The sequence below is a fragment of the Lampetra planeri genome, chromosome 36 (genome assembly GCF_965212315.1).
Source record: "Lampetra planeri chromosome 36, kcLamPlan1.2.h2, whole genome shotgun sequence".
NCBI classification, from domain to species: Eukaryota; Metazoa; Chordata; class Hyperoartia; order Petromyzontiformes; family Petromyzontidae; genus Lampetra; species Lampetra planeri.
In genome coordinates, this window is record NC_136142.1 from 9,793,855 (window position 1) to 9,938,033 (window position 144,179).

The 144,179-nt window shown below is 52.9% G+C and overlaps 4 protein-coding genes across 4 annotated transcripts in view; 2 read left to right on the plus strand and 2 right to left on the minus strand.

The window, feature by feature from the left end:
* Positions 1-2,115, plus strand: part of PDE6D (phosphodiesterase 6D) — a 15,893-nt gene extending 13,778 nt beyond the window's left edge. Inside the window, exons 4-5 of the mRNA XM_078611532.1 lie at positions 1-64; positions 1,781-2,115. The exon at positions 1-64 is cut by the window's left edge and continues 42 nt beyond it. Coding sequence (XP_078467658.1) covers positions 1-64; positions 1,781-1,862 — 146 coding nt within the window. The 3' untranslated portion in view covers positions 1,863-2,115. The remainder of the gene's footprint in view (positions 65-1,780) is intronic.
* A 6,914-nt stretch (positions 2,116-9,029) lies between these two features.
* On the plus strand, positions 9,030-75,963 carry LOC144730785 (segment polarity protein dishevelled homolog DVL-3-like). Its single transcript, XM_078611533.1, is given in 17 exon segments — positions 9,030-9,448; positions 27,738-27,807; positions 48,668-48,783; positions 49,874-49,992; positions 50,903-51,140; positions 52,516-52,609; positions 62,031-62,100; positions 63,798-63,937; positions 64,620-64,696; positions 65,713-65,780; positions 68,599-68,763; positions 69,426-69,557; positions 70,187-70,354; positions 71,431-71,685; positions 72,348-72,655; positions 72,657-72,902; positions 72,904-75,963. Coding segments are annotated over 17 exon segments (2,535 nt in total). The 5' UTR covers positions 9,030-9,287; the 3' UTR covers positions 73,012-75,963.
* Positions 75,964-80,927: 4,964 nt separating this feature from the next.
* SEC62 (SEC62 preprotein translocation factor) lies at positions 80,928-104,767 on the minus strand. Its single transcript, XM_078611535.1, has 8 exons — positions 104,619-104,767; positions 90,273-90,381; positions 89,686-89,791; positions 88,112-88,298; positions 87,064-87,159; positions 85,492-85,552; positions 84,372-84,491; positions 80,928-83,928 (listed from the first exon to the last, which is right to left on the minus strand). The coding sequence occupies exons 1-8, from the start codon at positions 104,742-104,744 to the stop codon at positions 83,315-83,317; spliced, it is 1,419 nt and encodes a 472-aa protein (XP_078467661.1). The 5' UTR covers positions 104,745-104,767; the 3' UTR covers positions 80,928-83,314.
* Positions 104,768-118,449: 13,682 nt separating this feature from the next.
* Positions 118,450-144,179, minus strand: part of LOC144730786 (protein kinase C iota type-like) — a 65,230-nt gene continuing 39,500 nt past the window's right edge. The window contains exons 7-18 of the mRNA XM_078611534.1: positions 144,046-144,142; positions 142,359-142,399; positions 141,772-141,942; positions 140,535-140,632; positions 139,993-140,079; positions 139,705-139,840; positions 138,389-138,476; positions 137,522-137,647; positions 132,463-132,542; positions 129,094-129,183; positions 127,905-128,020; positions 118,450-127,150 (exon numbers count right to left, since the gene is read on the minus strand). Of these exons, the coding sequence (XP_078467660.1) occupies positions 127,063-127,150; positions 127,905-128,020; positions 129,094-129,183; positions 132,463-132,542; positions 137,522-137,647; positions 138,389-138,476; positions 139,705-139,840; positions 139,993-140,079; positions 140,535-140,632; positions 141,772-141,942; positions 142,359-142,399; positions 144,046-144,142 (1,218 nt within the window). The 3' untranslated portion in view covers positions 118,450-127,062. The remainder of the gene's footprint in view (positions 127,151-127,904; positions 128,021-129,093; positions 129,184-132,462; positions 132,543-137,521; positions 137,648-138,388; positions 138,477-139,704; positions 139,841-139,992; positions 140,080-140,534; positions 140,633-141,771; positions 141,943-142,358; positions 142,400-144,045; positions 144,143-144,179) is intronic.

The window sequence follows — 144,179 nt, forward strand, 5'->3', positions numbered from 1 at the left end:
ACACCTGGCAGTCGCTCATCGAAGCCGCGCCCGAGTCGCAGATGATGCCAGCCAACGTGCTCAAGTACGCATGACACGCACGACATGACGCGACATGACGCGATATCACAGTGACATGCGCTAACATAGCAACACCACGATAACACGACAATACACAACACTATAACACAGTAACATGCACGAACATAGTAACACCACGATAACACGACAATACACAACACTATAACACAGTGACATGCACTAACATAGCAACACCACGATAACACGACAACACACAACACTATAACACAGTAACATGCACGAACATAGCAACACCACGATAACACGACAACACACAACACTATAACACAGTAACATACACTAACATAGCAACACCACGATAACACACGACAACACACAACACTATAACACAGTGACATGCACTAACATAGCAACACCACGATAACACGACAACACACAACACTATAACACAGTAACATGCACTAACAAAGCAACACCACGATAACACGACAACACACAACACTGTAGCATGTGCCAACGTAGCGACATGCAATGATACACGGCAACACATGATCCGTGACTATAACACAGTGACATTCAACAGCATAATAAAACTTGACGCGATAACACGTCACCCGATAACACGCAGTAGACGTGTAACAACACGTGATGACACAGTTACGAGTGACATAATATGACATAATAATACAATATCACACATGAGACCTCCTTTGCCAGTAGCAAGATATAGTAATAGGTTTTTACCCTTTTATTTGGCAACAAAACTGACACCTTTATACAAGGGATCATGCTTGCATTAACCACAATACTTGCGGTCAAAATGCAAACAAAAAGACAAATCTGATAATGTATGCACTGTCCTTGAAATTGATTGGTCCACACCCGAGACAGCTTTTTCTAGAGCCCAGTCTCACATGGTGTTGGACCAGATGACGCCAAAAGGTCCAACACCAGAGTTGTCTTTTTGTTTGCATTTTGACCGCAAGTGTTGTGGTTAATGCAAACATGATCCCTTGCATAAAGGTGTCAGCTTTGTTGCCAGATAAAAGGGTAAAAACCTATTACAATGTCACACATTGCTAACACACTGATATGCAACAACACAGAATAACATGTGACATGACAACACAATATCTTGGCATGATAACATGCAGTTACACACAATAACACATGACACGATACTCTGCAGTGACATAAATCGCACAATGATAATGATGATATAATGACTAGAAAGTGAATTAACACTGATGCGATGACGTGATAGTGACAGACGATGACACGATAGTGTGCTGATGACACAAGCCGACTCACTCACCAACAAACCCACCCACTCGCCCGCATGCTCACACACCCACACCCATTAACCCGCACCTCATTGTCACAAGCCCATCCACTTGGCCGCACACTTACTCGCCCACCCACTCACCCGCGTATACACAAACCCACCCACTCATCCACAAACCCACCCACTCATCCACACAACCGTTCACCCATGTAACTATCCACTCACTTTCACACTCACACACTCACCTACACACCCACTCACCCGCACACTTACTCGCCCACCCGCGCGCCCAGAAACCCACCCACTCAACCACAAAACCACTCGCCTACGAAACCATCCACTCACTTGCACACTCGCCCACACACATGCACACCCACTCATCCACACACCCACCTACCTGAACACTCATTGACCCACCCACTTTCCCGCACACTCGCTCCGCTGTAGGCTGAGTCTCTGTGTCTCTCCCCACAGTGGAAACGTCGTAATAGAGACAAATTTTTTCGACGACGAAGTCCTCGTCAGCACCTCCAAGGTGCGGCTCTTCTACGTGTGAGCTCATGTCGGGCGTCGCTCACCACTCGCTTGCTCACTTATTTACACACTTCTACACTCAGCCATTCATTCACTCACTCGCACGCTCGCTCACTTAATCACTTATACATCTGTTCACCCGCTCGCATGTTAACCCTCTCAGCCACTAACTCATTGACTCACCCAGCCACTAACGCCCTCACTCTCTCACCCATCCACCCATCCTCTTGCTCACTCACACCAGCACACCCATCCACTCACACCTTCACATATGTGCTTGCCGACACATTCACACTAACCCACACACTTGCACATCAACGAATTAACTTCCTCGCCACACACCTACACTTGCTCACATCACAAATCCACCCACTCACCCGCACACCTACCCATCCAACCAGAAACCCACCCATCCACTCAACCACCAAACACAACCCCTGTCCCACGTAGCAGCAACAACAATCGCAGCAGCAGCAGCATCGGCAGCAGTCGCATTTTAACACTTTTAAGTTGCGACTGTGGCTGTGACATTCGCGCCAGGTGAGGTGCACTACCTTCCTGCCTACTGCTTTGGGACACACACACACCTCCTCGTCCACACACACCTCCTACACCACACACACCTCCTACACACACACATACACCTCCTCGTCCACACACACCTCCTACACCACACACACACCTCCACCACCTCCTGCGCTGTCGTGAGGAGCGGTGGATTAATTATTTTCTTTCGGAGTGACGCGACATCGCCGCTTGTCTCCATTTCCGGCTCCGTCAATCGCTCTCCAAGTGAGACCGCGTCCAGTAGGTTTGTTACGGGGTGTGGGGTTGCTGTGTGGGGTGATCGGTTCAGGTGGTGCAGTGGCTACGGTGCTTAACTCACAATCTGAAGGTTTGCAAGTTCAATTCCTGTTCAGAGTCCGACTCCGCTCGTCGTCACTATCACCAACATCAGGATCGCCAATAATATTACTAATTCAAGTTATCATAAAGATGATAATTATCCCGATCATAGTCATGTATAGAATCCTAGCATCACCATGATAACCTCTAATTTTCATTAACATTACCATTCGTGGGTTTACTCCAGGTCTTGCGGTTTCCTCCCATGTGTATAAAGACTTATTAATTGGCAAAAAACATCTTACTATATAGAGGACTGCAGAGCGTGGGAAATTGTTGGCACCAGCTCCCTGCCTGGCTGCTGCCATCCAGCTCTTCTGGAGTGCCTCAGTGATTGTGAGAGATGTAATTTTCATGGACGACGCTACATATAAAACTAAACATGATTGTATTAATCACATTCAGTAACATCGTACATTGAAAGAAAACTCAGTATCACTAACGTCACCCCTCATTGTCATGAACAACATCATTCCCCAAGTTATCATCATTATGTTGATGATGCTGATCATTCGTCATACGCAGCATCTCAGCATCTCAGCATCGCGGTCATAAACTATCATTCCTATCAACATCTTTGCCAATCATCATCATTACAGCACCATTATTAGCATTAGCATTACCATCATTACCAATTTAACACGTAGGCTTTCACCACCAATATCATACAAAAATGAATTACCAATCACAACCATCATCAGCATCATCATACCCACGACCATTGTCATCACAGCATGAAATTTCCATCACTGGCTCGGTGCCAGCGACCGTGTTGTCGGTCTGCCTGTTGAGGTATTGCACCCGAAAGCTTTTGAGGTTCGTGACGCACCATAACAGATAAGTTGTAGTCGGTGTACATGGTTCCTGCGTGTGTACATTTTGCACGTCTGTGCGCGTGCGCTGTAAAAACAAAATATATACGGTAATTTAAAAACAAAAGGAAAAAAATAGTTTTGTACGTGATGATTGTTTAGATATTGTGATTTCGGTTTGAGGCTGCGACAGCGTCTGCCGTCGTATACTTGGCAAAGTCTGAATTCAGCGCTCCACGTCTTGTGTTTTTGGGTTGTGCCGCGTGTCCTGATGTCCGACGTTTCGCTCCACGTGCTGGAAGCTTCTTGAGGAACCGTATTCCCAGTTGTTTTTTTGAATAAGTTTCCGGCACATGGAGAAAAACATCGGACGCCATGCCGTACTACACGGGGTACAAACGCAAAGCAGTCGGCACAACCGTGAAAAATCTACGCAGTGGTGAATGCAACGTTTCCTTGGCCAAGTGCATCCAATGGAACTGGTCAACCACCGGCGATCGCTCCGAGCCCCTCGTTTGAACAATATTTGTTGAACTTTTCAGGTGGCTGATAAGGGGCTTTTTGCTCCGGCCGTGAAATATGTCAGCCCGTTTTGTCTACCGTCCGTCCATCTGAGAACCAGTTCTATTTATAACTTATATGGCACCATTTTCAGTCATATTTTAACAAACACTAAATCCAGTCGCTACTGACCTTACCGAGAGAGTTGCCGAAACGTGGCGGTACTACGGTACACGACGCATGATCGCACCGTCCGTTTTGGAAAATATTGCCGCATCGCGATTATCGCTGGTGCCGTTTAATCCCTCGCAAATGTTTTGTTTCCCGAGAAAATATATTTTAGGGACTATCAACAATTTAAAGCTGTAAATTAATAGCTATTGTCCATTAAATTAGCGCTTCGCGAAAAGTTTTTTCCATATTATTTGATGGCATAGCGGTCATGACATCATAGTAGTTAATACAGTTATTTAATTATTGGAGTGTAACTGGCAGTGTGTGCGTTATAAGCGTTATAGATTGTAATGCCAAGAAGACTCGTGGCAGGCTTGTGTTGAGAGAAACTGCAGTTGAGGAATGTTTGAAGTAGTTTTTTGTTATTGCTCCTAAAAAGTATGGCAACGCGCAACAAACTAGGCGATTGAAAAATGTGAAATACATTTGCAAAGTTATGGTAAACAGATCTTGTGACGATCGGCATATTTTGAAAATTAAAATGGTATCGCAACCACGCAGCTCACCAGCAAACCAGCATGTCCCTGGCACTTCAGGGAAGAATTTTTGGCCGAGATTGGCAACGAAAATGTAAAAAAAAATTCACGTAATTAAAAAAAATGCAACATTATGCTGCTACGCGAAGGAATGCACATTTTTGACACCGTGAGAGCTCGATCCGAAATTCCTCCGCCTCCCGACAACGCGGCGATGACAGTGGCACAAATGGGCAAAAATAATTGGAATGTTTTAAACGACAACAAAAAAAAATCCTCCCCATCGGTGCGGTGGCAGGGTGGCTCAGAGGTCACAGCGCCGAGACCTCGGGTTCAAAAGCAGGTTACGGCACCCGCCTGCGATTCAAACCGGGGTTCTCCCATCGCAGTGGGTTGACGGTCTCTGCCCGGTCACCGATGACAACAGTTGCCTGTATGATTGCCGTTGCCGACGGAATGGATCGCTCAATTGGGTAAAAGGCCACGGAGCAACATCGGCCACCGCCGTGAAACTACTGAGGACTTATGCCCGTCTATGAAACTTAGCACCTTCGTGTGATCGCCTTGTGCTGTAAGAATGACGCGAATACCAAATGTGCGATTTGATTTTGATGACATGATTTGAACACCGCATTAACTGGGTGAGGGCACACGTATGGCAACTGGAAATATGAATCCTCATGAGATTTTACCACGTGACACAATAATCATCGGTCTCGGTGGAGAATACAGTACCTCTCCACATCTCTCTCCCTCCACGTATAAAATGTCAACTATTCTGGACACATCTCATCAGCCACATGACCTTATGCGAGCGCCTAATTTCAGCAGCATTGGTTCAACACGTGCAGGCCCTGGACCGGTTCGGCGTTCAGTCTCATCAGCAGGTCAGACTTGCTCGAATCAATGCTAGATATGGGTCCCCGTTTTACGGCAGAACGACACAATGCTGTACATCACACAAAAATAAGTGACTCGCTTTCATCAAGCGAGTCGCTTCGACTGCAGCAGGCAGCTAATCGTAGCCATCATTGGCGTGACATTCCCCCGCTGTCACGACGGCATACGCAGGCACAGAAACCATTGAGGGGAGAATGGATGGGTAAACTTAACTATTTATTTTTTATTTTACCAGTTAAGGTCCACAGCGATATCGAGCTCTTTTTCAGGAGCGGCCTGGCCACAAATGACAGCTCAATGAAGTGGCTTATCGTGATGTGGAAATGTATAGCAGTCAAATACTCCTAAACGCGTGTTTCTAAATGTGGAGGGAAAAACCGGAGGACCCTGAGAAAAATCCACACGACCACGGGGAGAGACACGCAAACTCCAAATGTACGGCAGGCGCCAGGGTCCCACGATCGCCTGCATACGAGGCGAGGTAGTTAACATCTCTTAGCCACCGTGGATCGCTGTATCTCTTCGTTGTGCACAACCTGCCCGCGTTTCCTGCAACTGGGTGGCGCGGTATCGCAGCGGCTTCCCCCGGGCTTAACAGCAAGAAGGGGGCCCCGAATTCGGCCCTCTCCGTGTGGAGTTTGTATCTTCTCCCCCCCCCCCCCCCCCGGGTACTCCGGTTTCCACCTAAACGACATTAAAAACAAATCATAATAACCGTTGTTGGGTTAGATTGCGTTATTTATAAATGTGTCGTAACCCTCCACCACCCGACACGGCCAATCAGTAAAAAAGTGTCACGTTGGCAAAAGACAAATAGTTCACTACTTTAGCCCACCGGTGTGTTGAGTGAATCCACAATATTTACAATTTTTGAGTAGCACGACGTTTCGCTGGTAATTACATCCAGCATCATCGGGCAATTTGCCAGAATAGTGAAGCCCTCACTTGCTCCCGGTCTTAAATAGAGCAGCAGGGTGACGTCATCATTTAACTCATTCAGGTGCAGTCTTTTGTCAACGTGACACTTTTTTACTGACTGGCCGTGTCAGGTGGTGGAGGGTTACGACACATTTATAAATAACGCCATCTAACCCAAAAATATTTCTTTTGGTATTAGCCCAAAAGAACCCCAATGCTGACATTACCTCCTCGCTTGGGATGACAACGCAGCAAGCAACATTGCTCCCTGCTACGCAACACTGTGGCAGGACCCCTCCTGAATGAGAGCGACTGAGGCTTCCTCGCAGCCTCGCTTGTTGAAGCTATCTCCCTTACACGTGGCTCCCCAGGGCTGCCCAGGGCTGCCCGCCCCCCTCCAAACGCCACCACAGGGCCACGCAGTCTCTTCTTAACTTTTGGAGTCGCGACGCGGAGTAGAATTCTCATTACTCATTGTTAATTATTCCGATTGAATGATGTAGTTTTAATGTAATAAATTGTTGCGTTTCAAGACGTGCTGGTTGTTTGTTTTGTTTGCAGGTTTAAGGGACAGGGACCGCTCAGAAAACAGTGATCTGAGCTTGTAGTTTAAAATACTTTTATTAAATATTCTTGGTTCTTTCGGTAAAGTCACGTAGAAGGGAAATAATAACATGATAAAAATATAACAATAAACTTTTATTAAAGTTGCTGGCTCACTCCGCTGCTGGCGGAAGGATCTTCTCTAGAGGGCGCACAGTCACTACCCGCTAGTCTAGAGTACAGTATTTGATCTCCTTTCCACGCTGCCCAGATGGAAGAGATGCGGGTACCCCCACACGTTACTCCACCACCACACACGTTACTCCACCACCACACACTCCGCGGCCGGCAGCAGCCTGCGGCTATTGAAGGGGCTGCAGTGCGGCTCTTGACGTTTGAAAAAAAATGGCTGCTCTTGTTATTTGTGTTGGTTGCCGACCCATGACCATGGGAATCCAGTTTACCATGGAAGTCCAGTTTACCATGGAAGTCCAGTTTACCACGGGAATCCAGTTTACCATCTGAGTCCAGTTTACCACGGAAGTCCAGTTTACCGTGGGAGTTCAGTTTACCGTGGAAGTTCAGTTTACCATGGGAGTCCAGTTTACCGTGGAAGTTCAGTTTACCATGGGAGTCCATATATTTGGCAAAGTCTGCGCGTCTCTCTCCCCGTGGTCGCGTGGGTTTTTCTCCACATTTAGAATCCACAACAACACCACGCGTTCAGAGGATGTGGCCGCTGTAAGTGTCCATGTGATGAGCCTCTTCGTTGAGTCATTTGTGGGCAGGTCACCTCTGAAACAAGAGCCGCACAGCTCAGTTGGGCCTTGACCTGTGTAGAATACAAATGAGGCGACGTTTCGGGGCAATGACTCTTTTTGTAGCCGTTCGGCCACGCAACCGTGAATGTAAGCAACATAGACCCCCGCCCCCCGTGTTGCCTGTAACAGACTGTAGGGGCAAGTGCTGTTAGCGAGCATCTATGAAGGCTGGAAAGGCACACGAGGGGGTGGGTGGCCAGCACCACGCCCGGCCGCCTTTGTCTCCCCAGTGGCGATGTTTACACACCGCACCGGGTACTTATTTGAGGCTGAGTCGACCTAGGGGAGGCCCAGGACCGGTTCAAATAATTGTCACCGGCGTTGGCCGTGAGCGGGAATCAAACTCGGGTCGCCAGGTTCGTAGCGCGCTAACCGCTGCACCACCGCTCCCCAACGCACGTGACGTCACATCCACCACATAATCTTATGACGTCCCATCCGGCACGAGACAGCTGTGTTGCGTGACGTCATGTTCGCATACTCCCATTCCCCCAAAGGCGAGTTGCTCAACAGGGGCCAACACGACTTTAATGACGTCACGGCCTGCGAGGGGTGGGGTCCACCGCAACTACCGGATGCGACGTCACGGCCACTCAGAGGTGGTTTTTGATGGATGGCAGAGGTGGGCGGTGCCCAATGGAAACCCAAACAGATTTATGACGTCACATCCGCGCAGTGTGTAGGAAGGGGGGATCTGGGGGGGCGGGGTGTGTTGGATACATTGGACGTGATGTCACCGTGGGGGTGGGGCTGTGTGGTAGGGGGCGGGGCGTGTTGGATACATCGGACGTGATGTCACCGTGGGGGTGGGGCTGTGGTGGTAGGGGAAGGGGCGTGTTGGATACATCCGAAGTGATGTCACCGTGGGGGTGGGGCTGTATGGTAGGGGGCGGGGCGTGTTGGATACATCGGACGGGATGTCACCGTGGGGGTGGGGCTGTGTGGTAGGAGGCGGGGCTTGTTGGATACACCGGACGTGATGTCAATGTGGGGGTGGGGCTGTTTGGTAGGGGGCGGGGCGTGTTGGATACACCGGACGTGATGTCACCGTGGGGGCGGGGCTGTGTGGTAGGGGGCGGGGTACCGCGCAGCTCTGCTGGGGTCGCAGTGAGCGGGGCGCGGAGCTCCGCGCTGAGAGCGACAACGATTCACCGTCCCTCGCTCTCAAACTCCTCAACAGCTCGGCTCACTCACTAATTCACTCCCTCACTCACTAACTCACTCACTAACCAACTCACTAACCCACTCGTCCAGCGCACGAGAGAGGAGGCGGCGGTGGTAAGGGGGGGGAGAGCGGGCGGGCCGGCGGAGTTTGTTGCCTTTCTCGTGGTCCACCATGGGGGAGACGAAGATAATCTACCACATCGACGAGGAGGAGACGCCGTACCTGGTGAAGGTGGCGGTGCCCGCCGAGCTCGTGACGCTCGCCGACTTCAAGGCGGTGCTCAACAAGCCGCACTGCAAGTTCTACTTCAAGTCGATGGACGCCGACTTCGGGCGAGTACTCGCCGCCTTCACGATCACCATCATCACCATCATCACCATCACCACCATCTCCACCATCACCACCATCATCATCACCATCATCACCACCATCATCATCACCACCATCATCACCACCATCACCACCATCTCCACCATCTCCACCATCACCACCATCATCATCACCACCATCACCACCACCATCTCCGCCTTCACCACCATCACCACCTTCACCATCACCATGACCACCATCACCACCACCATCACCACCATCACCATCACCACCATGACCACCATCACCACCACACAACCTCCTCGATTCTCCGCTTTAAGCCACGAGACGCGACCCCACCACGAGGGCCGCCAGGCTCCTCATCATCGTCGTCGCCTGCCGCTATTGTTGTTGTTGGCTGTGAGCGCGGCGCAGACTTCCCCCTCCTCCTCCTCGACATTCTCGCAGTCCCCACGAGTCAAACACCACGAGCTGGGAGTCACGCGGCGTTCACATCCCTCTCTGTCTGTGTGTGTCTCTGTCTGTGTCTCTCTCAGGAGAACCGCGATAGCCGAAACTTTTACTCGCCTCGATCCCCCCCGCCCGCCCCTGTGTGCACACTCGTTGTGTGTGTGTGTGTTCACTTTCGTGTGTGTGTGTTCACTCTCTCTGTGTGTGTGTTCACTCACTCTCTCGTGTGTGTGTGTTCACTCACTCTCTCGTGTGTGTGTTCACTCTCGTCGTGTGTGTGTTCACTCTCTCGTGTGTGTGTTCACTCACTCTCTCGTGTGTGTGTGTTCACTCTCGTTGTGTGTGTGTGTTCACTCACTCTCTCGTGTGTGTGTGTTCACTCTCGTTGTGTGTGTGTGTGTGTGTTCACTCGTTGTGTGTCCCCTGCAAGTGAACCCACGAGCAGTGTGGATGTCTACTCCGTCAATTACTGCAGCACGACGCCTGTTCCCAATTCTCTGTCGCCTCGGGTAGCGCAAACGCCTCCATCATCATGGTGGTGATGATGGTGAGGGTGATGATCATAGTGGTGAGGATGGTGATGATGATGGTGAGGGTGATGATCATAGTGGTGAGGATGGTGGTGATGGTGAGGGTGATGATCATAGTGGTGAGGATGGTGGTGATGATGGTGAGGGTGATGATCATAGTGGTGAGGATGGTGGTGATGGTGAGGGTGATGATCATAGTGGTGAGAATGGTGGTGATGGCGATGATGGTGAGGTTGATGGTCATAGTGGTGAGGATGGTGATGATGGTGGTGATGGTGAGGGTGATGATCATAGTGGTGAGGATGGTGATGATGGTGAGGGTGATGATCATAGTGGTGAGGATGGTGGTGATGGTGAGGGTGATGATCATAGTGGTGAGGATGGTGGTGATGGTGATGATGGTGAGGTTGATGGTCATAGTGGTGAGGATGGTGATGATGGTGAGGGTGATGATCATAGTGGTGAGGATGGTGGTGATGGTGAGGGTGATGATCATAGTGGTGAGGATGGTGGTGATGGTGATGATGGTGAGGTTGATGGTTATAGTGGTGAGGATGGTGATGATGGTGAGGGTGATGATCATAGTGGTGAGGATGGTGGTGATGGTGAGGGTGATGATCATAGTGGTGAGGATGGTGGTGATGATGGTGAGGTTGATGGTCATAGTGGTGAGGATGGTGATGATGGTGAGGGTGATGATCATAGTGGTGAGGATGGTGGTGATAGTGATGATGGTAAGGGTGATGGTCATAGTGGCGAGGATGGTGGTGATGGTGAGGGTGGTGAGGGTGATGATCATAGTGGTGAGGATGGAGATGATGATCATAGTGGTGAGGATGGTGATGATGGTGAGGTTGATGGTCATAGTGGTGAGGATGGGTGGGGGTGATGGTGATGATGGGGGGGTAATGATAGTGAGATGGCATGGGTGGTGATGGTGGTGGTGGTAGGGATGATGATGATGATGAGAATGGTGGGGGGTGATGGTGATGCTGTGTGTAATGATGGTGAGGATGGCAGGGGTGATAATGATTGTGGTGGTTGGTGGTAGTGATGATGGGTGGGGGGGGGGTGTTAATGTTGGAGGATGGGCACTGTGGTTCAGTTTCTTTGTGCTCCTGAAATCCAGCCTCGAGTTGATTTTTTTAATTTGATGATCATGGTGATGGTGTTGCCGATAATCGTGGTAGTTAGTGATGGTGGTGATATTGATCATGGTGACGATGATGATGATGGTTGAGCAGTTAGCGCGCTGTGCTACAAAACCGGCGACCAAAGTTGGATTCTCGCTCACGGCCACCGCCAGTGACGATTATCTGGATTGGTCCTGAGCCGTCCACTAGGTCGACTCGGCCTCAAATGAGTACCTGGTGTGGTGTGCGAACATCGCTACTGGGGAGACAAAGGCGGTCGGGCGTGGTGTTGGCCACCCACCCCCTCGTGTGCCGTGCCAGCCTCCGTAGGCGCTACTCGCTAACAGCACTTGCCCCAAACAGATTGTTACAGGCTTCACGGGGGCTCTTTGTTGTGTTGTTTGTGCTCCCAAAAGCTGAGTTGGCGATGGTGGCTATGTTCGTGGTGGCTATGTTGTGTTTATTGAAAGCGCATGGGAGGATGGGCGCTGTTAGTCGGATGCGTGTCTGTGTCTGATTCATACGTGCCATGGTCGGTGGTGATGTGAGTAGTGTGATTGTGGGAGTAGTGGTGGTGGTGTGAGTAGTGGTGGTAATGTGAGTCGTCGGAGTAGTGGTGATGGTGATGTAAGTAGTGGTGATTGTGTGAGTAGTGGTGATTATGTGAGTAGTGATGATGGTGATCTGAGTAGTGTGATTGTGGGAGTAGTGATGGTGGTGATGTGAGTAGTGATGGTGGTAATGTGAGTAGTGTGATTGTGGGAGTAGTGATGGTGGTGATGTGAGTTGTGATGGTGGTAATGTGAGTAGTGTGATTGTGGGAGTAGTGATGGTGGTGATGTGAGTAGTGTGATTGTGGGAGTAGTAGTAGTGATTGTGTGAGTAGTGATGATGGTGATGTGAGTAGTGTGATTACACTGTAACAATTGGTTTTTGTTCCCTTTGAACCTATCTACGTGACTTTACTGAAAGACCCAAAGAATCTGAATTCCTGCAGTCACGAAAGCTTTAAGTCAAGATTGGGTAGTAAGTGTTATTTCCTAATTGCTTATGCCTAAAAAGTTTATAAAATGGCTATTATTCCCCACAAACTTTGCTTTTGTGACCAGGACAGTGATATTTTGAAATCTACATATTTTCAATAAGAAAACGGGCGAATTTGTGTCTTTTCATTCACATCAAGTCAGAAAAAAACAATATGAATCAAAATTAACATGTATTTATACTAAAGTAATACAACAATGACTACAAAAGATTTAGACACCAAGGCGCACTACCACAGGCAGGACTGGTTCTCTGTGGAGAGGAACAACGTCAAGTGGGAGCCACTGGTGGACCCCCCGGAAGGTGCTGATGCCACCACTGCACATCAAATTGGGCCTTATGAAACAATTTGTCAGAGCTGTAGATAAGGAGTCGGCAGCCTTCAAATACCTTCAAGACTTCTTCCCTAAGCTGTCTGAGGCAAAGGTCAAAGCCGGTGTCTTCGTCGGACCACAGATAACGAAGATCCTGGAGTGCAATGAATTCCCCAAGAAGCTCACTAGTAAGGAGAAAGCGGCTTGGAACAGCTTTGTTGCAGTAGTTCGTGGCTTCTTGGGCAATCACGAGGTCGAAAACTACGTGGAGCTGGTTGAGACTCTGGTGAAGAACTACGGCACAATGGGCTGTAGGATGTCCCTCAAAGTCCATATCCTTTATGCTCATCTTGATAAATTTAAGGAGAACATGGGAGCGTACTCAGAGGAGCAAGACGAACGCTTCCACCAGGATGTACTGGACTTTGAACGCCGCTACCAAGGACAGTATAACGAGAACATGATGGGAGACTACATTTGGGGGCTGATTCGTGAAAGTGATTTACAGTATAATCGTTAATCTTGAAAAACTACGTACTTCTAAATCTTTTATAGCCATTTTTGTATTACTTTAGTATAAATACATTAAGATTTTGATTCATATGTTGTTTTTTTCTGACTTTATGGGAACGAACAGACACACATTTGCCCGTTTTCTCCTTGAAAATAGGTAGATTTCAAAATATCACTGTCCTGGTCACAAAAGCAAAGTTTGTGGGGAATAATAGCCACTTTCTAAACTTTTTAGGCATAAGCAATTACGAAATAACACTTGCTACCCAGGAACAAAATTTTTGTTACATAGTGTTATTGGAGTAGTGTGATTATGGGAGTAGTGGTGTTCAACACTTAAAGTAATATAACTCAGTATTAATGTTGCATGTAACTTGGGTCACCGAGTACGAGTTGATACAAGTTGTACGCTTATTATTAATAAAGTCATTATTCTGACTTTAACCAGACTTTAAGGGAAGGAGTGTGTATTAAAGTTTGTTTATTCACAACATTGTGTTAAACTCGTCTCTGCGTTTGCGTGTATACACACGTGTGCGTCCACAGTACTGTATTGCCTGTTCTGCGTATCTAGCTGAGATATCTGAACGGGTCCTGGGCCTCCCCTATGTCGACTCAGCCTCAAATGAGTACTGCATGCCACGTGTAAGCATCAGCACAAGGGGAGGCACGGTGTTGGCCACCCGTCCCCACCTCATGTGCCGTGCCGGCGTTCATCAAAATATGTGTGGGCCACTGAGCCTGTGGGTCGCTGTGTGTGTATATTGGTAGCTGTGTGTTTCTGTGGCTCTCTCAGTCTGTGTGGGTCAGCTGGGGGAGGGGCGGCAGTGGTAGATCTGTTGTGTGGGGGGGGGGGGCACCATGGCAGTGTGATCCCCCTAAGCAGAGCGAAGAACTTTGGTGATGCCAAATGAGACATTTGGTCGCACCAGGGTCCATCCTGGCACCTCCTGAGCCCTGCCTCCAAATCATCATCTCCACATATACAAATCATTATCATCTCCACAAATAATAATCACCATCTCTATGCTACATAATAATTACTTTTGGCTAGGTGACTTATGGATCAGAAGCGTGTAAATTCGAGCAAAAGATTCAAATATCTTTGTGCGTAAAGATTCACGGAGGGGTGTATCCTTGGAATCGCACCGAGAGATGGCAAGAGGAACAAGTGGGTTAGAGAACATGCGCAGGCGAGAGAGACATTATCACGGTGACTGTTCACCCTTTCCCGTTCCTAGACGTCTGCAAGTTGCAGGGTGTGGGTGTCGTGTTCACCGCCGATTTTCACAACATGCGAGTGGCTCGGCGTTCATTTGATTTAGAGTGGCGTAGTCGCGCCGTTGTTATTAAAGGTACTGTATTGACCGCAGTTAACCGTAGCGACACGACCACACTGATAGCTGGCACCGAACTGTGCCACACACCCTCCCACAAAATAAAACAACTTTATCGGAACATCTTCTGATGTAAAGACGTACTAATAAAGTTACTATATTTTAGGTTTTTTTCCGATTCCATACACGTACGTCTTTGGAATGGAATCGGAAAAAAATCTGATGGCATACACGTGCATACACGTGCATCACGTACACGTACGGCACGTACACGTACGGCACGTACACGTACGTCATCGGAATGCGAAATGGTTAAGAAAATAAATTGGGGCCTGGGCAGGATGCGTCACACTCATTGCACACAAAGTAGTTGCCACAAATGGAGCACAATAGCTTGCTGATCTCTCATCAAGGAGCATAAACCATCACGCAAATTCCGGTCATTCTCGCAGCAACATCTTTTTAGCTGGCCATCGTACAAGGACGGTCACTGCATCGTGCGCTTTCAGATGCGCTTCTGCGACCGTCTGGAACGCTCTTCCTTCTGAAATTAGGAAGCCACTGGAAGCTATGCACTTTTCAATGTAAATAGAAAACTCATTTGTTTAGAACTGATTTTTGTTCATCGTTCTTCCCCCGCACCTCCGATTAGCGCGGTTGGCCACGTACAGTGCGAAAGAAGTTGAACGTGCGTACGTCACGGTCTTAAAGGGACGATGACCGATGGTCAAGAATGACAACGGAGTGGCAGTCAAAATCAGAAAAGCGCAACCCTGACGGGACGTACACCAGAGGAATTAAGCTGCTGTGCTCCATCCCAGCGGTGACTCAGAGATGTTAACTCCCTCACCTTGTATGCAGGATGTCGTGGGTTCGATCCCGACCCTGACGCCTGCTGCTGTATATTTGGAGTTTGCGGTGTCTCTCTCTCCGTGGTAGAATGGATTTTTCTTGGGATCCTCCGAAGTTTTCCCCACCACATTTAGAATCAATGTCGCGGTTTAATGATAATATAAAATGTTTTGCGTCTATACATTTCCATGTGTTGATGAGCCACTTCGTTCAGCTATCATTTGTATCCAGGTCGCTTCTGAAAAAGAGCGACATAGCAGCTCGGTGGGCTTTACCCGGTAAAATAAAAGTAGTTTAAGTGCAGTTGCCGGGTGAATTGTTGCGTTGCGAGATCACAAAAGATGTTGAGGGCTTGAGTGGCGGGGGTGGGCCTTCCATCCAGAAGGGGATTGGTGATGGCTGGTGATGGTGATCCAATCGCTTCTCATCATCTCGATCACAATTCTTGATAAAAGTCTGTATTTATCCTGGAGAAATACGATGAGCTTCCCGAAGCTATCTTTCACAGATGTCCAGTCGGATGCGTTGCTCTGTGGGTTGTGGAGGAAGTGTGCATTGTATGTTTGTGTTTATGTGAAGGAATTACAGTGTGTCGTCGCATATCCCTTTTGGCTGCGGACTTGGGGATAGGCGGATATGTGAACGTCTATAAAGCAACGTGAATAGTTCCACCATCGTAGGTGACCGGACATGAAGAGCACGCTGCCTTAAACACGAGGGGGGGGGGGGCGTCAGTGCCCTTTAGCTGTGAGTGAACGTGAGTTGAGGTTAACAGCACTTTACTACCGCCTGTGCCAAGGTCGCATTTGTGAACATCGCTCGCAAATGACAGCCGCACCACCCGTGTGCACACATTCTGCGCTGGGTGTTGGGGGCGGGTAATTGACCGGGGGCATGTATATGCAACGGTCAGAGATACGTGACGAGTGCGCTCTTTAATTCCTACGAGTCGGTGAAAGTGATGGCGCAAATCGATCCCTGCTAACTGAACGCAGAGATGCCAATTCCTGGGCTGTGTGCATCAAACCCGGGAAGGTGGCAACCCCGACCCCCCCACACCCCCCTATGTTCCTGAGCAGCGGAGGTGGAGCTACCATCTCCACCTCGGCTGCGCAGGCCTTCACATCACATTTTTTCGAGCCACCTCTCTAGGGAAGTGGCTCCTTAACCTCTAATGCAGCCTTGCACCCTTTTTGTTCTCAATGTAATTTTTTTTTATCACGTTAATACGTAGGGTTTGATGAAATAAAGTTGTTGCACTTACGTGCCTGTGCTCCATTTGTGTTTTTGATGATTTAACTTTTAACAAAATCTGGCCATGTCTCGTGCCCCAAGAAAGGGCATCTCGCACCCCCTGGGTTAAGCACCACTGCTCTAGGGCCTCCGTCTCCACCGCCGTACTTCGAACTCTTATTTACCTTGACGTATGTTGAAGAAAAAAGCCTATCAGCATCAACACCAGCAACGGCACGATGCAAATCCCGTTCAGCAGACGAGCAGCAACTCTTGCCCACGGTGCGTCTGATCCGACTCGAGGGCCGGCCTCTCATTCCACAAGCGCGCAGGAAAATGCTCCTGGCTGTCATCCGCGCTCGTCATCATTCGCCATGGACAGCTGAACAAATAGAAAGACGAAGACGTACGTTGAACTTTTATTCGCACCGTTACGTGGCGAGCCGCGCTAATCGGAGGTGCGGGGGAAGGACAACAAACTAAACACAGATAGCAATTCGAAAGAAATTAGTTTTCAATCTAGATGAGTCTGACTTCCTTATATCGGAAGGAAGAGCGCTTCAAATGGCCACAGAATCGCATCTGATTGGTTACACAAAAACTGCACTTGAAACGCGCTGATGATGAGACTAACCACGATGATTGAACCAATTTTAAGTGCGAAGGTCTATTCGTCGTGCCCGTGCCGCTACATAATCCCCCCCCCCAAGCGCCATTAACGCGATATCGTATACGTGTTCGTGCGTGTTTCTGTAGGTACTCGCGCGGGTGCTAATTGTGTTATCTAAGGGAGTTGTGCGATAAGGATTTTCGCAACGGTTTTGTTGGCTTGTGTATGATATGCTGCCACCACGTCTGAACCGCCGCGGAGCCGGGGGTTGCCGAGTAACCCGCGTTCAGACGACGATGATGACGTCCCTTGCTAATTGGGGTTGCCGCGTGATAGGTTCTTTTATGGCGCGATATCAGCTTTCACGACGTGACGGTTATTGCGGTGTCGGCCAACGTTGAACCGATGTCTGGCAAGTTTACGATTCGGACGTTCACGATGTGATGAAAACGTTTATTTTGTCTTTTGAGACATTGGCAATAATAATCCATTTTCACGGTGCGACGATTACCAACTTCTTACAAGTTTGTGGTTGTATTTTGCCATTCTTTTTGCATTTTTAATGACCGATAAGGAAAAAAATAATCGGCGAAGCCGGGTAACCGTTTTCGTCAGGATCTGGACACCGATTCCAGTGGATTTTTAGTCACGAGTGCCCCAAGAAATGTGGCAACCCCCCCCCCCCCCTATTGTGTCAACTGCCATGGTGGCAGCTCCCTTCGTTCTCTCCGCTTGCTCTTCTTGACTTTCGATGCGTCACGTCTCTTCACGTTCTCCAAACCACGTGTTCCTCCTTCTGTCTCTCGATGTACTTCCAGGTGCGCGTCTACGCCGCTCCCCTTTCTTTGCGCACCCTTCAGAGTTTGTTCCGATTTCTCTGCCACCCTCCGTGTTTATGATCCATGCGTTCATAGCCGGTAGGTTCGAAAGGTGTCTTATTTTGGCACATTGCCACGTTGAATTTTTATATTGGCATATAGGCCATAGGCCAGAGCAGAAATCAGTATCACCTAATGTAACAAAACTTTTAATCCACAATAGAGGTTTTTTTTGGGGTTAGATCACGCCACCACCCAACACAGCCAATTAGTAAGGTTTGTCACGTGAACAGAACATGGCAACTCGTTCAGCACACCGGAGTGTTGGAGAGTAAACCCAATTATGGATAATATTTGTCGCGAATGCCTACAGTTAACTTTTTTACGGTACAGATTTATTTACACGGCCAACGAGAGTGAGTTCCTTGAGAAACCCCACTCATTTGAAGCGGTTCTCACAGTTTTTTTGGCCACGTAGAGAAACTTGCACCCCGCTAAAAGTGACGCCACCCATGGGTGGCACCGACAAGTGAAGATAGCACGTGTGGACCCATGGACCGTTATAAAAGTTTTGACGTTGCTCAGGTTGGGGTCTCCAAACGTTGGGCAACGCTTTGTATCGATGTGGTCGGTTTCTGGTCTGGAGAGTCCCTAGTGGCAGCATGACGTCATACTGCACTGTCGAAATTGAGAGAACTAAAAATTATTTTAACCGTTCCGCTAGCTCCAGGCTTAGTGCTGCTTGGAAGCGAATTACCAAGTAATACACTGTTCTAACTGCATGCCTATACAGGTCACCATGCGTCGATTAACTATGAACAGACAATAACAGTGTCTGCGATTTCTTAAACCCAAAAATGGCAGGATGTACATGCATGGTGTGCGTGCGTAATCTGCATGCATAATGTATGTTAATTGTCATGTGCATAACCCAACCGGTAATGGGTATCCATTGTAATTTATATGCACACATTAACCCCTACGCCTCTGGCCTTCGCACCAGATTGGCTCACAAGTGACAACGTCACATCTATCCCTCTATATAAGATCGAAACAGGAGCAAAGATCTCTCCACAACCCTGGCCGTAGCCTGCTGATGCTGGTTGTTGTTGTGGTTGTTGTTGTAATTACCGGCGAAATGTCACATTACTGGGAATTATAAATGTTGTGGGTTTACTCTCCAACATGCAACCGGTGTGCTGCACTCGTAATGAATTGGCTCGTTTTGCTTACGTGACAAACCTTACTTATTGGCCGTGTTGGGTGGTGTTGGGTTTAACAACACATTTATGCACGCGATTTAACCCGAAAAAACATCTATTACGGATGCACTGCTACGTTCACGCCAGATCATAGTCACCAGCGTCACAGCGCCCCCCCCGCACCCCCCCACCTTCACGTTACACACCGACCGACAGAGCTGACGCACGGACGCTGACGACCTCAGTCGACGAACGCAACGTTGCGTTATCGCCGCATGCCCGACACGATTAGTTGCGCGTGAGATCGGTGAGCGAGCGTGTGGTTAGAGTGCTTTTAAAAACAAAAAACCCCAGAAACCCCATTTTCCTTTCTCGTGTTTTTAGCCGACCAAACGGACGCATTCCTGACTGCCTGTTTGGTCTCTCATCCGCACTGCGCGCAGCCGCCACCACACCGCAGGTCACAACACTTCTCTCTCGTCCGCCTTCTTCCATCACAATTGCTCCACTCTGGAATTCCCTTCCATCATCATCGTCGGCCTCTCTCTTCCCCAAGCTCTCACAATAATAACCTCGCTCAGTTTTGAGAAACGCCTAAAGTGCTTGCCTTCCTTTTGCTCCGATTACAGTTTCGGTAATGATGCAGTTTGTGGCTGGCCGCTTGGCTTTTTGGCCGTGGTGCCCGGCAATCGTGTAAAAAGTGAAACTCGCATACCACCTATTGCAGTACAGGTTCTTTTTTTTGGGTTCGATCGCGTGAATATTAAAATGTCGTTAAACCCGCCACCACCCTGGTTATCGCAAATCTGGCTGTGTCACCTGATGAAGCTGTTTGTAATTGCTGGTGAAACGTCATACTCAGATAATAAATGTTGTGGATTTGCTCTCCAACACACCGGTGTGCTGCACTAGTAACGAATTGGCACATTCCGTTTACTTGACAAACCTTTCTAATCGGCTGTGTCGGGCGGTGGCGGGTTCAACGACACATTTATATATTTATACACGATCTAAGCCAAAAAACCTGTGTTATGGATGATATTGGTCGCGAAAGCCTACGTGTTAAAACCCCCTACTTTAGCTTCGCTTGTTGTCATCTCTCGAGCCCGTGACCTTATCTCTAATGGTCGTGGCGGCACTGCAGTTGGGGGGGGGGGGCGCTGCGCTAAACTAAAACACTGCTCCGGCGGGGGAGATGCCGGGTGCCCTATATTTGTTTTTATTTTCCTTTGGGAGTCCGAGGCCTCTTGAGAAGGAAGGGCCCTCACTCAGGCCTTTACCCACCTGTTGTCTCGGCACTGAATGATGGCTTTCGGGGTGGTGGGGGGGAACTCTGCGTAGTGGTCCGACCGCTCTCCCCCTCGCCACCCGCGCGTCGCTTTAAGTCTCCAATCTTCTACGGTTTCCGAACCGAGCGCATCGGCTCCCTGCCCGCGGAGCGTGCCGCCAAAGCCGGCGGGAAGCGGGGAAATCCCACCACTGCTCTCGCTCACTGGTACGGTGACGCGGTTGGTTCGGCGGTGGCGCGTCCGCCGCTTTGTTTTGTGGAGGTTCGCGGTTCGACTACTGGAGGCCGCCCTGGTTATTACCGCGGTGGATGATGTTAAAGATCCCATGACGTCATTCTAAATGAGCAGGCCATTGCGTGATCCAAATTTGCCAAATTCGAAAAATGATCTCGCACAACAGCAACATCGCCCCACCTTCCCCCCACTATTAAGTTACTGAAGAGCGTGTCTGAAACATGAGCAGCGGCTTCCTTCGTGACGATCGCCCTGCTCTGTAAGAATAGCACGAATAACAAATGTCCTCGGCTATTATGGTTGTTGTTATAACGCTAAGCCAGCTCGTTATTTTTGAGCAATGCCATGGAAAAAACATCCCCCTGCCACTTCGGGAGATCAAATGGAACCGGAGACATGTGGCTCGCGACTCCAGCACGTGCCGACCGTTAGACCCCACGGGGAGCCTCGTCTAGCTCTCGACTGGATATCGGAACCCAACCCGTCGTTCCGCCACGTGTTGCCATTCCTCCGTGCGACGTCGTCGTCACCCGCAGGCGATCCACTGAAAGGTGAACGGGGTCAGGATCGATCCCCAGGGGTCGCTGGTTCGATCCTCGATCTCCCGGCGGCAGTTGCAACAACGTCGCGAGGTTCTCAAGTCTATCCCCATCCTCTCGGTTTTTCCCAGCGGTTTGTAAACGGGCGCATCGCAGTTTGGTTCCTACGTACGCTCGCGCAAGGGTGAATTGTTGTGGGTGGGGGTGGACTTCGACCCTCTTCAAGGATCTCGAGTCAGTGTAGAAGAGTAGGCCAAATACAACTTCAAGCGGCTGTCTGTAACTCCCTGTAGCGGGACGAGCCCTTCCGTGAGAAAGCGATCGCAGCGCTGCACCTTTGCCGCTGCCGCCGGTGGTCAGGATGAACGAGGCAGGAAATGAGGGAGGCGGCGCGGGGGGCGGGGGGGGGCTGAGCGTCAGGATTGGTTTCCCCAACTCTCCGGCCCTTTCGGCCCAGGACCACCAGTGCTGACACCGCAACAACAACCGCCATTCGCCACGAAGCGGCGGTGATGTCACCACGGTGCCTGTGCCAGGCTAGGTGCACTTTTAAGGCCACGTGAAGTGTCGACACCAGTACCCGCAACCAGCACTTGCCGGCGCGAGCAGCAGCAGCACCACAACGTCGTGCTTCCCACGGTTGTTTATTGGGCGGCGAGGTGGCGTCGTGGAACCGCTTGTGCCTCGCAGTGAGAAGTGCCTGGACGCAACTCCCAACTCGGGTGCCTTTCTGTGCAGAGTTTTGTCAAGGGGCATGAACTGGCATGAACGCGCGAACTCCCGGTCATCATCATCATCATCGCAGCAGTAGCAGCGGCGGCGGCTTTTGGCTACCCACGCTTTCGAATGCGCCTCTGTGCCCGTCAGGAACGCTCTTCCTTCCGATATTAGGAAGTCACTGGAGCTATGCACTTTTAAATCTAGGTTCCTAACTAATTTCTTTAGAACTGCTTTTTGTGTTTGGTTTGTTGTCCTTCCCCCGCACCTCCGATTAGCACGGTTGGCTACGTACGGTGAGAAAGAAGTTCAACACACATGTGTATGTTCTCCCCCTGTTCTGCGTGGGTTTTCACCCATAGCTTTGAAGAAAAATACCCCGTAAAATGTGTTTGGTATTGGACAACAAAACGTTAAAATTCTGTACATTTACCTACCAATTATTCAATTATGATCACAAACAGCAGCAGCATCACCATCACCAACCGCTGCTGCCAAACCAGCGCAGGACCCTCTTGACAAAAGTGTCTTGAGACTCGAGCGAGGCTTTAATGGGTAAAGAAGCGGAGTGAAAAAAAATGAAAAATAAGTGCAGTCATCACACGCTTCATTAGCCCCACATGACTTGAGCGAGTGCCGATTCAATTTGGAGATACCGCACGCACGGTGGTATGCGCGCGCTCGCACGCGGACAAATAAACACTGAGAGATCTCTGCGTTAATTTGCATTGGGATCAGCGCTCTTTGTATAATGCGGAGAGATGTGGGACAAAGACAAAAAGGTCCCACCCCACCCCCCCGTGGTGGCTGGCGTGGCACACAAAGGGTGGTGCTGGGGGTAGGCCAGCACTGCGCCCGACCGCCTTTGTCTTCCCAGTGCTGTTGCTTACACAATGCACCGGGTGCTCATGATGTAAGGGAGGCCCGTAACCAGTTCGAATATTAGCCACTGATATTGGTCGCAAGGTGGGGAATCGAACTCTGGTTGCCGACTTGGCAGCGTAGGGCGACAACCACTACACTACCGCTCCCCACAACACACACAACCACTACGTTACCGCTCCCCACAACACACACAACACACACAACCACTAGGCTACCTCTCCCCACAACACACACAACTGGTCCCTACAACACACACAACCACTAGGCTACCGCTCCCCACAACACACAACGACTACACTACCGCTCCCCACAACACACACAACCACTAGGCTACCTCTCCCCACAACACACACAACTGGTCCCTACAACACACACAACCACTAGGCTACCTCTCCCCACAACACACACAACTGGTCCCTACAACACACACAACCACTAGGCTACCTCTCCCCACAACACACACAACTGGTCCCTACATCACACACAACCACTAGGCTACCGCTCCCCACAACACACACAACTGGTCCCTACAACACACACAACCACTAGGCTACCTCTCCCCACAACACACACAACCACTAGGCTACCGCTCCCCACAACACACAACCACTAGGCTACCTCTCCCCACAACACACAACTGGTCCCTACAACACACACAACCACTAGGCTACCGCTCCCCACAACACACAACCACTACACTACCGCTCCCCACAACACACACAACTGGTCCCTACAACACACACAACCACTACACTACCGCTCCCCACAACACACAACCACTACACTACCGCTCCCCACAACACATACAACCACTAGGCTACCGCTCCCCACAACACATACAACCACTAGGCTACCGCTCCCCACAACACACACAACCACTGCGCTACCGCTCCCCACACCATACACAACCACTAGGCTACCTTTCCCCACAACACACACAACTGGTCCCTACAACACACAACCGCTACCCACAACACACACAATCACTACGCTACCGCTCCCCACACCACAAAACCACTACGCTACCGCTTCCCATAACACACACAACCACTACACTACTGCTCCCCACACCACAAAACCACTACGCTACCGCTCCCTACAACACACACAACCACTACACTACTGCTCCCCACACCACACAACCACTAGGCTACCGCTCCCTACAACACACACAACCACTACGCTACTGCTCCCCACAACACACACAACCACTACGCTACCGCTCCCCTCAACACACACACCCACTACGCTACCGCTCCCCACAATACACACAACCACTACGCTACTGCTCCCCACAACACACACAACCACTACGCTACCGCTCCCCACAACACACACAACCACTACGCTACCGCTCCCTACAACACACACAACCACTACACTACTGCTCCCCACACCACACAACCACTAGGCTACCGCTCCCTACAACACACACAACCACTACGCTACCGCTCCCCACAACACACACAACCACTACGCTACCGCTCCCCACAACACACAACCACTACGCTACCGCTCCCCACAACACACACAACCACTACGCTACCGCTCTCCACAACACACACAACCACTACGCTACCGCTCCCCACAACACATACAACCACTACACTACCGCTCCCCACAACACATACAACCACTACACTACCGCTCCCCACAACACATACAACCACTACGCTACCGCTCCCTACAACATACAACCACTACGCTACCGCTCCCTACAACACACACAACCACTACGCTACCGCTCCCTACAACATACAACCGCTACACTACCGCTCCCTACAACACACAACCACTACACTACCGCTGCCCACAACCCACACAACCACTACGCTACCGCTCCCCACAACACACACAACCACTACGCTACCGCTCCCCACAACACACACAACCACTACGCTACCGCTCCCCACAACACATACAACCACTACACTACCGCTCCCTACAACACACACAACCACTACGCTACCGCTCCCTACAACACACACAACCACTACGCTACCGCTCCCTACAACATACAACCGCTACACTACCGCTCCCCACAACACACACAACCACTACGCTACCGCTCCCCACAACACACACAACCACTACGCTACCGCTCCCCACAACACACGCAACCACTACGCTACCGCTCCCCACAACACACACAACCACTACACTACCGCTCCCTACAACATACAACCACTACGCTACCGCTCCCTACAACACACACAACCACTACGCTACCGCTCCCTACAACATACAACCGCTACACTACCGCTCCCTACAACACACAACCACTACACTACCGCTGCCCACAATCCACACAACCACTACGCTACCGCTCCCCACAACACACACAACCACTACGCTACCGCTCCCCACAACACACACAACCACTACGCTACCGCTCCCCACAACACATACAACCACTACACTACCGCTCCCTACAACACACACAACCACTACGCTACCGCTCCCTACAACACACAAAACCACTACGCTACCGCTCCCTACAACATACAACCGCTACACTACCGCTCCCCACAACACACACAACCACTACGCTACCGCTCCCCACAACACACACAACCACTACGCTACCGCTCCCCACAACACACACAACCACTACGCTACCGCTCCCCACAACACACACAACCACTACGCTACCGCTCCCCACAACACACACAACCACTACACTACCGCTCCCTACAACATACAACCAATTCGCTACCGCTCCCTACAACACACAACCACTACACTACCGCTGCCCACAACACACAACCACTACACTACCGCTCCCCACAACACACAACCACTACGCTGCCCACAACACACACAACCACTACGCTACCGCTCCCCACAACACACACGGCACAACTGCACACACTCAGAACACCTCTCATCACGCGAAACGCGTTTGCCAATCATTGGACACGTGCAGGGTGTGAGGATGTTTTATTTGAAAGGAGACTGAATCTGAAAGGAGCTGCCGCTGGGCAGTAGTGGTTTGAGCAGAGGGCGGTAGCTGGGGGGGGTTGGGGTGGGTGTTGGTGGGGCAGGGGGGGGATGGTGATCTCAGGGATGGGCTATGGGCGACACTGCTTCGGTTGCGAGGAGGCTTTAGCATGGCCAGGGTCGACCGGCTTTGATGTGAAGTCCCATGGCTCCCTTCCCTTGGCCAGCCCCCCTCCCGTATCCCCTCCCAACCCAACCCCCACAACAGTACCACCCCACCCCCACACAGCTGTAGCTGTGGGGGACAGCAGGAGAGGTGGTGGGGTGTTGGGGGGGGGTAATTAGTACAGCATGTTACATACAGCTGTCCCTCTGCCTTGTGTGGTGGCTCTGCTGGGGGTAGCAAGCGGTGCCGGAGGAAGAGGGGCGATGAGGGGGGGGGTGGAGGTTGGAAGGAGTGGACGAGAGAAGTTGTAGTCGACGGCCGGTTGTTTAATTCCACACAATGGCCTCTGTCCTTTAGTTACCCGGTCGAGAGGGAGAGTGCCGGGCATGCTTTGGCGCGTTCAGTCGCGGCGTACGGGCACCACACCTCTCCTCGTTTCCCGGTCGGTCGTTGGATCGATCGGACTGCGTTGTTTTTATTACCTCTCGCCGAAATGAAACTTTTCTTTTACGCTTCAATGCGCACGGCCAGACTTGGCGCCGTCTCGGGAATGTGGATTATCTGTTTCCTTCCCTCCCGCGCTGGCGGAGATCCACGGCCGGGCTAAGACGCATCACGGCTAGAATCTGGATCCGTGGGCGATGGAACGGGACGCGTCCTGCGAGGGGAACGCCCGCCGAGGTGACGGAGCGAAGATGAGAGGGGGGCGTCGAGGCGCCGAGATGCTAACTCCCTCTCCCAGTCTGCAGGAGGGTCGTGGGTTCAATCCCGACACTGAGGCCTGCATCTAATGTACGGAGTTTGCATGTTCTCCCAGTGAGCGGTGGATATTTCTGGGGGTCCTCCGGGTTTTTCTCTCCACATTTAGTATCCACATCACGCCTTTACCTTCACCTTTATTGCAGCCTTGAACCCCTTTGGTTCTCGGGGCATCCTGCACCCCCATGGTGTGCGTGCACCCCAGGTTAAGAACCACTGCTTGAGAGTATTTGGCTGCTATACATTGCCGCACGATACGCCACTTCATCGAGCTGTCATTTGTGGCCAGGTCCCTTCTGAAAAAGAGCTTTACCTGGTGAAATATAAAATAGTTACGTTTTTAGTTTGCGTGCAGGATGGTCGGCGGTTTGTTGCATCGCAAGATGGATGGAGGCTGGCGGTGGTTTGGGAGGCCTTCATGTAGTGGTGGATAGACCATGATTATGAATTTTAACACTTCGTGTTTGCCCATGCATGAGCACAGTCTTCGGAAGTGAAAAGCCTTCCGGAGAAGTTTCATTATGATGACAATAACTATGATAACGAAGATGACGACGGTAATGCCGACGATGGCATTAACAATGATTACAATAGTCAAGATGATGATGACGACGATGATATCATTGTCGTCGTCATGACAATGACAATGATGATGGTGCGACGACCATGACTGCAACGATAATGACGGTGTCTATATCTCATCTCCCCCCCCCGCCCCCCACGCAGGGTGGTGAAAGAGGAGATATCTGACGACGCGGCACGCCTGCCCTGCTTCAACGGCCGCGTGGTGTCCTGGGTGAGTGCCCGTCTTCGTCGCGTCGCCCTGGGCTCTCCCAAGAGTGGAGGGTCATGCAGATGAACAGCTCTTGTTGTTGTGCCATTGTTGTTGTGTCGCATTCACCCAACCCGCACTGACCGTCGCGGCGAAGTATGGTCTAATAACCCCCGCGACCAGCAGTGGCCCTCATCCAGCAGTGGAGTGACAACGGAGGCTGCGGATGCACTTGAGGCTCGGTGAAGCCGGCACTACGGCACTTAGGATTTCAAAGGGTCGGTGTTAAACCCCCTGAGGCTCATAGAGAGACCTGTCAAAGCAACTGCCATTCACTCCCAGAGAGATGTTGCCCCAAGCAACCTACGCTCACCTTGATAGGGGGACTGTCTGCCTGTTGAAGACAACCTCCATTCACTCGCAAGGCGATGCTTGTTGACTTAAGTCTCCGTGACCTCCGTTACCACCGGGGGAAGTCTGCTCGAGGGCATCTCCACGACCGTCGAGATGCGGGCGTCAAAAGTAGCTCCTGTGTCGCTTCGGAGATATTCAAATTTCTAGTTTTGTTTTGTTCAACGAAGTTAGAGCTCAGGAGACCCGGGGATAGGCTCATTCGCACGAGTGACCTGGGGAGCATAATTCTGCTGTGCGTGTGCGTGCGTGTAAGCCCGGTTGTGTAGTTTAGCGGTGTCCTCTTCGAACGGACGGCGCTCGGAGTGTAGTGTGTAGTGCCCAACCGCGACGGTGTTAACCGGGGGGGGGGGCGGCCTGCCGGTTTGGAACCGCGAATCCCCAGCAACAAGCGGCTGAGCGCGCCACCGCTGGGGCCCAACGTCGCCTCTCCCCAATTCCGGCGCCGCTGTTCGCTCAAGCGGAGAGACCCCTGTTCATTTCTCCACGGGTTGTTTGTGTCTTGACCACTTCTACCGTTCGTTCGCACTAACCACCGCCACCCATCGCCACCCATTGCAGCCCCCAGTAGTAACATCCATCAAACCAACAGAATGTTTAAAAAAAAGTTAGATTTTTGGCTGTACAGACAGTCCCCGGGTTGCGGAAGGGTTAGGTTCCTGAGAACGATCTGTAACTCGAATTTTTTCCATATGTCGGGAAACTGCACCATTTCCCCCCAAAATCAACGATAAAACCCCAGAGCCGGAAATAGTTGTGCCTTTTCTGCCATCTTCTCTCAGTACTGCATCGTATGATTCTTTAATTTAATCAAATATCTACCCTAACGCTACCCCAATAATTAAACTAATGGAGCATATACTGTATCCAATTGTTTATGAATGCCACAAACATTTTATTGTTCATTATTAACAGGAAGCGGTTACTTCCCAATGTTCGTTTACCGTGCATTAGGCTAGGCCTAGGCTTCTCCGTTCCCTGTTGGCTAAGACCATGAGGCATGGAAGTGTAATTGTGTTTAAATAAAGTACGTACAGTTCACTCTTGATTTGAAGCTTTCGTGACTGCAGGAATCCATACTTCTTGGTTCTTTCGGTGAAGTTAGAAATAAAATAAAATAAAACAAATCACGAAGTTTCGATTGCAACACAAGCAATCTTCATCAGGTGAGGCAACCACAGCAAGACAAAATATCTACTAGGTTTGTTCATGAAGCCATCCAGATATATAAACATAGATATAGCTTAAACCGAGAAGATGGATACAAATTGAGCAATCATTGGAAGGATGTTATTAACCGGGCAAAAACCTTAACTGTTTATGGTTGTTTCCATCATATCTGCCGGGTATTAGTCTATTTTTCCGAGTTAATTTCCCCCCCCCCCCGCATCCCCAGCTTTCCCACCTTTCCCAGTCTCCCACTTCCAGCCCTGCCCACTTCCCCCCTCCACCTTCACGTCCTCTCTCCCTCTAGAGCTCACGCAGCGCCCCCCTCTCCCCCCCCCCTCTCTCTCCCCCCTTGCTCCTCCCCCTTCTTACCTATATGTCCTCTTGCCACGGCAGCTCTCTCGCCCTCTTCAGCAATTTTTTTGTTGTTGCTGTGGTTGTCCCACCTGATGAAGATTGCTTGTATTGCAATCAAAACGTCGTGATTTATTTTATTTCTAACTGCGTGACTTTACCGAAAGAACCAAAGAGTATACATACAGTTCATAACTCATGAAATAAACTTGAACTTAAGAAAACTAACAATAGTTCTAAGCATACAAAACAAACAATTAAGTAATGCTACAAAAGGAAAAGAATTACGTAACTCGACAAACAATTCCATTGACCTTAATCCTGGTGAGGCTCGGTGAAGGTGGCGTTTCTCTGGAGCGAGGTGTAAGGTGGGCGGCTGCCTTACGCCTCGCTCCGCGGCATTCATCCGCAACCTCACCGCGATGCACTACTTTCGCTTACGTGACCAACACAAACATTTCCACGTGTTGACTTTTTTTCTTGAACAAGATTTATTATGGGAGCATTTCCATAAAGTCGGATTTCCGTAAGTCGGGTCTTCTCCAACCCGGGCACTTCCTGTACACAGTAACAAAGGCCCGAAGCAGAAAGTTGGGTCACAGAAAATAACCGGCCTCTACATGCCCTACGTGTTCCGATTCATAGTGGGGGGGGGGGAGACAGACAACCCGGGGAAGGGTGGGCTGGGAGGGAATTTACTTTCTCCTTTACATAGAAAACATCGTGGCGATAGATCACTCGCTTTTTATTTTCCAATGTAGGGAGAAAGTAAAAGGGGACCGGGGATTTGTTTAATATACGGGTGAGGAGGAGTCCCCCGGTTTGCATGGTGGGGGATGTGAGGGGGGGAGAGAGGAGTGTGGAGGGTAAGCCGGGGGGGGGGTTATCCCCCCCCCCCCAAATCAACAAGACATAAGAAGCGCGGACGGCACGATTTCCTCCCGCCGCGAGGCCGAGCATCACTCCCGTTGGGGCCCCGAGGGGGACTGATGTCAGCCCTCCCAGCGGGTCCCCATCTCCCCGGCCTTCTCATCTGGTTCGCTCATTTCAAGCACCGGAATGCTTTTTTGTTGTTGCTATTTTTCCCATCGGCGGTGGGTGGGCGGGCGGTTGAGAAAAGCCTGATGAGGCTGGTTGTTGTAATTGCCAGCGAAACGTCACGGTTGTCGGATTGTAAATGTCGTGGGTTAACGAATTGGCACGTTTTGTTCACGTGAACAACCTTACTGGATTGGCTGTGTGTGGGGCGGGTGGCGGGTTTAACGGGTTTAACGAGACAACATTTACATTTTCGCGATCTAATCCAAACAAATAAAAAAAATTTAGCACGGGTCATTTTCCCGTACACGCAGATATCGGGGCGGGAGAAATCGAGGCGCAACGTGAATGATGTGGGCGAAAACCACGAACCGTTCCGAGGTGACGGCATCATTATGATAATTTATTAATGATCTAAAGTCGCAAAGCGCCCTTAAACATTCGTTATCGGGGCCTGCTTATCGTCGTGACGGCCAGTAGTGGAAGTAGAGGGCGCTCGCTTTTGAAGGTCCTTTGGTGGTTACAAAGAGTTGCCGCTAGAACGAGTTGAGTTCTCGAGATTCATTTTGAGAAAAATCATAATAATTGATCTACACCTTGGCGGAGGGGCACGTTTAGCCGAGACAGCATCTCGGCTGAGTCCCAAGACGACGCGTCGTTCAAGAGGGTCCTGCCAAGTTTTTCGCAGTCAGGGGCTGGGGTGGGTGGTGGGGGATGTTGCTTTCCACTTGATCCCATGTGAACACGAACACGCACACGCTCACTCTGCAGAATATGGTTAAGTACGTACAAACATATCGACTCTCCGCTCTCACTCACTTTCGCTCACACGCTGACTCTGCAGAACATGGGAAGAACGTTCAAACATACAGACTTCACTCACTCTCGCTCACGTTCATACTCTGCAGAACATGGTTAAGGGCGTACAAACTCTGCAACGACAGTCATAAATCGTACCCGGGCAGCGTAATTTCATTCACTTTGGGAATGTTCAGCCAATAGCAGTGACATTGCTCGGCGTTTTCGTTTCCGCTGGTTCTCTATGGAGCTGGGGGCGGAGGAGGAGGAGGTGGTGGGAGCGCTGCGTTGGTCGCCCTCTCACGATGACGACGCCTCGCACAGAAAGGGCGCCCCGCATACAACTGGGATGGATCTCGCCGGTGCCAGCGCCCCGGCAATTTAAAATGCTCTTTTGACGAACGCGTTTCGCGTTGTACGCCCGCTCGACACGCAACTTGACATCGCGTGCGAAGCGAAGCTTGGCGTGTGCGCGTGTGTCGAGACCGCGTGGGGTGTGGGCGGCCCGTCCATCGCGTGTATCTGCACGCGCGTCTGTGCGGGCATCGGCGCGTTTCCATGCGCACGCTTCCTTGCGTGCGTTATAATCCCCAACGAGGGCCCAAAGAGAACTATCAAACACCCTTGGTGTGCCGCGCGCGTGCTCACGTGCACGCACACACACACGCTAGTCAATATTAAACTTTGATCACGCTCGGACCGTGTCCATCAGTCGCAGGACGGCAGGGTGGCTGAGCGGCGGCTCGAAAATAGTCCCCCCCCCCATCCCCCCCCACCCCGCCCACCAGCTCGTCCACCTGAGCCCTTCTAGTTCCCAATTAGTGAGGCCGAGATGCTCGTCGCGGCGACGGCTTGGTGCCGTTTTTGCGGTGGCCTGTCTGGAAGCGGTGGGTGCCTGGCGAATGTTGAACATTAAATTGCGATTGCTGGGCACGGGGCACGGGGTCCGGAGCGCCAAGCGCGCTCGCAACGGACGGCCGCTGTCGTAGCTGTAACGGACAAGAAGTGTGCTTACGTGGTTCTCAAAAATTGAGCGAGGTTATTGTTTAAGAGCCTGGGGGGATTAAGGGGGGGGGCGACGGGAGGGGGAGGAATTGCAAAGTGGAGCGGTGTGAGGTATGGAGCCAAAGGAGATGTGTTTGTGACCTGTGGTGAGTGGGCGAGCAAGTGGGTGTGTGGGAGAATTAGTGAGCGAGTGGGTGAGTGGGTTCGTTGATGGGTGAGTGGGTTAGTTAATGGGTGAGGAGGTGAGTGGGTGAGTGTGTGGTTGAATTAGTGAGTGCGTTAGTGGGTGAGTGGGGTGGGTAGGAGAGTGGGTAGGTGAATTAGTGAGTGTCTGGGTGAATTGATGAGTGTCTGAGTGAGTTGGTGAGTGAGTGGGTGGGTAGGTGAATGCGTGGGTGAGTTTGTGGGTGAATTGGTGAGTGCCTGGGTGGGTAGGTGAGTAATTAGGTGAGTGTGTGGGTGAATTAGTGCACCTGGCCTGGCGCCGTGGTGACGTCACCGTCACTTCGTGGCGAATGGGGCGGGTATTGGTATTAGTGACTGGGTGAGTTGGTGAATACTTTTGTGGGTGGGTAGGGTGGGGAGCGGTAGTGTAGTGGATAGCGCGTTGCGCTATGAACCCAGTGAACTGGGTTCGATTCCCGCTCACTGCCAACATCAGTGACGATTAATTGAACCGGTTCTCGGCCTCCCCTAGGTCGCCTCAGCCTCAAATGAGTACCCGGTGCGGTGTGTAAACATCGCCACTGGGGAGACAAAGGCGGCCGGGCGTGGTGCTGGCCACCCACCCCCTCGTGTACCGTTCCGGCCTTCATAGGTGCTCGCTAAAAGCACTTGCCTCTACAGTCTGTTAAGGCTTTATGGGGGGATCTTTGGGTAGGTTGAGTGTGTGGGTGAGTGTGTGAGTGGGTGGGTGAGTGGGTAAATGAGTGGGTGAGAGAGTGAGTGAGTGGGTGAGGGGGTGAGTGAGTGGGTGAGTGAGTGGGTAGGTGAGTGACTGCGGTGGTAGTGGTGGTTGAGCCCTGTGTGCAGGATGAGACTGGCAAGTGGAGAAAATGTTGTATTTTAATAACTGTGTAGTTGGTCCACCCTGCCCCCCCCCCCCGAGTGACGCTACGACGGCGCTTAAGAGACGTGTGAGCTTGCGGTCGGGGGGCCGTGTGGCGCGCCCATGACGGTTAAAACACTCAGGGCGAGAGTGTGCAGGCTGTAATTATTTTAAGAGAGGATTACTGCTTGCAGGAAGGAAAGGCTGTGGGGGAGCCCTTTAACGGGTTTATGGTGGACGCCACTAGGGGCAGCGATGATGTCACCGCCTAAGGGATTGGCGCCCGGTAGTTCCATCGGAGATTACCGTATTCTCCGGACCGTGAGACACGCTTCCCCCAGTACGATAAAACGAGAGTTGAGCGGGTGTGCGTCGAATTATCCAGAACCGAACCAGGCGTTACGGGTTGATGGACTGCGATGACTGACAACAACAACCGCCTTTCGCCAATAAGCGGCGGTGACGTCACCATGGCGCTCGTGCCAGGCCATGTGCGCCAGTCGCAGGTCACAGGACAGACCCAGGTGTCATGACTGACATACCTACACGCACACACAAACACACGCATGCAGAACAAAGACCTTGACAAAGATCCCCTGTATAGCCTTAACAGACTGTTGGGGCAAGTGCTATTTGTGAGCACCTATGAAGCCCGGAACGGCACATGAGGTGGTGGGTGGCCAGCACCTCGCCTGGCCGCCGTTGTCTCCCCAGTGGCGATGTTTACACATCACACCAGGTACTCATTTGAGGCTGAGTCTACCTAGGGGAGGCCCAGGGCCGGTTCAGATAATCGTCATTGGCTGTGAACGGGAATCGAATGGAATACGAACTTGGGTCGCCGGGTTCGTAGCGCAGCGCGCTAACAGCTACACTACCACTCCCCACGTACCTACACACAGACGTACACACGCATTCAAAACTAAAACAAAGCTCTCCCGTGCAGCTTTTACCAGACTTGGGGCAAGTTCTGTGAGTGAGCGCCTAATGGAGGCCGGTACAGTACACCAAGGATGGAGGCCAGCACTACCCCTGGCTGCCTTTGTCTTCCCAGAGACGATGTTTACACACCGCATCAGGTTCTCATTTGAGGCTGAGGAGGCCCAGGAGCGGTTCAGATGTTCGTCACCGATGTTGGCTGTGAGCGGGTAATCGAATTCGGGTCGCCGAGTTCATCATAGCGCAGTGCGCTCATCGCTGCCCTGCCGCTCCCTGTCTTCGCACGCACACGCACACACAAACGCACCTTCTCCACGCATGCACGCACACACACGCGTGTGCATCGTCACACAGCGCACGTGCGGCCGGGGCTGAAGGTGCGGGCGGTAAAGTCCACCGCGGCTTCTGTTTGCACGTTCACACGACGGCGGACGGCGGCAGGAGGGCTGCGCGCGCGGTAATTAAGCGCGAGCGTGTTGACTCCTCGCACAAAGACCCTCGCGGTCATGCCCCTCACCCGCTCGGTGATCGCAAAGACAAAGATCCCCTGTGTAGGCTTCAACAGAGTGTCGGGGAAAGTGCTGTTCGCGAGTAGCACCCTCCTTAGGTCGGCACGGCACACGAGGGGGTGGGTGGCCTGCACTGCGCCCGGCCACCTTTGTCTCCCCAGTGGCGTTGATTACTATACACCGCACCGGGTACTAATGTCAGGCTGAGTCGACCTAGGGGATGCCCACGACCGGTTCAGATCATCGTCACCGGTGTTGGCCGTGAGCGGGTAATCGAACTCGGGTTGGCGGGTTCATCGTAGCGCAGTGCGCTAACCGCTGCACTGTCGCTCTCTATCTTTCCACACGCACGCGCGCACATGCACGCGTGGAGTCTCGCAATGCATTGATTAATATCGATCCCTAACCGCATGATCACACTCGCTGAGTTGTGCGATAAGAATCGATATTTTTCCGCGTGCTGCGCACCACGTCGTCTGTGGGCGGCGGACCGCCCGCGATGCGTGCCACCTCGCCAGGTGTCGCAAGCTCGGCAGGGTTGAGCCTGGACAATGGCTCGGAAGGGCGCCTCGACACGCTCAAAGGCTGCCACGGGGCTGCTTCGTAGGGCAGTGGAGTGCAGTACGACGGAATCCCGTTATTGTACTCTGCCGCCATGTCCACGCCTCAGCACTCCGACTTCACCGACCTGCGCTGACCGGCGCGGCGAAGTATGGTCCTACATCCCCCGCGACCCCGCACGGTGCCGGCAGTATCCCCATCCAGCGGTGGATTGGCACGAGGGGCGGCACGTGCACGTGTACTTGCCGTTTGCAACGTGTTGACGCCTCGCCACGTTCACTGCGACGTTGTACAAATCTCATCCTGGGTACATTCGGCGTCATCATTAGTACAGTTATCATGAAGCAAGGCCCTGCTGCTGCTGCTGCTGCACAGACAGTCTGCAGTAGTTTCACGATAGCGGATGATGTTGCCTTTGTGGCTTTACCCAATCGCTGTCGGGACAATTTATCAACACCCCCGGTGCAGGGGATCTGTTATAACCGGTGGCTCGTTCTCACCGCCTGTTGCAGAGGTTCGTGGTTGGAGTCCGACAAGCCGCCCTGGTGGTTACACCGTGGTGTGTGCGTTAACCATGAAATGCTACGTGCCGGAAGCTCTGCGGTGGATGTCAAAGGTCTCGTGACGGCGTTGGTAACGAAGTAGCAAGGCCGTTGTGCGCTGGCGTCACGGTTACAAAAAGTTACGCCGAAAGTCACGCTCGGCAACAACATCGCCCCCCCTCCCCCATTGTGAAACCGCTACAGACCGCGTCCGTGAAACGCAGTGGCGCCTCGCTCCGTGATGATCGCCTCGTTCCACACAGGGACAGCTGCCACTGAGGGTGCCCTATGCTAGACCACACAGCAGCAGCAGCATCTTCCCCTACAGTCAAACTACCGCAGACTGTGTCTGTGACACAGCGGCGCCTGCCTTCGTGATGACCGCCCCGCGCTCTTTTAACAAACGCACCACAATACCACGTGCACTCGATTACTACGACTACTGTTACATCACCAATCGACATCCCCTCGCTCACTCCTGCACAGACACTCAGACGCACGCACACTGCCACCCCCTCCACCACCACCCCCTTTCTTATTGTGCGGGAAGGCCAGGCCATATTTAATTTGCGTGACTTTTTTTCCCCCCCAGTGCCTCTGTTTTCTTGTTCAGCAACGTTGACACCACCGCTGGCGTTACGCGAAGGGCCGGTCGTGGTTTTGGCTCCTGAGGGCCCGTGTTGATGGCCCTAAGCCAGTGGTAACGCGGAGAATTCCTGGAGTTTGAGCAGCGGTGCTGGTAGTGCCAGGATGTCGCGAAGGCTTTTAATGTTGCACGTAATAATAATTTACATTTGTGAGGCGCGTTGCATCCAAGGATCCCAATGCGCCACCACTGTGTATGGAAAGCAGGGAATCGGACCGAGTTAGCAGCGTAAACCACCAAAACTATGGGGAAAAGGACATTAAAGAGGTGAGTTTTCAGCGCAGATTTTAAATAGCTCTGGAGCAGTGGTCCTTCACCTTTTCTGCAGCCTTGCACCCCTTTGGTTCTCAATCGTAAAAAAAAACTATCATGTTAAAACATTGCATAGGTTTGATGAAACTAAGTACTTGCGTGCCCGTGCTTAATTTGTGTTTCGATGATGTATCTTCTAAAAAAATCCGGCCATGTCTCGCTCCCCCACAAAGTGCATCTCGCACCCGCAGGCTAACAACCACTGCTCTAAAGATTTTGATGTATTATCAGAGGCAATGGGGGGTGATGTTGGAAAGTATCTTTGGCCAATTGGGCAACAGTTGGCGATTTTTTTCAAACGTGGAAAATTTTGGCCGTGATTCCGGCACGCACACGTGCCCATGGCCTGCTAGATTTGCAATGAACTTCTCGCTGGGGGGGGGGTGGTGGGAGGGATCTATTTTATGGTCGATATTAGCAACGGCAGTATTAATCGGTGAGGCCACTGGGGCTCAAACCGCGAACCTCTGTACAGCAAGCGGCGAATGCGGTAGCCGCTCTGCCACGTCACCCAGCGCACCAACTCGGACGCACAAAGAGGCACAAATCCCTCCCACCCTTGAAACCTTACGGACTGTCACCGGTACGGGGCACGAGTGGACAGAATCGTGTGCGAGTCATCTCCCGTTGCCGCAGTTTCACGCAACGCAGCTGCTGCTCGTTTACGGCTGAGTCGACCTGGACGCGGCGGTTGGTGGGAGGCACAGGGCAGGGTCTTGATATCACACACCACTTGATGTTGGTCGTGGTCAGGAATTGAACTCGGATCACCGGGTTTGTAGTGGAATGCGCCCGACTCTACGTCACCACTGACCCACACACAGGCCTGCATGTGCACACAGCAACGCCCGCCGCTCACCGCTAAGTGGCGGTGACGTCACCACGGTGCTTGTGCCAATCTAGGTGCACTTGGAGGCGGCGTGAAGTGTCGAAGGCTCGCTGGCAGGAGGTCACGGAGCAGAGCCCAGGGTGTCCCGTGGGTTGACTGAATGAGATGGCTGCCGCACATTCACCCGCTCGCTCGCAGTGACAAAATTAACGCACACAGACAAAACACACACACACATTTGAATAGAATGCAGTCCTCATTGGCCTCATAGATGGCCGTGTCTGACACACACAGAGTCGGCACTGCTGAACTTCGGCCGCTCCAGCCCACCACTGACCAGCATGGCGAAGCATGGTCAAGTAACGCCTCCCATCGCCCCCCCTCCCCGCGTGCCCATGACACCCACACAGTGTGGAGAGTCCTCTCATCCAGCAGTGGACTGTGCACGTGGAGGGCGCTGGTGGTCTCAGTCCAGCCACCGATCTTGTCTTCTTCTTCTTGTGTGATCAGCGACTGCACAACGAAAATCCATCATCATCGCCTTGAAGGTGGTTGCCACTTGGGTCGGCGAAGTGCCAGCTTGGAATTGCTCCGACAAACTCTTGGCACCTCCTCCGAGAAGCACGGTTGGCTATGTACGGTGCAAAAGAAGTTCATTATACGTACATACACACGTATGTACAAGCAAACTCGAGCCGTCTCCGACTGCCAACGACAGAACGGGCCCGCACAATGCCTGTGTCTTACTTCACCCACACACACACACCCCACCTTACACAAAGATCCCCCCGTGTAGCCTTTAATAGACCGTTGGGGCAAAGTGCTGTTAGCGAGCACCTATGAAGGCTGACACGGCGCACATTCCAGGGGGTGGTGTGGCCAGTATCGTGCGTGGCTGCCTTTGTCTCCCAAGTGCTGTTGTACACACAGCTCCAGGTAGTTATTTGAAGGCTGCGTCGACTTAGGAGAGGCCCACGACCCGTTGAGATTTTCCTAACTGATGTTGACGACTGTGAGTGTTAGCAATCTTAGGAAGAACGTAATCAACCAGGTAGGGTGTTGACTGTTATGTTAGCCGACTATCTGTGTTGTATTGCAACACAGATAGTCGGCTAACATTTGTACCTGATGACGATTGCTTGTGTTACAATCGAAACGTCGTATGCTATTATTTAATTTATTATGTTCTCTTTCTACGTGGCTTTACCGAAAGAACCAAAGAGTAATTCCTGCAGTCACGAAAGCTCCAAATCAAATTTGACTGTGAGTCGAGCTGGTGTTCACCGGGTTTTGTAATGCAGTGCGCTAATCATTGCGCCACCGCTCCACACACTCGCCCGTCCACCTGCTGTTAATCCTACCTCCACACCCACCCACACTCCAACCAACACACCTTCACTCCCACCTCCACATTCACATATCCGCACAGCCACAACGGCCGCCATTCGACACTAAGTGGTGGTTGTGTCACCATGGCACTTGTGCCAGGCTAGGTGCACCCTGAGGCCACATGAATATGAGGCAGGAGATCACGGGACAGACGAAGGCGTTGTGGGTTGACAAGACAGATAACTGGCAGATGCACCACCTGTGCTCCCCACTGTGCCAATCTTTTGCTGCGTTTTAGCCGCCCGGTACTCTGCTCATTGTTGTTGAGCATCACTGCTCTGCCCTCCACTGATGTTGGAGGGCAACTGCCTCCAATTGCCCAGTAGCGTTCTTCACGAGCCTCCTACCACTCCTCCCGCGCACGAGCCCACCCACCCTGATGAACCCTCCCACACCCCCCCCCCACACACCCCCCCCACACACTCTCCCTCTGTGGAATTGAGGAATGTACAGTGCACGTGTGTTAAAAAGGGATTTCTCTTCTGCGCCATGGCACGTGCAGCGTAGCAACTAGGAAAGGAGCTGCGAATTCTGCTTCTGCTATTGTCATCATCGTCGTCGTCGTCGCCGATGATAATAGCAGCGTCAGCGGTGTCACGATCATCAGCATCGCCGTTACTGCGGCCGCCGCTAAGGTGGTCATCGTCACCGTCATCAGCATTTCCATTGTCGCCATCGTCAACACCACCGCCGCCGACATCACGGTCGCTGCAACCACCAAGTTCATCACCACCATTATCGCCATCATCAGCATCATCACCACCACCCCTACCAGCATCACCAGCACTGCCACATTCATTACCGTCACCACCAGCACCGCCACCACCGACAAATCTGCTCCCACCCAATCGCCATCACCACAACCACTACCAACAATCACCACTGCCATCACCACCACCAGTGCTACCACCGCGTTCATCATCACCACCGCCACGTTCACTACCGCCACTGCCGCTATGCCGCCAAAGTCACCGACACCGACGCAACCAGCACGCTCATCACGATCACCACCGCCCATGGCGTCCACTAGCATCAGCACAATGGTGACCATCACAACTACCAACAGTATTGTGACCCCAACCATCACTAATACCGCCAGCACATGCTCATCATCATCACCACTTCCACCATGGCCACCATGAACAACAGCATGACAGTTTTGCCATCGCTTCACCACCACCACCAGCAGCATCCAACCCCACCACCTACCCAGCACCACCACATTCAACAACCACCAATCTCCAACCACTGCACACCATCACTACCATTACTCCAACCCACCACCACCTACCCACCCACCCAGTACCACCACCACTATTACTTCAACCTCACCACCACCTACCCACCCAACACCACCACCACCTTCTCACCCACGCAGCACCAACGCCACTATTACTTCAACCCCACCACCACCTACCCACCCACCCAGCATCACCACTGCTTAAACTCCACCACCATTTACCCGCCCACCCAGCACCGCCATTCCTCAAGCCCACCACCCGCCCACCCAGCACCACCATTCCTCAAGCCCACCACCCGCCCACCCAGCACCACCACCACTGCCCACCACCCCGGGCCTCGCTCTGCGTCTCCCAGGGGTCCCCCCCCGCGCTGCGCCCAGAGTCTGGCTGGCGCAGCCGGAGTGTCCCGGGGCACGGGAAGCGCCGCTGTTTACACAGCAGAGCGGGACCGCAGGACGGGGGGGGGGGCTGGGAGAGAGAGGAGGTGGAGGCTGGGAGAGGGAAGAGGTGGGCTGGGAGAGGGAGTGGGGGGGCTGGGAGGGGGAGGTGAGGGCTGGGAGAGGGAAGAGGGGGGCTGGGAGAGGAGGTGGGGGCTTGGATTGGGAGGTGGGGGCTGGGAGAGGGGTGGGGGCTGGGAGAGGGGTGTGGGCTGGGAGGGGGAGGTGGGGGCTGGGAGAGGGAAGAGGGGGGCTGGGAGAGGAGGTGGGGGCTGGAATTGGGAGGTACTGGCTGGGAGAGGGGGGTGGGGTGGGAGGGGACGAGAGGGGGCTGGGAGAGGGAGAAAAGAGGGGAGAGAGAGCGGTCTCCGTCCTATAGGTTTGTGGCGAGGAGGAGGATATTAAGGAGACGGAGCCACGGAGACTGGCGTAGTTTAAAGAAAACAACATTCGAGACGTTGCCTTGTGTGTGTACGTCTTTGTCTGGGTGTGTGCATGTCGTTGTGTGCGTGTGCCTGAATGTAATGTGCTCGCTCATGAACAGCCCTTGCCCGAATACTTTGTTGAAGGCTATACGGGGGATCTTTGTTTTTGTATGCGTGTTAATGTATATATGCATATACATCGAGGGTGTCCGAAAATGAATATGCCAATAAGAACGTTGAACAGTTATTTGAAATACTGACGTAATTTTTTTACATGAATACGTGTAATAGACTCATAAGTTTTAGTTTATTTAATTGGTTACGTTATTGATTATATATTCTCGAATGATCAATAAATCTCTACATGTCTTCCCATAATTCACTATGAGCAATCTGATTCGGCGTTCCAACTCTGAGAAATGTTTTTCCAACACAGCGGTTGGGATGGATGGCGACACAGCAGCGTCAACGACACAACGTTGGCGTTCTTCAAGGGCCACGGGTTTGCTAGTTCTAGATTTTATTTTTCAACCCCAGAGATAAAAAAATTATCTTAATGGTGTTGAGTCGAGTGAATGGGCAGACTTGTCATTGTATCAGAAAGTGCGGTTTCTCCTGATCAATAATCACAACAAACTAAAACGTATAAGTTTAGTGCGGATATTTACGTAAGTATCTTGAATAACAATAAACCTATTCAACTTCCTTTTTGGTATATACATTTTTGGGCACCCTGTATGTGCGTGTGTGGGTGTCTTCCTGCTTATATGACTCTGCGTGGGGAGCAGTATTGTAGCGGTTAGCGCACTACGCTACAAACCCGGCTTCCTGAGTTCGATTCCCGCTCAAGGCCACCAGTGACGATTATCTGAACCGGTCCTGGGCCTCCCCTAGATCGACTCAGCCTCAAATGAGTACCTGGCGCGGCGTGTAAACATCGCCATTAGGGAGACAAAAGTGGCCGAGCGATGTGCTTGCCACCCGCCCCCTCGTGTGCTGTGCCGGCCTTTGTAGGGGCTCGCTAACACCACTTTCCACAACAGTCTGTTACAGGCTACACGGGGGATCTTTCTCTTTGTACGACTGCGAGGCATCGTGGCCTCGGAGTGCACCTGGCCTGGCACAAAGCGCCGCGGTGACGTCACCGCCACTTAGTGGTGAATGGCGGCTGTTGCTGCTGCTGCTGTTGTTGTATCACTGTGCGTGGATGGGGGCACATTGAGCTCTGAACCCAGTGACCTGAATGTGATTCCCAGCCACGGCCATCATCAGTGGCAAGTGAAGTCTGAGCTGAGCCCGGGCCCTCCCATGGTGCTGTGTGTCTAGTAAAGATCGGCCCCGGGGAGACAAAGGCGGCCAGGCGGGGTGCTGGCCACCCACCCCCTCGTGTGCCATGTCGGCCGTCGTAGGTGCTATTCGCTAACAGCACTTTACCCAACAGTCTGTTAAGGCTACACTGGAGATCTTTGTCTTTGTTGTACATGCATATATATGTATGTGTGCGCGTGCAAAGCTGTGTGTGGTTAGCGAACTATGTTACCAACCCGGTGATTTGTGATTTGATGCCCGGCCAAAGGCTAACATCAGTGTCGCTTTTCATCTGGAGTACCCAAGAGTGGTCGTGGTTTGCGAGCATAAGCAAAAGGAGAGACGCGGTTGGATTTGTGCCTGTTTGGCGCTCATGGGGAGCAGTGGCGCAGCAGTTAGCGTGCTGCGCTACGAACCTCGCGACCCGAGTTGGGTTCTCGCTCACGGCCAATATCGGTGGGAAAAATTATTTTAACCGTCCTGGGCCTCCCCTAGGTCGACTCAACCTTTTACGAGTACCTGGTGCAGTGTGTAAAATATCAGCACTTTAGAGACAAAGGTTGACCGGGCGTTGTACTGGCCGCACCACCCCCTCATGTGCCTTCGGAGGTCCTCGCTCGCAGCACTTGCCCCAACAGCCTGCTTAGACTGTACGGGGGAACTGTGTCTTTGTGGTGCTCATCACTAGCCGTTAAACGAGGCAGTGATTCAGTCATTCAAATCCAAGCATTATTTGGTGATTCTGCTGCGGCTGCATTGGCAGTGGTGCACAAGCACAGCTGCTAACAAGACCACTCAACACATTTTCCATTAACACCATGTGGCTTTGAAGCAGCGGTTCTTCACCTTTACTGCAGCCTTTGCACCCCTTTGGTTCCCAATTGTAAAACAAAAATGTATAATGTTAATAAATACATAGGGTTTGATGAAACAAAGTAGCTGTTGTACTTGCGTGCCCTTACTAAATTTGTGTTTTCAATGATTTACCTTCTAAAACAAATCTGTCCACGTCTCGCACCCCCAGAAAGGGCATCTCGCATGCCCAGGGGGTGCGTGATGCACCCCAAGTTAAGAACCGATGCCTTAAAGGGAAAGTACGGTAATATATAACAGGAAACATTTTGGCCCGTGGACCTTCTTATTCATAGCGCATCATTGAACGACACCAATACACGCAGATGGTGATTCCTGGACGGAAAGCGTGCACAGGGGATAGTGTGACCCGTAGGATCGGGCCTCTCCCATCATGCCTCGCACAAAGGACGTCACGTGACACCACCGCCATTGCGTGTGGTAATCCGCACGGATACTATTTGTCTCAGGCACCCAGCGCGGAGAAATCTAAACCGTGAGACAGCAGGGAAAGGGGGACTGTGAAGAGCCGCGTGGCGGCTTCATCCTCTCTTAGTGAGAGAGCCGCGTGGCAGCTTCATCCTCTCTTAGGAATCGTCGTTGCGCTTACGGCCACCATTGCCTGCTGCCGCTTTTTGTTCTGGGAGGGATTCTTGTGAACGGGCGGTTTCCCGGCCACCACGCGGACAGCTTAGCCCCCGTTTACCACGACGTAGGCTTTCGCAACCAATATTGTCCATACTAGAGGGTTTTTATTTGGGTTAGATCACGTAAATATAAATGTGTCTTTGAACCCGCCGCCACCCGACGTAACAAACCTGTTGACGTGACAAACCTTATTAATTGGCTGTGTCGGGCGGTGGCGGGTTTAACGACACACTTATATTTACGTGACCAAACCAAAAAACAACCTCTCATGGAGCTTAGCCCCCGTGCACAGGAGACAATGGTTAGAATATTGATTATTATAACAATGGCTCACCAACTCGAACCAATTGTGATTCTTAAATAATACAAGATTTTTAGGTTAGATCGCGTAATTATATAAATGTGTCGTTAAACCCGCCACCACCCAACACAGCCAATTAGTAAGGTTTGTCACGTAAACGGAACGTGCCAATTCATCACTAGTACAGCACACCAGTGTGTTGGGAGAGTAAAGCCTCAATATTTACAATCTGAGTACGACGTTTCGCCAGTAATTACAACCAGCTTCATCAGGCGACAGCCAGATTTGATTCTTATGCTCACCGTGTACATAGAGGTGTACAGATAAACAGATGCCATTGTGGAATCTCGTCACCCCCTCAGAAAGTCCTTGTGTGCGTGCGTGCGCGCGTCGGCTGGTGTTGGGAGCGAGTCGCGTCGCAGTTGACGACGAAGGGAAGATCGCGCAAGTGGAAGCGAGGAAAACAACGCGGGAGTTACTACCGAAACTTTATTCCATCGTGTATTGATGAGCAAACTACCCCAGTGTCCTCGTTCACGGTCACTGCCAGGACAGATCGAAGCGCAGCGGGCACGGATCACACGGTTATGACTCTCAAGGGTACCCAACGAGTCGCCCCAAGGTAATGACGGAGCTGTGATAACTGGGCTTAACGCAATTTACCAACACCTCCGTGTGCTAATTATGGATAAAGGTAGAGGTGCAGCCCTGCAGTGTTTTGCTCGAGGAGTGACACTGCTGGCGTAGGAACCTCCATGAGAGAGGGGCGCTCTTCTACGCTGGTATTGGGCCTACTCTTCTACTGTCGTGCACGATTTACTCAACTCGATTGCATCGTGACATTTCTAACTGGGTTTTATAAGTAGCTTCCCTGGCATCCACCGATGATCAGTTGGATATTTGTATATTTGGGTTTTATTGTCTTGTGATTGGGGTTTTACTGGTGTGGTCAGTGTTTTTTGTTTCAAGTTATACGTCGACTGTATAGTGCTTTGAGATTACCAGTTTGAAAGGCGCTTTATAAAACTGATTTTATTATTATCATCAACATCATCGTCATTCTCGTATGGAATCTTGTCCAGGAATCATGACACTTTCACGTTTCCCGGTCAAGTTAAAATCTAGCGGTGGAGAGATGTTAATTCCCTCGCCTGGTATACAGGAGGTCGTGGGTTCGATCCCGACCCTGACGCCTGCATGTTCTCTCCGTGGTCACGTGGATTTTTCTCCAGGTCCTCCGGTTTTTCCCTCCACATCTATAAATACAAATTTAGATTATTTGGCTGCTATATATTTCCACGTGATAAGCCACTTAATTGTGGCCAAGGTCACTTCTGAAAAACACCTGTATAGCTTGGTGGGGCCTTGCCTGGTAAAATAATTAAAAAGTGTATTAGTTTAGATTCGTGTGTGCAGCTGAAGGATGTAAAGATAGTTGCAAGGCCACACTGCCTCCACGCCCCCCCTTCCCCCGTTGTTGCGCGTGTGCGACATGCCGGCCTTAAACAGCTGTTCGCTAACCGGCGCTGCGGCTCGGTGGGGGGGCGACGCGGCGGCAAGTGTTTGTACGGTGGGGCGACGTGGCGGCAAGTGTTTGTACGGTGGGGGGCGGGGGGGCCGTGCGGCCGGCGTTGTGTGCAGAAGAAGGCAGCTGTTGCCATTAGCGGGCTTCCCTCCCCTGAGAACCCGTAGCACCTGGGACTGTCCCGTGACCTCCCGCCCCCCCAGTCTCCTCTGATATATACACACACAGCGTGGCGGTGATTAGGTGTCCCCTACTGCACGTCTCTCCCGCCACAATTCTGAACGTGTGTACGTATGTTGAACTTATTTTGCGCCGTACGTTAGCCAACCGTGCTCCTCGGAGGTGCCGAATAAGGACAGCAAACTAAAAACAAAAAGCGGTTGTAAAGAAATTACTCTTCAATCTACACTTAAAAGTGCATCGATCCCAGTGGCTGCCTTGTATTGGAAGAAAGAGCGAGCGGCGTTTCAGACGGCCGCAGAAGCGAATCTTAAGGCGCGCGCTGCGGTGACCACCGTCTTTGTACGATGACCACCCGAAAGCCGCTGCTGCGAGGATGAGAACGTGCACCTCCCTTGCTGTCACTTCCCGTATATCTCTTCCGATTACATCTCTCTCCCCTATCTCAATCCCTTCCGTGGAGCGGCCAAGCCGCCACCGACTGCAGACGACCCGTCGAAACCCCTCCCTCCCAGCTCGTCGCGAAAGGCTCGCGACACAGATGAGAGCCCCTCTGAGTCCGTTGTTATCGTGTTGATGGGATGGGGGGGGACGAGACCAAGCCTCCCCTCCTTCCTATTTACACGTAGCTGTGACAATGCGTAGATTAATTAGTTGATTAGTAACAATGCAAACAAGACTACATAGCACAAAGAGAGTTCAGTTTGTAATTGCAGCTCTGAATAATTAAGCAAATTGTCATGGCATGTGGAGGTGGGTGCTGGATTTACCCCCCACCTCCTGCTCCCAATGTTTAATGAGTTGCTGCTCAGCCCTGCAGCTCATTATGTACGTATGTACTGTGTGTGAGTTGAACTTTTTTTGCACCGTACGTAGCCAACCTTGCCAATCGGAGGTGCAAGAAAATCCACGCATCAGAGCCCCGGTCTGCGTCTGTGCACACAAACACGCGTTCTCGTATCCCAGCAGCTTCTACTGCCCCCCCCCCCGCCATGTACTTTGGGCGGCGTTGTGTCCGTTGCTTCGACTCTGCCGATGAGGCCCAGAAAGATGGAATCCGCTCGGGGAGTGTGTTTGCTGGAAAAGATGCTTGTCGTGGATAATATTGAGGGTGGTGCCATGAGGTAGGCCCGGTGGACTCGAACACGTGGTGATGCAAAACCGGCTACCACGGGATGCTCTGCACCAACGCATAATGAGGACGCGTGCCGCGATATTTCCACGGGGAGCCCTCGAGTTGCCAGATTTTAATTCAGCGGCACGTTACCCCCGGAATATCCCTCTTCTTAACAAAAGGCCGTTATTTCTATTTCTTTTTTTAAACAACACAACTAATTCGCAGCCCGAATTGCTATCCCAGTGGAATAAATGACGTCACGCACCTGGGGGGGGGGGGGGGGCGGCGGTATTCACCATAAAATACTACGGGCCGTCTGCTTCGTAGTGGACGTCGCGTTGGTCCTGTGACCGTCAAATCACTGCGTTTGCCGGCGTTCCGCGGTCCAAGTTTGGAAGAAATGTAAAAAAAACCCAGCAAATCCCCTCGATTTGGATCACACACAACATCAATCGCCTCTCTCCCTCACTCCTGGCAGACCAATGGCCACTTGCAGGCCAGGTGCTATGTACCTCGTGCCGCACGGGGACAGCTGCCACTGGGGGGTGCCCTTGGAATGTTTGAGGTGCGATGTAAAAGCATTTTTTGAGTTGGAATATCAATATTGTTATTAATGCTCATAAGAGGGCAAATGCGTGGTTGGAAAGCGTAACAATGTCCAGGCTTACACGCGATGATTGCACCTCGTGTTTGTTAACTACCTTGCCTTGTATACAGGAGGTCGTGGGTTCGATCCCGAACCTACTGCCTGCTGTTTATTTGGAGTTTGCTGTGTCTCTTTCCCCATGGTCACGTGGATTTTACTCTGGGTCCTCTGGTTTTTTTCCTCCACATTTAGAATCAACATCACGCGTTTAGATTATTTGGCTGCTTTAAATTTCTACGTGACGATAAGCCACTATTATTAATGCTCATAAGAGGGCAGATGCGTCCAGGCGTACGCGCAATGATTGCACCTCGTGTATTTTTTGTTAACTACCTCGCCTGGTATACCGGCGTCGTGGGTTCGATCCCAACCCTGACGCCTGCTGCTGTTTATTTGGATTCTGCATGTTTTCCCCGTGGTTGCGTCGATTCTTCTCCGGGTCCTCTGGTTTTTCCCTCCACATTTAGAATCAACGTCACGTGTTTAAGAGTATTTGGCTGCTATAAATGTCCACGTGAGCCACTTCGTTGAGCTATGATTTGTGATAGCCAGGTTCGCTACGTAATAGGTCAGTAAAAAAAATTGTGTAGTTTTTTTTGTTTTTGTTTTAAAATCGTCAAACCTCGTGAATGAACTGCTTGCCTTGTGCTCATCAGCTGGTGGCCGCCGACCCCTCGGAGACCGGCTCGCAGTGCTCGGAGCCCAAGGCGGAGCTGCCCCCGCCGCTGGAGCGGACAGGCGGTATAGGAGACTCGCGGCCACCCTCCTTCCAGTAAGACCCCCACCTGGGACACCGCGTCCACTATACACTCTCGCTGTTAGGCTGAGGAGCTTAATCATTCCGCTCACGTAGTCTAGACCGGTGGTTTCTCAACCAGGGGGGTGTGTGTTACGCAAGGTGATTTATAAACATGCGAAATTATATTGTACGTGAAAGGCATTGGTGAGCGATCGCGTATTAATCTAACTACGATAACATTTTTAAACCATTTGGAAACCTACAATGATATAGAAGACCTTTCTAAACTCATTGATCGTAAGCAATGTTGGTTTCCAAGAGCAACCAGCGAGCGCTGGCAAATGACATCACGCACGCAGAGCGTCTGTTGACATTTTTTTATTCGCTTGCAGTTACTAACTTGTTAGGATGATTCCTCTCAAGATGGACAAAATGTTGATGTTCATTATTTGTACATTTATTTTCTCAGGACCATGTTGGGTCAGGCCAAGGGGGTTACTCGTTTGAATTAAAATTCAACAAGGGGAAGTGCAGCAGTAGCAAAATAAGGTTAAGAACCACCGCTCCAGGCTATACCAGCAACCCAGAAAATATTCATCTGTATTCAGCGACTGAATTAAGCCTATGCGTGAGACTGCATCTCTTCGTGAGTCTACGGGGTCTCGATAAGATCGTGTCTCTTGTGTGAGTTTATGTAAGTCTTTTATGGGTGTCTGTGGGTCTCTGTGTCAGCCAGTGGGTGTCTCTGTGAGACGAGGGCTTAATTTCAGCCAGGTCTGTTCATGTCTGTGACATATTTCCACACTCGGCACACCACATTCAGTATACCTTTTGCAGTAAGCTGTGGATGCTCGTCACATGCCACTTACTCCGGTCTACGATCAACCCTTTTAAACATTTCTGCACCCAGCACACCACATCCACCGTACCTCTCAACTTCATCATTATTGTTATCTTCACCATGATTATTATCATCATCATCATCATCGTCGCCAAAATCTGTTGTGGTGCTGGCCACACCACCCTCCTGCGTTCCGTGCCAGCTTTCACAGGCGCTCACCAACACCCAACAGCCCGTTAAAGGGGTACACGGCACATCTCAGTTCTTGTTTGCATGTCTCAGCCCCAACCCCGCCGGCAGCCAGGAAAGCCTGGACCAGGCCACAGACACGGAGTCGGTGCTGTCGGCGCGGAGCGAGAGACGGTCGCGGAGAGACCGGGATCCTCGGCATGAGCACACAGGTGCGCGTGAATCTCGCATCTCGAGCCGTCCTGCCAATTCCCGCCCCCCCTCCCCACCACGTCACCGACACCACTGCATTCATTCAGAACTGCCGGATTATTCCGAGCAGGGATGGACGGACGGATCGTTGGAGGATGCTCCGACATGAGCAGCCGCCGCCCACCGCCACCCTCCTCCACCCTGTCACTGGGGGTCACTCGGGCGGGGTCACGCTGGTGGTCACGCTCAACAGCTGCTCCACCAACCCCCCGCCTCCACCGTGCTGCTCTGGCCCGCGTGCGCCTGCAGGCTCAGAGCGGCCTCGTGGGACGCCGCAGCAGGCGCAGGATTAGCGGCAGCGTCGGATGGCGGCGCCTTTCCTGCTCAGGGTGACAGCGTTGCTGCATTAGCTCCGTCCGCCCGTCCGTATCTCTGTCTTTGTCCGGGTTGGTGAAGGCGGGGGGGCGTAGACGCAGAAATGTACAAGCACAGAACAACGGTGGGGGGGGGGGGGTTTCGCTGCACTGCACTTTGAAGGTAACTCTGCGATATCCGCTTCCGTGGGCTGAACACGAATTGGGGGGGGGGGGGGGGGGGGCTCGTGGTGCTCTGCGAGTTTTCTGAATGGATCCATCTCACGACGCGAAGCTGATTGCACAATTGGGATGAAAATCTGGAGAAAACGAAAACAGGTTTTAAGATAACGCACACCGCAGCCAATATTGCAAGAGATCTTTTGGTTAGGCCACGTAACGATTTGGAAACAATCCGTGTCATTGAGACCCTCCGATGTTTGGCCGTGTCGGGTGGTGGAGGGCCTTTACAACACAAATTAATGCCAGATCATCGTGGCCTAACTTAAAACAACCAGGATTATCGTCGTCATCTTTGACATTGTCATCGATGACATTGTTGATGTTTTCACCACAGGACCGAGGCCGAATGGGCTGGTGAAGCCCGTGCCAGGCCGGCCGCTGCACGCGCCGCAGCACCCTCACCACGCCCCCCCTCACCATGCAGTGGCGGCTCCCCACCACCACCACCACCACGCGGCGCCAGCGGCGCCTCACCAGCACGCGTACGACGCGTCGAGCGTGGTGAGCAGCGAGCTGGAGGAGACTAGCGCTTTCGACTCGGAGGAGGACGAGGACGACGACAACGCCAGCCGGTGAGCGACGCCCGGGAGGGGCCCCGCTCGCCCCAGCACGCATGCACACACGCACCGCAACGTTGGGCCGACGTTGGCGTGCGGGGCCGTGACCGATGACATTGGCACGACGTAACGCGTTTTGCTCGGCCGGCCAATCGCTGTTGTTCGTCAACTCTGCCGGATGTCTTCGGTTCCACTGAACAATTTACTCCCGCCGTCCTTTTTTGCACTCTTTTATCCAATACAACGTGGGTGGTGCTGTTTTCTGCCACGGTGGTGAGATGTTAACTCCCTCGCCTGGTATAGAAGTCGTGGGTTCGATCCCCGATCCTGACGCCTGCTGTATATTTGGTGTTTGCATGTCTCCCCGTGGTCGCGAGGATATTTCTCCGGTTCCCCTGGTTTTCACGTCCGCATTTAGAACGTCACGCATTTAGAGTATTTGGCTGCTATACATTTCCATGTGATGAGCCACTTCGTTGGGCTGTCATTTGTGATAGCCAGGTCACTTCTGAAAAAGAGCTCCACAGCTCAGTGGCCCTTACCTGGTAAAATAAAACATAAAAAAAATAGTTTGTTGCTGGCTACTGGAAGTTTTGGGCCTCCAACAAGTTAATAATCGCCATCAACTGTTATCAATCCACTGCTGGATGAAGGCCTCTCCCCAAGATGTCGAATATCTCTCACGATCCCGCGAAGCGACAATCCACCCAGCACCTACACGCGAGCCGATTTAATCTCTCAGTTTCCACGGCCGATATCCTTTGCTCAACTGCCACTCTTACCGCTAATCTCCTCCATCGGGCCTCAACCCTTGCAGGCCACTAAAAACTATAAACTATAAAAACGAAACTATTCTTGTTCATTTTACCAGATAAGGCTCCAGGCGAGGTAGTTAACATCTCCTAGCCATCGCAGCGACCCTCAACGCTGCTTGAGTTAAACGTATGTCATCGACCTGCTGCGCAATCCACGCGTTCCCCCTCTCTCATTCTCAGAGTCGTTCCGAGCGGACCTCTCTTCGTCCTTCTTCGTGAGCCGTTCAGCACTTGTTCCATTTCCTTCATTAATCTCCCCGTCTCTGAGCTGTGTGTCAAACCAAGCGATATATGCCACGTGTATATATATTTATCATGAATTTTTTTTGAACTCGGCGCTTTCGTCAATGACACCGTGGCCTTCAAAGGAAATATATGTAACAGGCAACGTTTCGGGCTTTGTCCCTCGTTCATAGCACGTAACTGCAGCCATCTATCTAGATGACTGTCCAGTAGCCGCGGCTCTTGCCTGCTGGCCACCCTGCTCGCCACCCTGCTCCCATCGTGATGACTGCTGCTGCTGCTGCTGTCCCCGTGTAACCGCCGGCCCGTGCCTGTGTGCGTGCTCCATCTAGGTTCAGCACGTCCACCGAGCAGACGGGCTCCTCGCGGCTTCTTAAGCGCCACCGTCGCCGGCGGAGGAAGCACCGCATGCAGGAGATGGACCGGGTGGGTTGCTCTCTCCCACGTCTCGGCCGGGCTTCGACCAGGCCTGGCGGAAACGCGCGGCATGCAGGACACAAGCCAACCGCGATTTCATATCACACGGTTTCATTTCTTGTGTCCCATGACTCCATTTCATGTATCCCACGGCTCCATTCCATGTCCCACGACTCCATTCCATTTCCCATGACTCCATTTCATGTCCCACGACTTCATTTCATGTGTCCATTGACTCAATTTCATGTATCCCACAACTCTATTTCATGTATTCAACGACTCCATTTCATGTGTCAATTTACTCCATTTCATGTATCCCAGGACTCTATTTCATGTCCCACGACTCCTTTTCATGTCCAATGACTCCAGTTCATGTATCTCATGACTCCATTTCATGTGTCCTATCACTCCATTTCATGAATCCCATGAAAACATTTCATTTGTCAAATTACTCCATTTCATGTGTTTCACTGCTCCATTTCATGTATCCTACGACTCCATTTTATGTATCCCACGACTCCATTTCACGTGTCGCATAACTCCATTTCACGTCCAACGACTCCATTTTATGTATCCCATGACTCCATTTTATGTGTCCCATGACTCCATTTCATGTCCAACGACTCCATTTCATGTGTCCCATGACTCCATTTTATGTGTCCCATGGCTCCATTTCACGTGTCGCACGACTCCATTTCACATCCATCTACACCATTTTATGTATTCCATGGCTCCATTTCATGTGTCCCATGACTCCATTTCATGTCCAACGACTCCATTTCATGTGTCCCATGACTCCATTTCATGTGTCCCATGACTCCATTTTATGCATCCCACGACTCCATTTTATTTATCCCATGACTCCATTTTATGTGTCCCATGGCTCCATTTTATGTATCCCATGACTCCATTTTATGTGTCCCATGACTTCATTTTATGCATCCCATGACTCCATTTTATGTCCAACGACTCCATTTTATGTATCCCACGACTACATTTCATGTGTCCCATGACTTCATTTTATGCATCCCATGACTGCATTTCATGTCCAACGACTCCATTTTATGTATCCCACGACTCCATTTAATGTGTCCCATGACTCCATTTTATGTATCCCATGACTTCATTTTATGTATCCCATGGCTCCATTTCATGTATCCCACGACTCAATTTCACGTCCAACCACTCCATTTTATGCATCCCATAACCCAATTTAATGGATTTCATGACTCCATTACATGTCCCACGACTCCCATTTCATGTACCCCATGACTCAATTGTATGTATCCCACGACTCCAATTCATGAATCTCATGACAACATTTCACTTGTCAAATCACACCATTTCATGCCCCACGACTCCATTTCATGTATCCTACGACTCCATTTCATGTATCCCACGACTCCATTTCACGTGTCGCATGACTCCATTTCATGTATCCCATGACTCCATTTCATGCCCCACTTCTCCATTTCATGTATCCCATGACTCCATTTCATGTATCCCATGACTCCATTTCATGCCCCACTTCTCCATTTCATGTATCCCATGACTCCATTTCACGTCCCACGACTCCATTTCATGCCCCACTTCTCCATTTCATGTATCCCATGACTCCATTTCATGTATCCCATGACTCCATTTCATGCTCCACGACTCCATTTCATGTATCCCATGACTCCATTTCACATCCAACGACTCCATTTCATGTGTCCCATGACTCCATTTCATGTGTCCCATGACTCCATTTCATGTGTCCCATGACTCAATTTCATGTGTCCCTTGACTCCATTTTATGCATCCCATGACTCCATTTCATGTGTCCCATGACTCCATTTCATGTGTCCCATGACTCCATTTCATGTGTCCCATGACTCCATTTCATGTGTCCCATGACTCAATTTCATGTGTCCCTTGACTCCATTTTATGCATCCCATGACTCCATTTCATGTCCAACGACTCCATTTTATGTATCCCATGACTCCATTTCATGTGTCCCATGAGTCCATTTTATGCATCCCATGGCTCCATTTTATGTATCCCACGACTCAATTTCACGTCCAACCACTCCATTTTATGCATCCCATAACCCAATTTCATGGATTCCATGACTCCATTACATGCCCCACGACTCCCATTTCATGTATCCCATGACTCCAATTCATGAATCCCATGACAACATTTCACTTGTCAAATTACTCCATTTCATGCCCCACGACTCCATTTCATGTATCCTACGACTCCATTTCACGTGTCCCATGACTCCATTTTATGTATCCCATGACTCCATTTCATGTATCCCATGACTAAATTTCACGTCCATCCACTCCATTTTATGCATCCCATATCCCCATTTCACGAATTCCATGACTCCATTTCATGTATCCCATGACTCCATTTCACGTCCAACTCCATTTCATGTCCCATGACTCCATTTCATGTATCCCATGACTCCATTGCATGTATCTCATGACTCCATTTCACGTCCAACGCCATTTCATGTATCCCACGACTCCATTTCATGTATCCCACGACTCCATTTCACGTCCCACGGCTCCAGTTCATGTGTCCCATGACTCCATTTCATGTCTCCCACAACTCCATTTCACGTCCAACGATTCCATTTTATATATCCCATGACTCCAATTCATGTTTCCCATGACTCCCATGTTATGTATCCCACAACTCCATTTCATGAATCCCATGATTCCATTTCACGAATCCCATGACTTCATTTCATGTTTCCCATGACTCCATTTCACTTGTCAAATTACTCCATTTCATGTGTTTCACTACTTCCTTTCATGTATTCCACAACTCCATTTCACGTCCCACGACTCCATTGCACGTCCCACGACTCCAGTTCATGTACCTCATGACTCCATTTCATGTGTTCCGTGACTCCATTTCATGTATCCCACGACTCCATTTCACGTCCAATGACTCCATTTTATGTATCCCATGACTCCATTTTATGTGTCCTATGACTCCATTTCATGTCCAACGACTCCATTTTATGTATCCCACTACTCCATTTCAAGTATCCCATGACTCCATTTCATGTATCCAACTACTCCATTTATGTTTTCATGGCTCCATTTCACGTCCAACGACTCCATTTCATGTATCCAATGACTCCATTTCATGAATCCCACGACAACAATTCACGTGTCAAATCACTCCATTTCATGTGTTTCACTGCTCCATTTCATGTATCCCACTACTCCATTTTATGTATCCCACAACTCCATTTCATGTGTCCCACAACTCCATTTCATACCCCACGACTCCATTTCATGTATCCCATGACTCCATTTCATGTATCCCATGACTCCATTTCATGTATCCCACAACTCCATTTTACGTCCCACGACTCCAGTTCATGTACCTCACGACTCCATTTCATGTGTCCCATGACTCCAGTTCACGTCCCACAACTCCATTTCATGTCCCACGACTCCAGTTCATGTACCTCATGACTCCATTTCATGTATCCCACGACTCAATTTCACGTCCAACCACTCCATTTTATGCATCCCATAACCCAATTTAATGGATTTCATGACTCCATTACATGTCCCACGACTCCCATTTCATGTACCCCATGACTCAATTGTATGTATCCCACGACTCCAATTCATGAATCTCATGACAACATTTCACTTGTCAAATCACACCATTTCATGCCCCACGACTCCATTTCATGTATCCTACGACTCCATTTCATGTATCCCACGACTCCATTTCACGTGTCGCATGACTCCATTTCATGTATCCCATGACTCCATTTCATGCCCCACTTCTCCATTTCATGTATCCCATGACTCCATTTCATGTATCCCATGACTCCATTTTATGCCCCACTTCTCCATTTCATGTATCCCATGACTCCATTTCACATCCAACGACTCCATTTTATGTATCCCACGACTCCATTTCACGTGTCGCATGACTCCATTTCATGTATCCCATGACTCCATTTCACATCCAACGACTCCATTTTATGTATCCCATGACTCCATTTCATGTGTCCCATGACTCCATTTCATGTGTCCCATGACTCAATTTCATGTGTCCCTTGACTCCATTTTATGCATCCCATGACTCCATTTCATGTCCAACGACTCCATTGTATGTATCCCATGACTCCATTTCATGTGTCCCATGAGTCCATTTTATGCATCCCATGGCTCCATTTTATGTATCCCACGACTCAATTTCACGTCCAACCACTCCATTTTATGCATCCCATAACCCAATTTCATGGATTCCATGACTCCATTACATGCCCCACGACTCCCATTTCATGTATCCCATGACTCCAATTCATGAATCCCATGACAACATTTCACTTGTCAAATTACTCCATTTCATGCCCCACGACTCCATTTCATGTATCCTACGACTCCATTTCACGTGTCCCATGACTCCATTTTATGTATCCCATGACTCCATTTCATGTATCCCATGACTAAATTTCACGTCCATCCACTCCATTTTATGCATCCCATATCCCCATTTCACGAATTCCATGACTCCATTTCATGTATCCCATGACTCCATTTCACGTCCAACTCCATTTCACGTCCCACGGCTCCAGTTCATGTGTCCCATGACTCCATTTCATGTCTCCCACAACTCCATTTCACGTCCAACGATTCCATTTTATATATCCCATGACTCCAATTCATGTTTCCCATGACTCCCATGTTATGTATCCCACAACTCCATTTCATGAATCCCATGATTCCATTTCACGAATCCCATGACTTCATTTCATGTTTCCCATGACTCCATTTCACTTGTCAAATTACTCCATTTCATGTGTTTCACTACTCCGTTTCATGTATTCCACAACTCCATTTCACGTCCCACGACTCCATTGCACGTCCCACGACTCCAGTTCATGTACCTCATGACTCCATTTCATGTGTTCCGTGACTCCATTTCATGTATCCCACGACTCCATTTCACGTCCAATGACTCCATTTTATGTATCCCATGACTCCATTTTATGTGTCCTATGACTCCATTTCATGTCCAACGACTCCATTTTATGTATCCCACTACTCCATTTCAAGTATCCCATGACTCCATTTCATGTATCCAACTACTCCATTTATGTTTTCATGGCTCCATTTCACGTCCAACGACTCCATTTCATGTATCCAATGACTCCATTTCATGAATCCCACGACAACAATTCACGTGTCAAATCACTCCATTTCATGTGTTTCACTGCTCCATTTCATGTATCCCACTACTCCATTTTATGTATCCCACAACTCCATTTCATGTGTCCCACGACTCCATTTCATGTATCCCATGACTCCATTTCATGTATCCCATGACTCCATTTCATGTATCCCACAACTCCATTTTACGTCCCACGACTCCAGTTCATGTACCTCATGACTCCATTTCATGTGTACCGTGACTCTATTTCATGTCCCACCACTCCATTTCATGTGTCCCAAGACTCCATTTCATGTGTCCCATGACTCCAGTTCATGTCCCACGACTCCATTTCATGCATCCATGACTCCATTTCATGTATTCCATGTCTCCATTTCATGTATCCCATGACTCCATTTTACGTATCCCAGGACTCCATTTTATGTCCCACGACTCCATTTAATGTCCCATAACTCCAGTTCATGTGTCCCATGACTCCATTTCATGTATCCCACGACAACATTTCACGTGTCAAATGACTTAATTTCATGTGTTTCACGGCTCCATTTCATGTATCCCACGACGCTATTTCATGTATCCCATGACTCCATTTCATGTCCAACGACTCCATTTTATGCCCCACGACTCCATTTCATGTATTCCATGACTCCATTTAATTTGTCCCATGACTCCATTTCATGTATCCAACGACTCCATTTATGTTTTCATGACTCCATTTCACGTCCAATGACTCCATTTCATGTATCCAATGACTCCATTTCATGAATCCCACGACAACAATTCACGTGTCAAATCACTCCATTTCATGTGTTTCACTGCTCCATTTCATGTATCCCACGACTCCATTTTATGTATCCCACAACTCCATTTCATGTCCCACGACTCCAGTTCATGTACCTCATGACTCCATTTCATGTGTATCGTGACTCTATTTCATGTCCCACGACTCCATTTCATGTGTCCCATGACTCCAGTTCACGTCCCACAACTCCATTTCATGTCCCACGACTCCAGTTCATGTACCTCATGACTCCATTTCATGTGTACCGTGACTCTATTTCATGTCCCACAACTCCATTTCACGTCCCACGACTCCATTTTATGTATCCCACAACTCCATTTCATGTATCCCACAACTCCATTTCACGTCCCACGACTCCAGTTCATGTACCTCATGACTCCATTTCATGTGTACCGTGACTATTTTTCATGTCCCACGACTCCATTTCATGTGTCCCATGACTCCAGTTCACGTCCCACAACTCCATTTCATACCCCACGACTCCATTTCATGTATCCCATGACTCCATTTCATGTATCCCATGACTCCATTTCATGTATCCCACAACTCCATTTTACGTCCCACGACTCCAGTTCATGTACCTCATGACTCCATTTCATGTGTACCGTGACTCTATTTCATGTCCCACCACTCCATTTCATGTGTCCCAAGACTCCATTTCATGTGTCCCATGACTCCAGTTCATGTCCCACGACTCCATTTCATGCATCCATGACTCCATTTCATGTATTCCATGTCTCCATTTCATGTATCCCATGACTCCATTTTACGTATCCCAGGACTCCATTTTATGTCCCACGACTCCATTTAATGTCCCATAACTCCAGTTCATGTGTCCCATGACTCCATTTCATGTATCCCACGACAACATTTCACGTGTCAAATGACTTAATTTCATGTGTTTCACGGCTCCATTTCATGTATCCCACGACGCTATTTCATGTATCCCATGACTCCATTTCATGTCCAACGACTCCATTTTATGCCCCACGACTCCATTTCATGTATTCCATGACTCCATTTAATTTGTCCCATGACTCCATTTCATGTATCCAACGACTCCATTTATGTTTTCATGACTCCATTTCACGTCCAATGACTCCATTTCATGTATCCAATGACTTCATTTCATGAATCCCACGACAACAATTCACGTGTCAAATCACTCCATTTCATGTGTTTCACTGCTCCATTTCATGTATCCCACGACTCCATTTTATGTATCCCACAACTCCATTTCATGTATCCCACAACTCCATTTCATGTCCCACGACTCCAGTTCATGTACCTCATGACTCCATTTCATGTGTACCTTGACTCTATTTCATGTCCCACGACTCCATTTCATGTGTCCCATGACTCCAGTTCATGTCCTACGACTCCATTTTGTGCATCCATGACTCCATTTCATGTATTCCATGTCTCCATTTCATGTATCCCAAGACTCCATTTTACGTATCCCAGGACTCTATGTTATGTCCCACGACTCCATTTAATGTCCCATAACTCCAGTTCATGTGTCCCATGACTCCATTTCATGTATCCCACGACAACATTTCACGTGTCAAATGACTTCATTTCATGTGTTTCACGGCTCCATTTCACGTATCCCACGACTCCATTTCATGTATCCCATGACTCCATTTCATATCCAACCACTCTATTTTATGCATTCTATGACTCCATTTCATGTATCCCATGACTCCATTTCACGTCCAACGACGCCATTTCATGTCCAACGACTCCATTTCATGTTCCATGTCTCCAGTTCATGTATCGCATGACTCCATTTCATGTGTCCCATGATTCCATTTCATGTGGCCCATGACTTCATTTCATGTATCCCATGACTCCAGTTCATGTATCCCATGACTCCATTTCATGTGTCCCACTACTCCATTTCACGTCCAATGACTCCATTTTACGTATCCCATAACTCAATTTCATGTATCCCACGACTCCATTTTATGTATCCCATGACTCCATTTCACGTCCAACGACTAAATTTCATGTATCCAATGACTCTATTTTATGAATCCCACGGCAACAATTCACGTGTCAAATTACTCCATTTCATGTATTTCACTGCTCCATTTCATGTCCCTCGACTCCATTTCAAGTGTCCCATGACTCCAATTCATGTTTCCCATGACTCCATTTCATGTCCTTCGACTCCATTTCATGTCCCACGACTCCATTTCTCCCCCATAACTCCAGTTCATATATCCCATGACTCCATTTCATGTGTCGCATGACTCCAATTCATGTTTCCCATGACTTCATTTCATGTATCCCATGACTCCATTTTACATATCCCAAGACTTAATTTCATGTGTCCCATGACTCCATGTCATATCCCATGACTCCATTTCATGTCCCACGACTCCATTTCATGTATCCCATGACTCCATTTCATGTATTCCATGACTCCATTTTATGTATCCCATGACTCCATTTCATGTATCCCATGACTCCATTTTATTTATCCCATGACTCCATTTCATGTATCCCATGACTCCATTTCACGTTCAACAACTCCATTTCATGCCCCACGACTCCATTTCATGTTCCATGAATCCAGTTCATATATCGCATGACTTCATTTCACGTGTCCCATGACTTCATTTCATGTGGCCAATGACTCCATTTCACGTCCAACCACTCCATTTTATGCATCCCATAACCCCATTTCATGTGTCCCATGACTCCATTTCATGTATCCCACAACAACATTTCACGTGTCAAATGACTCAATTCATGTGTTTCACGGCTCCATTTCATGTATCTCATGACTCCATTTCATGTCCAACGACTCCATTTTATGCATCCCATGACTCCATTTCATGTATCCCACAACTCCATTTCATGTGTCCCATTACTCCATTTTACGTATCCCATGACTCCATTTCATGTATCCCACAACTCCATTTCATGTGTCCCACAACTCCATTTCATATCCCATGACTCCATTTCATGTATCCCATGACTCCATTTTACATCCAACGACTCCATTTCATGTTCCATGACATTTCATGTTCCATGAGAAAACTCTTTGTCTCATTGCTATTCCATGGTTTGATAAATTTCAACGCTAGTTAAGACTAGGGCTATGTCTGGGTTAGGGCTGTGTCTTGAGTCCAGGGTTAAGTCTAGGACAGTGGCTACGGCTCTGTCTGAGTCTGGGCTAGGGCAGGCAGTGTCTGAGTCTGGGCTAGGGCAGGCAGTGTCTGAGTCTGGGCTAGGGCAGGCAGTGTCTGAGTCTGGGCTAGGGCTGTTTCTGGGCTAGGGCTCTGTTTGAGTCTGGGCTAGGGCTGTCTGAGTCTTGGGTAAACACTAATGCAGTGTTTGAGTCTAGGGCTGCCCCCGCTTCTTACATTTACCGACTTGTGCCCCCCCCCTCCCCCCGTGCCGCCGTGCGTCTGTTTCCCCAGGCTTCTTCGTTCAGCAGCATCACGGACTCCACCATGTCGCTCAACATCATCACCGTGACGCTCAACATGGGTGCGTTGGCAGAGAGGGAGAACGCGACAAGTGACCCAGACTCCCCGGGTGGTGGGGTATAGGGTGGGGGGGGTGGACGGGTGGGGGGGCGGTTCCAGTCTGGCATCTTAGCCGCTGCCCGTGGCGAAACGGGGTTCTCAAGTCGAGCCATGAAGCCACCCTTTGTGGCACGTACGCTGCTTGTGGGTTCAAGCCAGTGGCTGGCCCGGTTAACACTGCGGGATTCATGGTTAACAAACGCCTTGGCTGCTTCAGAGTGGAGGTTATTCGATTAAGGGCCGTAGGCCTCGTGAGTCGCCACGGTACACATTTTTTGCCAAATCCCATAAATGTGCTCGCGAGTTACGGAATTTGGTTAAAAAAACTGGCATGGCAAACATCGCCCCCTGCTGACAGGACTATCGCTATCAGAATATTGATACTGCAGGAGGAATCTAATAAGCTATCAAACTCTTTTTCACAGATGTCCATTCGGGGCACGGAGTAAGAATGTTACAACAACAAACAGTAGAAAAATACGATAGGAGTGCAAAGTACAAGAACGGTAAACAAATCGCCCAAACACTTCCAAATAAAACTAAACCATCCCCATCCCGTAGAAGGGAAATAATAAAATAATAAAAATACAACAATAAAATTCTCACAACGTTTTGATTGCAACACAAGCAATCGTCATCAGGTGTGAAAACCACAGCAAGAAAATTTGAAAAAAGTGGCGGTTTTTAATATTATATTATTTCCCTTCTACGTGACTTTATTGAAAGAACCAAGAATATGAATCCCTGCAGTCACGAAAGCTTTAAATCGAAACATCCCCATCCTACCAAGCAAAGCCCACTGAAGGTATTCACGTATTTTTCAGAAGCAACCTGGCTATCACAAAAGCTCAACAAAAAGTGGCTCATCATTTGGACATTTACATAGCAGCACAATAATCCTAAATAGTGTCAGTCCACATTTCTAAATGTGTACACCTTGGTACGAGATTGCAGCAGAGCAATGGAATGGGATTGGGATGTGATGTATTTTTGTCATTATTACTCCTACTACTCCGCTAATTTGTCCAGGAGAGCTTCACTGAGTCTCATTCCTCTTTTGCTGCCAAGTTTTCTTTCTGCAGTAGGAGGGGGGTGGGGAGTGCTGATTTGTCTGATCCCATTTGAGTTGTTTGCAGGTAGTGGTTTTTTATTTCAGCACTGCGAGGTTTTTGGTCTATTACCAGTCGCGTTGTGTTTTGTGTTTGCCAATGGGACTTACCCAGAGGAAAACCCCTTGCAGAACAGGGGGAGAACATACTAAGATACAGACACACAAACTCCGCGGAGAAAGTCGCCCGAGTCTGGAATCGAACGCAGGCCGCTTGTTGCTGCGTGGCGTCAGCGTGGGCGCTGCGCCGCCGCCGCCACGAACCCTGCCGCCTACGAGCTGCTGCATCTGCTGCTGCTGCTACTGCTGCTGCTGCTGTTTCTGCTGCTGCTGATACTACTGCTGTTTCTGCTACTACTGCTGCTTCTGCTGCTTCTGCTGCATCTGCTGCTTCTGCTGCTTCTGCTACAGCTGCTTCTGCTGCTACTGCTGCTGTTACTGCTGCTGCTGCTCCTACTGCTACTGCTGCTTTGTCACGTTGCACGAGTCCCCTCCCTCCACCAGTGAACGAAGGACCCAACCCCCCCTCCCACTCCTCGTGTCGTTTGCAGAGAAGTACAACTTCCTGGGCATCAGCATCGTGGGGCAGAGCAACGAGCGTGGAGACGGCGGCATCTACATCGGCTCCATCATGAAAGGCGGTGCTGTTGCAGCCGACGGGCGCATTGAGCCCGGCGACATGCTGCTGCAGGTGCTGTGGGGGGTGGGGGGGCGGAGGGAGGTTGGGGGTAAGGTGGGGTGGGCAGAGTCTGCCATGGCTAGCCGGGCCGGGATGGCGACGATAAATAAAATGTAACTATTTAACACGTCGTAGGTGGAGTAGTTGGTAGGCTTTCGCCACCAATAGTGTCCATAATAAAGTTTTTTTTTCGGGTTAGATCGCGTAAATGTGATTGTGTCCGTACTCGAATTGCAAACGTTGGGGGTTTCCTGAAAACGATTGCTTAAGGGCGGTTTACACATTTAAATTATGATTCTTTACTCTCCCACACACTTGCGTGCTGGAGTAGTAACTCATAGGCTGCGTTTTGTTCACGTGACAAACCTCACGGATCGGCCTGCGTCGTTATTTTCTTTTGCTGCCCATCTCATTTGTTTTGTCAACGACGTTCGTACTGCCCGCTTCCGCCCCGTTGCCTCGCAGGCAACGTTTACGCTCAATTTGTGTCGATTCCAAATTGGCACTCGCTCCACGTGCTGATTGATGCGGGCGCTTGGGATTCCCGTTCATAAATCACCACCAGGCTCGTGCGACCTCATCCTCTTCACTGCACCGCCCTTTTAAAATCAACGCTTCATGACTTAGGGCGCTTTGGCCGCGCAGCGGTGGGTTGTCCTTGGCTCACGCTGATGATGCATTTCTTTCTGCGCAGGTTAACGAGGTGAGCTTTGAGAACTTGAGCAATGACGACGCGGTCCGTGTGCTTCGGGAAGTGGTGCACAAGCCCGGGTGAGTGACGGCGTTTACACGCGTGTGCCGTGTTACACGCGCGCGAGCATTGCACCGCAGCACTCCACCACATGACTGCGGTGGCTGCCAAGATGAGATCGGTAGTCGCCATTAGACTCAAGCCATGCACTCAGTCGACTCAGGTCATATACTTGCTGCCAGTAGACTCAGGTCATGCATCTTCTGCCAGTAGGCTCAGGTCATATATGGCTGCTAAGGGGATGAGATCCCGAGTAGCGGAGACTCTTCCATCTGGGCTCAGGAGAACCGCGTGGGGCCAGGCCACCTGCAGAAGATGGCCGAACAGCTTCAGAGAGTTGGTGGGGGGGGGCACCAACGAGGCCCAGAACACGGCGCAGACGATGCGTCCTGCGTGCACGGCTAGCTCGTGAGTCTAGCGGCGGTCATTGGAACTGCCAAGTCGGCACGATGGACGGGAAATCACTGATTGAACAAACTATGTACGTATGTTGAATTTCTTTCGCACCGTACCTGGCCAGCCGTGCTAATCGGAGGTGCGGGGAGGATGGACAACAAATTAGTTGCTTGTGCATATTCTCTACTCACAAACGCGTACGTCCGCAGGGACATGCTTGTGTCGTACACATGCCCCCAAACGACAGCTCCCCCCGTGTAGCCTTACTAGACTGTAGGGGCAATTACTGTTAGCGAGTACCTATGAAGTAAGGCACTGCTGCACACGAGGGGGTGGGTGGCTAGCACCACGCCCGGCCGCCTTTGTCTCCCTTGTGGCGATGTTTACACACCGCACCGGGTACTCATTTGAGGCTGAATCGACCTAGGGGAGGCCCAGGACTGGTTCAGATAATCGTCACCGGTGTTGGTGGCCATGAGCGGGAATCGAACTCGGGTCGCCGGGTTCGTAGCGCAGCGCACCAACCGCTACACTACCGCTCCCCATGCACGCACGCGCACACACACACACTTACCTATGCCATGTGCATTTACAATTGTGTGTGTTTGTGTCTGAACGGACAAACCCGTGGTGTCGCCAGGCCCATCAGCCTCACCGTGGCCAAGTGCTGGGACCCAACTCCCCGCAGCTACTTCACCATCCCACGCAGTAAGTCGACACACACACAGACCGAGTGAGTCGACACGCACACACAGACCGAGTGAGTCGACACGCGCACACAGACCGAGTGTGTTCGATTCCCGCTCGCGGCCAACAACAGCAGTGGCCATTATCCGAACCGGTCACGGGCCTCCCCTAGGTCAACTCAGTGCCGTGCCGGCCTTCATAGGTACTACTCGCTAACAGCGCTTGCCCCAACAGTCTGTTAAGGCTAAACTGGGGGATCTTTGTCTTTCTTTATACATGTTTGTGTGTGTGTACACATACGTACACGTGTGTATGTGTATATACTCGCACGCGTGTGTGTACTTACATGCGTGTATGTTATTGTGCGTGTGTGTACTTGCATGCGTGTATGTTATGTGCCTGTGTGTACTTGCATGCGTGTATGTTATGTGCGTGTGTGTACTTGAATGCGTGTATGTTAATGTGCGTGTGTGTACTTTAAGAGAATGAGGAGGTTTACCGCAGCCTTCGCTCGGAGGTTCGGAGAGCCGTAAGGTGCTGTAAGGATGGGTGGTGGTCGCGGGTTGCTGAGGAGATGGAGTCTGCCTCAGTGGCCCGCGATCACAAATCACTATTTAACTCCATCAAAAAAGTAACCTGCAGCGCCACACCTATTACCATCATTAGAGGAAAAAACGGTGATCCAATCTCCGACCCCCAGGAACAGGTTTGCAGATTTGCTGAGCATTTCTGTGAGGTCCTGGGGGAGGGAAAATCTCTCAGCCAGGAAAACATTATGGCACAAAGTTGGGATAACCCTGCTGAGGCTGCGGTGCCTCAAATATTGGAAGAGGTCACCCCCTGTGAGTGGCTGGCTGAGGTACCAGCTGTTGAGGAAGTACTGAGGGCGATCCGGAGTCTGAGACCAGGGAAGGCACCGGGCAGAGATGATCTCCCAAGCGAAATGCTGAGGGAGGGTGGCGTTTGTGCACAGACTGCCCTATATGACATCATAACAACAGTCTGGACCACTGGACGGGTTCCGCAGGACTGGAAGGATGCCCTGGTGGTCCCCCTCTTTAAGAAGGGGGACCGTACCGACTGTAACAACTACAGGGGCATCTCACTCCTCAGTGTGCCGGGTAAGGTCCTGGCAAGGATTATTCAACATCGCCTTGCTAGGCACGCTGAGGAGATGCTTGCGGAGCCCCAATGCGGTTTCAGGAAAGGGCGGTCCTGCACAGATGCCATATTTTTTGTCCGTCTGCTACAGCAGAGGTGTAGGGAATTCCAAAAAGACCTACATCTCTGCTTTATTGACCTGGTCAAGGCCTATGATACCATCAGTAGGACTGGGCTCTGGGTTGTTCTTCGTGCTTTCGGAGTCCCTGACCCTCTGCTCACGATCATTAAGGACCTTCATGATGGTGAGCGGGCCCGGGTAAAACTACGTGGCCGGGAGTCGGAGCCTTTCCCTGTACACCTTGGGGTGCGACAGGGATGTCCACTGGCTCCCACATTATTTAACATCTATTTCGACTGCGTAGTTCGTGAAGCCTTCAATAGCTGTACCGGGGGAATTTCCATTTGGTACAGATATAATGGGAGGCTGATCGACGCCCGGGTGCGATCAAGGGATGGCTCCCTATTGGTCAACCACGTTATGTATGCCCATGATTTGGTAATAGCTGCTCATTCAGAAGAGGAGTTGGAGACGCTGCTGCTGAGACTGGAGCGTGCCACTAAGAGGTGGGGCCTTACCATCAGCCCCACCAAAACTAAGCACCTGCCTGGGTATTTTGTACCATCGGACACTCCACCCCCACAACTCCCAATTGGTGATGGGGCAGTTGTGGAGAGAGTGGAGAGTTTCCCATACCTGGGCAGTGTGCTTATGACCGGCTCCAGTTTATCAGCAGAGGTCTCACTCTGAATCAGTCGAGCGGCAATATCTTTTCATCGGTTGCGTAACGCTGTGTGGAAGCTACCTGGTCTGTCGCTCCGCACGAAGCTTCGGGTCTTCTCGGCCACGGTCATTCCCTCCCTTCTCTACGCTTGCGAAACGTGGACCCCCCTAGTGGAGCATCTTCGCCGGTTGGAAACATTTAGGCTGGCCTGCCTAAGATCCATCCTGGGTTTAACCAGGCTGGATTGTGTGAGGAGCTCACAAGTGCTTGAAAGATCTGGGCAAAGTCCCATCAGTGAGCTCCTCCGGCAGGCAAGGCTGCGTTGGCTGGGTCATGTAGCCCGCATGCCCAGCCACCGCATGCCTAAACAGCTTTTGTTCGGCCGGATCGAGGGGGCTAAACGGGCGCGGCACGGGCTAGAGAAGAGATGGAGTGATGTGGTACAGGAGGACGTGGAGCTGAGTGGACTTGCCGATGACTGGTACCAGCGGTGTCAAGATCGGCCTCAGTGGAGGAGGCTCGTGAAGGACGCTACTGGGCAGTTGGAGGCAGTCGCCCTCCAACAACAACGGAGGGCGGAGGAGCGACGCTCACAACAACGAGCGGAGCGCCGGGTGGCTAAAGCACAGCAAGTTGGTACAGTAGGGGGCACAGGTGGTGCATCAGCCAGTCATCTCGGTCAGTCGACCCGTGGCACCTGGGTCTGCCCCGTGACCTCCTGCCAGCGGGCGTTCGACACTTCACGTGGCCTCAAGGTGCACATGGCCTGGCACAAGCGTCGTGGTGACGTCACTGCCACTTAGTGGCGAATGGCGGTTGTTGTTGTTGTGTACTTTAATGCGTGTATGTTAATGTGCGTGTGTGTACTTGCATGCGTGTATGTTAATGTGCGTGTGTGTACTTGAATGCGTGTATGTTAATGTGCGTGTGTGTGTGTGTGTGCGCATTTCCAGACGAGCCGGTGCGTCCCATCGACCCGGCCGTGTGGGTGTCCCAGGCGGCGGCCATGACGGGCACGTTCCCCCGCTACCTGCCCAGCCACTCGATGAGCACCGTGACCTCCGGCAGCTCCTCGCTCACCTCCTCTGTACCTGAGTCCGAGCGTGAGTCCCCAAGAGGTCACTACAGCTCTCACCCTGGGGTCACTGCACGGGTCACTCAGGGGTCACTGCACGGGTCACCCTGGGCTCACTATGGGGCTTACCCTGGGCTTACTACGGGGCTCACCCTGGGACTACTACACATCACTCTGGGCTCACTACGGGGCTCACCCTGGGACTACTACACATCACTCTGTGGTTACTGTTGGGCTTACAGTGGCGCAGGTTTAATGTGGGTTGGGTATGGGCGTGGTAATGGGGTTTGTGGAATTTTGTTTAGCATTTAAATGTGTTGGCCACTCAAAGCGCCTCATCACTGTACATTCAAAGGGGGCACCCTTGGTGGCAGCTGTCCCTTTGTGGCAGGATACCAGCACTTGCCTGCGAGTGAGCATTCGCCTGCCGTGCTGCTGTGTGTTATCCCGGCCCTTGCCGGCGGCGTCACGGGGATCTTAAACGTTTAAACGTGCCCCCGCCAAGCAAACGGTGCGTCGGACTTCACAGTTCACTCGCAAGCGCTGCAATAACCAGGGGTGGCCTGCCGGATTCTAACCGTGAACCTCTGCAACAAATTGTGAACGTGTTACCGCCCCCCCCCTCCCGCTCCGTTGAAGGCTCTGCTAGTGACCAGTGGCCCTCCGTGACCCTCCGTGCCCGCCAATCCCCTCTCCTCCCGGCAGGCTATGACGAGTACCAGCTGAGCGTGCACACGGACATGGTGACCATCACCAAGGCCATGTCGGCGCCCGAGTCCGGCCTGGAAGTGCGCGACCGCATGTGGCTCAAGATCAAAATCCAGAACGCCTTCATCGGTGAGTGCCAGCGTGTTGGTGGCCGGGTCGAAGGGGCCGGGTCGCGTGGTCCACACTGCCCAACCACCGCGTGCCCAAGCAGCTTCTGTTTGGCCGGATAGAGGGGGCGAAACGGACGCGGCACGGGCTAGAGAAGAGATGGAGTGATGTGGTACGGCAGGATGTGGAGCCGAGTGGACTTGCCGATGACCGGTACCAGCGGCGTCAAGATCGGCCTCCGTGGACGAGGCTTGTGAATGACGCTACTGGGCAGTTGGACGCAGTCTCCATCCAGCAACGGCGGAGGGCGGAGGAGCGACGCTCACAACAACGAGCAGAGTGCCCGGGCGGCTGAAACGCAGTAAATTGGTAAAGTGGGGAGCACAGCTGGTGCATCTGCCAGTCATCTCAGTTAATCCATAACACCTGGTTCAGTCTCTTTATCTTCCATCTGTGAGCTTTTGGTAGTTCAGGTGACCTCAAAAGTGCACCTACCCCTGGCACAAGAGGACGTCCACTGTGGGGATGGAGTGATAAAATCAGCTCGTGTGTGCCGGGTAGATTGATACTTTTCAGGACCGTGTAAACCCAGCGGTGGATTGACCACGGCTGCTGATGATGATGATGACGACGTGTGTGTGCGTGTGCAGGCTCTGATGTGGTGGACTGGCTCTTCAGCCACGTGGAGGGCTTTGCCGATCGGCGCGACGCCAGGAAGTTTGCCTCTCGCATGCTGCAGGCTGGCCTCATCCGGCACACGGTCAACAAGATCACCTTCTCGGAGCAGTGCTACTACATCTTTGGAGACCTTACCGCAGGTGCCGAGTGTGTGTGTTAGTGTGCACATGGTGTGCGTTGTAGTGGGAGCGGTGGTGCAGCGGTTAGTGTGTTATGCTATGAATCCGGCGACCCAAGTTCAATTCCTGCTTATGGCCACCAACGTCAGTGGCGATTATCTGAACCAGTCCTGGGCCTCCCCTAGGTCGACTTGGCCTCAAATGAGGACCTGGTGCAATGTGTAAAAAACTTCGCCACCAAGGAGACAAAGGCAGCCGGGCGTGGTGCTGGCCACCCACACTCTCATGTGCCGTTCCGGCCTTCACAGGTGCTCGCTAACAGCACTTGCCTCAACAGTCGTTCATTCCCATGGGTCCGTACCATGACCTCCCGCCAGTGGGCCTTCGACACTTCACGTGGCCTCAAAGTGCACCTAGCATGGCACAAGCGCCGTGGTGACATCACCGCCACTTAGTGGTGAACGGCGGTTGTTGTGTGACCTCGCTGCTCATTTCTTTAGAACTGCTTGTTGTGTTTAGTTTGTTGTCCTTCCCCCGCACCTCCGATTAGCGCGGTTGGCGACGTACCTTCCGAAAGAAGTTCAACAGACGTACTTGCCCGATGACGCTCACCGCTTATCTGTAATTGCTCACTGCCGACTCTCCCCACACCCCCCCCACCAACCCCGTCCCTCTTTACCCCTGAATGCAGCACATCCTCACCAACCAAACCCACACCCCAAAACCCTGACACATCAGCTCTCGCCATAACTATTTTTATTTTCCCAGGTAAGACCCACCGAGCTGCGTGGCTCTTTTTAGGAGCGACCTGCCCACAAATGATAGCTCAACAAAGTGGCTTGAAGTGTCCAAATTTATATTCGCCAAATACTCTTAAACGCATGTTTCTAAATGTGGAGGGAAAAACCGGAGGACCTGGAGAAAAATCCACACGACCACGGGGAGAATATGCAAACTCCAATTATATTCAGCAGGCGTCAGGGTCGGGATCGAATTAACGACCTGCATACCAGGCGAGGTAGTTAACATCTCCTAGCCACGCATCATTCCACCCCTGTCGACTCCCTCCCCATTGTCTCCCCCCCCTCCACCATCAGACCTCAGCAAGCTGACCCTGCAGGAGCCCGACTGTGCCAGCATCTCGTCGGACCAGGACACGCTGGCGCCGCTCCCGCTGGCGGCGGGCGGTCCCTGGGCCACGCTGAGCCACCCTTACGGCGCCGCGTTCCACCACTACCCGGCCCCGGCCGTGCCCGCCCACCCGCACGCCTACTCTCCCTACCCACCCGGCTACCACGAGGTCACCGGATACGCCTACGCCGTGGCCACCGCGCCCAGCCAGCACAGCGAGGGTGAGTCGGCGGCGGTGCCGGCACGCGGCGATTGATTTGCTCGCTCCACCGCTGGTGAGAAGGGGCGCGAGAGAAGAGGGAGGGAGAGAAGAGAGCGAGGGAGGGAGATAGAGAGGGAGAGAGCCCCTCTGCGGAGGGAGAGGGTATTTTATTTGGCAGCCTCTTTGGCCACGCTTGCCGGTGTGCGGCTTGTGAGAGGTAGGTAGGGTTACCCACGATTTACCCCACCGCGCGTGACCTGCCGGTCGACTTGACATCCCGCCCCCTACTGGACGTGTGTGAAGAAGAGCATTGTAGCTCATCCGATTCCTCCAGCACGAAAAATTATTCCCACTAACACCGGTTATGCCCAGTCCCTACCGCCGTGTGGACGGGAGGCCGTGGTCCATCCGCTGCTGGATGAGGGCCTTCTTTGGGAGTCTTTCAGCTCTAACAAATGAGCCAGATGCTCACCAACTGGACATTATATTAAGCACTCACCTTCCTCGCCCCCCCCCCCCCCCACTTTCTCTCACCCCCCACTCTCTCCCCCCACACTCTCTCCCCCCCCACTCTCTCCCCACCCCCCTCTCTCCCCACCCCCCTCTCCCCCCACACTCTCCCCACCCCCCCCACTCTCCCCACCCCCTTACTCCTCTCTCTCTCGCCCTTTCCTCCACCAGGAAGCCACAGCAGCGGCTCAAACCGCAGCGGGGGCAAGGAGCGTGACCACCGCCGCATCGGCGGCAGCGGTTCCGCCGGCGGTGGCGCGAACGAGGGCCGCTCGAGCGCCGGCAGCGGCAGCGAGTCGGACCGCGCGTCCACGCGCAGCGGCGTGTCCAGCGCCGGCACGGCGCAGCGGCGCGAGCGCGCCGACAGCGTCCGCTCCTTCCCCGGCAGCGAGGCGCACTCGGCGCACTCGGCGCGCCGCAGCTCCGCCGGGTCGTCCGCCGCCAGCTCCTCGCACCACCAGCACCACCACCACCACCCGCTGGCGCCCCCCCCCGCCCCCGCCGCCCCCGCCGCCCCCCCCGTTCTACCACCACGCGTACGGCCCGCCGGGCATCCCGCCGCCCTACGCGGTGCCGCCCGGGATGATCGCCGTGCCGGGCCCCGTTCACGTGCACCAGCTGCACCAGCAGCACCAGCAGCAGCCGCAGATGATGCCCGGCGGTGTGGGCGGGGGCTCGGGGCCCCCCTCCGCGATCGGAGGGGGCGGCCCCCCCCCGCCAGGCGCCCCCCCCCGTACGGGACTTGGGGTCGGTGCCGCCCGAGTTGATGGGCAGCCGCCAGTCGTTCCACATGGCCATGGGAAACCCGTGCGAGTTCTTCGTCGACGTCATGTGACGGCGGCGGCGTCGCGCGCCCCGCTGCGGTCAGAGGTCAAAGTAGAGTTTGCGTGCGAGGTGGGGGGGGATTTGGGGGGTCGGGGGGGGTAATGACGATCTGGTGACCGGGTTACGGTGTCATCAACGGAGCCTCGGGGTTCAACGTGTGGCTGCGACGGGGCAGCGCTGCCTTGTGAGAGTTTTTTAATCACCAGCAGTCGTAGATGTTTCTCTCGCTCGGTGTGCTGGGGTTGGTGCCATCGTCCATGGCTGGCCTATCGAAGTGCCTTAAGGTGTCAAAGAATGCTTCCTGTTGGAAGCGTGGTGGTGAATCGTCGCTTACAGAACAAAGCAAAGCAATAGAAACACGCAGCGGAAGCCCCGTTCTGTCCTGGGCTGCGTTCGCTGTGGCTAGTCGATTGGCGTGGCTGGAGTGGTGTTGGTGGTGTGGTGGAAATCCTCGGCAACAATGCTGCTGTGGAGTTGTGCCAACAGTCGTCGTAACCTCGACCCTGTCCACTAAGCCCAGGTCACCATTCCCCAAGGCGTTGATGGAGATTAATGCGGCGTGAAATTCTGCTGCCTCACCCCCTTCACCATATCCATAACGCCTTTAGCATTATCCCAATGCCCGAACCCTCGCCAGTAAGCCACGAAACGATACGCCCCTCGTGATCCGTCGAATAAACTCGCGCCATCGTCACACGCGTAGAAGCGTGCCTGTAGGAATAGGTCATTCGCCATTTCTGTAAAATATAAGTAAAGGCTAACTTGGAACTAATGAAATGCTGTACACTGGGGAGACGCTACAAACACGGGACAGACGACACTCGAGAGAGGACACGGGGCTTGCGGCATGGCCGGCCCGCCCCCGGCGAGCGCTCCTCTCGCTAGTTGTTGTTGGGATGCCGCAAGAGGCTCCAATCGTCAGCGGCGGCGCTGCTCGCTTGGGGTAAACGGCTGCCGACCACCGACCGCTACCACCGGGGCGCGAGCCGCCGTGTGAAGCGCGTTAACGTGCGGTTCGCTCGCCTGGGAGGAACCCACGCGTTCTCATCTCGACGCTTGTACTCGCAGGCGCGAGGCTCGCGCGGCCGTCAACGAGGCTTGCGCGGCTGGCGGCGGTGGCGGCGTCGACAAGTTACAGAACGCGAATTTAAATCCGGGTCGAGTTTGGCTCTCGCGGGAACGCCGCTGCGGAGGGGGGGGGGGCGAACGGTTGAGGCTCCGCTCAAGGCTCAAGGGTGGCCACTGCCGTGCCCAGTTTAAAGCGTCTCCAGACGATTAGCACGGTTGGCTACGTACGGTGCGAAAGAAGTTACGCGTGCGTGCAACTACGTTCCTGCCCGCGCGTGGAGAAAAAAATAAAAATAGGTGACAACCGAACGTCGTAGCCCAATGGAGGAGGGCGACGGCCCCCATCGCTTGAAGGCCTTGGGCAGGTGGCGCTTCGCTCAGACAATCCACTCCGCTGCCTTCACTGCCTGATGAATGCTCATTTTGCTAGGAACTCTGGGGGGGGGGGGGCAGTAGAGGGTGGGGGGTAGCGGGTGGCGGGGAGATGAACAGAAGCGAGAGGGACTGAGGATCTGCGGTGTAAACCCGAGGAGGCCCCACTTGAGTGGGGCTCGTCGAGATCTTAACAATGACGACGTCGTCAAGGTGCTGTTAGAAGCAGGGGGGGTCTCTGCTCCGATGTTCCCTTTGGGGCTCGCCGACGACGGCACGGCCCCCAGGCGCAAGTGCAGCTAAAATTATGCAGCTATCGAAGTCGAGCAAGAGAGTGGCACGTTTGTGAGTATTTGTGTGCATTTGTGGCACATCCATTTCCGTCAGGAGTTTGTAGATGCGTTGTCTTCTCACACTGCAATTAACTTGTTGTGAGCCCCCCCCCCCATCCCTGGCCCTGCTTGGCCCCCGAACCAGCATATCATGTATTAATTCTAGATTTGAAGCTTTCGTGACTGCAAGGATTCATACTCTTAGTTCTTTCGGTAAAGTCACGTAGGTAAAAAATGAAATTAAAATTAATAAAAATAAAACAATAAAATCATGACGTTTCAGAGGCAACACAAGTCTCCGTCATCAGGTGGGACCGTCATCAGGTGGGACCGTCACAGCCAGATTTGCTGCATCAAGGGAGGCAAGGATTCAAGATGCAAGCCCTTAAATACATATCAAGCATATCATGGTTCGATTCCTGTTTGGCATTGTCGGTGGAAAAAAAGAGAAGAGTTGATTTAACTCTGGAAATCCTGACAGTCTTGAGACATTTCTAAGAGTGCCCTTGCAACCTTGAGATGGTTTAAGACCATTCATCAACGAGTGGTTTCATGTGAGAGGACAGACTGGGAGTGCCCCCCGGAGAAAAAGACCCCAAACACTTCCATGGGTGCTGACCTCCACGGTCCGATGGCTGTCCGCCCTGTCCGTGGTTTTGTAGCGAATATTTAGGTTCACCCGGAGACGCTCAAGTACACGAAACGTCGGTGCACCGCAACCCAACACACATCGGAGAGCTGCACAGGACCTCCGCCAAATGGTAATTTTTTATTTACCGCTTGCAAGGCGGAGTTGGTGACATCGCAATTCACCTTTTTAATGACTGGGATATTTCCTCTACAAGAGCGTAAACGGTCTATTACTGGCACCACTGCTGGCCTTAATAGGTGCTCGCTAACATAAATGACCTGCAAAGGGTCGAGCTGATTTACTTTATTATATTTTTTAATCTGTTAATAAACGGTTGGAAACGTCTCGGGTGCCGTCTCGTGAACACTAAATGTCTCTCTCTGCTCCGCGGTGTTCGGCCGTCGTTCATGACTTCCCCTCGTTATCGTTTTGTATTTTGTTTTGTTGGTACATGCGTAACAAACTTTTTTTTTAGAACTTAAGTAAATTTAGTTTTCGTTTTTTTCTCTCGCAAAGAAATGTATTTTATGTCAGATTATTAAAAAAAATTCAGTAAGCAGCGGTTTGTGTTGGCGTGAATGGTCGTGCAAGAGTGGGACGTGACGGTGGTGGGGTGGTTCTTGTGATTACAAGAACCACCCCACGTGGTCTACACCACCACGCGGCACACTCCACGTGGTCCACACCACGCACCCACACCCATTCACACCTCCACGTGGTTCACACCTCCACGTGGTCCACACCACGCCGATCAATGTCGAGTCGGTGGCGGGGAGAGTGCACAATGGGTTTTGCTGCATTGCCCTGTCCTGTGCAGGCTAAGCGCCTGCTTGGCTTTCGGGGTGATTTGGGCCACAGGCCGGATTCTGGCACGGTGGCTTGGACACCGACTGTCATCAGTCGCAGCAATGCAGCAGGATCCATTGTACCGCGACGTCTCTCCAACCCCATCGGCAGCAGCTCGCTCGTATTTACGTTTCAATCCTCGCTCTCTCGCAGTCCCTCATCGGCGAGTCGCAACAACCGGTGCATCGTTTCCTCGTCTTGAAACCGCCGAATGTAGTCGCTCGCAGGCGGGCGGTGCAAGTCGTGCTGTCGTGTTGGCAGGGACGGCGATAAGGGAAGAACATTGTCCTCCGCTCTGTAGATAAATGTATTTCCACGACGATGCTGTTGATTAGTTTGCGATCAAAAGAGTGATTTGGTCGCGGTGGGCACGAGAATCGCGGGACCCTCGCCGGCGCCGACAACCGGACATCTGACGTGAAAAGAGCTTCATAGCTTATCGGATTCTTCCGGCCCGAATGAAGTTCTCATTCGGACACTCGGCCTCGCACGGTGTCACGTGGACAGCGGAGGTGCGGAAACTTTCGTGCTCCTCAACTGGCACGCACTGCCGAGACACACTCACTATGGGTTACACACACACTATGGGTTACACACTATGGGTTACACACACACTATGGGTTGTATTTCTCTCAATTTCAATGGATTCTCGAATTAGTCTTGGCCAGTAATAATTATGAGAATAGGTTTTCCTCTTTTATATGGCAACAAAACAGGTGTTAAGATGTTAAAACACCAAACTGAAACCTTTTACAAGGAACCATGCATTAACCACAATATTTGTGGTCAGAATGCAAACAAAAAACATACTCATCTTAACACCTGTTTTGTTATTCATATTCCTAGGTTTTTTCGGTAAAGTCACGTAGGTAAAAACATTAAAAAGTAAAATAAAAATCACGACGTTTTGTTGCCAGAAAAGAGGGGGAAACCTATTATCACATTTTAGTACTGGCAAAGGAGGTCCCATGATGCAGCAATAATACGTTTTACACAACACTTCAACGTTATCAAAATCAATTGAGTGTCCTTGTTGGCAAGCATGTTCTGCAACTGCCGACAGTTGTGTTTGTGAGTGTTTAATATTTATTTGTTGTTCTTTTAGTCTTACTCTAATGTTACTTCCAGTTTGTCCAATATAGAATCTGCCACATAAGCAATTAATCTGATACACACCTTCTGTTGATAACTTAGGCAATGTTTCTTTAGTACAAGATACTAGTTTTTGAAATGTATTTACTGTGCCAAATCTTACTTTGATGTTTTGCTTTTGCAAAACTCGAGGTAATTTGTCAGTGATTCCCGCGATATATGGTCATTTAATCGTTTTATTAATCTTATCGCTTTCAGCAATATTGCTGGTTTGACATTCAATGCTCTGTTAATTTGAGCATTGCTGTAGCCATTCAATTGTAGTGCTTCTTTAACATGTATAATCTCTCTCCTCAGACTTTCACCATCTGCCTCTGTTTTAGCCCGATGTATGAGCGTCTCGATGAGAGAGGATTTCTGTGCAGGGTGATGATGCGAATCTGCATTCAGATAGGCATCAGCTGTGTTATTTTACCATTTAGGCCGCGTTTGAGCAAAATATCTAGGAAAGGGCGCGTGTTATTCACCTCCATTACCATGGTGAACTGGATGACCGGGTTTTGTGAATTGATATGATTTAGCGGGTGTATTTCAGTAAATCTGAAACTTGCAAGCGAAAAGCAGACTGCGACGTGATATTCATTGCATCAATTCGTGTGCAATTTGTAAGGGCGCCGTGAAAGACATTTCATTTTAAGGTCATAATCCCTTGTTCATCATGACGTCCTTTTTACTTGGATGTCTCAACAGCGTTACGGAGATCGCTTGACGTGAGGGTTCTGCCTTTGTAGTGAGGGTTGTCAGTTGACGCCGAGGAGGGGGGAGGAGGTGCCTCGCCCCCCCCCATGTGGAGTGACGTCACTGGCTAATTATTATGAACGGGGGGGGGGGGGTCCATTTGGAGGACGTAACCTTTTGATTACTCTTGTTACTCTTTGGTTCTTTCAGTAAAGTCACGTAGAAATAGAATAAAACAAATCACGACGTTTCGATCGCAACACAAGTGGTCGTCATCAGGCAAAGGGGTCAGCCTCTAAAGGCAAACTGTTTATAAGGGTAGCCAAAGTGTATCCACAACACCAGAAGCACGGGTGGTGCACGAGTGCCAATGCAGCAGCAATGCCAATGCAGTAACAATGCCAATGCAGCAGCAAAGCCAATGCAGCAGCAATGCCAAACGCTGGGGATGCGGGGGGAAATTAACTCGGAAAAATAGACTAGTACCCGGCAGATATGATGGAACAACCATAAACAGGTAAGGTTTTACCTGGTCAGTGGGCAGATCAGCTCCACGGTAGGTCTTGGTGTCAAAGACATGTACCCACATCCGCTGTTCCATCACTATGTAGTCCAGCAGATGTTTTTGCTTGTAACCGGCATGCATCCATTGTTGTGTGGATGCGCCGATGCCACAACAGCGTGTTGGTAATTACAAGCCCATGGGCTGCACAAACGTTTAGCAGCTTCCTACCGTTGTTATTGAGCTGATCTGGCCCATGCCTTCCAATCACTCCAGACCAGGTGCCAGTATCATGACCAACTCGGGAATTGAAGTCACCCAACAAGATGACTATCCCGAGGGGCCATAGAAGGCATCTGACTCATCGACATTGCCTTCATCCCTCCACGGATGTTCGTCTTCGGTGGGGGCATAAGTAACCACAACCACCACTCCTCACCTTTGGTTGAAGGGAAGGCGAGCCCAAAGTAGCCTGGGGCTTACAGCTTCCCACACCTCACCGCAACGCTCCCATACCCCCTTCATTATTTTGTTCAGAAGAAGAGCCACTCCCTGTTGTTTGGCAGTCTCCAGCCCCGAGTAGAGGACTGTCCACCCTTCATGGTGGCAGGAGCCAGAGCCGGTCCACCGGACCTCCTGAATACCACAGAAATCCAGGCGGTACTGGTCCAGCTCCCGAAATTGCACATGGCCACCCACAGTGGCTTTTTGCTATTTCTTGGAGGAACCCCGAGGGTAAGGATTCAATCTCCTGGCTCCGCCAAATGGGGTTTGGCCAGGAAACGTCATGGATGCTTGTTCCTCTGGGGCCTCCAGCACAAGCTTAATTCAATTTTTATTCCGTGGTTTAGTGGTACTTAGATTGAAGGTGGAGGGGTTACCAGCCAAATGATAAAAAACGGGGCTGTAATCACAGATAGGCGCACGATTGGCCGTGCGGTACAGGGGGATAAAAGGGGAGCCTGAGGCTGTTCGAGGGAGACTCTTCTTCAACATCTTGGCCACCAAGATCCCCCCACTACCATCCTGCCCTTCTCGAGCTACTCGCAGCATCCGTGTGATGCCAGCGAGTGCTGCTATGAGGCAGTGATAGGCAAGGCTTTTCGTCCTCTTCCCTCCGCCTCTCACAGCGTCCGTGCAACGCCATGAGTACAGCTACGAGGTACGTGATAGGACGTTTGAGTGACTGCAGTAGGCTAAACTCTTCTCACAAAATATTCCCCCTGGTAGTGTGTTGTTGCGCCAAGAATAAAAGTTAGCACAGAGAATAGGTGTGGTGTCTGTGATTTCTTTGTGGAGCAACTGCGTGGTGGAACGCGCGGCGAGAGTGAACGCGGAGCCGCGGCGTGCGCGTGCGTTAAGAGGTAATCGCCCGCAGGTGCGAGCGCGTTCAGAGCAGCACGAGTTTGTCCCTCAGAGAGGGCGCGGTGGAGGGAGCGGAACGGGCGGATGTCGCGCCCCACATGCCTAGCTAGGGTGGTGGGGTGGACATCGGGCCCCACAATACACACACTTAACCACATGTGAGTTATACACACTCGACCACGTGGGTTACACACCCACCGCGGGTTTACGCAGCATCCAGCTGCTACAGCCCAACGGTCCCGTGTCACAAGGTTCGGAGCACGTGGTCGGTCCCGCGTCACAAGGTTCGAAGCACGTGGTCGAACCCGCCCAAACTCCTTGCCACATGAATGTACAGCGGAACAGGCAGCAGATCAAACTGCCCAGCGTCGTGTTGTAGGACTCTACCCACAGAGCAACGCGGGGCAGTTCCCACTGGGCCATTGAGTCGACACTGCTCGGCCATCACCGCTGCTGGTTGCGTAGCTCGTTGGTGCATCTGCCAGTCATCTCAGTCGGTCAGCCCATGGGACGTGGGAGGGGGGGTCTGTTCTCCTTCCTGCCAACAGGGGAGCCCGTCGACACTTCACGTGGCCTCAAAACGCCACCGAGTTGTGCGGTGGTTGTTGCTGTTTGTGTGCCGTACCGGCCTTCATCGGTCCTCGCTAACACCACTTGCCCCAGCCGTCTGCTCAAGGCTACATGGATCTCCGTACGTGTGTCTAACACACCGCTGATACTCACGCATACCATGGGAGTGCAGAGCCCGTCCCCGGGGGTACGCGGCGAATCGGGGCGACTGCCCCGTGCCCCGCGCTTTGGGGGGCCCCGTGTTGTGACGTCACGGTGTAATACTTCCGGTTTAGTTTGAAGGCACCACAGTGCGAGCTGCCCCTTACGGACGGCCCTGTTCATCATCACCATCAGCAGCACCACCACAAGTGCTTCTGTTACAACTTTCACAGCATCCAGCGGACACAGGCACAAGATCGGGGCGTGCGAGCGATTAAGAAGTGTTTTTAATTCCACCTTGATACTTGCACAGTTAATAATGTTACCATAGAACAGACACGGACATTTAATTTTTTTTTTTAATCGTATTTATGTGACAGTATTACTTTAGCGTTGCACACTTCCAAAACGGGCAGAGATGGGTGCGGTAGCAAAGCGAGACGGTGAACACGGAACGGCCCTCGAGGATCGCTCGGCTCGGTTCGATTCCCCGTCCCACACTCCTGCTCCTCCAATGTGGAGACACTCCCCGTGACTCGACCAACTCTTAAGAGCTAAAGCCATGGCAAGAGCAAGCGTGCCCGCTTGCTGCAATGTCCAGCGCACCGGACTTGCAACCCAGAGGAGGGGGTGGGGGTGCCAGTTGGGGCGCATCTCCCGGCGCGGCAGTTTAAATGGCTTCACCATCTCACCGCGGCTAATGGGCGGTGCGCGTACGCCCGCCTCTTCCAACAAACACGACTGCTCAGCAGCAGAGGTGTATAGAACAAATACTGCACCCCCTCCTCTCTCGGGCTCTCCCCCGTTCGAGGGAGGCCATTCCAACACCAGCGGGGCGGGAGCCAGCAGACTGCAGGGCTGCGCCTCTGCAGAACCTCAACCCCCAAGTTTCGAGACTGGGGGGGAGCACCCGGGAGAAAACCACACATGCGCGAGGGATTAACACTCACGAGCGCCATTTCCCTTTGCGGCCACCCTTGTGGCTCAAGATGGGGCGTTCCTGTGCACGTGCTTAACCAGGCTCGGGCCTGCTGAGCTTGCGAGACTGCCTCCAGCCACCAGGTCGAGGGCGACCTGGTGGGAGGAGGCCGGAGCCTGCCGCGTGTTGGCTTCACTCACCGTCCCCTCCTCCTCCTCCTCACGTCCTCATCGCTCCTCTTTGTGCGCTAACATCGTCTATGAAATGACCGAGACTTCACCTTCCTCTTACGACCACCGGAGGTCAATTACAGACAGGGGGACAGTTTTTGCTTATTTTTCTGGTACGCGATCAGTGAAACACGCACAACGGGCGATCCGTTTACAGACAGCTGCTGCTAACCTCGAGGAATCTGCAAACAAATGGATTGTGCAGGTGGCTGGGATGGATTGCCGCATCGCAAGATGGTGAGAGGGGGGAGAGGAGAGGGGGATGGCAGGCAGTGGCTTGGCACGACCTTCATCCACGGCTTGATGGCGAGACAATGTTGGAAGGATTTCCATTCCACCGGTTGCTAAAAATTGACCCGGCATCTCAGAGCACATCTTGCATCAACATTGTCGTTTATTTTCTCTCTTTTCTGGCCTAGGGGACCCCCAGTGGCAGCTGTTCCTGTGCAGCACAAGTCGAGGCCTGCAAGTGGGCAACAGTGTCCTGTTTGGCAGGGGGCGACGATGTAAACGACACTTTATTTTGGAGCCTCTTTGTTACCTGTCCGCCACCAATACTCAATAAACTCGCGTACCAACGCTCGACCCCTCTGCGAGATAATGGAGCCATCATTGCCTCCACAACATTCACCTGTGTTGAGGAGAGGCTTAGAGAGAGAGTGGAAATCGGCGGCCTATCCTCTAACTGGATTGACCCTGTATATCCGCAACCGGGACAGCACTTCCACAGTGTTGCATCTCTGTCGCTCTGGGCACTCGTGAGGCACGTGCCACGTACTCCAGTCTACCGGCGACCCACAAAACACTGAGGAGTTCAAGCACTGGCTACGGTGCGACCGCACTAACGCTACCGCCCCCAAGCAATCTAACGCAACGCAAAGCGGCGTGGCAATTAACACTGGATAAGGCGCGTCGCACACGCGCGCGCACACACACGCGCAAACACACACACGCTACCCACCTCCACAGAAGAAGAGCAGCGGGGTCAGGAAGAGAGAGGAAATTAAATGGGAGGGGCGCGAGACGGAGAGAGACGCCGAGAAGCTGGGCAGGTGAGGGACGAGACAGTGGAGGGGCCGAGGTGGGGGGAGGACGTGGGAGGGAAGAGGGGGAGGTGGCAGCCGCTCTCCGCTGCGAGTCACGACGTCCGACGTTTCGCTCCACGTGCCGCCGGAAGCTTCTTCAGCGGCGGGAATCGGATCACCGCCACCTCCCGCCCCCGCCCGGCACGAGAAGCAAAACGTCGGGGGGGACGTCGCGTGAACAGCGCGACCACGGGGACAACAACCCCCACCACCCCGGTGGCGGGGGGGGGCGTGGCGGTGGAATGATCGCGACTCGGAAATCGTGCGCACCCGAGGAGCGATGACCGTTTGGCGGAACTCAAGATTGGATGAGGAGAAACGAGGAGGAGGAGGAGAGACGGCGAGGAGGTGCGGGTGTGGGAGCGACGACGCGGCCGCAGTCAACGGAGAGAAAGTTCGGAGGCGGCGGCGGCTGTTCCATCTCAGGGATGCGACGACGCGCTGGCCCCTGCCTCGTCGGCCGCCTCCTCCTTCCGCTTTCTCCCGCCGCCGTCGCCGCCGCCGTCGCCGCCGCCGTCAGCGCCGCCGTCGCCGTGAGAGCCCCCGTCGATCTCCTCCTGCGAGATCACCTCAAAGTCATTGCCGTTGCTCTGGTCGCTGCCTTCGTCCGTCCCTCTCTTCCCGCCCGCCTCGTCATCCTCCTCCTCTTCCTCCTCTTCCTCCTCCTCGTAGTCGTCGTCATTGTCGGCCTTGGCCGGCCCGCCTCCGTCGCCGTCGTCGTCGTCGCTGTCCGTGCCGTTGGACGGCCCCAGGGTCTTGGGCACGACGGCCTCGGCGCAGGCCTCCTCCGTCGTTCCGCTCGTCGAGCCGCGTTTGCCGGCGTCGGATTTGGCCGCCGCCGCCGCCGATTCCGGCGACATCGAAGACGACGCGGCGACGGCAGCGGCGGCTCCGGCGGTCCCGGTCTGCCGCTCGTGCGTGTAGAGCGGACGGAACGAGTCGAGGAAGCCCACGTCGGCGGTGAGATTGGGCAGCAGCCAGAAGTGGTGGCGGCCGCCCGTCAGCAGCCAGATGAGCATGAAGAGGATGCAGCGCGCTGGGGGACGGGGAGGAGAGAGACGCGGGGTGGTGGAGACGGACGTGAGAGGCCACGGCGGGGAGAGGGGGGAGGACAAAGGTGGGCACGTGCGGTTAGACAGGTGGACGCACAGAGAGACGTACGGGCAAGTGGCGTGGACGGGCGGGCAAAGACTTGTGTGTGTGTGTGGAGAGCACCAGTGTAGCGGTTAGCGCGCTGCGCTATGAACTCAGCGGCCCCTAGGTTGATTCAGCCTCAAATGAGTACCTGGTGGGGCGTGTAAAAACATCGCCACTAGGGAGACAAAGGCGGCCGGGCGCGGTGCTGGCCACTCACCCCCTCGTGTGCCGTGTCGGCCTTTATAGGTGCTCGCTAACAGCACTTGCCCCTACAGTCTGTTAAGGCTATGAGGGGGATCTTTGTCTTTGTGTAGGATGGGTGTGCGTGAGGGAGGGACTCACCGACGGCCAGGAAGAGGATGCCTCCGATGAAGCAGCCGGCTGCCACGCTCAGGTAGTAAACGCCCACACGCATCTCGGCCGGCCACAGCGGGAACAGCGTCGCCGCAATCACCGCAATCACTGCGCCACACAGCACCACACACACAGCGCACAGATATAGCACACAGATGCAGCACACAGACGCACCACACAGACGCACCACACAGAAGCAGCACACAGACGCAGCACACAGACGCACCACACAGACGCACCGCACAGCACACAGACGCAGCACACAGACGGACCACAGACGCAGCACACAGACGCAGCACAGACGCAGCACACAGACGCAGCACACAGACGCACCACAGACGCACCACACAGACGCAGCACACAGACGCAGCACACAGACGCACCACACAGACGCACCACACAGACGCAGCACACAGACGCAGCAAACAGACGCACCACACAGACGCACCACACAACACACAGACGCACCGCACAGATACAGCACACAGACGCAGCACACAGACGCAGCACACAGACGCAGCACACAGACACACCACACAGACACACCACACAGACGCACCACACAACACACAGACGCACCGCACAGATACAGCACACAGACGCAGCACACAGACGCAGCACACAGACGCACCACACAGACGCAGCACACAGACGCAGCACACAGACGCAGCACACAGACGCAGCACACAGACGCACCACACAGACGCACCACACAGACGCACTGCACAGACGCACCACACAGTCCACAGACGCACCACACAGACGCACCACACAGATGCAGCACACAGACGCACCACACAGCCCACAGACGCAGCACACAGACGCAGCACACAGACGCAGCACACAGACGCAGCACACAGACGCACCACACAGCCCACAAACGCAGCACACACAACTCCAGCACACTCAACACACACAGACATATGTATGATACGCAAGTTGAACTTCTTTCACACCGTACGTAGCCAACCGTGCTAATCGAAGGCGCGCATACAACTACAGAGCACAGCACATACCACTGCAGCAAAGACACAAATACAGCACTCTTACACCAGACACAACACACAAAGAATGCTCATTTGAGGCCAAGTTGACCTAGGGGACGCACCCAAGATGAGCCCCATGATGAACGTCTTGGGGTGAACGGGGTCGTAGATCCACACGAAAACCTGTGGGGGGCGCGGGGGGGGAAGAACACGGCGGGGAAATCGGCACACGCTCACGGGAGGGGTGGGTGGTGTGACGAGGGAGGGGTGGGTGGTGTGACGAGGGAGGGGGTGGGTGGTGTGACAAGGGAGGGGGTGGGTGGTGTGACGAGGGAGGGGGTGGGTGGTGTGACAAGGGAGGGGTGGGTGGTGTGACGAGGGAGGGGGTGGGTGGTGTGACGAGGGAGGGGGTGGGTGGTGTGACGAGGGAGGGGTGGGTGGTGTGACAAGGGAGGGGGTGGGTGGTGTGACAAGGGAGGGGGTGGGTGGTGTGACGAGGGAGGGGGTGGGTGGTGTGACAAGGGAGGGGTGGGTGGTGTGACGAGGGAGGGGGTGGGTGGTGTGACGAGGGAGGGGGTGGGTGGTGTGACGAGGGAGGGGGTGGGTGGTGTGACAAGGGAGGGGTGGGTGGTGTGACGAGGGAGGGGGTGGGTGGTGTGACGAGGGAGGGGGTGGGTGGTGTGACGAGGGAGGGGTGGGTGGTGTGACGAGGGAGGGGGTGGGTGGTGTGACGAGGGAGGGGGTGGGTGGTGTGACGAGGGAGGGGGTGGGTGGTGTGACAAGGGAGGGGGTGGGTGGTGTGACGACGGAGGGGGTGGGTGGTGTGACGAGGGAGGGGGTGGGTGGTGTGACGAGGGAGGGGTGGGTGGTGTGACAAGGGAGGGGTGGGTGGTGTGACAAGGGAGGGGTGGGTGGTGTGACAAGGGAGGGGTGGGTGGTGTGACAAGGGAGGGGGTGGGTGGTGTGACGAGGGAGGGATGGGTGGTGTGACAAGGGAGGGGTGGGTGGTGTGACAAGGGAGGGGGTGGGTGGTGTGACGAGGGAGGGGTGGGTGGTGTGACGAGGGAGGGGTGGGTGGTGTGACGAGGGAGGGGGTGGGTGGTGTGACGAGGGAGGGGGTGGGTGGTGTGACGAGGGAGGGGGTGGGTGGTGTGACGAGGGAGGGGGTGGGTGGTGTGACGAGGGAGGGGTGGGTGGTGTGACAAGGGAGGGGGTGGGTGGTGTGACGAGGGAGGGGGTGGGTGGTGTGACGAGGGAGGGGGTGGGTGGTGTGACGAGGGAGGGGTGGGTGGTGTGACAAGGGAGGGGTGGGTGGTGTGACAAGGGAGGGGTGGGTGGTGTGACAAGGGAGGGGTGGGTGGTGTGACAAGGGAGGGGGTGGGTGGTGTGACGAGGGAGGGGGTGGGTGGTGTGACGAGGGAGGGGTGGGTGGTGTGACAAGGGAGGGGTGGGTGGTGTGACGAGGGAGGGGTGGGTGGTGTGACGAGGGAGGGGTGGGTGGTGTGACAAGGGAGGGGTGGGTGGTGTGACGAGGGAGGGGGTGGGTGGTGTGACGAGGGAGGGGGTGGGTGGTGTGACGAGGGAGGGGGTGGGTGGTGTGACGAGGGAGGGGTGGGTGGTGTGACGAGGGAGGGGGTGGGTGGTGTGACGAGGGAGAGGTAGGTGGTGTGACAAGGGAGGGGGTGGGCTCTCACCTCGTTGCCGTCGACGAAGATTTGCTTGTCGTGGGGCTCAAGTTTCATCCTCCTCTTTGCATCTTTCTTCTTCTTTGGGCTGCCCGGCTCATCCTCCTTCATGCACAGGGCACCCAGACGTCGACTCAACAGCGACCAAGTCACACCGGTCCATTCATAAAGAACGCCACTCACTTCATAAATATTCCCACTCCATTCATAAGTACCGACTTAAAGCTTTCGTGACTGGAGGAATTCATATTCTTTGGGTCTTTCGGTAAAGTCACTAGATAGGTTAAAAAAAAATAACAAAAACTACGACGACTCGATCGCAACACAAGCGATCGTCATCAGGAACCCAAGTCACCAGCTACTCAGTTGTGATCGAAACATCGTAGTTTTATTTATTTATTTTTGTTATTTTCTTTGAACCTATCTACATGACTTTACCGAAAGACCCAAAGAATAAGTTCATTCATAAATTTATTCCCATTCCAATAATTATCACCAGTCCACTCATAAATATTGCCAGCCTATTCATATATCACGCAAGTCCATTCATAAATATTACCACTCATATTTATTCATTGGGTTGGGCCACGTAATGATCTTGCCAAATCTATGCCGTGAAACCCTTCACCACCCGACCTGGCCAAAAATAACAAAACTGTGACGTGTTGTACAAGCGCCTTAACGACGTGCCCATTATCACTGATCCAGCTCACTCAGCAGCGAGTTCAGAGCCAGATTTAGCAGCGATTAGATTTGCGCAGCAGAAGGGTGCAGCAACGACGACGGCGGTGACGATGATCGTTGTGATCTCATTGCTATCTCATCGCGTTATCCCTCCCTCTCTCGATGCAGCAGCTGCGTCCAGTTCCAGTGTGCCTCTTGCGGGCAGCCAAAATCGCGGAGGCAGCAACTTCATGAACGCCGCACGTAGCAAATCGCCTCTCCACCCCCCCCACACCACCACCCTGTTCACACCTGGCACGAGACACTGCTGACGAAGCGGTCACGAAGCCGTGCTGCGTCATCCACCGTCGCGAACAACCCTCCTCCTCCGTACCTTGCGAGCGTCCCTCTTGGCGTCTCCCTCTTTGTCTTTCTTGTCGCCGTCCTTCTTCCTCTCCTTCTCCCTCTTGCCCTTCTTCTCCTCCTCCTTGGGCGGCTCCAGCTTCTCGCGCTTGCCCTCCCTGTCCGGTCGCTTCTTGATCACCTTGAGCGCACGGTGGAAGTACTGCTTCTGCAGCAGCCTGGTGGAGCGGCGGAGTAGGAGGGGAAGGATGGGGGGGGGGGGGAGAGGGAGGAGGAGGTGGGGGGTGGGGAAGAAGGTGGAGGGTGGATAAAGGGGAGGAGGAACAGGAGGAAGAGTGGTAGGAGGATGGGGAAGAGGGGAAGGAATTAGCACCGATGAGCATCAGTTCCGATATAAAGCAACGAGTCATTAATGATACAGAAATACACACAAAAGTACACACGCACACAAAGGCAACGATCCCCCCCCCCCCCCCCGTTGCCTTCAGCATGCACCTATGACTGGACGTGGCACCGGAGGAGGTGGTGTGGCCAACACCACATCTGGCCGCCTCCCAGTCGCGAAGTTTACACGCACCAACAGGCACTCATTAAAGGCTCGGTCGACCTAGGGGAGGCCCAGAACTGGTTGAAATATTCATCGCTGTTATTGTCCGTGGACCGGAATCGGACTCTCGGATCGCGGGGTTCGTAGCGCAGCACGCTAACCACGACGCTACCGCTTCCCACACACACGGGGGCGCTAACACGCACGGGCAAGCTAACACGCACGGGCGCGCTAACACACACGGGGGCACGCTAACACGCACGGGCGCGCTAACACGCACGGGCGCGCTAACACGCACGGGCGTGCTAACACACACGGGGGCACGCTAACACACACGGGCGCGCTAACACGCACGCTAACACGCACGGGCGCGCTAACACGCACGGGCACGCTAACACGCACGGGCACACTAACACGCAAGGGCGCGCTAACACGCACGGGGGCATGCTAACACGCACGGGCGCGCTAACACGCACGGGCACGCTAACACGCATGGGCACGCTAACACACACGGGGGCACGCTAACACGCACGGGCACGCTAACACGCACAGGCACACTAACACACACGGGGGCATGCTGACATGCACGGGCGCACTAACACACACGGGGGCACGCTAACACACATGGGCGCGCTAACACGCACGGGGGCACGCTAACACGCACGGGGGCATGCTAACACGCACGGGCGCACTAACACACACAGGGGCACGCTAACACACACGGGCACGCTAACACGCACGGGCACGCTAACACGCACGGGCACGCTAACACGCACGGGCACGCTAACACACACGGGCACGCTAACACGCACGGGCACGCTAACACACACGGGGGCATGCTAACACACACGGACGCACTAACACACACGGGTGATCTAACACACGGGTGATCTCACACGCACGGGTGATCTAACACGCACGGGTGATCTCACACGCACGGGTGATATAACACACACGGGCGCACTAACACACACGGGCGCACTAACACACACGCTAACACACACGCTAACACACACGTGTGATCTAACACACACGCTAACAGACACGTGTTTGCATACCGGTTGCAATAGGCGACCACGGACTCTCGTGTGGTGAACAGGATCTCTGTCCCCTTCTTCCCTGTGGCCCAGTTCGACTCCAGGAGCGTTTCCACTGCCTTGGAAGCTTTCACAGCACAAAACAACAGAGACAAAGATCCCCCATGTAGCTTATAGCAGACTATTGGGGCAAGTGCTCTTAGCGAGCACCTATGAAGGCGGCGCGACACACGAGGGGGTGGGGTGGCCAGCACCACGCCCGATCGCTTTTGTCTCCCCAATTCTGATATTTACACACTGCACCACGTACTCATTTAAGGCGACCTAGGGGGAGACCCAAGATCAATTCATATATTACACTGTTAGTGTGGTCGTGAGCGAGAATCGAACTGGGGGTCACGAGGTTCACAGCGCAGTGCGCTAACCACTGCTCCGCTGCCCCACACACACGGCGATATTTAGTTGTTTTGGTTGTCGTTGTTGTCTGTACACGACCGTACAGACGCTCTCCACCAACACCTCGACCACACCCACCAACCGCGATCCTCACGCCGGCTGGCACGCTCAAGCGAACGGCGGGGGGGGGGGGGGAACGAGGGGCGACTCACCCACAAAGTAGTCCACCGAGTGGCCCATCATGTTGGTGGACTTGGTGGGGCAGTTGAAGCGGAGGTACTTGGCAACAGCGGTCTCCTCCTTGTTGTCCTCGCCACTCGCCTGCGTGCACACAACAAAGACAAAGGTCCCCCGGTGTCACCTTTGTACGTGTGGGTAAATGTCGTCGCGTTTTTTTTATATCCTTGCAAAAGCGGAACCAAGGGGCCGTCCATAAATGATGTCACGCGATTTTGGACGATTTTTTACCCCCCCCGTCACACGGGGTCACAAAAAGTCAGACCCCCCCCCCTCAAATATGACGTCACAACGCTCTGCACCCCCCCCCCCCCCCAAGAATAAAGCATGCTTCAAATCACTTTAAACTATTGTCATTGTAGTGCGTATTTAATGTGGCGCTGCACTCTGATGTTATAGGAGAAAACATTTATTAAAAAGTCTATTTAATTTAGTAGAACGCGTTGTCTATATTTATTTAAAGTTGCGCATTTTGATGTCACGTCACATTTCTCAAACCTCCCCCCCCTCGTCACACATCGTCACAAATGTCTGACCCCCCCCCCAGGTGCGTGACGTCATTTATGGACGGCCCCCAAGCCGTCTCGGTGAAGTCTCCGACTCTAAAGCTACTTTGGGGACCGCATGGTGAACTGGCAGCTTCCCTCCCTCCCTTAGTCCCACCACGAAGACAAAGATCCCCCGTGTAGCGAGCACCTATGAAGGTCTGAACGGCACACGAGGAGGTGGGTGGCCAGCACCACGCCCGGCCGCATTTGTCTCCCCGGTGGCAAAGTTTACTACACATCGCACCAGGTACTCGTTTTAGGCTGAGTCGACCTAGGGGAAGCCCAGGACCGGTACACTTAACTGTCACCGGTGTTGGCCGTGAGCGGGAATCGAACTCGAGTCTCCAGGTTCGTAGCGCAGGGCGCTAACCGCTGCACAACCGGTCCTCACATACGTATGTGTACGCGCACAAGCGTGCACACACACACACGTGCACAGAAAGGCGCACGTGTAATGCGGGCGAAAACGACCTTCCGGAAGTGACGTCATGGGGGGAGGAGTTACGTCACGTGGGGGAGAGGGTAAGGGTCTATAAGGGGGGTAACCGGAAGCAGTCGGGGGTGATCGGGGACTAGGAGAAGAGAGAGGCCATGCAGGGCGAAGGGTGAGAGAGAGGGGCGAGGTCGCCACACACCCAAGCCAGGAGGATCGGCACCGTCGGCCAACGGTGACCAGCCCGGGGGCAGGAGGAGCAGCGAGGAGGCTGCAGAGAGCAGCGGGTCTGCAAGGGAGGAGTCGGCAGCAGGGGTCTGCACGGCGCGACAGCGGCCTGGGGCTGCAGAGTGTGGGCTACGGGAGCGACAGCAGCCTGGGGCTGCAGGGTGGAGAGTATATAGGGGAGTACCGTGAGGGAAAGAGATCGAACCCAAATAAAGGACACAGGACAGAGAGAAGCGTCCGAGTCTTTTATAACACTGGTGTCAAAGTGTAACGGTATGGCTAAACAATTGAGAAAAAAGAATATTCCGTCTCCGGCATCGGCTTCATCTTCCGACGACGATGACCTTCCTCCTGCGGTGGATCCGACTCTGGCAGAGGAGGAGATCCGTGCTGGGACGAGTACGGGTCCAGGGATCCAAGATGTCGCCGCGTCGGCGGACCAGTCTGCACCAAAGGACGCGGGTTTGAGATGGAGTCAGATGGCGGAGCAACTTGAGACTCTCAAGAACGTGCTTGCACAGTTGTGTGCGCTTGTTACGCCGAGGACGGCGTCGGAAGGCGATGTTGGTGGTCCGCAGGAGCCCCGGTTGTCTTCAATGTCGACGCCATCAGCCACGCGGCATGAAGACGCCATCTTGGGCGTGGCGCACGACGAAAGGCGGGAAGCCGCCATTTTGGGCCCTCCGCGACGGAAGGCCGCCATCTTGTCGACACCACGCTGCGACGCCATGTTGAACATGCCACCGGAAGAGTCAGCGGCTGGAGGGAACGCGCCAAGGCGTCGCAGTCGTCACCTAACGACTGTCAAGGAATTCTCCATCGGGGGTGATTGGAGTGCGTTCGCCTGCAGATTTTTGGCAGCGGTGCGCTCGGCGGGGTGGACTGACGCCGAGGCATTAGAGGTTCTTCCGACTCTCCTTGATGATGAGTCCGTTAGATTCTTTCGCTCTATAAAAGCCACAAAGAAGAAAACATTGCGTGGTGTGTTCGACGAAATGGCTGACGCTTACGAGCCGCCGGATGACGCTCATCGCCGGTTTGCGCAACGACAACGCGCACCCGAGGAGTCTCCGGTGGCGTATAGGGGCGCGGTACTGGAGCTGGCAATGGCCGCATACCCGGAGATGGAGCCTGACCTGTTGGAACCTCTCATCCTGGGGAAGATGTTGGAGTTGTCCCGGGATCTCGGCATTCCCATGCCGGTGTGCGGTCACGAGAAGCTCACATCCCGGGCTGCGGCTAAGTGTCTGGACGCCCAGTTCAACCTGCGCCGGTGGAAGCAGGTCACGGCGTGGACGGGTGGGCCCATCGTCGAAGGGGGAGCCGTGGGTTGGGACCCCAAGAATGCGGTTTATGTGCCGGACGACAGGAGCCCGCAGGAGCTGTCGGCTGCCGCTGCTCCGTGGCCGGAGCCGCGGGCTGCGCCGCCGACACGGCCGCGTCGGGACGGGGCGCCCGCAGCAAGGCGCAATAACATCGACTGCTTTCGCTGCGGGCGTAAGGGCCATTATGCCAGGGACTGCTGGGCCCGCGTCCCGGGTCCGCCCCAGCAGGAGGCCTCGACAGCGGCCGCTCCAAGGAAGGATTCGCCAGCACAGGCAAGTCGGTGCGCACCAGACACCCGGCAAGGCTTGACACCTCACTCATCACCGTTGTCATGCGATCCGGGTGTTTTTAATAACGGGAGACCATTGACTGTGCCTTGTCGTTCGGTAACGCAGTGGCGTAAGTTGGCTCGGCGGGTCGTCGCGGCCGCTACCGGTTCGTCCACCGTACTTGGGTCGATACAAGGGGTGGACGTACGGATTTTGGTAGATTCCGGGGCGTCCGCGACCATTATTTCGGATGTAATATTCCATCTCTTGAACATCCCACCAGGGGCCGTGAGTCCGGCTTACGCTTCCTGCGTCGCCGCGAACGGGGGTAGCATGGGCATTGTGGGCCAGGTGTATGCTACAATTGCTATCGGGGGAGTGTCGGCCTCGGGTATTGTGTTAATTTCGAGGTCTCTTGCGGTTCCTTGTTTATTAAGGACCGATTTTGTGGCCAAAATGCCCATTTTAATTAGAATTAATGAGAACTGCATTCAATTACCGGAAGGCCGTAAAATTGCCTTTTTGCCGTCGCCCTGGGGGCGACCTGCTCCTGTCGCCCAGGTGCAGGCGTTGTCCGAAGTGTCTGTGGATATTCCACCTGGCTCACAGATTCTCATTCCTTTGCGTTATCGGAAGCCTGTACCTGGTCGTCAAGGAGCGATTGGGGTTTTGTTGTCACCGTCCGCCACCATCACGGATGGATCGGCGCTCGTTGGGGCACAAACTATTGTTAGGCCAGACCAGCAGCCGTTCTTGCAGGTGCTTAACGCGAGTGCCGAAAGCGTGTGTGTGCCGGCGGGTACCGTGGTGGCACATGCCACTACTGCGTTTACAGCTCATGATGATCTGTCCGGCCGGGGGGTTGTTGGAGGTGTTTCGGGGCCCGGAGCTGTGGATGACCGCTGGATTGCTGAATTGTGTGGGGAGAATTCAGCTCTTTCTGGGGAACAGCGTTGTGCGATTCGTAAATTGTTATCGAGCTATTCTGATGTGTTTAGTTCCGATGATTTGGACTTAGGACGCACCTCCTTGCTTTACCATCATATTGACACAGGGGACGCTGCCCCTATTCGGTTGAACTCGCATCGGATGAGTCCGGCTGAGCGAGAGCATGTTCGAGGGGCAGTGGATGACATGTTGGCTGCGGACATAATATCTCCGTCTAACAGCCCATGGGGCGCACCTGTTGTTTTGGTCAAGAAGAAAGATGGCAAATTGCGATTTTGTGTAGACTTTCGTAAATTAAATAAGGTGTCGGTGGCGGATGCGTATCCCCTGCCGCGTATGGACGACTCTCTCGATGCCTTGTCGGGGGCGAAGTTCTTTTCAACGCTAGATCTCTCTTCGGGCTTCTGGCAGCTTCCCCTCGACGAGTCCTCGCGGGAAAAGACTGCTTTCCGTACGCCGCAGGGGTTATTTCAATTTAACTGTCTTCCGATGGGGCTGAATGCGGCCCCTGCCACTTTTCAGAGGTTGATGGAGTTGGTGTTAACGGGGTTGCAGTGGGAGACATGTCTTATATATTTGGACGATATTATCGTTTTCAGCCGCACATTTGACGAGCATTTATCGCGGTTGGAGGCAGTGTTCACCAGGATGCGTTCTGCTAATTTGAAATTTAAGCCCAAGAAATGTCACCTGCTGCAACACTCCGTGCGTTATTTGGGCCACATCGTCAGTGCGGACGGGGTGGCCACGGATCCGGACAAAACTGCGTGCGTCCGTGACTGGCCAACCCCTGCCATGGTGGGGGATGTGCGTCGGTTTTTGGGGTTCGCCTCATACTATCGGAGGTTTGTTCCAAATTTTGCTACGATCGCGAGGCCTTTGCATCTCCTGACGGGTAAAGGACACAAGTTCGCTTGGGGACCCCCGGAGGAGGCGGCGTTTCGAGGTCTACGCGATCTATTGGCTACGGCACCGACGTTGGATTATCCGGATTTTGCGCATCCCTTCATTCTGGCCACGGACGCGAGTGACACGGGTATTGGGGCGGTGTTATCTCAGTCCAAAGATGGTGTAGAACGCGTGGTCGCGTATGGTAGCCGGGTTTTGTCTCCCGCTGAAACCCGCTACTGTGTCACTCGCAGGGAACTTTTGGCTATTGTTTTTTTTCTCCGCCAATTTCGACCGTATCTGTACGGTCGTTCGTTTATTGTTCGCACGGATCATGCGGCCTTGCAGTATGCTCCCGATTGTGCCCGCCGTAAGCCGCCTAAACATCCATATGTACCGCCGATACAATCCATCCAGGTATCTCGAGTTAATGAGTTGGTGGCGTTAGATATTTTGGGACCCTTTCCGCCATCCGCTAGGGGAAATAAATATTTGCTGGTAGGGGTGGAGTACCTCTCCCGCTGGCCGGTGGCCTGGCCTTTGCCTGACCAGTCAGCGGCGTCTATCACGGACGCCTTTCTTTTTGGGTATGTTATGGACAAAGGGGCGCCGGAAAGGCTCCTTACAGACCAAGGCCGAAATTTTTCCTCCAAATTGTTGGGGGAAGTGTGTGCGGCGCTGGGTACAAAAAAAATACGGACATCTCCCTACCACCCACAAACGGATGGTATGGTGGAACGGCTTAATCGGACCCTGTCCGCCATGTTGTGCCATACGGTTAGTGAAAAACAATCGGATTGGGATTTGCATATCCCTGGGGTGCTTTCAGCGTACCGGATGACGCCGCATGCGGCTACAGGATATTCGCCGTTTTTTCTAATGTACGGTCGTGAAAACGTACCGCCGATTAATGAACAGTTGGGAACCGAGGCGAGGGGACCTGTCAAGCCTCTTCCTGATTACATTCAGGACACCGTTCACCGAGTCACTGAAGCGCGGGTGGAGGTTCGCATGGCTACGGCCAAAGCCCAGGCTCGGAACGAGCAGTGTGCGCGATGTTCAAAAGGGGAATGCCCTTGGAAAACGGGGGACCTGGCCTGGCTCCATTGTCCACAGGTGCGGCCAGGTACCTCTCCTAAATTACATAAGCCATGGCAAGGGCCGGTTCGCCTCATCGAGGTTCCCAACCCACAGTCGGCGCGTGTTCGGTTTGGTTCTCGGCGTTGGTTCGTCCATACATCTCGGTTGAAACCATACGTGGCCCCTTGACCGGATGCGTCATCTCCTGAGGTTGCCTTGCCGGGGTCTGTTGCTGCCGACTCGCCCTTGCCTGTGCCTGCTGACTTTGCTAGAGCGCCTGTCGTGCCTTTCACAGACGAGCCGGCCGTGACGCGACAGGGGAAAGCGGACCCAGCTCGGGGTGCGCCTGCCACGGCTGCGGACCCTTTGAGGCCCGCAGCCCTTCCTACCCTGCCGCGGACACGATTGCGGGACGCCTCTGGTGCTGCGCCTTCAAAAACAGGGGACCGGGACGTTGCCAGGCCTCCAATAGCGACAGGCGAACTTCAGCCTGTCGCTCTTAAAACCCTGCCACGTTCCCGCTCGGCGTGAGGGCCACCGACCGTCCGGGACGGCCCGGCGACCCGCACCCGCTCGAAATCCCTCACATTTAGTTAATTATTGTGTTGTGTTCTTGTTCTTCCGTATATTATCGTGTGTTCTTTGTTCTTTTACGTATTCGGTCGTGTTCGCTCGCATTGCGTATTGGAGTTGTGTTCAGCCGAGGTCGGCTGGATTTTCTCTACGGGGGAGGGTGGTGTAATGCGGGCGAAAACGACCTTCCGGAAGTGACGTCATGGGGGGAGGAGTTACGTCACGTGGGGGAGAGGGTAAGGGTCTATAAGGGGGGTAACCGGAAGCAGTCGGGGGTGATCGGGGACTAGGAGAAGAGAGAGGCCACGCAGGGCGAAGGGTGAGAGAGACGGGCGAGGTCGCCACACACCCAAGCCAGGAGGATCGGCACCGTCGGCCAACGGTGACCGGCCCGGGGGCAGGAGGAGCAGCGAGGAGGCTGCAGAGAGCAGCGGGTCTGCAAGGGAGGAGTCGGCAGCAGGGGTCTGCACGGCACGACAGCGGCCTGGGGCTGCAGAGTGTGGGCTACGGGAGCGACAGCAGCCTGGGGCTGCAGGGTGGAGAGTATATAGGGGAGTACCGTGAGGTAAAGAGATCGAACCCAAATAAAGGACACAGGACAGAGAGAAGCGTCCGAGTCTTTTATTACACACGTATGCTGTCAGTGAGCATCTATGAAGGCCGAATAGCTACACGAGGGGGTGGGTGGCCAGCACCACAAACGCCCACCTTTATTTTGACGCGTGTCAAAGTTTATGCACGACACCAGGTCCTCATTTAAGGTTGGGTCGACCTAGGGGAGGCCCAGGGACCAGGTTCAGACGTCCAGCACTGTCGTTGGCTGCGAGCGGGGATCGAACCCGGGTTGCCCGTTTCCCAGCGCACTACGCTACTGCTCCCCAAGCAAACGACAAATACACACACACAAAGGGGCCCACACACAAGCACACGCAGTCGGGTACGTCACTCTTCCCCGTCTCCCTTACGAAACGACCAGGGTTCACTTTCTCACTCAATCATTTCTGCGGGCGCTGGTGGACCGGAGCATGCAGTGCATGTACTTTGAACTTCTTTTGCACCGTACGTAGCCATCCGCGCTAATCGGAGGTGCGGGGGGGGGGGCAACAAACAAAACACGGGTGGCACGTGACGTAGTCCCAGCCACGGCGGCAAGGGGCATACTTGACATGGCGTGTTGGGTGGAGAAATATTTTCTCAACTCGCCGACTGAAATCAAGCCCTGGCGAGGCCACGGATGGCTCTTGTCTTGTAGCAACACACCTGAGCTGCGTGTCCCGGGTGATTCGACATAACATCGAAACTCTGTCAACGCGACTGCATTTGTTTATATGCAGGGTCGTTCATGGCATACGAGATTTAAAAAAATCGACGAGCCAACTTTCCTTACCCGTTTAGTAACGATTTGAGTGACGATCGCGGTGACCAACCGCATGGAGTATTCCAACGCAGTTGGTCACGTGACAAGCCCGCTGCATAAACAACAAAGTTCATAATAGCTCACGGCTAGTGAGGCTTGCTCAACCATACTTCACCACAACGGTAAGTGCGGGTTTGGCGAAAGTCGGCAAACCGATTATAATCGCCGTTTTCAAATAATTGTTCGCATGAGATCATCCCTCACTCTTATTAATTCCTTTGCCGTTCCGGGACGTCTGGAAGTTGCAGGGTGTGACGTTTCCCGTTCACCGCCCCATCTTGGACCGCGCGAACGTCTCGTTTCGTTTAGAGAGGCGCAGCAGCGCCGCTGTTTTTCAATACACTATAGCGTACTCACCGCAGACAAGTGTAGCGACACGACCGCCGCACGCTACGAAAGCCGACACTGTGCCACGCGCGCACCCTCCCCGCGTGGCCTTTTACTTTCGATTCCATTCGGAAAAACCGATGAAATACGCGCGCGTACATCATAGGCGTGACGTACACGTCATCGGTGACATACATGTACGTATGTCATCGGAATGGGAAAGGATTAATAATAATAATGATGATGTCAGGAGCATCTTGACAGTGTTCTGGTGACATCACTGTCGTGCGACTGCTGTGCCGTCATCATAAGGGCAGACTCACCAAGAAACAACAAATTACGTTGGCGATGCAGCTGCTGATAATTGTTTTTTTACCCTTCTATCTGGCAACAAAACTGACACCTTTTTACAAGGAGTCATGTTTGCATAGACCGCAATACCTGCAGTCATAATACAAACAAAAGAACATAACTCTGATAATGTGCACTGTCCTTGAAGTTGATTGGTCCACACCCGAGACAGCTTTCCTTAGAGCCTAGTCTCACATGGGTTGGACCAGATGACCCAAAGGTGCACTACTCAAAGACAATGCACCATCAGAGTATGAGAGCTCGGGGCAAGCATCTACACTATGGGAACCTCATTTGCCAGTAAAAATATGATAATTGGTTTTTTACCCTTCTATCTGGCAACAAAACTGACACCTTTTTACAAGGAGTCATGTTTGCATAGACCGCAATACCTGCAGTCATAATACAAACAAAAGAACATAACTCTGATAATGTGCACTGTCCTTGAAGTTGATTGGTCCACACCCGAGGACAGTGCACATTATCAGAGTTATGTTCTTTTGTTTGTATTATGACTGCAGGTATTGCGGTCTATGCAAACATGACTCCTTGTAAAAAGGTGTCAGTTTTGTTGCCAGATAGAAGGGTAAAAAACCAATTATCATATTTTTACTGGCAAATGAGGTTCCCATAGTGTAGATGCTTGCCCCGAGCTCTCATACTCTGATGGTGCATTGTCTTTGAGTTGTGCACCTTTTAGCGTCATCTGGTCCAACCCATGTGAGACTAGGCTCTAAGGAAAGCTGTCTCGGGTGTGGACCAATCAACTTCAAGGACAGTGCACATTATCAGAGTTATGTTCTTTTGTTTGTATTATGACTGCAGGTATTGCGGTCTATGCAAACATGACTCCTTGTAAAAAGGTGTCAGTTTTGTTGCCAGATAGAAGGGTAAAAAAACAATTATCATATTTTTACTGGCAAATGAGGTTCCCATGATGCAGCTGCTGTTGCTGCTGCTGTGTTGGCAGTGGTGCCCAAGCACAGAAAAAAAGAAAACAACTCAACGCAATCGTCAATAACAAACAGCGTGGCCTCGGCGAGAGAACTTTTACAATAAACTTTTGTTCATCTTGGATCGTCTGTAACGGGGGCTGCTGTGACTTCCGCGTTACGGACGGGACACAGACAACGGAATGCATCGGCACTTTCAACAACAACAAAAAGCCACGAGCTCTCGTAGATTATACAACGGAGGCTATGGGGGCCCGGGCTCTACAACTTCACGCGCGTGTCATATTGCACAAGACACGTGTGAAGACACAGGTGAGACGAGGCAAGACGCTTGCTCCATTACACCACACAGATAAAGAGAGGCCACGGAGTGGACAAGAGTTGGCGTGGAGAGAGCACCTCATGAGCGCCGTCCCCAACTCCTATCCATTCCAGCTCTCACATGTGCGGTGGACAGGGCCATGGGCCGAAACGTCAGCCGTGAAATATGTTTTCTTTTACGGCCACACCACACAGTGTTACTGACGGATGTGTTGAGTAATTCTCGTTGTTACACGTGTGCCTGTGACGCCACTGCCAGCAGCACTGGACGATTTCCTCCGTGTCCAAGCGCTACTCTGGTGATATGCCTGTCAAGCTGCTACGGCTGTTGCATTTTAAATCTTGTCGATGCCGCGACGTCATTCGAGCCATGTGCACGACGCCTCACCAGGCTCCCTGGACTCCCACCCGCACCAGATGTTCCAGCTCGAGGGATTATCAGGAATAAACTCGTCATTTGAGACCCAAACATCGCACCGTCTGGCTGTCTTTGACATTCCTCATCCTCCTCGAAGACACCGGTGTTGTAACCACCGACGGCGCAATCAAGAGCACCGCCAGCAGGCCGATGCTGCACCACATCTCCTTCGCGAATGGAAAGTGAAAGATAGAGAATCCGCAGTGGTGCGACTGTGGCCACGCAAACAAACTCTAGAGCATTGCAGTAAACCCACGGTGGCGTGCGCTCCCGACGAGGAGGAACAGCGGAACGACACAAACTCTCTCTCTCTCCCCTGAGAAACCCCCTCACCGTGGCCAGCAGACCTCGACATTGGCATCTAGCTCCTGAAAGTTTTGCTGGTGGCTGTCCCATGGCTGTGACTTTGGGGGACTGACGTCCACTCACGGCACATTGACATTATGTACACACGTTGATTTATTTGTCCTGTGTATCTGGTGCTCTAACTTGTGAGCACACCACGTGTATAAAGCGTTGGCTAAACAATTATTGCCGCTGCCGTTCGTGCGCGAAGAATCAAATGCAGGTAAGCTATTTTAACGAACCATGAAATATAAGCAATGCTACGCCTTGCTGTAACTTTAAAGGCTCTTGGATTTCTCATTCATGAAAGGTCTTAACCCGTGTGGGGCAGCCCAGCACAGACGCACAGCCCTGGACGCGTCCCTCAGCAATACAGAGTAGTTACCTCGGTTAACGTTTTTAATCCGTTCCACGAATACTACTGTGAACCCAAGTAACTGTTAAATCGAAGACAGAGCTGTTGCACCCACTGCCAAAACAAAACCCGCAATAATGTAAACAAAGCCAGTCCAAGTCTAATAAAATGGGCGCCACCGATTGGCTGAGGGCACGGCTCAGCCCCACTTAACGAGTGCTCGGATTGGCCAAAATTGGCACCCGTGTGCATATCATGTGAACACGGTATCGTTAAATCAACGATGTTAACATTCGTCACAATGTGAACGTGAGTCGGAACCATGGGGTCCTATGGGAGGTGAAACCTCAACCGAAAAACCGCTAACCAATGTCACTGTTAATCGAGGGACCGCTGTATGTTTGGCGATACGATATAAATGTTCTGGCTCAGAAGATGATCGTGACATCGGATTTCCATGGGGGCATCATCGTAGTTAAAATAATTTTGTATTTTTGTGCTTCGGTGCAATTCCGGTATGAACACAAGATTGCTTGAAAGTGTTTCAACTGCAACTCGCTCAGCCTATGCCTGCCCACGAGTCTCTCATTATAATATTAATCACAGCTTTACAATCTATGACTAAAACTAAAACATTTTACCAGGTAAGGCCCACTAAGCTACATAGCTTATTTTCAGAAGCGACTTGGCCACAAATCATAGCTCAACAAAGTGGCCTATCATGTGGACATATATAGCAGCCAAATATTCAAAACGCGTAATGTTGATTCGAAACGTGGAGGAAAAACCTGCATGACCCGGAGAAAAATCCACGCGACCATGGGAGGAGAGACACCGCAAACTCCATATAGAGAGCAGGCATCAGGGTCAGGGTCGAACCCACAACCTCCTGTATACCAAGCGAGGTAATTAACATTTCCTAGCCACCGTGATAATGAAGAAAGAGAGAGACACCACAAACTCCAAATATAGAGCGGGCATCATGGCCGGGATCGAACTCACGACCTCCTGTGTACCAGGCGAGGGAGTTAACATATCCGAGCCACCGTGGTGCTGTGGTAACACACACACGTTGCCAGCCACACGCTATATCACTTAATAAACTCTCACAATGGTGATGTCATGCAACTACCATGCCGCCAATTGACAGTGCACAAAGCACCAATTCGACGATGGCCGGTGGTCAAGAACAATAACGGAGCGGCGGCCAAAGAGTGGAATGTGCGAGCAGTTCTTCAGTGGGCGAGACGAGGCAGGTAAGGCAGATGAGACGGAGAACGAGAGACGGATCTGAGCTAGTGAGTCCTGAGCCAGGTGAGACTAGAGACAGGGTGAGACCCAGGTGAGAGAGATTAGACATACGAAGGACATAGGTGAGACATCGACAAGACATCGAGACAGGAGATACAGGCGAGCCACAGATAAGACGCAGGCGAGACAGGAGACAAGATCCAGGTGAGACACAGACAAGAGACACTGACAGACACGTGACAGACACGGGGTGATGAGACACAGAGAGGGCAGACAAAGACAAGAGACACGTGACAGACACGTGACAGACACGGGGTGATGAGACACAGAGAGGGCAGACACAGACAAGAGACACGTGACAGACACGTGACAGGCACGGGGTGATGAGACAGAGAGGGCAGACACAGATAAGAGACCGGTGACAACATGGGGGGGGGGGGGGTAGCCGCTGGCCCGTTTACATTCCCCAGCGCTGACAGGGCGCTCGCTCTCGGCAGCCAATGCGAAGCGCGCGAGCCTCCCCATCCCGTCTACAAAATCTAAATACCATAATGCAGACAAGAGATAGGCGACAGACACGGGGTGATGAGGCAGAGAGAGAGACACGGGGTGATGAGGCAGAGAGAGAGACACGGGGTGATGAGAGAGAGAGAGAGACACGGGGTGATGAGAGAGAGGAGAGACACGGGTGATGAGACAGAGGAGAGACACGGGGTGATGAGACAGAGGAGAGACACGGGGTGATGAGAGAGACAGAGAGACACGGGGTGATGAGAGAGAGAGAGACACGGGGTGATGAGAGAGAGAGAGACACGGGGTGATGAGAGAGAGGAGAGACACGGGTGATGAGAGAGAGAGAGACACGGGGTGATGAGGCAGAGAGAGAGACACGGGGTGATGAGAGAGAGAGAGACACGGGGTGATGAGAGAGAGGAGAGACACGGGTGATGAGACAGAGGAGAGACACGGGGTGATGAGACAGAGGAGAGACACGGGGTGATGAGAGAGACAGAGAGACACGGGGTGATGAGAGAGAGAGAGAGACACGGGGTGATGAGAGAGACAGAGAGACACGGGGTGATGAGAGAGAGAGAGAGAGACACGGGGTGATGAGACAGAGAGAGACACGGGGTGATGAGAGAAAGGAGAGACACGGGTGATGAGAGAGAGAGACACGGGGTGATGAGACAGAGAGAGACACGGGGTGATGAGACAGAGAGAGACACGGGGTGATGAGAGAGAGAGACACGGGGTGATGAGAGAGAGGAGAGACACGGGTGATGAGAGAGAGACACGGGGTGATGAGGTAGAGAGAGAGACACGGGGTGATGAGAGAGAGAGAGACACGGGGTGATGAGAGAGAGGAGAGACACGGGTGATGAGACAGAGGAGAGACACGGGGTGATGAGACAGAGGAGAGACACGGGGTGATGAGAGAGACAGAGAGACACGGGGTGATGAGAGAGAGAGAGAGACACGGGGTGATGAGAGAGACAGAGAGACACGGGGTGATGAGAGAGAGAGAGAGACACGGGGTGATGAGACAGAGAGAGACACGGGGTGATGAGAGAGAGGAGAGACACGGGTGATGAGAGAGAGAGACACGGGGTGATGAGACAGAGAGAGACACGGGGTGATGAGAGAGAGAGAGAGACACGGGGTGATGAGAGAGAGAGAGAGACACGGGGTGATGAGAGAGAGGAGAGACACGGGTGATGAGAGAGAGAGACACGGGGTGATGAGAGAGAGAGACACGGGGTGATGAGAGAGAGGAGAGACACGGGTGATGAGAGAGAGGAGAGACACGGGTGATGAGACAGAGGAGAGACACGGGGTGATGAGACAGAGGAGAGACACGGGGTGATGAGAGAGACAGAGAGACACGGGGTGATGAGAGAGAGAGAGAGACACGGGGTGATGAGACAGAGAGAGACACGGGGTGATGAGAGAGAGGAGAGACACGGGGTGATGAGGCAGAGAGAGAGACACGGGGTGATGAGAGAGAGGAGAGACACGGGGTGACGAGGCAGAGAGAGACACGGGGTGATGAGAGGTGACAAGATACATTCCGGCCTCCCCTCTCTTCGCCCCACCCCCCGGCGCTCTACTCCGCCTGGGGGTGCGAGGAGCTCGCGCGAGGTAAAGCGGCGGCCCCCCAAGACCCCGTGCCCCCCCAAGTGCCCGTGCCATGCCCCCCCCAAGTCCCCGTGCCGTGCCCCCCGAGGCCCCCGAGGCCCCCCAAGTCCCCGTGCCGTGCCCCCCGAGACCCCCCGAGGCCCCCCACACGAACCTGCTGCTTGCGCTGCTTCCTTCGCTCCGCCATCGCCATCTCGGCGACCGTTGGCGTGGCCGATCTCGCGAGAGCAGCTCCCGCGCGCTCTCGCGAGAGTTGCAGCAGCGGCGGTGTCATCGTCATCGCGGCGGCGGCGGCGGGAGCTACACGGCGGCCATGATGGGTAGGGGTTGTAGGGGAGCGGTGGCGGAGCGGTTAGCGCGCTGCCGCTACGATCCCCGGTGACCCGAGTTACATTCCCGCTCACGGTCACCAACAGCGGTGACGATTATATGTACCGGGTCATGGGCGTCCCCTAGGTCCACTCAGCCTCAACTGAGTACCTGGTGTGTAAACATCGCCACCGGGGAGACAAAGGCGGCCGGGCGTGGTGCTGGCCCCCCACCCCCTCGTGTGACGTTCCAGCCTTCATAGGTGCTGCTCGCTAACAGCACTTGCCCCTACAGCCTGTCACAGGCGACACCAGGGGGGATGAAGAGGGATCTTTGTTTTGGGTTTTATGCAACGCGTCTGATGTGTAAGACATACTTCACATTTGTGGATGGAGAGGGTCGATCGATGCGATGTATGGGGAGCCGCGGTGGCCAGATGTCAACTACCTCGCCTCGTATACAGAAGGTCGTGGGTGAGATCTCCATACCTCTCAACCAGTGGTCTACCTTATCACAGACCAACTCAGACCTCATTGGTCACCCGTGCCCCTTATAAATCTCAACGTTTATCCTACAAAGTCCCATCACGAGGGAGAAACACAAATAGACAAACCAAATGCTGTTGACCGTATTGAAACGGCTGTACGCCGTATGGACCTGAAAACTCGATTTCCCTGTACAAGAATACGGGTTAGCCGTATGGGTTGACCGCTATGCCACTCGCACAAACCGACTCGCCCACTCTTTGTAACGGACGCGATCCCAATCTCACTACTTATCACCTGGTGAAACAAAATATTGCCAACTTCAAACTTGTACTCACCCACACTCCCACTCACCCACCCCTCACTCGCTCAAATCAATCTTGTAAATGAGACTATCCGAGTCTCTTGGGTTCTCACCGCAGTCACTCGCAGAGACTGACTCGCCAACTCACTCATTCACTCCGCAAATGAGATTCATCCTATATCATGGGACCTTTTTTGCCAGTATCACAGTATGAAAAATAAGAATAGATCTTGATTTGAAGCTTTCGTGACTACAGGAATCCATACTCTTTGGTTCTTTCGGTAAAGTCACGTGGGTAGAAAAAATAACAGATCACGACGTTTCGATCGCAACACAAGCAACCGTCGTCAGGTGAAAAAGAGGGGGAATCTGCTGAGGCAGGCTGTTTATCAAGGTTTAGAGATGGGCGGGCAGCTAATGTTAATGTAGGAGCGAGCAGGAGAGAGCGAGTAGGTTGAGATAAATTTTCTTGTAAATGTAAGCTCGGCCAGGGCCCAGAAAGTTGAGAGTCGGCTAGTATTGGCAGGTAGGAAGGGAACATCAATGCAGTTACAACTTTACCTGGTTGATCATGTCCTTCCAATGATTGCTTAAGTTGTATCCATCTTATCAGTTGAAGTTATGTCTGTGTTTATAAATCTGGATAACTTCATGGACAAATCTTTGACGATAGCCCGAAGGTTTTCAGAGGTCCTTGGTCTCGGAAAAGACAATATCATGTGAGCCCACCGTGTTCAAACAGTGATCAGCCACAGCAGAGGTATTGGTTCTGCCGTGTTTCAAATCTGCCTTGTGTTCGCGAACACGGTCCGAGACATGTTGTTTCATTTCCCCAATGTAACTGCTACCGCAGACATAACTTAGTTTGTAGACACCAGGGTATTGCATGTCAGGAATCACATCTTTCACAGATGGGATCAAATCACGGATTTTGTGTACTGTGTTGAATCGAACCTGGATCTTGGGATTGTTCAAGATTTTGGAAATCTTTTTGGTAACCCTGCTATGTGTAGTGACTGGGAATGTCACTGTGTGGTCCCGAGCCTGCGAGGCCACGGCGGGATGTATACTGCTGTGTGTACACCCCAGACACGGGGTGTAGTACCAGCCCTAGTGGGGGCTTGGGTGAGCGCTGGTTAAGCGCGGTGGCCACGCACAGCGTGCGGTGCGGGCGCCCGTTGAGAGAGTGCCAGCCAGCTGGGGTTACGTTGGGGGCACGATACTCTGGCCGACCTGGGGACATGTTACCGGATGATACTGGAGGGGGGCCACCGGTGGAGGGAGCCAATGGGTGGTCACATGGTCCGAGAAGAACTCTCGAGAGCCTTCGGCCAAGGGGGCGAGAGAGATCGAGGTGGGTGGGGCGAGAGGCGGAGCCAGCCCCAGCCCGACCCCATATAAGGTGGGGGGGGGGGGGCCCTGTGAGGGGCTCGGGGTTCTTACTGTTGGAGAGGCAGGAGATCCACGTCAAGCTTGAAGAAGCCTCCAGCCACGTGGTCCAGGACCCAGCTTGTGGTCCGGACCGGGATAGTGGAACCGTGTTTAGTTCCGCCGTAGCATGGTTAGTTGGGTGGTCACCACCCGAGAGTACGTTTTGTCAATAGCTTGGAGTATGTTGTGCTAAGAGTTTAATAAAACGTGTTGCTCCCAAGACAACGACTGTGACGCAGGTGGACTCACTACATATGTATGGCAAGGTGATGGTTTTCATTGGGTCCTCAGATGGTTCTCTCCCTATGCGGATTGTGCGACCCGAATATCCATTCATCTTGAGGGCTTGGCGTACGTGCTCCAGTTCACTGGATACGTGGTGCTGGTCGGAGATGCAACGGGCCCTATGGTGTAGTGTTTTGATGAGGGAATTATTCTGGGCTGGATGGTGGTGGGAATCAGGCTTGAGATAGGAATCCGTGTGGGTGGCTTTCATGTAGACAGTGTCCCAACGAGCCATCAGGTCTCTTCTTGATCAAAACATCCAGGAATGGTAGGTTGCCATGATTTCCCACTTCCATGGTGAATTTGATTGATGGGTGTATGAAATTGATGTGGTTGAAAAATTGGATCGGTGCTGGCAGGCCATGTGGCCAGATGACGAACGTGTCATCTACGTATCTCTTCCACAAGGAAAGACGTCGGGTGGATGTCTAGATGGCATCTGTCTCAAATTTCTCCATGAAAACATTTGCTCCCACTGGCGATGAGGGAGAACCCATTGGGTACCCTCATTTTGTTTGTAGAATGTCTGCCCAGGTCGACGTATCCCTCAAAGGTTTGGAACACATCCCGGCAGACGTACAGTGAGGGAAAAAGGTATTTGATCCCCTGCTGATTTTGTACGTTTGCCCACTGACGAAAAAATGATCAGTCTATAATTTTAATGGTAGGTTTATTTGAACAGTGAGAGACAATAACAACAACAAAATCCAGAAAAACGCATGTCAAAAATGTTGTAAATTGATTTGCATTTTAATGAGGGAAATAAGTATTTGACCCCCTCTCAATCAGAAATATTTCTGGCTCCCAGGTGTCTTTTATACAGGTAACGAGCTGAGATTAGGAGCACACTCTTAAAGGTGTATTTTATACAGGTGTAATAACAGCCATAGAGGGTTCACGTGGGGATTGGCTTGCCGGTCCTGCTTGTAGCCAATAAGGGTTGAGATAGGGACCATGGCCCATGCGTCATCACGACAGGTCATCAGGAGTGATTGGCCTAGCCATTCGGGGCCCCAGCCAATGGGGAGCCGGATGAGGGGCGTGGTCCCGGGATTGACAGGGAACCATCGAGAATGGTCGAAGCTGTCCATGTACGATTGGCTGGGGGAACCACGTGACGAAGGGATTAAGAGCGAGTGGAGGGGAACGATTGTGAGCAGACTGGAACTAACGAGAGCAGGGTCACGCGCGGACGGGGGTTGGGGTTGCCACGTGCGCGGTGGGGACTTAGTGCGTGGTCTGTCCTCTCTCCGTTGTCTGCCAGCAACGGAGAGTGAGTGAGCAAAGTGTATTGTGGAGTGGAAATAAAAGGACCGATTCCGAAGCCGTCTCTGGAAGGATTATTACACTGGTGTCAGAAGTAATTCTGCGACTGTTTGGACGATCGTCAAGATGTCTAAACACCTCAGAAAAAAGAACCTGCCCGTGCCTCTGTCGGAGGAAGAGGCCGAGACGGAGGAGGATGAGCTGTTGGGAGATACAGCCCTGGTGCCGCCGACTGACGACGCTCGCCTCGACGCCTCTCAGCGTCGACCGCGGGAAGATGCGACCACCGCAGGACCGAGAGACGAATGGCGGCTGATGGCGGAGCAGATTGAGTCGTTGCGCGCAATTCTGCTAAGCCTGGTGACCGCGGTGGCGTCCTCACCAGCCGTGGGTCGCCAGATCGCCGATCAGCTGGACGCCGCGGGAAGGGGTCCTGCTATAGAAGCGGGACCCGCCATTGCTCCTGCCACGCGGGAGGACGCCGTCGTCTTGGGTGGGGCGGCTGCGCCGGAGTCGTCGGCCGCCATTTTGGGCGCGCCTGCTACCACGCGGACGCCGGACGCCATTTTGTCTGTACCGAGCGGAGAGCGGGAACGGCGGCCGGAGACGCCCGCGGCACGCGCCTGCCACCGCAGACATCGCCTTCCACAAATGAAAGAATTTATCGCCGGGGGCGATTGGAGTGCTTTTACGTGGCGCTTCGAGTCGGCTTTTAGATCTGTCAACTGGACGGAGGAAGAAGCGCTGGGAGCGCTACCTACGCTGCTCGATGATGTGTCTCTGGGAGTCTTCCGCTCCATTCCGGCGTCCAAGAAGAAGACACTGCAGGATGCGTTCACAGAGATGGCGGAATTTTACGACCCGCCGACATCGGCCACCAGAAAATTTATGTCGCGTCGCCGGGCACCGGAGGAATCGCCGTTGGCCTATCGGGGGGCGTTGATGGCGATGGCCATGGCCGCCTACCCCGACGCAACGGCCGAGCATTTGGATCCACTCATCCTTTCCCGCATGCTGGAGTTGTCTCAGGAGCTCAACATCTCTCTACCAGTGTGCGGCCACGAACCGCTTTCATCGCGGTGGGTGGCGCGCTGCCTGGACGCTAAGTATAATCTCAAGCGGTGGGACCAGATGGCGGCGTGGACGGGGAAACCCGAGATCGACGGGCCGCCTCTGGGGTGGTCTCCGCGACTGGTTGTCCACTGCTCCGACGACTCGGGCGACGACGACATGCTGGCTGCTGCTGTCCCGCGTAGGATTCCGGGCCGGCGGCTGCGTGACCAGCGGGACGACTACACGGCCCGACCGCGTGCGAGGGCCGGGTCGTCCGACCACCGGCCGACGTCGGCCGCGTGTTTTAAGTGCGGCAGATGGGGCCACTTCGCCCGTGACTGCCGCTGCCGACCTCTGCTGTCGCCTCCTCCGCCAAGGGGACATCCATATCCTCTACCTGCCGCGGAACTGCAACAACCTCGGGCGAGTCGGCACAAATCGGACACCCGGCAGGTCATGTCACATCACTCATCCACTCGCACTCATTCTTACACTCCTAAGGCCGATTTTACTTCTCCTGCTCCATTGACACGCTCTGCTACACAGTGGAAGAAATTGGCTCGCAGGATTGTGGCTGCGGCGTCGGGCTCGTCGACGGTACGTGGTACCATCGACGGCGTTGACGTCCGTATCTTGGTGGACACTGGCGCATCGGCTACCATCATTTCGGATGTAATTTTTCATTTGTTGTCCATTCCTGCGTCGAGAATACGCAAGGTTAATGATGCGTGTGTTGCCGCCAATGGGGGGAGCATGGGTATCTGCGGACAGGTGGATGTGCGCATCGCTATCGGAAATATTACCGCCGCAGGACCTGTGTTAATTTCTCGCTCGCTAGCTGTTCCATGCTTGTTGGGGACGGATTTCTTGCGCCGGATGCCGTTGCGAAAACGGGTCGACCAGGACTGTTTGGAAATGCCGGGGGGTCGTAGGATGGCGTTCCTGCCTTCCCTGCTGGCCAAGGCGCCTACAGGTAACGCAGTTACTGCTGTAGTTGCGGCTACGGTGGAAGTTCCATCGGGGGCGCAAATGCTCATTCCGCTACGTTACCGAAAACCGCTTCAAATGGGAAGGGGTGCGAAAGGCGTGCTATTATCCCCATCGAATTCCGTATCGAAATCCTTTTCTTTGGCGGCGGCACAAACGATTGTGCGCCCAGGTCAGGCACCTTTCATACAGGTCTTGAATGGGGGACCTGATCGCGTTGTTGTTCCGGAGGGATCGGTGCTGGCTCACGCCACTACCGATTTCGCCTCTTGTGAAAAACCGCCGCGCGCTCGGATGCCTGCTGATGGGTCTCCGCATGATCGTTCACAAGAACGCTGGATCGCGGATTTATGCGGAGAGAATTCTTCCTTGTCAAATGAACATAGGAACGCCTTGCGTTCGCTGTTGCTGCAGTACGCTGATGTGTTCAGCAGGAATGATTTGGACCTCGGACGCACATCGCTTTTGTCGCACCATATTGAAACCGGTGCATCGCCACCTGTCTGTATGCACCCTCACCGCATGAGCCCGGCGGAAAGGGAACACGTGCGTGGGGCGGTAGATGAATTGCTGGCGGCGGATATTATCTCGCCATCCAACAGTCCTTGGGGCGCGCCTGTCGTTTTGGTTAAGAAAAAAGATGGTGGTACGAGGTTTTGCGTTGATTTCCGCCGGTTGAACAAAATCTCGGTAGCGGACGCGTACCCCTTACCGAGGATGGATGACTCATTGGATGCTTTATCGGGTGCTAAATTATTTTCCACCCTTGACCTGTCCTCGGGCTTCTGGCAGCTTCCCCTCGATGACGAGTCAAAACCCAAAACGGCATTCCGCACGCCGCAAGGCCTCTTTGAATTTAATCGGTTGCCGATGGGCCTGAACGCGGCTCCGGCCACGTTTCAGCGGCTCATGGAGTTGGTGTTGGTGGGACTGCAGTGGGAAACGTGCCTCATATATCTAGACGATATAATTGTCTTTAGCCGCACGTTCGAGGAACACCTCCAACGCCTTGAGACAGTTTTTCAAAGAATGCGGGCGGCTGACCTTAAGTTTAAACCGAAGAAATGCCACCTCCTGCAACACTCCGTCCGTTATCTGGGTCATATTGTCAGTTCGGACGGCGTATCCACTCACCCTCTGAAAACGAAGTGTGTACGTGAGTGGCCCACACCCACCTCAGTGGGTGATGTTCGGCGGTTTATTGGATTCGCTTCCTATTATCGCCGCTTCGTTAAGAACTTTGCGACGTTGGCAAAACCATTACACGTTCTGACTGGCAAAAATCAAAGGTTTAAATGGGGGGTGGAGGAAGAAAGTTCCTTTATGGCACTTCGGGACCACCTCGCCACGGCGCCTACATTAGATTACCCAGATTTTTCACAGCCGTTCATCCTTGATACGGATGCTAGTGATATCGGCATTGGGGCCGTTTTGTCGCAACGTAAGGATGGGGTTGAGAGAGTGGTGGCGTATGGCAGCAGGGTTCTGTCCCCTGCGGAAACGCGATATTGCGTGACAAGGCGGGAACTTTTGGCAATTGTCCATTTTGTTCGATTGTACCGACCGTACCTGTATGGACGGAAATTCCTGGTCCGCACTGATCATGCGGGTTTGCAATATTCCCTCAAGTTGGATCAGCCGTCAGGCCAATTGGCCCGGTGGTTGGAATTTTCCTTCGATATAACGTACCGAAAGGGAGCCCGTCATGCGAACGCTGATGCGCTCTCAAGGCTGCCGCCCGTTCCTCCGTGCACTTGCCTGACGGGCACGCACCGCTGCGCCGCACCGCCCACGTCGCCCTGCCCGGTTATGGGGGCGATAGCGAATGAGGACGACGCAGGGGCGAAAGCGAAAGAGGAGGACCAGCAGGTGTCGGTGGACACCGATGACACCTTATGGCTGCCGCACGCGGTCTGGTTGCGCGAGCAGGAGGCCGATGCCTCGCTGTCTCCACTACGTAAATTGGTTGGGAAACAGAAATCGCAATTGGCGGGCTGGAAGTGGCAGATGTTCCGGGGTAAGTCAGGATTGCTAATGTGTACCGACGGGGTGTCTGACCGACCACGCTTGGTGGTGCCTACTTCGCTTCGCTACGACCTGCTCCGTGCTCTGCACGCTGATAAGTTGATGCACCTTGGCGTCCAAAAGACTGTGGCCGCGATGCAAAAGGATTTTTTCGGGGCCGGTATGACGGCGGACATCAATGATTTTGTCCGCTCGTGCCATGACTGTGCGAAAAGGAAGCCGCCTCGGAACCGCTATGTACCACCGTTGCGTTCCATTGAAGTGTCCCGTTTTAACGAATTAGTGGCTCTCGACATTCTGGGGCCGTTTCCCCCGTCGGCTAGGGGCAATAAATACCTTCTGGTCGGGGTGGAATATTTTTCTCGATGGCCGATGGCCTGGCCTCTGCCCGACCAAACGGCAGCGTCCATCACCGACGCTTTCTTGAACGGGTATGTCATGGACAAGGGGGCACCTGAAAGGCTGCTCACAGATCAAGGCCGGAATTTCTCCCCTAAATTGCTTAGGGAAGTTTGTGACGCGCTAGGTACAAAGAAAGTTCGCACCTCCCCATACCATCCACAAACAGATGGTATGGTGGAACGATTCAATCGTACCCTTTCCGCTATGCTTTGTCACACGGTCAGTGAAAAGCAAACCGATTGGGACTTGCACATACCAGGCGTTTTGGCGGCATACCGCATGGTTCCGCACACGTCCACGGGATACTCACCGTTTTTTTTGATGTATGGCCGTGAAAATGTTCCACCCATCGATGTGCAACTGGGTACGCCGAGTAAACAACCGTCCCGCTCCCTGCCTGACCACGTGCGTGACTCGCTTGAATGAGTAACGGAAGCGCGAGAGGCTGCCCGGTGTGCGACGGCCCGTGCTCAGGCAAGGAACGAACGGTACGCACGTCGATCGCATACTCGCATGCCTTGGTCAGTGGGAGACCTGGCGTGGCTCCACTGCCCCCAGGTACCAGCGGGCACATCCCCTAAACTGCACAGGCCATGGCGGGGGCCTGTGACGCTCGTAGACGTTCGGAACTCGCAAAGTATCCGCGTTCAATACGGCAAACGTCGGTGGTATGTTCATTCCTCGCGACTTAAACCCTATGTTGACGCGCGTGTCGGTCCTTCATCCCCAATAGCTGACCTGCCGGGTTCTGCTGGGTCGACTACGCCGCTGGACACGCCCGTTGATCCCAGGAGGGATTGTGTTGTGCCTCCTGCAGATGAACAGGTTCTGAGGGCTGGGGAAGCCCCCGCTGCCCCCCCTCCAACGGGGCCCGCCCTGGACGTGACCAAGCACCAACAACCGACTTCTTCTTCAAGCCTGCCACCTCCTGTCCATCCGGAAGCAAAGCGACCTTGCGCTGGGAGCGGAGAGGGTCCCGCGTCGCGTACGCGGTCGAAATCTCTTCCGTTTCGTTAACGTTTGATCGTTTCGCTCATTCCCTGTCGTTACCGCGCTGCAGGGGCGCCCTAATGTATGTTGTGATTTTTTTTTATTTTTTTTATTATTATGGGTGACTGTTTTAAATGTTGTTAGGCGCGGGAACGCCGGTTCACCCTCAAATTGTTAAACGCACCTTGGTGCCCTAATAAGATGTTGCGGAATTGGTTCTTCACTCTTTTCCCAGCCGAGACGGCTAAATTTTTTCACTGGGGGGGGGGGTGATGTAATAACAGCCATAGAGGGTTCACGTGGGGATTGGCTTGCCGGTCCTGCTTGTAGCCAATAAGGGTTGAGATAGGGACCATGGCCCATGCGTCATCACGACAGGTCATCAGGAGTGATTGGCCTAGCCATTCGGGGCCCCAGCCAATGGGGAGCCGGATGAGGGGCGTGGTCCCGGGACTGACAGGGAACCATCGAGAATGGTCGAAGCTGTCCATGTACGATTGGCTGGGGGAACCACGTGACGAAGGGATTAAGAGCGAGTGGAGGGGAACGATCGTGAGCAGACTGGAACTAACGAGAGCAGGGTCACGCGCGGACGGGGGCTGGGGTTGCCACGTGCGCGGTGGGGACTTAGTGCGTGGTCTGTCCTCTCTCCGTTGTCTGCCAGCAACGGAGAGTGAGTGAGCAAAGTGTATTGTGGAGTGGAAATAAAAGGACCGATTCCGAAGCTGTCTCTGGAAGGATTATTACACAGGTAACGAGCTGAGATTATGAGCACACTCTTAAAGGGAGTGCTCCTAATCTCAGCTTGTTACCTGTATAAAAGACACCTGTTCACAGAAGAAATCAATCAATCAGATTCCAAACTCTCCACCATGGCCAAGACCAAAGAGCTCTCCAAAGATGTCAGGGACAAGATTGTAGATCTACACAAGGCTGGGAATGGGCTACAAGACCATCGCCAAGCAGCTTGGTGAGAAGGTGACAACAGTTGGTGCGATTATTCGCAAATGGAAGAAACACAAAAGAACTGTCAATCTCCCTCGGCCTGGGGCTCCATGCAAGATCTCACCTCGTGGAGTTGCAATGATCATGAGAACGGTGAGGAATCAGCCCAGAACTACACGGGAGGATCTTGTCAATGATCTCAAGGCAGCTGGGACCATAGTCACCAAGAAAACAGTTGGTAACACACTACGCCGTGAAGGACTGAAATCCTGCAGCGCCCGCAAGGTCCCCCTGCTCAAGAAAGCACATATACATGCCCGTCTGAAGTTTGCCAATGAACATCTGAATGATTCAGAGGACAACTGGGTGAAAGTGTTGTGGTCAGATGAGACCAAAATGGAGCTCTTTGGCATAAACTCAACTCGCCGTGTTTGGAGGAGGAGGAATGCTGCATATGACCCCAAGAACACCATTCCCACCGTCAAACATGGAGGTGGAAACATTATGCTTTGGGGGTGTTTTTCTGCTAAGGGGACAGGACAACTTCACCGCATCAAAGGGACGATGGACGGGGCCATGTACCGTCAACTCTTGGGTGAGAACCTCCTTCCCTCAACCAGGGCATTGAAAATGGGTCGTGGATGGGTATTCCAGCATGACAATGACCCAAAACACACGGCGAAGGCAACAAAGGAGTGGCTCAAGAAGAAGCAGATTAAGGTCCTGGAGTGGCCTAGCCAGTCTCCAGACCTTAATCCCACAGGAAATCTGTGGAGGGAGCTGAAGGTTCGAGTTGCCAAACGTCAGCCTCGAAACCTTAATGACTTGGATTAGATCTGCAAAGAGGAGTGGGACAAAATCCCTCCTGTGATGTGTGCAAACCTGGTGGCCAACTACAAGAAACGTCTGACCTCTGTGATTGCCAACAAGGGTTTTGCCACCAAGTACTAAGTCATGTTTTGCAGAGGGGTCAAATACTTATTTCCCTCATTAAAATGCAAATCAATTTATAACATTTTTGACATGCGTTTTTCTGGATTTTTTTGTTGTTATTCTGTCTCTCACTATTCAAATAAACCTACCATTAAAATTATAGACTGATCATTTCTTTGTCAGTGGGCAAACGTACAAAATCAGCAGCGGATCAAATACTTTTTTCCCTCACTGTAGCAAGATCTGAAATCGCTATCCTCAAAAACGCTAAGAAACCCATTTGCAACATCAGCAAGGACGAGCGTTTTGAACTCGCTCAATTGAAAAAGAGAGATGACATTGTCATCCTCTCAGCCGACAAGGGCAATGCCACTGTCATCATGGATAAAACCACTTACAACAAAATTTAGGACCTTCTTAATGATGGCTACGACAAACAACAATATCATCACTAATTCGACTTATCTAATCGAACCGACCAAGCAGCTCTCTCTAAAACCTTCGGCTGCTAGACCACCCAGATATTACGGCCTTCCAAAAATCCATCAAGAAGGTACCCCGCTCCGTCCTATCGCCTCCACCATTAACTCACCCACCCACAAACTGGCCCAATTTCTGTCTGAGACCCTGCTTTCTTTCACGGGCAAGACCACCTCAGCTGTACTTACTCAGCTCATTTGGTTTCTCTAATCAAGGACATCTCACTGTCTCCAGATGATTTGCTTGTCAGTTTCAATGTGGTATCGCTGTTCACCAAGGTACCTGTACTTGACACCATTGCAATCATTGAAGACTTTGTCCAACAGGGACTGAATCCTGATGTACCAACTTTGGTGAGGCATTGCCTTACCAACACTTACTTCAGCTGGAATGGTACATTCTACAAACAAAATGAGGGTACCCCAATGGGTTCTCCCTTATCGCCAGTGGTCGCAAATGTTTTCATGGAGAAATTTGAGACAGATGCCATCCAGACATCCACCCTACGGCCGTCCTTCTTTGTGGAAGAGATACATAGATGACACGTTCGTCATCTGGCCACATGGCCTGCCAGCACTGAACCAATTTTTCAACCACATCAATTCCATACACCCATCCATAAAATTCACCATGGAAGTGGAAAATGATGGCAAGCTACCATTCCTGGATGTTTTGATTGAGAAGAGACCTGATGGCTCGTTGGGACATTCGGTCGACAGGAAAGCCACCCACACGGATTCCTATCTAAAGCCCGATTCCCACCACCATCCAGCCCAGAAGAATTCCCTCCTCAAAACACTACACCATAGGGCCCGTTGCATCTCCGACCAGCACCACCTATCCAGTGAACTGGAGCACGTACGCCAAGCCCTAAAGATGAATGGATATTCGGATTGCACAATCCGCAAAGCTGTATCCCCAACCATAGGGAGAGAACCATCTGAGGACCCAATGGAAACCATCACCTTGCCATACATAGCAGGGGTGACCAAAAATGTTTCCAAAATCTTGAACAAACACAAGATCCAGGTTCGATTCAACACAGTACACAAAATCCGTGATTTGATCCCATCTGTGAAAGATGTGATTCCTGACATGCAATACCCTGGTGTCTACAAACTAAGTTGTGTCTGCGGTAGCAGTTACATTGGCGAAACGAAACGACATGTCTCGTACCGTGTTCGCGAACACAAGGCAGATTTGAAACACGGCAGAACCAATACCTCTGCCGTGGCTGATCACTGTTTGAACGCGGTGGGCTCACACGATATTGTCTTTTCCGAGACCAAGATACTCTGCAAACTTTCGGGCTACCATGAAAGATTTGTCCATAAAGCCATCCAGATTCATAAAGACATAACCTAAACCGAGAAGATGGATACAATTTAAGCAATCATTGGAAGGACATGATCAACCAGGTAAAGTTTTAGCTGCTTTGATGTTTCCTTCCTACCTGCCAATTTTAGCCGACTCTCAAATTTCCGGGCTTTCACCGAGCTTACATTTACACTGACAAGCGGATTTCCGGGCCCGGCCCTTGCCGAGCACACATTTACATTTACAAGCCAATTTCTCTCTCCTACTCGCTCTCCCCTGCTCGCTCCGACATTAACATTAGCTGCCCCGCCCATCTCTAAACCTTTATAAACAGCCTGCCTCAGCAGATTCCTCCTCTTCACCTGAAGACGGTTGCTTGTGTTGCAATCGAAACGTCGTGATCTGTTATTTTTTCTACCTACGTGACTTTACCGAAAGAACCGAACAGTAAATAAGAATAGGTTTTACCCTTTCTGCCAATAAAACAGTTGTGTTAAGATGTTCAAACACCAAATAGAACACTTTTGCAAAGCATCAAGTCTGCATTAACCACAGAGGACGTGTAGTGAACATGCAAACAAACATTGCTCTGATAATATCTGCATTGTCTTTGAAACTGATTGGCCTACACCAGAGACAGAAACCTTCTTCATGGTTGAACAAAATCAAACTCGATGAAACTTGCAAGCTCCTCGCTTCAGCTTCGGTCTTCATCGATTCCAAAATATCCTACTCCACAGGATAAAAAAAAATCAAACAATGACGAAATAATAAAAAATTGATTGTTTTTAATTCCATAATTTCTATGTAGTGTCTTCCGTCGTACAAAACAAGAAATCGGCATAAAATACAGTTAGTGTCGAGAACGGGTGCTGGAATACGCACGCACACACAACACATGCATAAAGGTTAGTCAGCAGTGCCGCGAGGTGTGTTGAGAGAATGTTGTCTTCCAACACGCAGTAGTTTTCATCGAAAGTTATCACTTTCTAGCGCATTACATTTGTTTTTTTATATATAATCCCTTGACCACCCCTTGCGTATACGTGTGTATAAATGTCATCGCGTTTTTTTATCCTTGCAGAAGCGTAACCAAGTCGTCTCGGTGAAGTCGCCTACTCTAAAGCTACTATGGGGACCGCATGGTGAACTGGCAGCTTCCCTCCCCTCCCTTAATCCCGCCACAAAGACCCCCCTATAGCCTTCACAGACTGTTGGGGCAAGTGATGTTAGCGAGCACCTATGAAGGCCGGCACAGCACACGAGGGGTGGATTTCCAGCACCACGCCCGGCCGCCTTTGTTTCCCCGGTGGCGAAGTTTACTACACACCGCACCAGGTACTCATTTGAGGCTGAGTCGACCTAGGGGAGCCCAGGACCAGTTCAGATAATCGCCACCGGTGTTGGCCGTGAGCGGGAATCGAACTCGGCTCACCATGTTCGGGGGCAGCACGTGAACCGCTGCACCACCGCTCCCACCACGCTCAATCAGCCACTAGCACCGCCTACTCAGTGAGCCCCGCCCACTTTCACACCGGCACGCCCACTCCATCGCTATCCCCGCCCACTGCTGATGCAGACCCGCCCACCACCCGGGTCACGGTGAGTTGGGCAAGAGGCCATAACATTTGAAAACCGACTTAAAGCTTTCGTGACTGCAGGAATTAATATTCTTTGGGTCTTTCGGTGAAGCCACGTAGATAGAAAAAAATATAACATGTCATAACATCCTGCCTCAGCAGCTCTCGATATTTTTTCACCTGATGACGATTGCTTGCGTTACGATCGAAACGTCGTGATATTTTTTTAATTTTTTCTATCTATGTGGCTTTACCGAAAGACCCAAAGAATATTTGAAAACCGGTGACAAAAATCTCAACTTTTTTTTTCCCCCCCTCCCCCCCCCCGCTAAAATCTTCTGGATATCCCGGGCAGACTTTCTGAAACCGCCGGGCCTGTCCCGGCCAAACTGGGACGCTTGGGTAGTTTTCAGCTACCCGACTTTTAATAACCATCGGATACTCAGAAACTCCAGTCCCCTCTCCCACCATTGTTTTGGCTATTTCTAGTTTCCAATCGTCTTGTATGTCGAAATGAATATGAACCTGGGTGTTATAGCACACACCCCTGTGATTGCGGTTGGTGGATCACACACAGACCATTCCGCGGGTATGCGTGCTCAGGTGTTGGCTGCACGCCTGCAGGATGGTCCCAGAGTACAGCTAGTAGGTTGCTGCTGGTTTATCTGTTTGGAATTGAGTGTTTCAGCCCGTGTGGGTTTTATCCATTTGCTCAAGTGTCTATCCACGAGGCCATCACGTGATTAGCCAAAGCACAGAGGCCCTCCTGAAAACGCATCTTAAGACTCAAGCGAGGCTTGTGCTGGGTAAATACACACCCACTCGTTTCAATAATGACAACGGTTCACTTATCGACCGCTGCACGTATCAAGTAATGTGGTATAACGCCATTACTGCGATGACGATGTGATATGACGGCTGCGGCTGTGAAGACAGGTAAACGTGGAAACCTTGACCGGAATCCACGGAGTTTGTGCAACCCCGAACATTACAGACTATGGGCCCTCCGGGCTCCCAGTGCTATCTAGTTAAATAGAGCTCTCAGGATTTGCCAGACAACGCTCCTCCTCCCTTCACCGCCGCGACGCGGCCGTCGATCTACAAGAACAAAAAATTGTTCCGAGCGAAAGCGCCCTCGGTTCAGACTCAACGCAAATGCAGTCCACACCATGGCACGTGTTCAGAATAGGCGGGCTGTGTTCCGAACGCGCGCACGCACCCACCCACGCCCACACATGTACATACATGTGAGCGACACGTGGCGATACAAGTGTCTGACCGCACGACGAGACACCCGATCGATGTCTTTTCAGAGCCGTTCTATGAACGTGACCCGGACCCCGGTATTGAAGTCGCACGGTCGCTGGTGTCGCACAGCACCGTTGTCAATGGGGCGCCACGGTGGCTAGGAGATGTTAACTACCTCGCCTGGTCTACATGAGGTCGTGGGTTCGATCCCCACCGACGCCTGCTGTATATGTGGAGTTTGTGGTGTACAGTATATATCTCTCTCTCTCTCTCATCATCAACATCATCACGGTGGCTAGAATGTTAACTACCTCGCCTGGTCTACAGGTCGTGGGTTCGATCCCGACCTTGAAGCCTGCTGTATATGTGGAGTTTGCGGTGTCTCTCTTCCCGTGGTCGCGTGGATTTTTCTCCGGATTCCTCCAGGTTTTCCCCTCCACATTAAGAATCAACATTACGCGCATAGAGTATTTGGCTGCTATACATTTCTATATGATGATAAGCCACTTCTTTGAGCTGTCATTTGTGATAGCCAGGTCGCTTCTGAAAAAAGCTATGTATAGCTCAGTGGGCCTTACCTGGTAAATTAAAATAGTTGATGATTTTAGTTTTAAGCCTGTAGCGATGGGCGACTGGACGGAGCTGTAATCTTAGGCAATCAAAGTGGGCGGTTCACCTGTCGCAACACTCACCAATGGGATTACTCGATCCTTTGATTGGCTTGGCAATGAATGGGCGCAGCGATGTACCCCCTCGATTATTTTGGGATTGATGAATAAAAAAGGTCATTTTTACATTGTAGTCGGATTGATTACGAACAGAATCGATATAATATTGCCTCTATTGAGGTTCTGCAAGATCATACATGACTGAGCGGCGACCTGCGATTTCGTGGGCTGTCCCATGTCACCGTATTACGCGAGCGTGAGCGGCAGCTCGAACCGTCGAAACCAATTTCATTTCAGCGTCACAACATTTTGCTTAAAGTTATAACATCGACTGGGCCGTGCCTAGCCCCCTACGACCTCCCCCCACCCACCCACACCAACCACAAGGGTTGCCCCTGCTTCACAACACCGTGACGATCAACCAATGGTGGCGCGCACGTGGCACGCGGTCGGACACAGCCGTCGCCGCCGCGCACGTGACCGCTTCGGCGATGCGATCTATGTCCGACGTGGCGGTGACGAGAGCAGGAGCAGCAGCAGCGACAAGAAACACGTCAAACAAGCACGGAGGCAAGCCCCCCCCCTCGTTTATACACAAACCGCGCGTTAGAAGCTGCCCAAAGTTTAGCGGCCGCTAAAACGCCCCCCCCCCTCCCCAGAGAGCGGGTAAATTAAACTTTGAACAAAAAATGTGCGTTTCGTTCGTTGAGATTTTGCGACCGATATCGTCACTTTGGTTTCATTCGTCTCGTTCATTGTTGAGAATGGCCACGGCTGAGGTTTTTTTATGGATGGGCAAGAGTGCTTTTTTTCTTCGCAGTATCTTCAACATCAAACCCAAGGGGCTCGTACCGGTGGTTCCGACATGACTCGTGTGTGCGCGAGCGCCTCGTTCCGAGTGATTGGCTTCAGTGTCGCACGCTCCACAGCGACGGGTGCCGGCCCGACGCCCCCAAATATGAAAAGACGCAAACGCCGCCAAAGTACTACGGAAATCTCAATTCAATCGCGCGTAGTTTAGTGTCTGTTAGCAAGTGGCCTCGCTAGTTAGTGGAGATGATTACACAGTTCCAGCAGCATAGTAACCCTCCCCCAGTAGTGTTTTCATCGTTTCGTCATAATTGGGAATCATCTGCACGGCGTTGTCTGTTGCAAGATTGGCGCCACGGTGGCTAGGAGATGTTAACCACCTCGCCTGGTATACAGGAGCTCGTGGGTTCGATCCTGACCCTGACGCCTGCTGTATTTTTTGAGTTTGCATCATCTCCATGTGGTCGCGTCCTCCGGGTTTTTGGCTGCTATAAATTTCCACGTGATAAGCCACGGAGGTTGACCCATCATTTGTGGCCAGGTCGCTTCTGAAAAAAGAGCTACACATAGCTCGGTGTGGCCTTACCTGGTAAAATAAAATATAGTTTAGTTTTTACTTTATCCCTGAGGCCGCCTTTAAAGGTTGCTTGGGGTGGTGACCAATGGTGCAAACTGGCGAATGCCAATGACGACATTCTCCCATCACTTCATCTCTGGACACAAACGCGTGCGATGGCAAGCCCTTCGCGGTGTTCCTTGGAGAACGTCGCTTGGGCACGGGGACGTGTTCTTACGCAACGGGGCGGTTTACAGATGCCAAATCTTTGTCTGGGCACGGTTAACACCGCCCACGGGTAGACACGAGTAGCATTTGCCACCCAGGTGACCCCAACTAAGCCCCCCCCCCCTCTTGGCTCGTGGGCCAAGGTATCGCCAAACAGCTTCCACTTGGACGATCCAGGAGCGAGTTGCCAGATTATTCTGGTTCTGTTTTAAGTGGACGACCTTTCTTTTTTTTTTTGGGGGGGGGGCACATCTTGTAAATCCCGCACGGCGGACATCGCTTTGTATGTGTGTCTGTTGAACTTCCTTCGCACCGTACGTAGCCAACCGAGCTCATCGTCGAAGGCGCTTTAAACTGAACAGTAACGGAAACAACAGCAGCAGACCCCTGACGGGGCCTCAACCATCCCACAGCAGTGTACCCGCCAAAGCCGAACTCGACTCGGATTAAAATTTGCGTTTTGTAACTTGTCGACGCCACCACTCATCCTTATGGCCGCGCAAACCTCGCGTCTGCGTTGCGGCAAGTTCAAGTGTCGAGCTTAAAACGACAGAATTCAACTTTTGAATGTGAACAGTTATCGCACCGATTTCCATTCGCTTCGTAGCTGCATCTTCGCCGTTTGTTTTGCTTTTGTAATTTTGGCGAACCAAGGGTCGGTCACCCCTTGCAAAAGGGAGAGACCAATAAACCCTGGAAATGTCTCGCTCACACGCTCTCTCACTCGAGTTCTCTCCGAGCTGAACAAAATAAAACTCGGAACTCGCAACTCAAGAGCTCGCTCGATCACTCGCTCGGGAAGGGAGGAAGGGAGCAGCAACGTCAAGCGAGTGGCCATCACCTCGGTGGTGAGCGGTCAGACACGAGTGGGGAGTGCGACAGAGAGACAGCATGCCGCTGAACCGAGCGATGTGGCAGTTCCAGCCGAGAATTTATGAAGACCGTGGCCCCCCCTGCCGTCCCCACCCCACCCCACCGAACTCCCCACATCCCACACTCCACACACGCTGGCCGGCGCTGGAGAATAAAAAATATACTGTCGTTTTACATTTGTCTTAAATTGATCGCATTTGCCGACGTCTTAACCGCGATAATAATAGTATCTCCTAAAGTTCTTATAGTACATTTGGTAAATAAATCCCGACACCGCGTGGTTAACTTGTGCAATGAGGCCCGACTTAAAAGCGTATAGTGTTTCGCGTTTTTGTCTCCATCGTCTCTTCTGCCCCCCCCCACCAACTCGCCACTTAGGGGGCACCGGACCAGGGGTCAAGGATGGAAGAAAGAGGTGGTGGCAGTAGCAGCAGCAGAAAGACAAAAGTAAAAATGTACAACTGGTAAGCAGTCTGCTTCACTGCCCAGTGAGGGAGCCTCCTCCACCGGGGCCCACTCAGGCTGCTGCATCGAGGAGACAGAAGAGGACAACGTGCTCGGGTGAGACTCAGCCCTGGAGCCACCGCTCTGACCAGGGGAGGCAGGGAAGAAGACGGTGGTGGAGAGGACGGGGGGGGGGGGTAGCGCCACCGCGACTCCGAGCAGGAGAGAGAGGGGTAAGCGGGCGAGGAAGGGGCCACGATGTTGGCACGGGTAACTGGAGGAGTAAAATTACCGGCCGAGGTAAGGGGAAACTCTTATGCGCAAAAAGGTCACGGGTGGTTGGTGCTTCTTCTCCCAAACCCCTCCCCCCCCCATCACCACCACCCCCAACGTACAGCCGTGTCCAGACACGTGTTCTACATCCCTACCCCCGACCTACAGTCATCAACAAGAGGTCACGATGGACTTCATATTACATTTGACGATTTCTGCGACCTCCGTGCCAAAATCGTAGCCCTATGAATGACCGTGTCGGCGGGAAGTTGTAAAGGTAGCGGAGGCAGCAGTGGTGCACCGTGGCTCCCAACGGTGCAGGGAATTAAATGCCCCCCCCCATCCCCCCACATGCCCACGGGGCCCGGTGGCGGTTGCACAACCTGCACCATCAACAGCTACACCGCTGGACTAACGAGCAACAGGCTTGATGTGCTGTCATTCTAAACACGGGTTTGCACGCGTTTTTGCCGATTTACGCTCCCGCGTGCTCACGCTCGCTCGCGCTCCCGCGTGCTCACGCTCGCTCGCACTCCCGCGTGCTCACGCTCGCTCGCGCACCCGCGTGCTCACGCTCGCTCGCACTCCCGCGTGCTCACGCTCGCTCGCGCACCCGCGTGCTCACGCTCGCTCGCACTCCCGCGTGCTCACGCTCGCTCGCGCACCCGCGTGCTCACGCTCGCTCGCACACCCGCGTGCTCACGCTCGCTCGCGCTCCCGCGTGCTCACGCTCGCTCGCACTCCCGCGTGCTCACGCTCGCTCGCACACCCGCGTGCTCACGCTCGCTCGCACTCCCGCGTGCTCACGCTCGCTCGCACTCCCGCGTGCTCACGCTCGCTCGCACTCCCGCGTGCTCACGCTCGCTCGCACACCCGCGTGCTCACGCTCGCTCGCACACCCGCGTGCTCACGCTCGCTCGCACACCCGCGTGCTCACGCTCGCTCGCACACCCGCGTGCTCACGCTCGCTCGCACACCCTCGTGCGTTCACTCTCACAAAGGGGCTTGCCGTATAGCCTTCAACCGACTGTTGGGGCAAGTGCTGTTAGCGAGCACCTATAAAGGCTGGCACAGCACACTCGGGGTTGGTCGTGTGGCCAAAATCACGCCCGGCCGCCTTTGTCTCCCCAGCACTGATGTTTACACACTGGTGCTCGTTTAAGGCTCAGTCGACCTAAGGGAGGACCCAGGACCAGTTCAAATATTCGCCACCGTTGGTGGCCTCGAGCGGGAATGCAACTCGGGTCACCGGGTTTCATGGCGCGGCTCTTAGTACGCTGCTGCCACTGCTCCCTGACAGAGCACACCGACTCAGACACTCACTCACACTCACTCATACACACACACTCACTCACACTCATACACCCTCACCACTGACTCACACTCACTCACTCATACACATACACTGACTCACACACACACCAACTCACACACACTCACACATACCCACAAAGCCAAAACGAGACAAAGATCTCCCCCACATAGCCTTCTACAGACTATTGGGGCAAGTGCTGTTAGCGAGCACCTATTAAGACCATGACATAACACAAGGGGGGTGGGGTGTGGCCAGCACCACACCCAGCTACCCTCATCTCTGCAGTGCCGATGTTCACACAAATGCACTGAATATTAAGGCCAAGTCAACCTAGAGGAGTTCCAAGACAAGGTTCGGTGACCACACGTCATCGATGTGATAAACGGCCTGTTGTCGAGCCCAGGTTACACTGTGCGTGGTGGAATGCGTTGACCGCCGGCACCACCGCTCTGCACTTATGTATATGTGTGCTCTCAAACAATCCATAACATTCACACACATACACACACACACAACAAATACAACAAACATCGCCGTGTAGCCTACTAAGGCTGTTATGGGGCAAGTGCTGTTTGCGAGCACCTATGACGGCTCGCACAGCACACGAGGCAGGTGATTGGCCAGCACCACGCCGGGCCGTCTTTGTTTCCCCAGTGCTGATGTTTGGCTACACACCGCACCAGGTACTCATGAAGGCCGAGTTGATCCAAGGAAAGGCCCAGGACCGGTTCTGGATATTGACCCAATTGGCCGTGAGAGTGGGTAATCGAACTCGGGTCGCCGAGTTCCTAGCGCGGTCGCACTAACCGCTGTGCCACCACTCTACACTAGACACGTACCCACGCAATCGCTAGCACGCACATGCACACTTCGACACACGCTCACTCGGTCACATCGGCATCACTCGTGCAATTAGGCTGTGGGAGACAGAGAGAGAGAGAAACGCCTTCAAGCTTCACATCCCCTCAAAGAATCAAAGTGGAACATTCCAAGGTAGACCACCGCACCCCAACGTCCACGGGAGACTTCACAGTAGGCAACTTGCAGGGTGGAATGTACCATTGAAGTATAACTGAACGGCAAGGGGGTGGACGAGGTGGGGGGGGGGTTATGGCAAAGCGTTGGGAGAAGTGGCATCACCCTGTCATGAGTTCCGCTGCATCCGTCGCGAGCGGTGCACACCGCACCGGTTCCAAATCTGGGAGATCCCAAACAGCAGGAGGTGGGGGGGGGGGGAGGTGTTGAGCGCGTGACAACCTGGAATGTACAACTGCATTGTCGGTAGATGTGGGGGGATTCCGGCCTGCTGTGGTACAGCTGATTGGTGGAGTGCGGCTGGGTGATTGGATGGTAGGCCTGGAGGACAAGGAGGTGGACGAGGAGGTAGAGGCTCAGACGCACTCCTCGGTGGACATGAGCAGGGGGTTGATGTACTCGAAGCCCTCGAACTCTGTCTGGTCAATCTTTTGCAGCACGCTCCTGGGCACAGGCACACGGGGGGGGGAGGGAGGGGGGGGAAGGGGAGGTCAGGGGTCAGGGTCGGCAGGTGCAGCGATAGGGTGAGGGTCACAGGAGGTTAACGGTCAACGCTGGGTTTAGGGTTGGGGAAGGGAGCGGCGGTGACCGGCGGTGTTGAAGCCGGGGCAGGGTTGGGGGATGACGATGGGGTGAGCGTTGGGAGGCTCAGCAAGTGGCTCGTGTAAAGATCTGACCAGGAAAGCCTTCACTGTCTGGCACAGCCGAACAAATTAAATGGTCACGTGCAGACGTGAGTGCTTAACGCGCAATTGGTGTCGTTTCGGCTCGCTTGCCGGTGAGCAGACGAGCACACGCTCACAGACTTAGCGATTGGATACATTTATCCATTGTACATTAGCGAGGCCGTGGGGAGTGGGGGTTACGAGCTAGCAGTGGGGATATCAGAGACGGGGACGACGACGCTGTGGCTGCTACCACACCGAGTGGACTGGGTCGTGGGTTGATCGAGGGGGTGGGTATGGGCTAGCGGTGGGGATATCAGGGACGGCGCACGCCGTGTCTGCTACCACGCCGAGTGGGTCGTGGGTTAATCGGAAGGTATGGGCTTGCAGTGGTGATAGCAGGGACACTGTGGCGGCTTTGGCTGCGACCACACTGACTGGGCTGGGCCCTGGTTTGAGGGGGGGGGGGGTGAGTGGGCTCGAGGTGGGGGAAGGAGGGACGGGGGTGGTGGACGCCGGGCGGCGCTGCTCACTCGTCGTCGGGGGTGAAGTGCACGGGCTCCGTGGTGAACTGGCTGTCAAAGTTGTCGAGGCCAAAGTCTCCCGCGATGTGAGGCTTGAAGGGAGGAATCACCTGCTTCTGTTCCAGCTGGTGGGGGCGGGGGAGGGAGGGAGTTATGGGGGGTGGGGTGGGGGAGCGCAAGGACAGCGGCGAGGGAGGTCAGTGGGCAGAGGCACGGACACCGGACTTCTGCAGGAACGTGAACACTTATCGGCGTGAACTGGGCTCCCACCCGTCCTGTGTAAGTCTGTGAGTGTCTGTGTAAGTCTGTGAGTGTCTGTGTAATCTGTGAGTGTCTGTGTAAGTCTGTGAGTATCTGTGTAAGTCTGTGAGTGTCTGTGAGTATCTGTGTACATCGGTGAGTGTCTGTGTAAGTTTGTGTATGTCTGTACATCTGTGATTGTCTGTGGAAGTCTGTGCGTGTGTGTAAGCCTATGAGTGTCTGTGTAAGTCTGTGTCTGTGTAAGTCTGTATGAATCTGTAAGTGTATGTGAGCGTCTGTGAGTCTCTGTGTAAGTCTGTGAGTCTCTGTGTAAGTATGTGAGTGTCTGTGTAGGTCTATGAGTCTCTGTGTAAGTCTGTGGGTGTCTGTGTAGGTCTATGAGTCTCTGTGTAAGTCTGTGGGTATCTGTGTAAGTCTTGAGTGTCTGTGTAAGTCTGTGTCTATGTAAGTCTGTATGAATCTGTAAGTGTATGTGAGTGTCTGTGAGTGTCTGTGAGTATCTGTGTACATCGGTGAGTGTCTGTGTAAGTTTGTGTATGTCTGTAAATCTGTGATTGTCTGTGGAAGTCTGTGTGTGTGTGTAAGCCTATGAGTGTCTGTGTAAGTCTGTGTCTGTGTAAGTCTGTATGAATCTGTAAGTGTATGTGAGTGTCTGTGAGTCTATGTGCAAGTCTGTGAGTCTCTGTGTAAGTCTGTGAGTGTCTGTGTAAGTCTGTGACTGTCTGTGTAAGTCTTGAGTGTCTGTGTAAGTCTATGAGTCTCTGTGTACATCGGTGAGTATCTGTGTAAGTTAGTGTATGTCTGTGTACATCTGTGATTGTCTGTGGAAGTCTGTGCGTGTCGGTGTATATCTGTGCATATATATGTAAGTCTATCCGATTGTCTGAGCGAGTGTGTGATAAGTGGGACACGTAGAGAGACAGAAAGAGAGACGCACCATGTCCCACGCAATCGTGCGGAAGAACGCGTGGCTCTGAATATCAGCAAAACCCGTCTGGGGATGGCAGCCAAGTCTCTCCCGGGGGTCCTGAGCACACGGACACAGGGGGATGGACATACGCACGTACGGAGATAGACACACACTCGAAGATAGACACAAACACACTAAAAGATAGACACATACACACATGGAGTTCGACAACAACAACTGCCATTCGCCACTAAGTGGTGGTAAAGTCACCACGACGCTTGTGCCAGGCTATTTGCACATTGAGGCCACGTGAAGTGTCGAACGCCAGCTGGCAGGAGGTCACGGGGCAGACCCAGGTTCCACAGGTCGACTGAGATGACTTACTGATGCACCACCTGTGCCAATTTGCTGTGCTTTAGCCACCCGGCGCTCCGCTCGTTGTTGTGAGCGTCGCTCCTCCACCCTCTGTTGTTGTTGGAGGGCGACTGCCTCCAACTGCCCAGTAGCGTCCTTCACGAGCCTCCTCCACAGAGGCCGATCTTGACACCACTGGTACCAGTCATCGGCAAGTCCACTCAGTGCCACATCCTCCTGTACCACGTCACTCCATCTCTTCTCTAGCCCGTGCCGCGCCCGTTTAGCCCCCTCGATCCGGCCGAACAAAAGGTGTTTGGGCATGCGGTGATTGGGCATGCGGGCTACATGGCCCAGCCAATGCAGCCTTGCCTGCCGGAGGTGCTCACCGATGGGACTTTGCCCAGATCTTTCGAGGATTTGTGAGCTTCTCACACAATCCAGCCTGGTTAAACCCAGGATTGATCGTAGGTAGGCCAGCGTAAATGTTTCAAACCGGCGAAGATGTTCTATTAGGGAGGTCCACGTTTCGCAAGCGTAGAGAAGGGAGGGAATGACCGTGGCTGAGAAGACCCGAAGCTTCGTGCGGAGCGACAGACCAGGTAGCTTCCACGCAGCGTTACGCAACCGATGAAAAGATAATGCCGCTCGACTGATTCGGAGTGAGACCTCTGCTGTTAAACCGGAGCCAGTCATGAGCACACTGCCCAGGTATGGGAAACTCTCCACTCTCTCCACAACTGCCCCATCACCGATTGGGAGTTGTGGGGGTGGAGTGCCCTATGGTACAAAATACCCAGGCAGGTGCTTCGTTATGGTGAGGCTAATGGTAAGGCCCCACCTCTTAGTGGCACACTACAGTTTCAGCAGCAGCGCCTCCAACTCCTCTTCTGAGTGAGCTGCAATTACCAGGTCGTCTGCATACATAACGTGGTTGACCAATAGGGAGCCCTTGACCGCACCCGGGCATCGATCAGCCTCCCATTGCATCTGTACCAGATGTAAATTCCGCCGGTACAGCTACTGAAGGCTTCATGAACTACGTGGTCAAAATAGATGTTAAATAATGTGGGAGCCAGAGGACATCCATGTCGCACCCCAAGGTGCACAGGGAATGGCTCTGACTCCCAGCCACGTAGTTTTACCCGGGCCCGCTCACCATCATGAAGGTCCTTAATGATCGTGAGCAGAGGGTCAGTGACTCCGAAAGCACGAAGAACAACCCAGAGCCCAGGCCTACTGATGGTATCATAGGCCTTGACCAGGTCAATAAAGCAGAGATATAGGTCTTGTTGGCATTCCCTACACCTCTGCTGTAGCAGACGGACAGAAAATATGGCATCTGTGCAGGACCGCCCTTTCCTGAAACCGCATTGGGGCTCCGCAAGCTTTTCCTCAGTGTGCCTAGCAAGGCGATGTTGAATAATCCTTGCCAGGACCTTTCCCGGCACACTGAGGAGTGAGATGCCCCTGTAGTTGTTACAGACTGTGCGGTCCACCTTCTTAAAGAGGGGGACCACCAGGGCATCCTTCCAAACCTGCGGAACCTGTCCAGTGGTCCAGCCTGTTGTTATGATGTCATGTAGGGCAGTCTGTGCACAAACGCCACCCTCCCTCAGCATTTCGCTTGGGAAATCATCTCTGCCCGTTGCCTTTCCTGGTCTCAGACTCTGGATCGCCTTCAATACTTCCTCAACAGACGGCACCTCAGCCAGCCACTCACAGGGGGTGACACCGCAACCTCAGCAGGGTCATCCCCACTTTGTGCCACGATGTTTTCCTGGCTGAAGGATTTCCCCTCCCCCAGGACCTCACAGAAATGCTCAGCAAATCTGCAAACCTGTTCCTGGGGGTCAGAGATTGTATTACCGTATTTCCCCTAATGATGTAATAGGTGTGGCGCTGCAGGTTACTTTTTTGATGGAGTTAAATAGTGATTTGTGATCGCAGGCTACTGAGGAAGACTCCACCTCGTCAGCAACCCGCGACCACCACCCATCCTTGCAGCGCCTCACGGCTCTCCGAACCTCCGAGCGAAGGCTGCGGTAAGCCTCCTCATTCTCTGACGTGGGATGCTGTAGACGATTACAGTGGGCCTGTTGCTTTTTCTCAGCCAGCTTGAACACCTCATCTGTCAGCCAGGGTCTTTGGGGAGGTCTGGACCGCGTACCCAAAGCAGCCATTGCAGCTGCATGAGTCACAGTTCTAAACCTCGCCCATTTACCCTCGACATCAGGATGAGTGGGGGACGATGCCAACCCCAGCCGTAAGCGATGATGAAATTCTCGCTTGCAACTTTCATATAGACACACACAGATAGACAGACACACATGGAGATAGACACGTTCACAAGCAGGTATCTAGACATGTACAGATACACACAGATATGTACAACAACAGCAGCTATTCGCCACTAAGTGGCTATGACACCACTACAGCCTTTGTGCCAGGCTCGGTGCACTTTAAGGCCGTGACGGGAAGCCTGAAAGGCTCGCTGCCAGCAGGTCACCGACTTGAGATGACTGGAAGATGCACCACCTATGCTCCCCACTGTGCCGACTGGCTGTGTTTTAGCCATCCTGGGCTAAACTTGTTGTTGTGAGCTTCCCTCCCACAGAAACAGATACACACAAAGACAAAGATCCCCGTATAGCCTTAACAGACTGTTGGGGCAAGTGCTGTTAATGAGCACCTATGAAGGCCAGAACGGTATTTGAGGGGGTGGGTGACCAGCACCACGCCCGGCCGCCTTTGTCTCCCCAGTGGCAATGTTTATACACCCCACCAGGTACTCATTTGAGGCTGGGTCGATCTAGGGGAGGCCCAGGACCGGTTCAGATATTCGTCACCGATGTTGGCCGTGAGCGGAAACCGAACTCAGGTCACCGGTTTGTAGCGCAGGGCGCTAACCGCTACACTAACGCTCCCCACCTAAACACACCAGCACACACCCACAGACACACAGACACCCACAGAGACACACACATACATCCAACAGACACGCACACAGAGACACGCGCGGCAAGCTGGCGTCTCCCGCACCTTGTCGAGGAATCCCTTGAGCACGTTGGCCGCCTTCACCGAGAGGGACCTCGGGATCCTGATCTGCTTCTCCAGAATCACTGTGCCAACGAGAGAGAGGGGGGCCCATGGCACGACGCGTCGCGTTACTCTCCTGGCACTAGCCGGGGCACCGCCGCTGGGCCCGGGGCTGGCCTGCCACCCCGCGCCCCGCCCCCCCATTGAAGGGCCGTGGGTCCCTCCGGCCAGCGAGCGCTCCGGGCCTCGAGTGGCCACGTTATAACCACCCAATCCCCCTCCTCCGCTGCTCTTTCTGCGGCGGCGGCGCCGTCATCCAAATGACCGCTCGGGTTGTTGCTTTGCAGAGAGCGTTCCTAAGCATGCGCATAGCGGAGTGCCCTGGCAATTATGCGGATGGACATACCGGGTGTCGTGTATATTGTGGGTGGGGGGGTGGTGGGGGGCGAATGACCCCATAAATATATTAGAAATAATTCTAGATTTGAAACTTTCGTGACTGCAAGGATTCATACTCTTAGGTTCTTTCGGTAAAGTCACGTAGGTAAATAATAAAAAGAAAATAATAATAAATGAAAATAACTAAATAAAATCACATTTATTATTATTTTATTTTATTATTATTTTACCTACGTGACTTTACCGAAATAACCTAAGAGTATATTAGAAAGAAATTGGATGTTCACCACCCATACGCACAACAACCGCCGTTCGCCACTAAGTGGTGGTGACGTCACCACGGCGCCTGTGCCAAGCCAGGTGCATTTTGAGGCCACGTGAAGTGCCGAAGGCTGACTGATAGTGAGGTCATGGGATAGACCCAGATGCCATGGGTTGACTGACTGGCAGATGTACCAGCTGTGCCCCCTACTGTGCCAACACATATACACGTAATCACAAGTTCAAAACTAGCATGCGCATTGCCATGTACATTCAACACATGCTTGTACACGCTTACACGAACACTTGCAAAGACAAAGATCCCCCATGTAACCTTAACAGACCGTTAGCAAGTGCTGTTAGTGAGCACCTATGAAGGCCGGCATGGTAAGCATGGGGGTTGGGTGGCCAGCACCACGCCAAGTGACAATGTTTACACACCGCACCAGGTACTCATTTGAGGTTGAATCGACCTAGGGGAGGCCCAGGACCAGTCCAGATGATCGTCACCGGTGTTGACCGTGAGTGGGAATCAAACTGGGGGCTCTGGGTTCGTAGTGCAGCGCGCTAACCGCTACGCTACCACCGTTCCCCGTAGTCTCACACATGTGCACTGACACACGCACACAGTTGCTCACACAGGCACGTTAGTAGAGAACGGCAAAACGCCGTACGTTGCGTGGCGTTCACAGGTCACAATGTGCAGCAGCAGCGGCGCCGAACCACACCACCCAGCCACACCACCCAACGACACACACGCGCGTGCCGCGCATTCTAATCGTCAACACCACAACAACACCACCACAGCAACACAACACATGCGGGGCGTAAAGGAGTAGAATGCACCGCTCTGCCTGCCTGGTGCCAACACTGATGCTGTAGGGCAGTGGTTCTTAACCTTCACTGCAGCCTTGTACCCCCCTTTGGTTCTCAATCGTAAAAAATGTACAATATTAATAAATACAGAGGGTTTGATGAAACAAAGTAGCTGTTGTACTTACGTGCCCATGCTTAATTTGTGTTTTAAATTATTTACCTTTAAAAAAAATTCTGCCCATGTCTCGCACCCCCAGAAAGGGCATCTCGTACCCCCAGGGGGTGAGTGATGCACCCCAGGTGAAGAAGAACCACTGGTGTAGGGGGGTTTAGGCAATCCACGCCCTGTGTTGAAGCGGAGGCAAACGGCGTTCGTATATATTTACGAACGCCGTTTCCCCCCAAAAACGCCGTCGGGGAGAGCCGAGAGCGGCAGCGGCGCCAGCGGACAGGCACAACGGCGAAGCCGTCCCAGCGTGGTGGCGCGCGGTAGTGGCTCCCGGCTCACCGCCCCGCGCCGACGTGGATTAACGGGATGTGGTTAACGGGCCGAGGGCCACGTTCGCTTTGTGAGTAAGGCGCAACCGGCATCCCATGCGGCACGAGAAGCAAGCGACGGGTATCACACTTACGGGAAGGGTGGCGCTACCTTTGTAAACGTGTCCTGGAGAAACCAGCCCACAACAACACACAGCGAGCGCTCGGACGCGCACACGTGCACACACACCATGACAGACGCACACGCATGGGATGGGACACACACCCAGACACACGGGACAGAATACTCACACACACGGGATAAGACACGCACACACCAGACAGAAAACAGACGTGGGACAGAACACGCAAGGATTGTTGACGCAAAAGAGAGACAAGACACGTTGACACACACACATGGAAAGAAGGAAGGAGAGACAGGAAACAGAGAGAGCATGGTGTGCACCATTTTCCAGGTGGAACAAAAACATTTTTTAGCCGTCAGCCGCGAGCGAGCCTCTCCCGCTGTGCTTGCGGGCGGTGCCGTGCGTTGTTTACACACGACGTCCGACGTTTCGCTCCACGCACTTCAGTTCGGTCACTGAAGCGACCGCAGGTACGTGGAGTGGAACCGTTGCCCCGAGCGGCACCACAACCCGAACACACAGCAGCACAGCCTCACAGCCACACAGTCTCACAGCCACACAGTCTCACAGCCTCACAGTCTCACAGCCACACAGCCACACAGCCACACAGTCTCACAGCCACACAGTCTCACAGCCACACAGTCTCACAGCCACACAGTCTCACAGCCGCACAGTCTCACAGCCTCACAGTCTCACAGCCTGACAGCCTGACAGTCTCACAGCCTCACAGTCTCACAGCCTCACAGCCACACAGTCTCACAGCCTCACAGTCTCACAGCCACACAACCTCACAGCCACAGTCTCACAGCCTGACAGTCTCACAGCCTCACAGCCACACAGTCTCACAGCCTCACAGTCTCACAGCCCCCACCACCCTACAGCCCCACAGTCTCACAGTCTCACAGCCTCACAGCCACACAGCCACACAGCCTCACAGCCTCACAGTCACACAGCCTCACAGTCACACAGCCTCACAGCCTCACAGCCACACAGCCTCACAGCCACACAGCCTCACAGCCTCACAGCCACACAGCCACACAGCCACACAGCCTCACAGCCTCACAGCCTCACAGCCTCACAGCCTCACAGCCTCACAGCCTCACAGCCTCACAGCCTCACAGCCTCACAGCCTCACAGCCACACAGCCTCAGTCTCACAAGAGCACAACCGCGGAAACATGCGCGCAGTTTGGGCGATGTCCGACTTCGCGGTGGCCGCGTGGATCGTGGGGAGGGACTAACACCGTCGCCACTGAGTGGACTCATTGCCCTGACTTCATGTTGTTGTTCATACCTTTTATTTTTATGCCATTTCTTGATTTGTTTTAATTCATGTTTTATTTTTTGCAGGTTTTAATTATTCATAATAATTGTTACAAATAGGATTTAGCCATTGTATATATATAAAATTATCGTACAGCGTTGTGAGATGCAATTCCCATGAATTATGCGACATTAATTTTTTGTTAGCAATGAATTTCGCTGCACTGGCCCTCTGCTGATGACGTAGCCCCCCATCCCCCCACCCATCCCCCCACCCATCAGCCCATCCCAAGCACTTGCCAGGTTAGCTCTGGAGATCTGACTAGACGGGGCACACCCCCTACTACCCCCACAACCCCCACCCCATCCCCCACCTCCACCCACCATGTGGCTGTTGATTTAATTTTATACCACGGGTTGCTGAGCATAGGGGCCAAAAAAACGCTAAGAGGCCAGGAACAAACAGCCCCCCCCCCTACCTAGTGAAGGTGTAACAGAGGATCGGAGATTGAAAAAAAATGTCAATGTCGTTCTTGAATTGAGCGCAAGTTGACGTGTGAACTTGGGAGGAGGGAGGAATTGTAAGCCGCGATGCGATGTAAACTTTGTTCGCGCGGTGAACAATTAAACGGAGTGCCCTGCCAATGACATCCAAAATTCTGGGGAAATTGGCTCAACAAGTCGGGTGGGTGGGCGAGTGGATGGATGGGTGAGTGAGTGAGTGGGTTAATGGGTGAGTGAGTGAGTGAGTGGGTGGGTGAGTGGGTGAGTGGGTGGATGAATGGGTGAGTGGGTGGGTGAGTGGGAGAGTGGGTGGGTGAGTGGGTGAGCGAGCGAGCGAGTGAGTGGGTGGGCGGGTGGATGCGTGGGTGGATGAGTGGGTGGGTGAGTGGGTGGGTGAGTGGGTGAGTAGGTGAGTGGGTGGGTGGGTGAGTGAGTGAGTGGGTGAGTGAGTGGGTGCGTAAGTGAGTGGGTGAGTGGGTGGGTGAGTGGAAGGGTGAGTGGATGAGTGGAAGGGTGAGTGGGTGAGTAGGTGGGTGAGTGAGTGGGTGGGTGAGTGGATGGGTGGGTGAGTGGGTGGGTGAGTGGGTGGGTGAGTGGGTGGGTGAGTGGTTGGGTGGGCGAGTGGGTGAGTGACCGAGCGGGTGGGTGAGTGAACATTTTTGCGGGGTGGGTGAGCTAAAGTTTCAGCTTTATTTTTGTTAAGCCAGGTGAGAACCCAGGAGACCAGGATTAGCCTCATTTGCGAGAGTGACCTGGTTGATTACTGACTTCAAGCGACCGTTCAAGCGACAGAGCGTGCTCTCTGAGGCAGGGGCTGGGTGGGGTAAGTGCCGCCGGCTTACTCTGCGTGTAGTCGAACCGGAGCACACAGTGCCACCGCACCACCGCACCTACCCACCCTGGTACAGCGATCGTAACCACACAGTGCCACCGCACCCACTCCCCCTGGCACAACGATCGTAACCACACAGTGCAACCACCCCCCCTGGCACAGCGATTGTAACCACACAGTGCCACTGCACCCATCCCCCCTAGCACAGCGATCGTAACCGCACAGTGCCACCACACCCACCCCTCCTGGCACAGCGATCGTAACCACACAGTGCCACCGCACCCACCCATCTGGCACAGCGATCGTAACCTACAGTGCCATCACACTCCCCTCCCCCCACCACCCCATCCCAGCACGAGTCTAACCTTGGAAGAGGTAGTCCTCCGAGTTTTGGTCCGGGTTGTCCATCATCCCCACGATATCGAAGGGCGAGCGGCCCGCCATCATCTCGAACATGAGCACACCCAGCGCCCACCAGTCCACGCTGAACCCTGCGCACCACGGGGGAGACACGGCCCGTCCGCCACAGGGCAGAGAGAATCCGATGAGCTATGAAGCTCTTTTTAAACAGATGTCCAGCAAGGATTGGGCCAGGGCGTTACGACAACAAACGATACGCAAATAAAATACGACAGCAGCGCAAAGTATAGCAAAGGTAAGCAAATCACTACAAAATACTAATTAAACTAAACTATGTTTTTATTTTACCAGGTAAAGCCTACCGAGGCATTCGCTTCTTTTTCAGAAGCCACCCTGACTATCACAAATGATGGGTCAACGAAGCGGCTCATCGCGTTGTTACATTTAAAGCGGCTTAAATACTGTACATAATCTAAACCATGCAAACGGATGTTTCCAGTAGGAGCGGCTCAGGACGTTACAACAACAAACATTACACAAAACGTGACAGGAGTGCAAAGTATATCAAGGGTAAGCAAATCACTACAACAAAAAATATAAATTAAACCAAACTATTTTTATCACGAAAAAACCCACCAAGCTATTACGTAATTTTTCAGAAGCCATCGCAAACGATAGCTCAACGAAGTGGCTTATCGCGTGAACATTTACAGCGGCCAAATACTCGAAATAATCTGAACAATCCTAAAGGACGTTTCTCGCGGACGACGACGCCATCGCCATCCAGCGCGCCGTCGTCCTGGGGGGGGCCCTGACCGGTGGGGCCGGCTTAAATAGGCGCTCGCTAACTCGCCAGCAGGCTCGACGCGTACCGTACTCCTCCCCGCGCAGGATTTCGGGGGCGATGTAGTTGGGCGTCCCGCAGAAGGTGCTGGTCGTGTCTCCCGGTCTCAGCCCCTCCTAGAGACAAGCGCGAGGACGTCAACCAAGTATACGAACGTGCACACGCACGCACGCACACACGCACGCACACACACATGGCGGAACGGAACTGGTCGTGGCCGAACATCGCAATGCCGAAGATTTACCTGGAGATCACTCAATTGGGATCAGACACAGCAGCAGCATCGCTCCACTAAGAGCCTTACGACTCAGCGGGGCCTCTGGATTTCCAGACCAATAAGATCCAGCAGCGTGCGCTGACGCAAGCGAACTCTGGAATGGTTTCAACATTCTGGGTCTCATCAGCAGAATGCCAATAGGCCGACGGGCTTCAATGCAGAGACCACGTAATGGAGATCTGCTGAGACAGGCTTCCCTCGCTCTACGTGATGGCAGCAGTAGTAGTCGAAGCATTTCAAGAAGGGCCCACAACGCGACACAGCACGAGGCGGCAGCTGCCTGTCGAGTAGAGTATACAGCACACACCGTAACACACTGGATGTATCTGTGTGTGAGACAGCTGCTTGCCAAGAAGTGCATACAGTACACACGGTACACACAGTACACTGCACAATGTTGTCCCACGTCCGAACGTGTAGCTGCGTACAAGTGAAATGAATCCCCATAGTACAGAACATTTATGGGCAAAGATAGGTGGAGCCACCACATATAGAGGATGCGGAATCGCACACAAACCGTGCCCGTGTAGAGTGAGCTGGAACCTGAATTTAGTTTCACCTAAAAGCTCCACGGGAACACAACATGAGTGTCTGTACAATACTGATTTTTTTTTTACGTTGAACAGGACCTTACATTTTGGATGGGGGTGCTCATGCTAATTACATCCTGTAACACAGCAAAAGTTATTTAACAAGCTGATGAGAAGAAGACGATCCGAAACTAGTTCAAGTAATCGCCACTGAATGTTGCCATAACTCGAGTCGCCGGGTTCGTAGCGCAGCGCGTTAACCACTGCGCCACCACACCTACATTGTCCCGCGCCTCTGATTAGCACGGTTGGCTACGCACGGCGCGAAAGAAGGTCAACATACACGTATACGCGCAAACATGCGGATGCACACAATATAACAATAATAACCGCCATTCACACGCAGACATGCACAGACACGCGAATAGACGCACACGTACACACACACATGCGCACACACAGACGTACACAGACACACACACACATAAGCAGGCACACGCGGAGACACGCACAAAGACACGTGGATGCGCCACGCACCTTGCACATGCCGTAGTCCGTGAGCTTGATGTGCCCCTCCGAGTCGAGCAGCACGTTGTCCAGCTTGAGGTCACGGTACACGACCCCGCGCTCGTGCAGGAAGTTGAGCGCAAGCGAGATCTCAGCCGCGTAGAACCTACACGCAAAGCCACCGGGAGAGGGACAGAGACATCACGGAGACGGCACGCGGAGAGACGGAGAATTCACACGGAGAGACGATAAACGTCACACAGAGAGACGGAGTGACTAGGGGCTTGATCTGTGCGAGTGACTGGGGAGTTGACCTACCGGGCATGCTCCTCGGGAAGCTTGCGCTGCCGTTGCATGTGGAACATCAGATCTCCACCGTTCACGTACTCAATGACGAAAAAGAGCCTGCGCGCACACACACATACATGGACACGCACATACACGCGCGCACACACACACGCGCACACATACGCGCGCACACATACGCACAAACATACAAAGACAGATTCCCCCATATAGCCTTAACAGACTGTTGGTGCAAGTGCTGTTAGCGAGCACCTCTGAAGGCCGACACAGCACACGAGGGGGCGGGTGGCCAGCACCACACCCGGCCGCCTTTATCTCCCCAGTGGCGATGTTTACACACCGCACCGGGTACTCATTTGAGGCTAAGTCGACCTAGGGGAGGCCCAGAACCGGTTCAGATAATCGTCACCGGTGTTGGCCAAGAGCAGAGCGGCGGCGTCGTCGTCACCCAATCAACACTCCCGGGGCAAGGCCACGCGTTGCCAAGTGCCGGCGGGAATCTGTCCGTACGTCTGGTTCTTCTTCCCCGGTTCGAACGCGGAAGTGCTGCTCACCGGCTGTCCGTCTGGAAGCAGGAGTGGAGGCCCACGAGGAACGGGTGGTTGGAGGCCTGTTCAAACACGTGCTTCTCCGTCTGCACCCAGTCTATGTCCTGCGCACAAAGGCAAAGAGATCCCCCACCCCCCGTACAGCGTTAACGGACTGTCGGGGTCGAGCGTCTGTGGTGCGGGAGCGGTAGCGTAGCGGTTAGCGCGCTGCGCTATGAACCCGGCCATCCGGGTTCGATTTCCGCTCACAGCCAACACCGGTGACGATTATCTGAACCGGTCCTGGGCCTCTCCTAGGTCGAATCAGCCTCAAATGAGTACCTGGTGCGGTGTGTAAACATCACCACTGGGGAGACAAAGGCGGACGGGCGTGGTGCTGGCCACTCACCCCCTCGTGTACCGTTCCGGCCTTCAAAGGTGCTCGTTAACAGCACTTGCTCCTACAGTCTGTTAAGGCTATACGGGGGATCTTTGGCATTGTTACTCTCGTGCAGCGGGGCGGGTGGGCAAATGCTGTCCCCCAACCCCCCCTCCCCCGCTTTGTGGAGCAGAGGTCACTTGAAGGGATGTGATATCTGCTCCATTGGGTCGTTCTCTGGCACAAAGGATTGAGGGCTGTTGGGCTGGTCTCTAACGCAAAGGATTGTGGGGACCCTTCTCTCTAACGCAAAGGATTGTGGGCTGCTCTCTAACGTGAAGAATTGTGAGGGCCATTCTGTAATGCAAAGGATTGTGGACCATTCTATAATGCAAAGTGCATGGCCGCACTGCTCTGCGCAAGATCCAATTGGATGCTATGTCACGTGACGCAACACCACTAGCTAAACTGGGAGCCATGGCGGCAAGATTTTAACTCCCTCACCTCCTCGTATACAGGAGGTCGTGGGTTAGTGGGTTTGATCCCGACGCCTGTGTATTGGAGTTTGCGTGGCTCTCTCCCCGTGGTCACGTGGATTTCCCGCCACATTCAGAAACAGGCTTTTAAGAGTATTTCTGCTATAAATTTCCACGTAAGAAGCCGCTTGGCCAGGTCGCTTCTGAAAGAGCGATACAGTACAGTGGGGCTTGCCTAGTAAAGTAAAAATAGTTTGACAGTTTTTTGTATTGTAAGTTTCACGTCGGCCATCAAAGCTCCCCCCGAGGCCTCTCCGGCACAAACGCGTGACATCACCGGAGGCCACCTGGCCAGCCACGCACGGAGCCTTCCCCAACCCCACGACCTCCACTCCCCCCCCACCCCCACCTCGTCGTCGTTGACGAGCTCCTTCTTGACGACCTTCATGGCGTAGATCCTCTGGGTCTGCTTGAGCCGCACGAGCAGCACCTTGGCGTAGCTGCCTCTCCCGATCACGCGGATCAGGTCGAAGTCCGGCAGGCCCAGGCCTGCGTGCGCCTGCCTCCCGCCCTGCGGAAGCTGGGGGAGACGGGAAGGGGGTGCAGACGGGCCAGACAAGACGCGCGGTTGGATGGACGGACATGTGGATTAAGGGGTGGTTGAATGGTCGGACGGATGGATGGGTGGATGGACAAACGGATGGATATATGGCAAGACGGATGGTTGGTTGAATGGATGGATGGATAAATAGATGGATGGATAGACGGACATGCGGATGGTTGGTTGGATAGATGGACAAATGGATGGATGGACAAACATGTGGATTAATGGATGGTTGGTTGAAAGGTTGGATGGAAGTGGTATCCAATGCATGTAAAATAAAATTCAGGAAAAAATGTTTACTTCCAAAGCTAAAACATTGAACAACGTGCCTGAGTAATTACAGGCACAGCAATGACGCAGCCTGGTGTCAAAGCGAAGACAAAGCATCTCACCTCTTCTGGTTTGCCGATGTTTGGCACCCTGTAGGGTTGGTCTGCAAGGGAAAAATATAAAACAACAACAAAATGTCAACAACCGCACAAGTGTCGAGACGGCCGGCTGGGTTCACAATGGCCAGGTCCTGGCGTGGCAGAGCACCGAGCAGGCACGGTCGAGAACCTGGATTCACCCCCCCCCCCCACCCCCACGTGGGGTGGGGGTTTAACCGGCCTCTGAGCTGCCCGGTCACCGGCGCCGGCACGAGAGCCACCAGGGCTTGCAGGGCTGCGCCCCACTCGCCACGCTCACGCCACTGCTGGCGGAAGGGCCTACAACTCGAGGAGCTCCTTTGGCCGACTCCTCCACGTCCTGGAAAATATGGGGGTGCCCACGGATCTGCTCGTCCGCGGCTGGGCGCCGGATATGGGCACGCCGGTAACCCGAGATAGGATGTGTACAAATATCCCTTACATATTGAACGGGAGCTGCATGTGTGTGTGGTGTGTGGGAGGCCGAATTGTGTGTTCACTGACACTCAAATCACGATCACAGACAGCAGCAGCAGCAATCGTCGCACCCCCCCCTCGCTGGCCCCCACTCGCAGGCTCGGTGCCGAGCCGCACCGTGCCGCACCGTGCCTCACAGGGACAGCTACCGCTGGGGGGGTGAGGGAGAGATTCCCTTTCAAAAATGTGAGGCGCGACGTGCAGTTCGTCGCCCGTCGCGTGCGAAGCGCCTTGAAGAAGCTCCCTTGCGTAACGGCGGCGGCTGCTGCCCGGGTTGTGTGAACCAGAACTCCTCCTCCGTGCTACGCACACGTTGGCCTCCCTCCTTCACTGCCTTCCAGTTTCACGTGGAATCCAGTATAAAATCCTATTATTAACTCACAAAGCAGTGAACCATCTTGCCCCGACCTCCATCATTGCCATGCTGCACCCCCACGTGCCCCCCTCAAGGCCCCTGAGAGGTGGTGGTGCTGATGTTGTCTCTGCGTCTCCAGGACGAGGCGTCTTCGCTCTGTGGGTGACCGAGGCGTTGTCCCCGTGTCACCCCCAGGCCACGGATCGCTGTCCCACGAGACATCAGAGTGATCCCTCTGAGCCTGTGGGCATTTTTTATTTATATACCCTTCCTCTTACTAAACCTTTGGTTCATTAGAGTAAATGGGATTCTTCAAATGTATTTATAACATAATTATTTTCATGCTGAGTGTCTGCTGCTGCTGTGTCCTGTGTACAGCGCTTTGAGATCCTTGATGAAAAGTGCCGTATGAATGTTAGTAGTATTATTATGTCCCGAACACGATTCTCGCGGCTCCATCTCCACGGAAGGGGATGGGGGTTGGACACTTGTACCACGGCGGTATCTCAAAGCCTGCTGTAAACGCGTGTCCACGTGTTTCTCTGTCTCCCCGTTGAGAGACAGGCCGTCGTAGACTCCGAGCCCGGCCTATCGTCCGAGTCCGACGCCTTCCCTACTTTGTTTATATTTTAGTCACTTGCTTACCCTTGAATTATCATTATTATTTATTATAATACTTTGTTTATATTTACTTATTTTTAGCTATTCCCCTTTCCTCCATTTTTTTTCAACTCGTATCGTTGTTGTTGTTTTATTGTTGCTGTAAACTTGACGACAACCCGCCGCCTGACTGGAACATCGGTGAGACAAGAGCTTCGCAGCTCATCGGATTCGTCTGACCTGTGCTGCCCTCTCCCGGCGGGATGTTCTCGATGTCGTCAGAGTGCACGCTGTCCTGGTTGCTGTGCTGGTGAGGGCTCGGTAGCGTCGTGGGCTCCTGGCATTCACAATCACCGTCGTTAGTATCCCGCGTG

Bases quoted from the DNA above. Each gene is read 5' to 3' on its own strand.
- SEC62 (XM_078611535.1), bottom strand. From the start codon at position 104,744: ATGACGATGACACCGCCGCTGCTGCAACTCTCGCGAGAGCGCGCGGGA. The intron at 85,553-87,063 runs GTGAGAGCCCAC...CGCCCCCCACAG, and splicing joins TCTTCGTCGACGGCAACGAG to GTTTTCGTGTGGATCTACGA. The intron at 83,929-84,371 runs GTGAGTCCCTCC...CCCGTCCCCCAG, and splicing joins CATCCTCTTCCTGGCCGTCG to CGCGCTGCATCCTCTTCATG.